This window comes from Podarcis bocagei (assembly GCF_964188305.1).
Source record: "Podarcis bocagei genome assembly, chromosome: 16".
Taxonomy (NCBI): Eukaryota; Metazoa; Chordata; class Lepidosauria; order Squamata; family Lacertidae; genus Podarcis; species Podarcis bocagei.
Window position 1 is genome coordinate 20,260,795 of NC_138142.1, and position 143,438 is coordinate 20,404,232.

At 47.6% G+C, this 143,438-nt stretch overlaps 1 protein-coding gene across 5 annotated transcripts; it reads left to right on the forward strand.

Moving 5' to 3' along the window:
- Window positions 1–6,935: 6,935 nt before the first annotated feature.
- On the forward strand, window positions 6,936–108,342 carry NF2 (NF2, moesin-ezrin-radixin like (MERLIN) tumor suppressor). 5 transcript variants are annotated; one of them, XM_081174921.1, is made up of 17 exons: window positions 6,936–6,960; window positions 8,086–8,336; window positions 29,481–29,606; window positions 31,758–31,880; window positions 33,517–33,600; window positions 52,916–52,984; window positions 54,344–54,426; window positions 55,617–55,692; window positions 57,100–57,234; window positions 60,650–60,724; window positions 64,189–64,302; window positions 67,712–67,834; window positions 69,244–69,461; window positions 72,494–72,599; window positions 79,613–79,743; window positions 83,347–83,506; window positions 108,021–108,342. In XM_081174921.1, exons 2-17 carry the CDS (start codon window positions 8,223–8,225, stop codon window positions 108,069–108,071), a joined length of 1,788 nt encoding a protein of 595 aa, XP_081031047.1. In that variant the 5' UTR covers window positions 6,936–6,960; window positions 8,086–8,222; the 3' UTR covers window positions 108,072–108,342. The 5 variants fall into 5 exon arrangements, with proteins under 5 accessions (XP_081031047.1, XP_081031049.1, XP_081031050.1 ...); XM_081174923.1 differs by lacking the exon at window positions 6,936–6,960 and adding an exon at window positions 86,946–86,991 and having other exon boundaries at window positions 7,867–8,336; XM_081174924.1 differs by lacking the exon at window positions 6,936–6,960 and adding an exon at window positions 86,946–86,991 and having other exon boundaries at window positions 7,867–8,336; window positions 79,616–79,743.
- The last annotated feature ends 35,096 nt before the right edge of the window (window positions 108,343–143,438 follow it).

Genomic DNA, 143,438 nt, shown 5'->3' on the forward strand with positions numbered 1-143,438 from the left:
TGAAATATTGAGTTAAATATCAATAAATAACAAAACAGAATAGTGTGATTAATCTTATTAGCCCAACAATGCCTGCTTAAATATATGGGTATTTAAAGGTAAAGGTAAAGGAACCCCTGACCGTTAGGTCCAGCCGCGGACGACTTTGTGGTTGCGGCGCTCATTTCGCTTTACTGGCCGAGGGAGCCGGCGTACAGCTTCCGGGTCATGTGGCCAGCATGACTAAGATGCTTCTGGCGAACCAGAGCAGCACATGGAAACACTGTTTACCTTCCCGCTGGAGCGGTACCTATTTATCTACTTGCACTTTGACGTGCTTTGAACTGCTAGGTTGGCAGGAGCAGGGACCGAGCAACGGGAGCTCACCCCGTCGCAGGGATTTGAACCGCCGACCTTCTGATCAGCAAGTCCTAGTCTCTGTGGTTTAATATGGGGGTGCAGAGCCTTTTTTCAGCCGGGGGTCGCATTCTATTGTGGACAATATTCTGGGGGCCACATGCCAGTGGTGGGCGGGGCCAGGAGCAACAGTGGGCAGAGCAATCAATGTTGACTTTGCCTTTGGTACAGTGGGCTAGTTTCTGTACACACAACCCTCTCTATCCTTCATCCAGGCAAGCCAGACGCACAATCAGAGTTCAAGGACAGCGTCCAATGAAGCAGAAGATCCAAGCAGGGTGCAGGAGGGGATGTCCCAAGGCCAGACAGAGAGGCTTGGTGCATAGCTGTCAACGTTTTCATTTTTTTAAGGGAAATTCCCTTATTCCAAACAGGATTCCTTGCAAGAAAAGGGAAAAGTTTACAGCTATGGCTTGGCGGGTCATGTGCGCCTGGGTCGGATGGTCCCCACTTCTGGTTTTTGGGAGAAAGCAGGATCAGTGAGGGGTGTGGCCTGAGGGGCGTTCAAAGGGCCAAATAAAGAGGGCTAGAGGGCCACATTTGGTCCCTGCATGTTAGGTCCAGATCCTCAAAGTGTCCCTATTTTCCTGGAACAGTCCGGGATTTACAGAATCTGTCCTAGTTTCTGATTTGATCCCAGAATGACCTGCTTTGCCTCACGACGTCCCTATTTTCATCTGAGAAAAGTTGGCAGGTACGGAGTTATGGAACTCCCGAGCCAAGGAAATAAGTCACCAAAGGAAGCCCTGTATAGGGAAGGTGGATTTTTTTAAAAAAATGTCAAATGTTTTATTGTTTTTTTATGTATGTTGAAAGCTACCTAGAGTGGCTGGGGCAACCCAGTCAGATGGACAGGGTACAAATAATAAAACTGATGTTGTTGTTGTTAGTGCTTTTTTTCTGATAAAAATGTTTAGGGGTACTCTCCTTTTCCTACTCATATTGAAATACTGCCCCTGAAAAAGGTCAAACTTAGATTCACAAAATGTTTAGGGGTATGTGTTCCCCTGCGTACCCCCCATAATGATGATTATTATTATGGAATAGGGTGTCCCTGTTTTCATCGGATAAATGTTGGAGGGTATGTAGGTCTCCCACGCCGGTTTAGGTGACTTTATTAACTAAATGGGGCCACATGGGGAGGCCTAGTGGCCCTAGCTAGTTTCACATCCCAGAGTTTCCCCACCACTGGGATACAGGGTGGCAGCTTCAGACTAGCAGAGTTTCGTTTCAAGTGGGAGCTCAGATTCTCCAGAGGCGCCTGAGGGCTTTGAAGGGGCACCGATCTCTTCAGAATCAGGCTCTTCCCTGAGACGCCCATTGTGTTTCTTTTGCCAATCCCTCAATGTGGGTCACCTTCCTTAAGAATAGAGATAATTCACTTTCTTCAGGAGCTTTGCCAAGAGCAATTGAAATTCTCCTTTCCCTGAGAATAGAAAAAGAATTAAGCCCAAGAGTGGATTTGTCAATGTCAGACTTTATTTTCTGCACCCAGACATCCTTTCGCTCCCGTTTAAATTGAAATGCAATTGCTGGACCCGACTCCTTTTTCTGTTTTCCTTCTCCTGTCTCCAGCTCAGTGACTGCGTGTCCTCATTTTCGTGTTTTGTCTTGAACATTTCTATCCGCAGGAAGCCAGAAAATGTATTTATTGGTGGCTCTTTAATAAATACATTATTTAAGTTGCTAGACATTTATAAAGGATTCAAATGAGAAGATTTACAAATATGTATATAAATCTTAGGAAACATGTATACAAATCTTGGGCTAAGCCTTGATTAAAAATTCATTTCCAGAGGATTACTGGAATCGAGTTGTTTATTTGGGATTGCTATATTATGTTTTGAATTAGATTACCAGTAAGCTACACTCGGGGGCCTTTGCTATGTATTTCTGTTATAATTATTGAATTGCCATCTTTGCTTGCCTCCTGATTTGCCGGTATTTTGCTGGAGGTATTCAGTCTCACACTGGACCTTTAGGCTTGCAAAAGTAAGGTGGATCAAAAGGCTCTGTCACCCTCAAGCAGCAAATCCTCTTCTTCTTTTCAGATAAATTTATTGATTTTAACAAGGCAGACAAAAAGAAAATTGATTACACTGGCACAGCACAGTGCAATACACTGCAAACTCTGCAACACCCTTCCACACAATGCTCACGAAGCAGAAAATAGTGGCAAGTATTAAACTAGAGCTTGCCGATCAGAAGGTCGGCGGTTCGAATCCCCGCGACGGGGTGAGCTCCCATTGCTCTGTCCCAGCTCCTGCCAACCTAGCCGTTCGAAAGCACGTCAAAGTGCAAGTAGATAAATAGGTACCGCTCCAGCCAGGGCCTTCTCAACACTGGCTCCGGCCTGGTGGAACGCTCTGTCTCATGAGACCAGGGCCCTGCGGGATCTGATTTCTTTCTGCAGGGCCTGTAAGACAGAGTTGTTTCACCTGCCCTTTGGCTTAGAAACAGTTTGATTCCCTCCCCCTCTTTCTTTTTCCTTTCTCCTCCTGCGAAGAGGCTGCATCCTAATGGTTTAATGTTGTATTTTAATCTTGTTTTTTTAAATTGTATCTTAATCAACTTGTTTTTATTATTGGTAGTTAGCCGCCCTGAGCCCGGTCTTGGCTGGGGAGGGCGGGGTATAAATAAAAATTATTATTATTATTATTATTATTTATTTATTATCCCTACAACAGTCATGCAAGGTAGGTTGGGCTGAGAGAGGCAGCGAATGGCCCCAGGTTACCCCAGTGAGCTTCATGGCCAAGAGGGGATTTGAACCCTGGTCTCTCAGGTCTTAGTCTGACACCCTAAGCACTACACCACACTGGCTCCCAGATTTAACCTGGGGCAACATTACTGCGTATAATTTAAGAGCCGGGCTTATGGCGTATATGGCACATGACGGCATCTCTCTGCCGGGAAGTTAATCACTGGCTAGGATGTTACAAATGGCTCGCAGACAAGGCTTCGGTCTGCACCTTCAACGCTGTGCTGGCCAGCTTGGGGAAGTGAATTATGAAAGCCTTTAATACCTTTGACTCTGTAAATGACCCATAGTGACAATCGGGAAGATACAGCGTCCACTTGGGAGGCTTAGCATGTGCTTTAAGGGAAACAGATCTCTTTGGAACAGCACGCTGGCTGGGTTTCAATAAAGCGTTCCGTTGCAGGTGATCGATGGAGGAGCTATAGGCAAGTCATTGAAATAATTGGATCAATCGCCTTGCACCAGCCATGGAGAACTGATTGCGAATCGCCTGAAAAGAACCTCACAAGTTCAACCCTCTGAAACTCATGCAAAATTCCCCATGCTTGGGTGCCTGACGTTAATAAGCTTGGAGGTAAGAAATGGTTAAGTCAAGAGGGAGGAACCTCCGGCCCATGATACTACCATAATTAATCCTGTTTCAGCCACACTGAGCCCACTTGGTTAAATTGTAAAAAAAGTGAGGTGTTAGCAGGTCTCGGGAATTATTGAAAACCAGATGCCCTTAGCTGGACTCCTCCAAACTCCTGAAGCACTGGTGGCTTGGTTCGCTAAATAACATATGGCCCTCTGTACGTGCTCAGAGGTGCTTTCAAGTTCAAGCAGCCTACAGTCAAGGCCACCACACTGATGCCACATAGGATGTGCCACAGGTGTAAACATTTCCCCAGTCCAGGTATCATAGGACCGATTTGTGACAGCTCAAGCAAGGGAGCCAGATCACACCATCCAGGTGTGATGATACTGACAGAGGCTCTGTTTGTACACCACAAGTCATTGCTTTGGCACTCCCTGAATGTAAAGAATACAGTGGTACCTCGGGTTACAGATGCTTCAGGTTACAGACTCCACTAACCCAGAAATAGTACCTCGGGTTAAGAACTTTGCTTCAGGATGAGAGCAGAAACTGCGCAGCAGCAGCAGCAGCAGCAGCAGCAGCGGCGGGAGGCTCCATTAGCTAAAGTGGTGCTTAAGGTTAAGAACAGTTTCAGGTTAAGAACAGACCTCCGGAACAAATTAAGTTCTTAACCACAGGTACCACTGTACTGCAGTGTGAATCACTTCTGGCAACATTCAGATTAATATTTGGGACAGGCAAAAGAAAGTAATTCTCCACATATTGTGTAGTTAAAACTATGGAACTCAGGACCACTTGAGATGAAGTGATAGCTATCAACCTAAAAGAACCCCTGACCATTAGGTCTAGTCGTGGCCGACTCTGGGGTTGCGGCGCTCATCTCGCTTTATTGGCCGAGGGAGCCGGCGTACAGCTTCCGGGTCATGTGGCCAGCATGACTAAGCCGCTTCTGGCGAACCAGAGCAGTGCACGGAAACGCCGTTTACCTTCCCACCGGAGTGGTACCTATTTATCCACTTGCACTTTGACGTGCTTTCAAACTGCTAGGTTGGCAGGAGCAGGGACCGAGCAACGGGAGCTCACCCCGTCACGGGGATTCGAACCGCCGACCTTCTGATCGGCAAGTCCTAGGCTCTGTGGTTTAACCCACAGTGCCACCCGCGTCCCGGCTATCAACCTGGACACCTTTAAAAGGTGACCGGGCACATTTATGGGGCACAGCTGGCCCCCAAAGGTTATGTTCCACCTCCACGGCTGGAGGCATTGTACTTCTGAAGACCATTTGCTGGGAAGAGGTTGAGAGAGGGCTGCTCTTGTGCATAGGTCCTGCTTTCAGGTTTCCCGTGGGGGTATTATCTGGTCAGCCATTGTGAGAACAGGATGCTGGCCCTTGGCCTGATCCGGCAGGCTCTTCTTGAAGAGATTGAAGGGAGATCGAATTCTGGGAATCCTGGACAAAGATGTCTCAAAAGAGGAGCCGACCACTTTTCACTTCTTGGTGAAGTTCAACATAATGATAATAATTTATTACATACCCCACCCACCTGACTGGGTGGCTTACAACAAAATATAGAATATGATAAACACGATACATCAGACACTCATCTGTAAGAATGGAGCTATAGCTTTACATTGATTTGTCTATTTCTCTTTTAAAGCCATCACGGTTGGTGGCCATCACTGTCTCCTTGTGGAAGGGAGTTCCATAGTTAAAGAAAAGTCCTTTCTTTTAGCTGTCCTGACCCTTCAGCTTCCTGACATTCAGCTTAATAGATATCCACAAGCAGTGCCGGATTTATGTACAGGCTAAGTAGGCTAAAGCCTAGGGCCTCTAAATCTAGGGGGCCTCGCCAGCCTGCGTGCTCCCCAGCGGGCAGTCTCCCCTCTCCCACCAAAGGGGTACCTATTTATCTACTTGCACTTTGACGTGCTTTCTTTTTTATCATAGTTTTTACTGAGTTTTCCATATTTCATTTCAGTTCAATACACATATTCACAGCTTATATTATTTGCTCAAAAGGAGCATTGACTTCCTTCCCTCCCTCTTTCTGACATCCCTATAACATTAACATATCTATCGCATTTCCCTAATCGCTTCTTTATCATATACTGACTTTAAGAAATCACACTCTCATTTATAAATCAGCATCTTAATTTCACCTTACTAAACATTTCACGTTACTGCTACAAACGTTTTCATTCTTTTAAGTAATAAATAAATTTGCTCCAGTCCTTTTGAAATTTTTCGTCGGGTCGATTCTTGATTTCCCCCCGTGCTTTCTAACTGCTAGGCTGGCAGTGAACAACGGAAGCTCACCCCGTCGCGGGGATTCGAACCGGCGACCTTCCGATTGGCAGAATTTTAAATACCTGTCAACATCCTTGGCGTCACTCAATTTTGTTTATAACACGCTTCCATTTTCTTCTAGTCGTGAGGGTGGAGTCAGGGGAAGTTCCTCACAAGTGGAGTAGCCTAGGCCCTAGAGCCTCTCTTCATCTAAATCTGGCCCTGTCCACCAGTTCTAGATGTTCTGAGAGGATAAAAACTTTTCTGCTCAGAATTCTACGTTCTCCATTTCTTTCTGTCTTTCGCTAGGGGGCGCCCAAGGCCACCCCATTCCCGGTCCCGCCTCTTTTCCTGCCTGTCCGCCTTTCCAAGCACAAAGCCGAGGCGGGAGTCGGCCACTCTCTCTTCGGAGCTTCTATCGTCTAAAGCGGGGAGCGGGTAGGTGGGGAAGAGGGTGTATGTCGGGCTGAGCGGCAGCGCCGCTCGACCAATCCATGAGAGCGGAAGACGTAGAGCCCCCACCCACTTCCCAACATAGGTGCTTAAAGGTGGGCACAAGCCTAACGAAGCTATACAGAAACTTCCGGTCCCCTACCGAAAGTGCTGAGGTGGGTGGGAAAGCGGCAAACATGCTAAGAAATCATTGCGTGGGGAACCGCAGTACATGGCCACCTATGAAAGAGCTACATAAATTCGGGGTGGGGGGGGATACAAAGCGGTTCCTGCCGCTTTATCCCCGCTCCTCGTTTCCTCCCCCCGCAAATGGCTGCCGTTCGCATTGAAACCGGAAGTATAGCTCTCGCATTCCCTCACAGATCCCTAGGCGTCAGGGGTGGATAGGGGAGGTGGGAGAGGCCCGACGTCCCGCCTCCGGGGAGGACCTCTCAGCCAATGGGAAGAGAGTGGCGAGGAGTGGCAGGTTAGGCTGTGATGGCTGAGGTGAGGGGCAGTTTCCCAGTCAGGGAGGGGGGTGGGGAGTAAGAGAAGCGCCCCAGGGAGATTCTACACCCCCCGGACACTTTGGTGGGTCCGAAAGAAGAAGGCCGCCCCTCCCCGCCCCAAAACTGCCCTCGTAGGAGCATCCTCCCCCCATTCCTGGGCGGGAGACCCTCCCCCAGCCCTTGGCGCCCCCTCCCCCAGCCCCCAAGTAGGTCCCCTAAATACCCCTCCCCGTTTCACAGTAGGAATTCTAAGTTGTCCCCCCCACCCCCGTTCCCATATTGAATTTTTGGGTCACCCCCCCCTTTGCAACTCTCCCACCATTTCTCACTTAGAAGCCCCCTCCCCCCAATTTCACTTCACCCCTTTCATGCCCCCAAATTCTACCCCTCCCCATTATACTGAGTTTCTGGGGTTGTGTATTATCATTGCCATTATCCTTCTTCTTGACTTTCCGGCAGCGTTTCCCCCAAGGGGCCCTCCCTCCAAATTGCCCGCAGCGACATCTGCTTTGTGGAGTTGGGATCCCCTTAAAAATTCCCCACCGAAACCACTCACATTTCTTCTTCCAAAGGATGCCTTGAGACAGAAAACTCCACCCTCCCGTCCCACCCTTGGTCGGAGTTTGAGGAAACTCGTGTCTTTACAGACTCTTCTCTCTCAAAAGAACATTGCAAAACCTTACCTGCCCGCTTTTGCAACAGTGCAAAACCTTACTTGCAAAACCTTACTAAGCCCAGCCAAGGCTCAGCTCTTGCCCATCCACTATCCCCAAATCACCTCTTTTGGTCGCTTGGGACATCTCCCCATTTTTGAAGGCTGAACACAGCTGTTGGTTCATAGCAAGAGTGGCCCGGCAGCTGTGTGGGTGGTTTCTCCCCCAAACATTTCTTTACATTTCCTCTTCCCCTGCCATTTTGAAAGGAGAGGTGTCCTTATTTCTATTTATCCTTTAACACCTCTATACACTTTCCTTTGACAGAGGAGATAAGCACTGAGGGGCACAGACAAGTCCTAGAGACTTGTTAGATGACCCCTTAGCTTTTTCCTCCCGCCCTACAACACCCCAGAAAAGCCAGGAAGGGTGAAGTCGTTCTCTGAGGTTTCTCTCGTTTGACCCCTCAGTGTTTCCATTTTGCATCTGAGTAGAGGGGTCCGTCTCCCCCTCAAGCAGTCCTCCCATTATTGGGAACGTTTCCCTGAAGTTAGGAGGGAACGATTGCACCCTTTGGGAGCTGGGGTGGCTCCCCAGGGCTTTCGTCATGGCTGGTGCCATTGCATCGCGCATGAGTTTCAGCTCACTGAAGAGAAAGCAGCCCAAGACCTTCACAGTGCGGATTATCACCATGGATGCTGAGATGGAGTTCAACTGCGAGGTAATGGAGGTGGCTGTGTGTTTTGTTGAAGTTTGGGGTACTTGTGGTTAGAATGTTGCCTAGAGGGGTGTTGTGCATCCGTGGTGCCTTGTGCACCTCCCAAAATGCTTTATTAGTTTTATCTTGGACCGTAAGTTTAAGAAGGATGTTGAAAAGCCGGAACGTGTGCAGAGGAGGGGGACCAAAACAATCAAGGGCCTGGAAAACAAGGTTTATGAGGAATGGTTGAGGGAGCTGAGTCTGTTTAGCCTGGAGAAGAGAAGACTGAGAGATGATATGATAGTCATCTTCAAATATCTGAAGATGGAGTTCTGCTCCAGAGGATAGGAACCGAACCAATGGATTCAAATCTCAAGAAATGAGATTCTGGCTGAACATTAGTAAGAACTTCCTGACGGTGAGAGCTGTTTGACAGTGGAATGGACTCCCTCGGGAGGTGGTCAACTCTGTGCCATTGGAATCTTGTCTAAAAGACTCTGCCAAGGATTCTTTCGCTGTGATTCCTGTGTTTCCGGGGGTTGGACTAGATTACGCTTGGGGTCCCTTCTGACTCTACTGTTCTGTGATCCTGTTTTAAGAGCCCTGCTTGATCAGGGCAAAGGGCCATCTAGTGTGGCGTCCTCTTCTTGCAGTGGCCAACCACCACTTGCAAGCAGGAGCCAAGTGAAATAGCAACTTGTGATTCACAGCAGCAACTTAGATTTAGCGTGGGGCTTGAATCTGCCCTGTCTTATCCTCTGCCATAGCAATCCAAGATGGTGGTAACATCTGTCTCTGGTAGAAGAGAATGCCATAGTTTATCTATGTGCTATGTGAAGAATAATTTCTTTTGTCTGTCCTGAATCTTCCAACATTCAGCTTCCCTGGATATCCCTGAGTGCTAATGCTGGAGAGAGGGAGAAAAAACTTTCCTCTAGCCACTTTCTTCATGCATAATTTTATATACCTCTGCCTTGTTCCCCTCCCCCTTTAACTCACCTTTTCTGTAAACTGAAAAGCTTCAAACGCTGTCAACCGTTCTCGTACGGGAGTTGCCCCAATACTCCATTGATGAAATGTGCATAATGGAACCCTGATGACCCTCTCATTTTTTAAAAAAGGAAAAGCTATTCTGGAATGGGTGATTTTTCAGGAGAGAGAGCCAGCAGTGTTAGTTACCTGTTCTCTACCTGCACCTTCCCCACTCCTGATTCCGCCTCTTTCTTAGGCTTCAAGCATGTACAGTATTTGGAAGAAGTGAAATAGGTTAAAGATGGTTCAGGGTATAAGAACGAAGGTCTGCAAATTGGCCATTAATGATTTTCAGCAGAAAACCAGAAGGTTAATGGCTCATTTAGAAGTGGAACATTTCTCCCTGGAATAATTAGGAGAATAAAGAGTGCTCCCAAGTATATTTATGCACAATTTTCCTGATGGTATGAGCTGTTTGACAATGGAAGAGACTGCTTTAAAAGATAGTGGCTTCTCCTTCATTTCATGTGTTTAACCAGAGGCTGAACAGTGCCTGCCTCTGTGGGGGGGTTGGACTAGATAACGTTTTAGATTCTTTTTTTTCCCCCTGGTGGGTTTTGATTTATGGACATTCAAGGGCCAAGCGCTTTCTCCATCCTTCTGTCTTCCTCTTTGCAGGATTGATCGTGATCTTGGGGGTTGATGGTGTTAGTGAGAGATAACTGTAGGTGTGTCAATTATTACTTGTTATAATTTATCACCCACCCTTCACCCTAAGTTCCTAGGGTAGGTGACAGCAACATAAAAGCCAGTGTTAGAAATGGCTTAGAACAACTTACAGTCGCCAGAAGGAAGGTGATTAAAATAGAACTAACAGGGTCTTAAATACGTACACCCCAAGTGCCAAAAGCCAAGGTGAAGCAACGCGTCTTTAGCATTCACCAAAAACTGTATAATAAAGATGCCAGACACACTTCTGCACTGTGTAGCACACAAATGAATACGGAATCTAATCAGAGGAGTACAAGGTCCAATCGGTGTGGGCGCTACCCACTCCTGACTTGCATCCGTTGGTGATGAATAGGAATAACAAGATCGGTGGTGTAACTGAAGCTGTAAAGCGAACATAGAAAGCTGCTTTATTCAGAGTCAGACCATTGATCCATCTAATGCAGTTTTATCTGCACTGACTGGCAGTGGCTCTCCAGGGTTTCAGCTGGGGATCTCTCCCAGCTCTGCCTGGAGATGCCAGGGATTGAATCAGGGACCTTCTGCAGGCAAAGCAGATGCTCTACCCCTGCTTCTCCTGTCATTGGAAGTTATCGTATACCAAGACAGACTATTGCTCCATCTAGCTCAGTTCTGTCTGCACTGACTGGCAGCGGCTCCCCAGAGTCTCTCTCAGCCATAAATGGAGATGCTGGGAATTGAACCCGGGGCCTTCTGCATGCAAGGCAGGTGCTCTTCCCAAATTGCTTAGAGCCAGTGTGGTGTAGTGGTTAAGAGCGGTAGTCACGTAATCTGGGAAACCAGGTTCGCGTCTCCGCTCCTCCACATGCAGCTGCTGGGTGACCTTGGGCCAGTCACACTTCTGTGAAGTCTCTCAGCCCCACTCACCTCACAGAGTGTTTGTTGTGGGGGAGGAAGGGAAAGGAGAATGTTAGCCGCTTTGAGACTCCTTAAAGGGAGTGAAAGGCGGGATATCAAATCCAAACTCTTCTTCTTCTTCTTCATACGCTGGAGATTTGTCGGGTCTTGGGAGGCCAAATGCCAGTTTCAAGATCTTGCTTCTGAATTCCACTCCAGCAGCTTCCTACCGGAGCAGCTTTTGTCTGCAGGTTGCAGACCAGCAGAGGGAGTTTGTTACCAGGCTCTTCATTTCAGAAGCACTCTGGGGAGACTTCAAGCTTCTTCTTTGATGCTGGCCCAGAGCATTGTAGGTGCAGTTTGAGGTGGCTTTTTTGATATGCAGGGGCCTGTATGCAGCAGCACATTGAAGGTCAGAGCCGCCTGCGCTGGCTGCTGCGTGGAGGTGCTGTTGCTGCTTACATCACTTCTTGTGGGAAGGAACAGCCAGCAGGGGAGCTTCGTTCCCAAGCAGGACGAGGTAGCGGCAGCAGCAGCAGCATTAGCGATAAGGTGACATGATAGAAGTTCACAAGATGATCCAGGGCACGGAGAGAATGGATAGAGAACAGTGTTTCTCCCTCTCACGTAACACTATAATTTGCAGACATCCAGTGAACCTGAATGTTGGAAGAGTCAGATAAAAGAAAGGACTTGTTCACGCAGCGCAGAGTTGAAACTATGGAACTTGCTCCCACAGGTGGCAGTGACAGCCACCGACTTGGATGGCTTTAAAAGAGGATTGGATGAGTTTTTGGAAGAAAAGGCTATCAGTTGCTGCTAGCTGTGATGACTACGTTCTGCCTCCGCGGTCGGAGGCAGTAATGCTTCTGAATGCCAGTTGCTGGAAACTGCAGGAGGGGAGAGGGATCTTGGGCTCAGGTTGTGTTACCAGACTTCCCATTGGGATATGGTTGGCCACTGAGAGAAGAAGATGCCTTTGGCCTGATCCAGCAGGCTCTTATGTTCTTTGGAAGGTTGTTTAGTCAAGATGACAGTGACCCTGACCGTACGATATTATGCAGGCCTATTAGGAAGTAAGCCCCCTTTGAATTTAGTGGTACCAAATCCCCACGTATGTCCAGGAACGCAGCTTGAATCATAGAAGTATCTTCCCTTGTCCGTGGGATAATTTAGACTTCCTTACTAACATAAAAAGTACACTACTTTTCTCACCAAAACAAGAGCCCAAAACATAACATGATAAATACAAGACAGGATATAAGCAGCCTTGTAAAGTACGCCACAATTTTAAGAAATCTGTGTTTAGAGGCTGTGCTTTCCCAACCAAAGCACTCTACCCAAAAGCTCGCTTTGAAAATGGAATCACGTCTCAACCCCTTCTGTGGCGGTCCTGGTGAATAGCAGGCTTAAAACTCAAGGAAATGACACAGTTGTTATAATTATATCCATTATGGCTACTTTATATGGAAAGATGAAAGAGAATGCCATTATTTTCCTGCAGTATAAATAAAGCAGGGATGGGGGCCGAATGTGGCCCTTCAGTTCTCTTTCTGGCCCTGGGAATTCTGCCTAGGCTATACCCCTCTGAGGCTACCCCTCCTAGACCCTGCTACACAGCTTCCTTGAGTGTGTTTTTTCCTAGCTGGGATGACCTTGAGCTCTGATTGTGCCTCTTGTTTGTGTGGATGGAGGAGTGTGCAAGTGTGTGTAGAAACTCGGCTGTTGCACAAAGCTGGAATTTACATTTGTTGCTCCACCCACTTTGCCTCTGGCCCCAAGTGACACGTGGTCCTTGGAAGGGTTGCCCCAAAGGGAATAATCCCTTGACCTGAAAGGAAAGGAACAGAAGGCTGAATAAATCTGGAAAGCACAATCATTTGAGCTGTCAGAGTTCTGCCTCCTGTTTATTGCCTTTTAAAAGCAAATAATTTCAGGCTTTCCCCAGGACAGAGGTTCCCCCCCCCCAAAGATCCACATCCATTTAGCTGTCCTTCTAAGTCTCTTCCAGCTCAGTGGTATCATGTTTGCCATGAAGTGACAAGTTCTGTACGCGGGTGAGGGTGCTCAGTTCGGATTTGTGTAATGGTGTTTTGAAGAATTTCTTCTCTTCCTGTGATTTTTCCGTTCCGAATTCTTACCCTGTGGAAGTGCCAACACTGGTCCCAGCTGATTTCCTGACCTTAACACTCTTGACAGAGAGTGCTTTTGCAAGCCTTGAGTTAAAAGCGAGCTGGAAAGCTCTACAAGAAACCGTAATAGGGGACAGTTTTGAGCTGGCAAATACTGTACATCAGAGATTACCTTACAGTTTATTACTACTTCGGAGGCTGAAATGCAGAAATTGGTGAGCTTTCTTAGCTACCTAATTCCAGCGTTTAGGTCTGAAATTGGTTAGCTTTCTTAACAATCAATAGATCACTGTTCATCAGAAATGTATTTATACTCGTTCTACGAGGAAGGCTTGTAGCTCAGTGGTAGAGCATCTGCCTTGCATCCAGAAGGTCCCAGGTTCAATCCCAGGTGGGGCTGGGAAAGACTCCCTGCCTGAAATCCTGCATAGTCGCTGCCAGTCAGGGTCGACAATACTGAGCTAGATGGACCAATGGCTTGACTCACAATATGGCACCATCCTGTGTTCCTCAGCATCCTGAGATTGTTATTTGATGAACTGGAAGAATAAAGATATGACATCCTTTAATCAATGGATTGACAATATGACATCACTTGCAACTTATGAATGGACTGCTTACAGGCACAAACGTTGTTTGGATAAGCATGATAACATTTGGCATTAGTTTATACGGAATGTAGTAGGCTATTAGCGTTTGCATAAGTATTAGGATAATAACACTATATCAGTTTATATAAGAATATAGGAATATCTTTTCTTCTTCTTCTTCTTTGGCGATCACTCGTAGCCGAGTAAGATTGTCATCCATAAACATGGTTTTAAAAGTGAGTCCGTAAGTGACTTTGGAGGCCAATTCTGGATCTACACATCCTTCCACAGTGGGGACATAGGTTTCCGGACAGGAGTTGATCATGATGAGGGTTTGCCATGCGTGCCTTCCTCTTAGCGCGTTTATCCCTTTTGTCCTGAGTTCGAGCGACTTCAAAACCCATGACACCTTTAGTAAAGGCAAGAGTATATTATATTGCATTTGTGTGTGTGAATTTCTTATATACATCTTAGTCCCCCCTCACTTTTCTTTCTTTTTTCTATCACTTAAAAAAACCCAAGCAACCAGCATCCTGTGTTCCTAACCTACACATTCTCTGTGGTTCTGGGACACTTTGGAGAAGGGCTGTAGCTCAGGGGTAGAACAACTGCTTTGCATGCAGAAGGTCCCTGGCGACTCCAGGTAGAGTTAGGAATGTCTCCTGCCTGAAGCCCTGCAGAGTCACTGTCAATTTTTGTAGAGAACGCTGCACTAGGTGGACCCCATGACCTGACTCAGTATAAGGGAGCTTCCTGTGTTCCTATGGATAATTTAGCACAGCAGTTAACCAAAGGCATTGGTCTTTGGGTGGTTTCCAGGTTTCAAGCGACTTCCATTGAAATCAGCCCGGAAGAGGAATAAAAGGGTGTGTTTGTGTGAGAGTGAGTTTATTCGCTTCCCGATATCTTGTTTGCTGAACGCTGTTTGCAGGAGGTGACGTTGTGTCAAACAAGTGCACTGACTTCACAGTGCATTTGTATTGTTGCTTTTCTGTGTATTTGTATTGTCGCTTTTCAGTTGTATTGTCACAGGATTCGGTTCTTCTGGGGAAGCAGGCTAGTTGTGCAAGAGCTCCACAAATCCATTTGAATTTGCCCAACGTGAATTGGCTGGTGGGGATTAAATCCTACCTGCACAATAGTAACAGTCTCCATGTGCCTTGAAAGTGTTCTGTGTTTAGGACCAGGAGAGAGAGAGCTGACTAAATGAGGGATTGCAAAAGGCCTTTCCAGTGCAAGCCCCAAAAGTTCACAGTGATCATCTTCTCATCTCCAGGCTTATATTGTAGAAGTTAGTGAGGACAGGTAACTTCTGTATTAAGGTTAAAAAAAAGGTAAAAGACCCCTGGATGGTTAAGCCCAGTCAAAGGCAACTATGGGGTTGTGGTGCTCATCTCGCTTTCAGGCCAATGGTGTTTGTCCACAGACAGGTTTCCGGGTCATGTGGCCAGCATGACTAAACCGCTTCTGGCACAACGGAACACCATGATAGAAACCAGAGCGCACAGAAACACTGTTTACCTTCCCGCCGCAGCAGTACCTATTTATCTACTTGCACTGGTGTGCTTTTGAACTGCTAGGCTGGCAGGAGCTGGGACAGAGGAATGGGAGCTCACCCCACCGCAGGGATTCAAACCGCTGACCTTCTGATTGGCAAGCCCAAGAGGCTCAGTTGTTTAGAGCACAGTGCCATTTGCGTCCCCTACTTCTGTATTGTCTGTTCAACAATGGTTGAAGGATTTGGGGGGCAGGGAGAGCATAAGTGATTCCTTAACTGTGATTCCTTAACTGTGATTGTTGTTGTTATTTATTAAATTTCTATACCGGCCTTCATCGGAAGATCTCAGGGCGGTTTGCAGCATAAAAATATGGAATAAAACCACAAAGTACGTAATAAAAACAAGAACAAACTAAACCAATAACTCCCGTCCCACAGACTAAATGACCCTCTCTGTCCCTTCTAACTCTACAGTTCTATAAGTCTGCTGCAACACAGACAGACTGTCTTCATAATAAAGCTGATGCCACTAAGGGCTGTATGCTTGGGGAGAACATGCGGTAGGTAACCCCTCTGGCGTGTGGGGCCAGCAGATGTCCTGATTTGACCTGCGAGGTCCTTTTTCTCAGCAAGCTGTTCCCTAGGATTGGTGTCAAAGAAAATCAGCCTTGCCTCCCGAGGCTGTGAGGTATTTGGAGCAGGGACCTGAATGATGCTCAGAGCATGTGGGAAAAGGTCTCAAGCCATTCGTGGCTTTAAAGGTGGAGAAGAGCACCTTGGATTGAGCCTTGAAACTAGTTGGCAGCTCACGCAAATCACGTAGAGCCAGCAGCACGATAAAATCAGATCACCCGGGCTCCCATCAGCATTCTGGCTGCATCATGGCTGGCAACGCATGGAAGTTTCCCAGAATTTTCCAAGGGCAGCCCCACACGGAGGTTAACGTGAAATTGAGAGTCCTCAGTTGTACAAGTGAATCTAGGAGCATATCTCATTTTAGACCTATGTCGGCAATGACGGTGCCTCCAGCTGCAACTGAGTAGTGCGCTTGTGTGCGTATGTTTGCACAACGGATTGGGGGTGGGGAGGCAGGTATGTTTGTGTGTGTGCTGGGCTTACAATCTGTTTCCAATGCATAATCAGGGGTCAGCAATTTTTTTCAGCAGGGGGTCGGTCCACTGTCCCTCAGACCTTGGGGAGGGGGGGGCAGACTATATTTTGAAGAGAGAAAAATGAACAAATTGCTATCCCCCACAAATAACCCAGAGATGCATTTTAAATAAAAGGACATATTCTACTCATGTAAAAACACACTGATTCCCGGACCATCCGCGGGCTGGATTTAGAATGCCATTTGGCCGGATACGGCCCCCAGGCCTTAGTTCGTCTACCCATGACATAGATTGTCTTCTTTTTTTAAGGGGTGGGAGGGTTTTACTCTGTTCAGGGCAAACTTGGAAGGGTCATTTGCCAGTAGTAGAGTTACATTTATATTTCACATACCCCCTGTTTTGAAGAAGCTGCATTGATTGCCCGTAACTTCACGATACGGTTAACTGCAAATACTGAAGAGGCAACTTTTTATCCTGGCCTTTGACGTTTGATATATACAGTGGTACCTCGGGTTACATACGCTTCAGGTTACATACGCTTCAGGTTACAGACTCCGCTAACCCAGAAATAGTACCTCGGGTTAAGAACTTTACCTCAGGATGAGAACAGAAATTGTGCTCCGGCGGTGCGGCAGCAGTGGAGGCCCCATTAGCTAAAGTGGTGCTTCAGGTTAAGAACAGTTTCAGGTTAAGAATGGACCTCTGGAATGAATCAAGTACTTAACCCGAGGTACCACTGTATATTTCTTAGGGCCCCCTCTATTTCTGTCATTCGTTTTAAACTGTTTCGTATTTTAAATTTTTTTAACCCACCCTGGGACCTTGGGTGAAGAGAGGTCAATACATTAAAATAATAACAATGATCTTAAAAAACAGGAGGGGGAGTCTAGCTGCAGTGTGGATCAGTCCCAAGGGCAGCCCCTGGTCGAGCACATTGCAGTAATCTATGCTTGAGGCCACCAATGCTTTTTTTCCTATAACAGCCTCTCCTTTCACTCCCATGAAACATCTTAACAGTGAAGCTCCATTGAAATCTTTAGTAATCTGATTTACCAACCTTTTGCGGGGGTTTGTGTCGCTTTGATTTCTGGATTTTATTTTTGTTGGGTGGCCTTAATTTGAAGCTAACTGCTTTTAAAAACCATATCTGTTTAAAATGTTTGCTTTCTGTCTATTGTAAGCCACATTGCGGGCCTTCACGGTGAAAAACTAGCCTTAAGAAAAAAGGAGAGGAAAAGGTAATTATCAGTTGAACAGACCCCAGTTTCTGGTATGGATCAGAGCCAGGGATTAGACTTTCCCCTCTTTTACAGTCACAATAAATTTCTTCCGGCTGAATTAAAAAAGGAATAAGTAGGCTATAGATATCAACAGATCCCGTCTGTTTGTTTATTGAAAAGTCAGAAGCTGTCAGGATGTTTTAACCCAGTTCAATCATCATTGGAAAAACAGCTGGCGATCTGGCAAGGCTCTCATGTTGCCCGTTTAAGTTGTGATGTTGGATAAATACCCAGGATTAAAAATAGCTGTCTTCTCTCCTCCTGGACACTTTCCTTATTTTGACCTCCCTTTCCATGCTGCTGCTACCAGGATCTGGTCCTCTACTGTGCTGCCCTTAATCTGTCTGTCTGCGCCTTGCTTCTGCTCCGACAGAGAGGGCCAGTCAAGTGCGCTTCTGTAGCTGTACCTTGCCATGTCTGCTGTCTCCTTAGAGGTTGCACAGAAATAGCTTTTAATTAAAAAGTCGTTATCAAGTTGTCGTGCAGCATAAGTAAATAAAAATAGCTTTTTTTACGGCGTCTGCTTGCAGCATAGTTAAGTGGCTCTTTAAGGGGTTGTGGGTTTTTTGTGACATCTGTTTGTTGAAGAGGGAAATGAGAGGAGCTCTCCTGATTTTCAAGCTCTCAGTGTCTCTGAAATATTACGGGTTTTCTTCTGTGGCTGCTGACCTAGCTCCTGCTGCTGATGTGCGATACCATTATTGGGGACTTGGCATACCCCATTATTTATCTGTTGCTTCGGACGCCAGTCTCCTGGAAGATGTCTTGTAAAATGCTCCGGTATCTTTTCTTAAACCCTTTTCATTGCCAATTGAGTAATTCTAGAGATACCACGGTCAGCCACAGCTGGGCACAGGATGATGACAATGTAAGAGCATCAGAAGACTTGCTGGATCAGGCCAGTGGCCCATCTAGTACAGCACCCTGTTCTCATAGTGGCTGACCAGGTGTCTGTGTGAAACCCGTAAGCAGGATCTGAGCACATGGATGCTCCCCACCTCCTATAGTTTCCAGCAACTGGGACTCAGAAGTATTTCTCCTTCTGTGGAGGCAAAGTGTAGCCCTTGCAGCTAGTAACCTGTGGGAGGGAGTTCCACCGTTTCCCTGTGTGCTGCGTGAAGAAGGGCTGTCTTTATCTGTCCCGAATCTTCCAAAATTCAGCTTCATTGGATGCCCATGAGTTCTAGTGTTATGAGAGAGACGCAGGTGGCGTTGTGGTCTAAACCACAGAGCCTAGAGCTTGCCAATCAGAAGGTTGGCGGTTCAAATGCCCGCAACAGAGTGAGCTCCCGTTGCTCGGTCCCTGCTCCTGCTAGGTTGTAGCAGTTCGAAAGCACGCCAGTGCAAGTAGATAAATAGGTATCGCTGTAGCGGGAAGGTAAACAGTGTTTCCGTGTGCTCTGGTTTCCATCATGGTGTCCTGTTGCTCCAGAAGCAGTTTAGTCATGCTGGCCACATGACCCGGAAGACTGTCTGTGGACAAACGCCGGCTCCCTTTGCCTGAAAGCAAGATGAGCGCCGCAACCCCATAGTTGCCTTCGACAGGACTTCACCATCCAGGGGTCTTTTACCTTTATCTTTTACGAGAGAGAGAACTTTCCTATCCCACTTTCTCTGTGCTGTGCTTAATTTTATACACATCTAAACCAATGGTGATAAATGAAGTAAATAGAGTTGCCCCCTCTTTTTTCAGAAGAAATTTGAGATGTGTTTTGCTCCCTCTAAAGGCCTGGCTGGTTACCATATTTGAAGGGAGGTTGGTTTTTTTCCATGTGGTAAAGATTGGACAGAGGTTCTTGCAGGAGATGGGAGGATTACCTTTCTCTGAACCTTTACCTTGGCTGGCTTGCTTTAGTTACTGGGAGTGTTCGTTCTGCCAGCACCTTTCTGCCATGTGCCTGCTTCCAAAATACTGTTTGCGGCTGGATGGTTGTCTCCTTGGCCCTTTCCAGTTCTGTGAATCACGGATTCTGACAACTCTGAAGTCGAAACAATGAAATTTTTGGCACTGAAACTGAATGCGCGACCATGCATTGTATTTCTCTTACCTCTTACAATTTGTTTATTTAAGAACTTGTCAAATGTACACAAACCTTTTAGAAGACGATTGCTAATTAAATAGAAAGAAGCTATACCAACTCTAAGCAGAACCAAAGACAAGAAACCTGGAGGGCAAGATATCTGCAAATCTCAATACAAAAAATTCAAGGCTTGCATTTAGTAATAAATCATATTTTTAATGCAATCTATGAAATGTTGCCGCCATATAAAAAATTATCCCCTTTCTGTTCTGTTTCCATAAGCTTTGCCACCGTTGCATCCTATATTTTGTCTCTCTGTTCTTGGTGGTTGTTGGTCTTGCATGTACTCTCCAATATTTAGCGTACAATTTTCTCTCCCCTACAACACCTTTATTGAAAGTTCGAAAAGTACATAATTATATGTGCAGTAAACATGGTGAGATGTAAGTAAAAGAAAGAAAAAGAGAAACAGCACCCGTGTAGAAGGGAAAATAAAGGGGGGAGGGGGGAAACCCAAAACTGTATACTTTACAAAGTTGTTGTACTTCACCAGATCTTAACCTATTACAGTACTGTATTTGTAAGAATAGATTCCAAATATCATGGAATTTGTCCATGGCAAGTTTGCATTTATATGCAAATTGTTCATATGTTGCGAGTTTGTATAAGTCTTCAATCCAATCATAGAAGGAAGCCACATTTTTATTTTCCCAATCCATCCGTATCAGTCTTTTAGCTGTGATAAGAGCACGGAGAGTCCACTCATATTGTCCTTTTGTAAGGTTCCATGTGCTGGGTATATAATTCAAGAGGACATTTTGCTCTGTAAATGTAAGGTTGTTCCGTACAGTTCTGATGATAGTTTCAGTTACCTTCTGCAAAAAACCTTTCAATATAGGACAATGAAAAAAAAATGTTTTAGAGAAGCATTATCCCTATTGCATCTCTAAGATACCTTAGATAGCCCTTTTTTAAACAAACGTAATGGGGTGCATTATAGTCTAAATATTATTTTGTTGTTGCATGAGCCTCAATTTAAGGTTCTGAGACATCCTTGTTATAGTAGTTAAAATATTCTTGCTCTAACAGGTAAGAAACACAGTGCAATAGACAGCGCTTTTCTTTTTGTGCATTTTACAAAGATTACATTACTTATCTCTGTGAGTGCCTCTGTCCCTCTGCTGTCTTTGCTGAGATCTGGAGGGGGGTCTCAGCTCTGTGGCTCTCCTGTTTGCAATGGTGGTTTGATGAAGGGTGCATTCGCGGAGTCTAGAGTTGGATGATTCAGAACGGGCAAAAGGGAGAACTTATTCACGCAGCAGAGTGAAACTATGGAATTTGCTCCCACAAGAGACAGTGATGGTCACCGACTTGGATGGCTTTCAAAGAGGATTAGACAAATACATGGAGGAGGACAGGGGGAACTCACAGGAACTCAGTTTGGCATCTTTCAGGTGGGCATCCTTGCCATTCTAAGAGAACGAGGGAGGTGTTCATGATGAGTTCTGACACCTCTTTTTCTAGAAAAGTAGCAAGGGGGGAAGGATAAGGTTATCAATGACCACCAGCCATGATGTCTGTGTTCTTCCTTCACCTTCGGAGACAATACAGTCGTACCTTGGAAGTTGAACGGAATCCGTTCCGGAAGTCCTTTCGACTTCCAAAACGTTCAGAAACCAAAGTGCGGCTTCCGATTGGCTGCAGGAACTTCCTCGTGTTAAGAACTTAATTTGTTCTGGAGGTCCGTTCTTAAGCTGAAACTGTTCTTAACCTGAGGTACCACTTTAGATAATGGGGCCGCCTGCTGCTGTGTCGCTGGAGCACGATTTCTGTTCTCATCCTGAAGCAAAGTTCTTAACCCGAGGTACTGTTTCTGGGTTAGCGGAGTCTGTAACCTGAAGCGTCTGTAACCCAAGGTACCACTGTACACCTCTATATACCAGTTGCTGGCATTGCAAGTGGGGAGAGAGTGCTTTTACGTTCAGGTCCTGCTCGCAGGCTTGCACTAGGCATCTTGTTGGCCACTGCAGAACAGGATTCAGTCCCAGAAGGGCCTTTGGCCAAATCCAATAGGGCTCTTCTGAAGTTTTCCAATGACCCCTAGCTCTTCCAAATAATTTGGAGCCACATCCATGCGGGATCCCACTCTGCAGCCTTGGCTCATCATGCTGTCCTGACCTCATCTCTATCCACAAGTGGGCTCCTCTCTCCTAACATTTGCCATAACTTCATAGTGGGCCGTAATTGCCTGAGGAGCGGCGGTGCAGCGCTTGTAGCAAGGACACTGTCCCCATATTAAATTGCATTATCGGAGTGACGCTTTGGCCGCCTGCCAGGTGCAAATGACTCCTGTTGCAGGTTAATAAATAATGTACACCCTGTTAATAGATTTCCGCTCCCCCTTCCCCAAACCCTTGACGTCTTGGCTGGAGAACAAGAAGAGGCCCCCCTTCTCCCATCGTCTACTGGTTGCTGAGTTTTAAGTGCTTACTCCTGTTTACTTTTAGAAAAACGACAACCAGGAGATGCTGATGAATTGCAGGCGCTCTGCACTTAGTTGAGATCATAAATCCCAGCCCTGCAAAATAACCGGCTTGCGGCACTTAGTCCTCTTTATAACCGGAGTTTATCCACGTATTCCGGCAAGACTTGCAAATATATCTAACAAACCATGTTAAGATAAAGCTAATGGAATATGACAGGACCACCTAGGAGAGAGCATTCATTCTCAAGCTGCTGGCTCAATTTGGGGTGTCTCGATGCGGAGGGAGAGAGAGTGTGGGGGCCTCCCCCCCGCCAAGCCCCATTACCCCCAGACGGGAGCCGGGCCATTGCAGCCCTTGCTTTTTATAAATTATGGCTCTGCCTCTAATGCGGTTTTTATTTGGGGGATATAGCTTTATTATATCATTCTGGCCACCACTCCGGATGATGGCGGGGGAAGAGCTGTGATGAGGAGCCTTGCTTTTCTTTCGGTTGGTGGTGACCTTCGTCAGATGCGTGTGCTAAATCTCACAGCCGTGGTGAGCAAGACTAATGGAGTGGATTGTTAGGAATTCAGGAAGCTGCTTTATACAGTGGTACCTCGGGTTAAGTACTTAATTCGTTCCGGAGGTCCGTTCTTAATCTGAAACTGTTCTTAACCTGAAGCACCACTTTAGCTAATGGGACCTGCTGCTGTTGCCATGCTGCTGGAGCACGATTTCTGTTCTCATCCTGAAGCAAAGTTCTTAACCCGAGGTATTATTTCTGGGTTAGCGGAGTCTGTAACCTGAAGCATCTGTAACCTGAAGTATATGTAACCCGAGGTACCACTGTACTGAGTCAGACCGTTGGTCCATCTGGATCAGGCTTGTCTACTCTGACTGGCAGCAGCTCCCCGGGCAGAGGTCTTTCCCAGCCTTACCTGGAGATGCCGTCGGGAATTGAACCTGGAACGTTCTGCGTGCAAAGCCACTGAACTACCACCGGTGTTAGAAACTCAGATATATAAGCTAGGCTTTAAACCAGGCTTAGAGTTGCCAAAACAGAATGGCTCATTGCCATTTTGGGGCCACACAGCTTGGAATTTTTATTTTTCAATTAGACTTTTCGGTTCCTGAAATTCATTCTGATTGGGCAGATAAAATATAACAGAATTCTACAGGATGTGTTGGTGGTGTGTGAAAACAGTCAAGATCCAAGGATCCCCAGGCAAGCACCTCCAGATGGTATAGGCGTCAGGCGCCATCCTGGCGCCTGGGCATCTTCACTTGATCACAAGTGGTCGATAGCCAGCTGCAAAACGCACCTGGCACCTGCCAAATTTTGAACAATCACTACCACCCTTCCCATAAAATAAAGATTCTAGTCTTTATGGGTTTTAACTGAGTTATATAGGAAGCTACTTTATACTGAGTTAGATCATTGGTCCATGTAGCTCCATATTGTCTACACTAACTGGCAGTGGCTCCCCAGGATTTCAGGCAGGGGTATCTACTGGAGATAATAGGGGTTGAACCTGGAACCTTTTGCGCCCAAAGCAAGTGCTCTGCCATTGAGCTACGGCTCTTCCTTGTTTCCAAATGTTGATTGGAGGGTTCCAAGTCTGCTTTGACTTAGTGAGCACAAGGAACAGGAATGGGTTGAAACAAAACCCCACACAGGGCTTAAGGGCGGGATATATGATTGATGGTAAAAAGGGCTGTATTTTGATTGCTGCAAATGTCCAGCTAGAGTGTTCGCTGTGGTTTTCCAGGTACTGACATGATCACTGCCTATACTGTGAGCTCAAATGGTGCCCCAAAAAGATTTCGGTCATGTCTACACTGTTGCTTTAACGCACATGGTTTCTCTCAAAGAATTCTAGGCTGTAGAATTCCTAGAGCTACAATTCCCAGCCGCCCTTAGCAAACTACAGTGCCCAGAATTCTTTGGGGGAAATGATGCGCTTCGAGTGTGCTTTAAAGGTACAATGCGTACACAGCTTGAATGTAGACGTAAAAGTGATCAGAATAAACACCTGAGGCTGCTCAAACGCCACACAACACACAGTTTCTTCCAAATAATCCTAATAAACTGTAGTTTACCATTGCAGAGCTACAATTCCCAGCACCCTTAGCAGACGACAGTTCCCAAGATACTTTGGGGAAAAGCCACACACTTCAAATGTACAGTTCAGCTTCTCCGAATTGGTTTTTAGCATCCAAGCGAAGGAATCCTACCATATGGAATGAGCAAAGGAGTGCCAGTAAAGTTTGATCTTAGTTAAGCTAATTGCGGAAAGATGCCGAATGCAGATTGGTTGTTGAGCCAGTTGCTATGTGCAGGTCCGTCTCAGAGTCTATGGCTCTCCCAGCAGCTGTTAAATTGGTGTTACGGCACTTGTGAGTCAAGGCATAAAAACCTAATAGCACCAGCAGCCATCAAAGTGCCTGTTTATGTGTGCGGGGCCAAACTGCCGCTGCGGGGCAGAGTAGGGCGGAAGGCTCATTGCTATAAAATGTCGGCGATCAATATCTAACAATTAGAAATCATCCAAATATATATCTCTCTCTCTCTGTGTGTGTGTGTGTCCCCACTGCCACATCCCTGTCCTATGCACTAAACGCGATGCCTGAAAATGGTCCAAGAACTTCCCCGTTAGCTTTGTGCGGGCTTACATAACACCCCACATCATTTGCAGTCTGCAGACAGGCTGCCGCTTCCGGGAGGGAGGGCTTCCGCATCGTTTGTAGTCTAAAGCGCGGCTGGAGTTTGAAAACACCAATTCCACAGGGTGCAGACCCTGCATCTGTGGATGAAAGCCTCTTTTCCTTGGCAAGGCTTCTGCAGGAGCCCTGCATTTGCAAGCCCCTCCTTTCGCCGCCACTTTCCACTCCAGTGAATGGACGGGTCGCTTCGCCACGTGGCGTCATGCACTCCAGGGCTCTCATTTCACCGTTCTGTCTTGGCAACATCCATTTGTAAATCCAGTTATTCTGTTTGCTTGTCTTTCCGTTGCATTTCTCCTCTTCAACTGCATTTCTCTCCTGATGCTTGTTTGTGGCTGCTCCACTGTCAGAGGCAGCAATGATTCTGTTCGTTGTTGTTGGAGACCACAGAAGGTGCTCTTGTGGTCGGGTCCTACTTACCTTTTTCTCCCACAGGCATCTGGCTGGCCTCTGTGAGAACAGGATGCTAGGCAGGGTGAGCCATTGGCCTCATCCACCAGGGCTCTTATGATACTCTCATATTTTTGAGCTCAAGGCTATTGGTGACCCCAAATGCCAGCAAACCCAGGGGCAAAGGAAGGCTAACCAGCACCCAGTGTGGGGTGCCGGGGTGGGGCAAACCGCCTGGTGGCACATGCGCTGCTGCGTACTGCGCATGCACGTGCACAGCATGTAGCGGTGCCGCACATGCGCTGCGCAGCCGTTTGCTGATGGCGCCGCTTAAGCGCCGCACGGACGGCGGTGGGATGCCACCGCTGCAGCAGCCACGAGCGGCGGATCCTTCGCATGTGGCTGTGGCAGCACGATGGTGGCGGGGCGAGCCCCCTGCAGGGTGCCTTGTCACCACCTCAGAGATGGCACCTGGAACAGACCGCCCCCCCGCCTCCCTTCCTCCGCCACTGAGCAAACCAACATGTTCACAAGCCATTATTCATTCTCCCCTCCCTTGGCGTCGTAGGCAGTGCTGACCCACACGGTGGCTGCTTCACAGGGCTGGTATTCCCATCCCTCGGTCTTAATTTGTCCAGTTTTATTTTTCTTGTAATCACTAAGTGAAGCTAAACACTTTGAAATGGCTGAGCTCGACTCATCCTGTGCTTGCAGCTGGCATCTGTTCATTGTTGGTAATGAACAACCTCTCCACCCCGAACGTATGAAATGGAATATTTTCCACCAGAAAATAAGGCACTGGGGGTGGGGGTGGGATTCACATCAGTGGTACCAGAAAGAATTTTGGTGCCGGGGGTTGGGGGGTGCTAGGCAAAAGGAATTGAGATTAAAACCTCTGTTTTGATGCAGTGGGGAGCAGCAGCCACAAGTGGGCAGTGTGCAATAACAGCTGGAGAAGGGAGAGCAGCTGGAGCAGAGCTGTTGTGCCATGTGTGAGGATTAATTTTGAATGCTATGCCGGTGATCCTAAGACTTGAGAGATACTGACAAGGTGGGAGGGAGGCCCCCCTGCCTTAATGCTTCAGAAGAGCAGCCATATGCCTCTCCCTGCAATTTTATCGATTCCCAGAGGTAGAAAAGCGCCAGGATCTCGCTCGCTTTATTTCCTACTGGTGTACCATCTTTTCTTAAACAAGCCAAAGCTTTCTTTTTGTACTGTTGATATGCAGCCATTTGAAAGACCACATCTTCTTTGACTGCTCCAATTTCCCTTACTCCAGGTGAATTTCTCTTCTGCTCCCTGCTAACCCAAAGTGAACGTGTGGGTTTGCTTTATTGGACTACCTCCCCTTGTTAACCTGGCAGCTGGGGCTGCTGCTGTCGAGACTTTTCTTTCGGGGACCCTGCAGCCTTTTCCTTGAAAGGCCTTTTTCTGACGAGGGCTGCACTCGCTTAGCGCTGACCTGTCCGGGGGGGGGGGGGGCGGGCGAGGGCACTTCCTCATACAGAGCATGGTTAAAGTATGGAACGTGCTGCCGCAGGAGGCGGCAATGACTATTGGCAGACCAAGAGAATTAGACAAATTCATGACAAATTCATCAGCTCGGCCTCAACAGCTGAAGGCAGCAATGCTTCTGAATGCTAGTTGCTGGAAACCACAGAAGGGGAAAGGGCTCTTGTGCTGGAATCCTGCTTTTGGGCTTCCCATTGGGGCATCTGGTGGGCCACTGTGAGATCAGGATGCTGGACTAGATGGGCCACAGGCTTGATCAAGCAGGGCTCTTTTTAGGTCTCCATTGGCGGATGATGAGGCATTTGATTTCCGGCCCTTGATGTCCTTCTCCCTCCCTCCTCACCCAGTAGGCTGATGAGGAAGAGAGGGAAGACTCTTTCCAGATGTCTCAAGGAAGGGCTTGTGAAATTAGGCCAAGGGGTGCATGTGGTCTTGGGTCTGTAGCTCATCCCCTAACTGCTGTAAGTGTAGCCTGGGTATGGGAGGCTGAACTCAGCCCTGGCTAGATGTATGTCAGTATAATACAGTCGTACCTTGGAAGTCAAACAGAATCCGTCCCAAAAGTCCGATCGACTTCCGAAACGTTCGGAAACCAAAGCGCGGCTTCTGATTGGCTGCAGGAAGCTCCTTCAGCCAATCAGAAGCTGTGGAGGCCCCGTCGGACTTTCAGCTTCCAAAAGAATATTCAAAAACTGGAGCACTCAGTTTTGGTTGTCGATCGTTTGGGAGCCAGAACGTTCGATTCCCAAGGCGTTCAGGAGCCGAGGTATGACTGTAATAGGTCTTCAAGGAAGTCCGTATCTTCCCTTCATTAGAATATAAGAAGAGCCTTGCTGGGTCAAGCCAAAGGCCTGGCCTGTGCAGCATCTTCCTCTCCCAAACCAGATCACCTTTGGCCAACCAGATGTCCAGATGGGAAGCCCACAAATAGTCCCTGAACACAACAGCACTCCCTCCCCATTTGTGATTCATCAACTGATGCTCAGAGGCATGTTACCACTGGCAGCGGAGGAGGGAGACCATAACATAGAGCCAGGGTGGTGTAGTGGTTAGAGTGTTGGACTAGGACCTGGGAGACCAGGGTTCAAGTCCTTAGTCGGCCATGAAGCTCACTGGGTGATGTTGGGGCTAGTTGCTCACTCTCAGCCTAAACTAGCTGTTGTGGGGATTAAATGAGGAGGGGTGGAGGGGGAAACTATATATGACACTGAGCTCCTTGGAGATGGGATATAAATGCAATAAAATATGTAGAGCCCTACTGGATCAAACGTGAGGCATCTCTTCCAGATATCCTGGACCCAATCATACATAACAAAACCAGTCCCTGCATATAAAAGTCATCTGTCTCTGCTCCTTTCTAATACTTTCCTTATGTTACCTGCTTTCCTATAACCACAGCATTAAAAAGCCCATGCTTTAATGCCTCCTCTCCAACTGCTTAATTGAATAATAATGCATATATGGGAAGGGAACGCAATCGCCACTCTAAAGAGAGAGTGAAAGCTTAATCCTCAGGGTAACTGCCTGATCAGGTTGCTTTAGCTGTCTCCATATTTCTATGAGCATTGCTCTGCCTACATAACCCATCTCCTTCTCCCTTGCTGCCCTGCACGCTCAAAATGTCTTCCCAAACACCTACAATGTGCCACTTCCATTCAGTGGAAGATGTGCAAAGTTAACCCGGTAGAAAGCACACAGGGATCCCAACGAGTGTACATATCCTTATGAAATGGGATGCATGATTTAGAGCCTTAAATCTAAATTTGCTGCTGCAACAGTGCACAGAGACTAACCGATTGCTACCCTGCAGAAGAGCAACTAAATTTTGAGATGTGTATGCTACTGGTTATTCTTTTTTCCCCTCCTACTGTTTTTGAGTGAAGCATTCAGTTTGTCAGTGAATTCCATAGTTGTTGCGGTTCTTATTGAATTTTTTTACTAGCAAGTCCCAGAGTGGGTTACAACAATTTAAAGTACAGAATTGAAAACAGTCAGAACTAGTTAGTCAGAGGGATAGGGTAGGCTCTGAATCCACACATCTCAGGAGTCAAAGGCTGGGGTAAAGAGGGGCATCTTCAGCATTTGCTGAAAGTTGTGTAGGGAAGGTTCTAGATGCACCTCTGTTGGGAGTTCCACAACTTAGGGGTTGCCACAGAGAAGGCCCTCTCCTAGGTCACTCCCTGCTCCCCCTGAACTTCTGAGGGTTGCATAAGTACATAAGAAGAGGCTGCTGGATCAGGGCAATAGCCTATCAAGTCCAGCATCCACGATGGCCACTGATATTCCTCTTCCAGGTAACCCTCAAGGAGGACCTGAGGCCAAGAGCCCTCTCCCCTCCAGTGGTTTCCAGCAATTCAAAAGCATTGCTTCCTCCTCCAACCATGGAGACAGAGAATAGCCATCACGGCTAGAAGCCATTGATTGCCTTCTCCTCCATGGAGTTGCAGCTGTTCTCCTCGTTGCAGCTGTCCTGTGGAGCAGTGTATGAGTCACCCAAGAGATTGTCAGCTGCAACGTCCTTGGTGGCAGGAGCATTTGCCCACCAGACAGGAACCCAGTTGGAAACCCCTAAATCAGAGATGGGGAACTTGCAGCCTTCCAGATGTTGTTTGATCCCCAACTCCCATAATCTCCAACTGTTGGCCGTGTTGCCTGGGGCTGGTGGGCGTTAGTTTCCACAACAACTGGAGGACTCACAGCTCCCTGCTTTAAATGTTACAGAACAAGCAATCCCTGTGTTGCTTTTGTTCTTCTCCCATGGAGGTCTTATTTCTGCTTTTTCCAGTCTGGCGGTGGCGATGGACACGACCACACATTGTCCAAAGCAAACTTATATCTGGGAGCAGGAGGCTGTAACTTTTGTTATCCTTTTCTGCAGGTCAAGTGGAAAGGAAAGGACCTGTTTGACCTGGTGTGCAGGACACTGGGACTCCGTGAAACGTGGTTCTTTGGCCTGCAATACATGATCAAAGACACAATGGCGTGGCTCAAGATGGATAAGAAGGTAAGGACGGAATGTTCTTGTGGACATTTCACAGAGCTGAATGTTGGAAGGTTCAGGGCAGAGAAAAGGAAGGAGTTCTTCCTGCAACGCACAGTTAAACTAAGGAACTCGCTGCTACAGGGAGCAGTGATGGCCACCAACTTGGATGGCTTCAAAAGAGGATTAGACAGATGCATGGAGGAGAAGACTATCAGTGACTGCTTGCCAGGATGGCTGTGTTCTGCCTCTACAGATGCAGAGGCAACAGTGATTCTGAATATAGGAAGGGAGAGTTCTCTTTTGCTCAAGTCCTGTTTGTGGGTTTCCCATGGGTATCTGGTTGGCCACTGTGAGAACAAGATGCTTGACTAGATGGTTGTTGGCCTGATCCAGCAGGCTCTTCTTACTTTCTCATGGATTCCATGGGGACCAGCTTCTTAGTAAACTAGCCGTAAGATTACTGCCTCCGATTCCTAGGTAGCAAGAGGCTGCGAGTTCATTCCTGTAGCTCAGCTGTAACTTTTGCACAGTAAGCCTGAGTGTTAACTATAAGTCAAGGCTAGCATATCTGAGCTGCATGTAGTACTGGCTAATTCTCACTGGGGAAGCTTGCTCCGAGATGGCTTTCCTCTCCTTAATCTGTTCCCAGGCAGCTGAAGTTGGATGACATTTCGGGACCAGACGTATGTTGTGCATTAAGAGTGTTTACTCAGCGCACCGTTCCCTCTAGCAGGATGTGTTTGCCTTGACTGATGGGACTTTGTACTGTCTGCTACAAAATCTGTCGAAGGCAGCGGTGTGGTGCCAAGCAAATGCTTATGTCTTAACTAGCGACCTGGGGCTTTAAGCTACACTGCAGTTTCCTAACTAGGCAGGCTCCAAGTATCAGAAGCATTGCGGAAAACAAAGAGCAAGGCCACACCAAGATAAGAGCGAGGAAATCTTTATTGGTGGATGTCCAGTAAAAAGTCTTGAGTGTGTCTAAATGTTTAGAAAGGCCTAGAAATCACATGGGGGGGGGGCAGATCCGCAGGCCAGCTCTTGCACCAGGGGAGCATATCAGGAAATCTTAAATACCCATTGCTGAGTATTTATTTCATAAAATTTATACGCTGCTTGATTGTAAATAAATCCCTCAACATGGTTTTCAATTAAGCAATAATCAGCAAAAAGAAAAATTAACAGCTGCAATCTAAGACTTTAAAAAAGTGAAAATAGCAATGGGCTGAGAACAGATTTAAACTCGCATCAGTTTTCTAAACATCTGAGTTGGTCTGCTGAAACAAAAGTATTTAGAAGGACCCGAAAAGTGAAGGTGCATGCCTGATATCAATAGACAGGGAGTTCCAAAGTGCAGGTCCTGCCAAATGTGGAATGTGTATTATGTGGCACCTGTAAAAGCGCCAGTTCTGCCGATTGAAGGGGTTGAGTAGGTGTATATGGGGCAAAGTGATCTAGTAGGGGAATTATTAAATATTCCTTTAAGAGAATGAAGGACTGACCCACACCATAAGGATAAAGCATATCCCAAGCACATTTGAAAAATGTGGCTTCCTCCAAAGGATCCCAGGAATTGTAGTTTGCCACTCACAGAGCTACAATTCCCGGTATCCTTAAGAAACTTCAGTGTCCCAGGATTCTTTGAGAGAAGTCCTGTGCTTTAAACAGGTCCAGCACTGAGGGCCTTCTGGCCGTTCCCTCACTGCCAGAAGCGAAGTTACAGGGAACCAGGTAGAGGACCTTCTTGGTAGTGGCGCCCGCCCTGTGGAACACTCTCCCACCAGATGTCAAAGGAAAAACCAACTACCAGACTTTTAGAAGACATCTGAAGGCAGCCCTCTTTAGGGAAGCTTTTAATATCTGAAGGACTATTGTATTTTAATATTTTGTTGGAAGCCGCCCAGAGTGGCTGGGGAAAACCAACCAGATGGGCGGGGTATAAGTAACAAATTATTATTAGTATTATTGACGTATGTGTAGATTTGCCCTACCTTGTAAGGCAGCGTAGCAACTGGACTGCTGAATCTGCATTATGCTGCAGCATAATGCTTTGTGCCTCTGAACAGTTGCTGGAGTTTGGTCTGCTCTGTTCGGTGTTCAGAAACTAAATGTGATGGTCAAGGCTTTTCATACATTCTTCCAAGAGATTAAAAGGGAGATCTAATTCTGCAGGTCCTGGACCACGATGTTCCAAAGGAGGAGCCGGTCACTTTTCACTTCCTGGCCAAGTTTTACCCAGAGAACGCAGAGGACGAGCTTGTTCAGGACATCACTCAGCACCTATTTTTCCTTCAAGTAGGTGTTTTGTAAGGGAGACCCATGTTTGCCTGACCCAGTGGGAGGGAAAAGTACTTTCAAGTCAGAATGGAGGCATTGCATATTTTGGCAGCCAGGAGACAGCTGTTGTTTCTGACTTTGAAAATCCAGCATCTGAAAGGGAGCCCTTAAGGGTTTAATTCTGATGCATTGCAAGGGGTTGGACAAGATGTCCCTTGGGGTCCCTTCCAACTCTACAGTTCCAATTCTGGGATTCCAGGGTCAGAGGTGAGAGTGGGTGGAGCTGTGGGTGTGAGCCTTTGCACAGTAAGCCATAATCCAGCGTGGTATAGTGGTTAGGTACACAGGTGGCGCTGTGGGTTAAACCACAGAGCCTAGGACTTGCCGATCAGAGGGTCGGCGGTCCGAATCCCCGCAATGGGGTGAGCTCCCATTGCTCGGTCCCTGCTCCTGCTAACCTAGCAGTTCGAAAGCACGTCAAAGTGCAAGTAGATAAATAGGTACCGCTCCGGCGGGAAGGTAAACGGCGTTTCTGTGTGCTGCTCTGGTTCGCCAGAAGTGGCTTGGTCATGCTGGCCACATGACCCGGAAGCTGTACGCCGGCTCCCTCGGCCAATAAAGCGAGATGAGCGCCGCAACCCCAGAGCCGGTCACAACTGGACCTAATGGTCAGGGGTCCCTTTACCTTTACCTATAGTGCTTACAGGGTTGGACTTCAGCCTGAGACCAAGGTTCAAATCCTCATTCAGCCGGTCACTGCCTCTTGGCCTACCCTACCTTGCAGGGGTGTGGTGGGGATTAAATGAGGAGGAAGAGGAGAACCATGTATGCCGCCTTAAGATCCTTGGAGTAAAAGCTGGGATATAAATGCAATAAATATATAAATAAGAAATCAGAGGCTTTTACACCCCCCACCATCTAGGAAGAGAAGATGTTATTACAGTTGAAGGACACATCCCAATGTGACTCGCAAAGGATGTGGAAGGGGACCAGTGTTGGGTGTGGCATGCTTTTGGAAGAGTCCCAAGGCTAAGGTCTGGAGGACTGCATTTCCCTGCCCTAGTCTACAATGTTGTGCCTGGATCAGGGAAGAAGGCTTGGTCTATTCCTGCTTCAGTTGGATATTTCTATGGGATGTTGGGTTAAGTTCCTGCCTCGGAGCCACCATTTCCCCCACTGTAAAATGGGAGCAGTGACCTACCTTGCTGTGCCAAACAATATTTTGCATGTTTAAACGGGGGGCGGGGTGGGGGAGGCATCAATTTGGGTTTGGATCCAGACTTAGTTGTATACATAGAGTAGACCAGGGGTTGGCAACCAAAGGCCTCTGGGCCACAAGCCGCCCATGGGGATCGTTTAACCGGCCCACGAGCCGCCCCCGAACAGAGCCACCTACCTGGTGAGTCCCCAACCGCTGCGCTAAATCGGTGCAGCGCGGCGACTCGCTTCCGCGGCGCAGAAAATCGCATCTGTGCAGGTTCTGGAAATCACAGGCGCGCGCGCAATCTGGCCCACAGAGGGATCTCCGCTGGAGTGAACTGGCCCAGGCGAGGTAAACCTTGCCGACCTCTGGAGTAGATGCTTTGAAAAGGAAATCATTGGCTGGGTTTGTCTTTCTTAGCTGCACTATAGCTCCTGCATTTTTTTTATTCAGGTGAAGAAGCAGATATTGGATGAGAAGATTTCCTGTCCCCCAGAGGCATCTGTTCTCCTTGCCTCTTACGCAGTCCAAGCCAAGGTAAGGACAGTGGCATGGATGACTATTTTCTTTTAGTTTTCAGAAAATTTATACACTGCTCGACTGTAAAACAAACAAACTCAACAGCTTCAAAGTGGTTTACAAAAAGAATAAAACAGTTAAATTATCCATAAATACACTTAAAGACAGCAACTTTAAATTTTCAAAAAAGAAATCAGTGAGAAGCGAAAAAACAGATTAAAACACACATTGTCATTCTACATATCTGGGTAGGCTCTCTGAAACAAAAAATGTCTTTAGTAGGTACCGGAAAGAACACAGTGATATCAATAGGCAGGGAGTTCCAAAGTGTGCATGAAGCAAAGCTGAAAGGTCAGTTTCCTACCAATGGGGAATGAGCATCATGTGGTGCCTGTAACAGTACCAGTTCCACAGACTGAATTGTTCTAGGGGGGCGTATAACGTTGTTAAGTGACCCTAAGTTGTTACGGGCAATGGGCGGAGCCTAGGCCAGCTGTGGGCGGGGCTAGCAATACGGGTGCAGCTCCTTGGTCTCATTTTGATGCTTTGTTGAAGAAACGTCAGAGCTCTCGTCTCCTATATCGCCACCATCATTTATCGCCTTCCACCCATATGTCTCAAGGCAGTGTCCAAAATGCAATAAAACCAGTTTTTTTTTAAAAAAAAATCTTAGGAAATGACAGCAGATAAATGTAAAAAGTAGATACTCATAGCAGAGACCTATTTATCCAGCTGGGAAAGCCTGTCGGGGAAAAAAAAAGTCTTTACTTGTTGCCAGAAAAGTGCCAGTAGCAGGTGCCCGTTGTATTCCGACAGGGATGCCATTTCACAGCTGAAAGGCCTGCTCTTGAGTTTCAGTGAAGCGGGCTTCTGATCTCTTTGGAACTCGCGGGAGATGGTCTCCTGCAGACTGCAGTGACCTGCTGGGTAAAGAAGGGATCCTGCCCATACAGCAGGCCTCGTTTTGCCGAAGGGCCAGCACTCGCCTTGGCAATGTGGTCAGATACCTCATTTTGTCAAAGATGAGATGTGTGGCGTCTCAGGGCTTTGCTGCAATCTCCATTGATGGCTTCTCTACGTCTTCAGCTGCAATGGTGTGTGTGTGTGTGGGGGGGGCAGATTCATGCATCGTCCCCACCTGGCAAACGTTCATAGCTTACTCTGTTCACTGATTATACTGCTCCCCCGCTGCCTCTTGTGTCATTTCATTTGAAAAAAGAGAGGAAAAGAACACTGCTTTGGGGGGTACAGTTGTGTAGAAAGGCGATGCTTGAGACATAAATATTGATAAATGCTTATTGTTGATGCTCTGTTCTTTGTGGCTCCAACGATTGGTGACTAATGCATCTTACCTTTTCCTTAGCCAAAAAAAAAGAGAAGTCATTTCATTTAGGGAACTGACCCGCAGAGGAAGATGAGTCTCTTAATAAGTGTTTACAAAAGACTGCAATGTATTAAGCCCCTGTGCACCGTCCTGATATTAGACCACACAGGTGAGCGTTGATAGTCTCCTTTTGCTGCCTGTGCATCATGTTCTCAAGCAGGGGGTGCCTAGAACAACTCTAATTGGCAGAAAAGGTAGCTCTCTGGAGCAGACTTCGCCGTCTTCTACCTGTTGAGCTCCAAAATCGTTATTCCTTTGTGTGTTTTCTCCTCAGCACACGGTTGTATAACATTTCTTCTTCCTGTAAAGGAGCTCTTGCTCGTTTATTTCATCTGTTGGCCTTGTGGCTGGAAATATAATGTCATGCACATCTTTTTGAGAAACTGCAGGCAGGGTGGTTCTGTAAATCTGCTTGTCGGTGGTGACTCTCACCAGTGGCCAGATGCAGATTGGGGGTATGTGGGTGTCACGAGAGGGATCATGTGCCCCGCGTGGCAGGTTAGAGGGGTGGCAAAACCACACCCTGTGTGGCGGATCCTGCATTCCCTTCTTAGAAAAGGTGGGCATAGCCTCCAATGTTTCTTTGATGGAAATAGGAATGTCCCATTCCACAGTAATAACAACAATAAATTTACTGTAAATCTGACTGGGTTGTCCTGGCCACTCTGGGTGGCTTCCAACATTAAACATTTAAAAACTTCCCTGTACAGAGCTGCCTTCAGATGTCTTCTAAAGGTTGTATAGTTACTTATCTCCTTGGCTTGGGGGTCGCAGGACTCCAACATTTCCCCAGTGAAAATAGAGATTTCCTAAGGCATGGGTAAAAGGGACGCGGGTGGCGCTGTGGGTAAAAGCCTCAGCGCCTAGGACTTGCCGATTGAAAGGTCGGCGGTTCGAATCCCCGCAGCGGGGTGCGCTCCCGTCGCTCGGTCCCAGCGCCTGCCAACCTAGCAGTTTGAAAGCACCCCCGGGTGCAAGTAGATAAATAGGGACCGCTTACTAGCGGGAAGGTAAACGGCGTTTCCGTGTGCTGCGCTGGCTCGCCAAAACAGCTTTGTCACACTGGCCACGTGACCCGGAAGTGTCTGCAGACAGCGCTGGCTCCCGGCCTATAGAGTGAGATGAGCGCACAACCCTAGAGTCTGTCAAGACTGGCCCGTACGGGCAGGGGTACCTTTACCTTTACCTTTAAGGCATGGGTAGGCAAACTAAGGCCTGGGGGCCGGATCCGACCCAATCGCCTTCTCAATCCGGCCCATGGACAGTCCGGGAGTCAGTGTGCTTTTACATGAGTAGAATATGTCCTTTTATTTAAAATGCATCTCTGGGTTATTTGTGGGGCCGGCCAGGTGTTTTTACGTGAGTAAAATGTGTGCTTTTATTTAAAATGCATCTCTGGGTTATTTGTGGGGCGTAGGAATTCATTCATTTCCCCCCCAAAAAAATATAGTCCAGCCCCCCACAAGGTCTGAGGGACAGTGGACCGCCCCCCTGCTGAAAAAGTTTGCTGACCCCTGTCTAAGGAAAAGCGGGACATTCCAGGATCAAAACAGGAAGCGAGACGGTTTCTGTAAATCCGGGACTGTCCCTGGAAAATAGGGACACTTGGAAGATTCTAGGTGGGTGGCCACCTCCCTGCTTCTTCTAATAAGTGAGACCTGGTCATTAAAAAAAGGAATGACCAGACATGGGCTGCAGGTCTGTGGCACAATCTCCCCTTCGCCTTTCTCCCATGCCACGTTGACATCAGGACCAGACTCCTCTTTTATGTTCCTGCTAAAACATGTATGTGATGTGGCTGGCTATGGCCTATCCATGTCGTCTTGGAAGCCGCTGCTGTTTTCTCCTTCCTCTTCCTGGAGCAGGCAAGGAGACGGGTCTTTCCACAGAAGCCTGCATGGGGCACAAAAGGAAGAAATACTTTCTCTACTTTGTCACCCCCTCTGCTGGTGCCAGTGATGCAGACCTTTGCCCTTTAGGGCAAAATTTGTAGACCTGGCACTTTGGCAAGTGTCCCCACCCTGCATGCCCTCCCCAAAGACTCCCCGCTTACTTTTGTTGCTCCCTCTTTCAAAAGGTGTAGCACAACCTTCCCCCAACCACAGTTCCCATCAGCCCCAGTCAACATGAGTCAGATTAGCTCCCCCAAAACTGGAGGTTAGCCACCCCAGCTGTATTACATTCATGCCATTGTGCTCATGGGCAGGTGTTTTTAAAAAAAGGCCCAATAAATGCCCTTTTCTCAAAGCAATAAATGCACCAATTCCTTTTCCTAAAAGTGTGAGTCATCGTCATAAGTGACTCTGCCTGTTACGGCCTCTTGGATTTTGTAGTATTGCAGCTCCTTTCAGCGCTGCTGTTCCGCCCCCCTCCCCCTATTTGTTATTTCTGAAACTAATAATGTTTTGGTATCTTGAATATAAATGTGAACAAATTTATTTGGTGCAAGCGAAACCAGATGTTTGCGTGATAGAAAGACAATCTACAAGTAAAAACACAAACATGAATCAGTGTTCCTTCAAGAAGAACCATTTTTGTGACACTTTTAAATATCTCGTTTAATTGAAAAGCTCTCTCTGCGTGTGCTTTTTTCCTCCTAAAAGTTTGCAAGGTTACGCAAGCCAACATATCTTGAAGAATGTATGCTATCCTTCATTTTCACAGCCACCCACCCCCTTTCCTAAATTTGAATCACCAATCCCTCATCCTGGCTCGCTGTTGGTAAATCACTCCCGAGCTATTTGTTAACCGTGCTCTGAACTCATAAGTAAGGCTGTCAGCTGATTTAAAGATTATTATTATTGTTTTAAAAAATGGTTTTGACTTTTCTCCAGTCAGTTAAACTTGAATTATTGCAAAGCTGCTGTGAAGGTGCCTTTTCTGGGAATTCGTGAAGGAAGGTGTCTCTCTCTTAATGTGTCTGATAAATACAAGGAGGTACTGCTCAGTGTTAGAAAGAAAGTCTCCCTCTTAAAAATGTCCCTCTTAAAGATGTCAAAATAAGGTTTGCTAGGACTATAGAATATCCAGTTTGAAAGCAAAACTCTACTACCACTTTTGGTCAGTTGCATTGTTACTCCTACTGCTGGTGTGTTGGAAATGCACTGGCAGGAACACCAGATTGGCTCTGCTAGTGCCTTTGCACTATGCTGACCTTGCTGGTGTTCCTCCACTCCCAGGAAAGCAACAGCAACAGAACCGATCAGAGTATTGTAGCCCTGTCTGAATCTCGTTGCTCAGCAAGCAGTGGCTAGGAGTCTCCGAGGAACACTTTCCTGAGAGCAGAATCCACATACGAAGTCCGACAGCCCAAAGGTCATGTAGTCCAGATGATCACAGCATCATGGGTCTAGTCCAGAGATCAAGGAACCCATATGGTAGCAGAGTCAAGGGTACAGTCCAGAGGTCATGGAGTTCAGTTGATCACAGAGTCATGGGTCCAGTACAGAGGTCAGGGAATCCAGATGATCAGAGCCAAAGGTCCAGGCCATAAGTCAGGAAGTCCAGATCAGGGAGCCAAGGATCCAGCAGGAAGCAGCAAGGAAGAGCCAGGAACTTCAGGCATTGTTTGCAGCACCTGGCTGCTGCTGAATGCTTTCTTTATGAAGGCCAAAGCCAGCTGGTTCTCATCAGTGCCTTCTCTCTTTGAAGGCTGATTAGCTGCAGGTGGAGTCATTCCAACTTCTCCCCCTTCAGGCTGCTGTTCAGCAGGTGAAGCTGACTCCTGGCCCATGACACAGAGGTCAGGTGAGCTCAACTGTGTCATCGTCTGCTACTGGTTAAGTGAGCGTTTCCATCTTCGCTGGTCTGCAACCTTTTTGTTTTTTTTAAAAAAGGTCCTAATACTTTTATCCAAAAGGGCCACCACACACCGAGTTTGGATGGAAGCAGGAAAGAGAAACTGTTTTTTTTAAAAGTCATTTGCATTCTTTGCCAAGGGGCTTGAGGAAGTGGGCTTGTTTTTCTAACCGTCCTTATTTTACGCTGCCCGATGACTCTGTGAGGTGGGTCAGGTTGAGAGATAGGGACTGGTTCAAGGTCGCCCAGTGTGGTTTCATGAAGTGTGGATCTAAATCAGGGGTCAGCAAACCTTTTCAGCAGGGGGCCGGTCCACTGTCCCTCAGACCTTGTGGGGGGGGGGGGCAGACTATATTTTGAAGGGGGGGGGAAAATGAACGAATTCCTGTGCCCCACAAATAAACCAGAGATGCATTTTAAATAAAAGCACACATTCTACTCATGTAAAAACACCAGGCAGGCCCCACAAATAACCCAGAGATGCATTTTAATTGAAAGGACATACAGTGGTACCTCGGGTTACATATGCTTCAGGTTACATACGCTTCAGGTTACAGACTCCGCTAACCCAGAAATAGTACCTTGGGTTAAGAACTTTGCTTCAGGATGAGAACAGAAACCGTGCTCCGGCGGCGTGGCGGCAGCAGGAGGCCCCATTAGCTAAAGTTGTGCTTCAGGTTAAGAACAGTTTCAAGTTAAGAATGGACTTCCGGAACGAATTAAGTTCTTAACCCGAGGTACCACTGTATTCTACTCATGTTAAACACATGCTGATTCCTGGACCGTCCGTGGGCCGGATTTAGAAGGCGATTGGGCCGGATCCGGTCCCTGGGCCTTAGTTCACCTACCCATGATCTAAATGGTAGTGCCATTTAGCACCACTGTGCTGAGCAAAGACATTTTGTACTCGCCTCGCTTCCCACAAGAGATAGTGATGGCCACCAACCTAGATGACGTTAAAAGAGAATTGGGCAAATTCACGAAGGCTTTTAAGGGCTACCGGCCATGATGGCTATGCTCTGCCTCCGTTAGTGGGAGGCAATCATGCTTCTAAATACCAGTCGCTAGAAACTGCAGGAGGGGAGAGTTGCTCTTGCACTCAGGTCCCGCTTGCAGGTTTCCCACAAACATCTGGTTGGCCACTGTGAGAACAGGAGGCTGGACTAGATGGGCTTTTGGCTTGATCCAGCTGGTTCTTCTTACGTTCTTACGCATTGCAACATGTTTTCCTAGCTGTGCTGAATGTCATCAATTTTTGTGCCTGCTGTATCTGTGCTTCGATTGATTGATTGATTGATTGATTGATTAATGGATTGATTGCAATTTTATGATGATGATGATTGATTGCATGCTGCATTAGGTGTCTTATAATGAAAGGTGACATAGAGATTCTAGAAGCAATAATAAACATACTGATTGAAATCCACCTAGCCCCATAATCAATCTGTGATGGACTCTGGAGTTGCACTGATGAATCTGTTAAGAGCCCTCCCCATAATTTTTAGTATTTTCGACTGCCCGAAACTGTAAATCCATTTTCCTTGGACATAAATGCTTTGGACCACACCCTTCTCTTGGTGGTTGGGTTCCCCCCAAATATCTCTGCTCCTACCGAAACCAGTGGGGAGCTGTCAGGTGCCCAGCGCCTCCCTGGATGTTCCCTTACAAAGTTTCTTGCATAAATTGGAGTCTGAGTCAGATGCTGATGGGGCATTTCCTTTCGCATCTGTGCCGGCTCCAAATTTGGCACTTCCGCCTTGAAGCCCCTCTTTTCTCGCACCAAACGCCTTTTGCCGCCTTGAGGATGTGTGTGGGCAGCTTGTTGATGCTGATTGTCAAGCTCTGTAGCGTGTGTTGTCCCGCCCCCCCATCCTTGCTCAAAACTTTAAATAGAGGCTGATTGAGAAGGACTCCTGACTTCCTGCCTTCGCTTTATTTGATCATTTGTCTTGCTTAAAAAACCGCCATGCAGGACTCTCCTCCCCTCTGACTTTCCTCGTGGATGTTGAGGACATTCTTAGCATACCGGGGTTAATTACTGTATGAAATCACGTCCTGGCTTTATAAGTGAATGATGGCAGGACGCTGGCAGCTCTTTCATCGGCGGGCCAAAATGGAATCAAAATATTTCCGGTACATATATATCTATATCTAGATATATTACTTGTAAATGGCCTTCTCTTGGAACACCCGTTCAGGGGGGCGGCTGTTACGTGGCCCTTTGTACTGAATTCCTTCTGCATGTTCTATGGGAGCATCTGGCTTGAGTTCTTAATTTCCAAATTGACGGTTTCATCAGGCTTCTCGCTATTTGAAGGGTATCGGCTCAAAATGATGGATCGTATGAACCCTCGTGAGTAATAATTTTGGTGCTGTTTAGTGGCCCAATTTAGGTAAAAGAGCTTTTGGCAGGCAGATTGGCTGCTGTCTCCAGCTGCCCATCTAAATCTTGCTTACATGGATGAAAGTTAGTTTCTTTTAACTTTTTATTTTTCATGTACAGTGGATGCCCGGGTTGCGAACGTGATCCGTGCGGGAGGCATTCTTGCAGCCTGCAGCCCCGCGCCTGCGCACGCTTGGGTTGTGACCCGGCGCTTCTGCGCATGTGCAAAGCGCAATTTAGCACTTCTGCGCATGCGCAACTGCCGAAACCTGAAAGTAACCCGTTCTGGTACTTCCGGGTTTCGGTGGGTCCGTAACCCGAAAAAACGCAACCTGAAGCGTCTGTAACCTGAGGTATGACTGTATAAAAATAGAGTGTAAAAAAAATCCACAATACATAGAAGCCTTTTTCCTTGTTACATTTACCTTTCCTCCAAGGTGCTCAAGGCAGCATACAGAGCTCTCTTCCTCCCTGTTTTATCTTTACAGCCCCGCGAGGTAGGTCAGGCTAAGAGACAGTGATGGTCCCAAAGTCACCCAGTGAGCTTCATGGCTGTGTGAGGATTTGAACCCTGGTCTCCCAGGTCTGAGTCCAGCACTCCAACCACTACACAAATACTGGCTTATATTTGGTTTGGTATGCAATTCTACTTTTTGTATCATTATTTTTAAAATACGTAGGGGGAATCTGAAGAGCAGTGCACTGTTTCACTGCTGCATACCAGATCTCTCCAGGAACGTTATTGTGATGCTGGCATTGAGGCCCCAGTTTCACTAGGTCTTGACCCTGGTATGAGCCCGTGCCACTGCTCTACAAAATCATCTTCCACATTTGCTTCGTTGCCGGTACTTGCTCTGTCCATTGGGGCCAAATTGCCATATTAAAGATTTTCCATTCTCTGTCTTCCAGTTTTCCAATTTCTTGGTCTTGTTGAATCTTATCTTGACTGATTTTCTGCCTCTGCTTTTCGCTGGTTTAGAATCTGTTAAAAATCCAGGGAAATCATGAGGGCATTTCCTTTATTGGTGAGGGGCACGGGTGGCGCTGTGGGTTAAACCACAGAGCCTAGGACTTGCCGATCAGAAGGTTGGCAGTTCGAACCCCCGTGATGGGGTGAGCTCCCGTTGCTTGGTCCCTGCTCCTGCCAACCTAGCAGTTCGAAAGCACATCAAAGTGCAAGTATATAAATAGGTACCACTCCGGCGGGAAGGTAAACGGCGTTTCTGTGCGCTGCTCTGTTCGTCAGAAGCGGCTTAGTCATGCTGTCCACATGACCCGGAAGCTGTACGCCGGCTCCCTTGGCCAATAAAGCAAGATGAGCACTGCAACCCCAGAGTCGGCCATGACTGGACCTAATGGTCAGGGGTCCCTTTACCTTTACCTTTTCCTTTATTGGTAAGATGAAAATGCATTGCATATTAAGAAATTTACAAGGTGTTTACCCCCCCTCCCCACATTCTAACCAATTATAGGCATGCATTTAAAGTATCTTTTCCTTCACACTGCAATCTTCAACTTCTTTTTGTAAAAGTAAAAATAAAAATCTGAATAAAAATGGTTGGGGTGTATGTGGGTGTGTATCCATTTTATTCCTGGTCACCATAGATTTATTGTAATAATAACAATTTTGTATATGTACTGTGTTTGTATATATACTTAGTAAAGTTCAGAATAGGCAGTGTCTCTCTCCCCCCCCCCCCGAAACAAAAAACGATTCCTTCACACAAAATAGCTCTATTTACACACACACAAAAGCCTTCCTCAGACTTTTTGTAAAGGAAAACATGTTGCGATTACTGCTTGGCGATAGTCATTGTGCGTTTCCCCCTGAGCGGTTCCGCCCCACTCAAACCTTTGAGAAGGTTGCCCCAGCCCAATTTATTTTCCGCTGCTCTGTACTGCCAAAATAGTTGTCAGACTTTTGTTCCCATATAATAGCTACAGAATACTATTTTGCTTCTGTTGTGTGGAAGATCTGTGCCCTGAAAGCTATAGAAAACGGCATAAAGTCAACAGTTGCAGAATCTCCTGGAACTGGCATTGATGTGGAAGACTTCAGGAGAGCAGCTTGGTCAGAACTAGGGGTAGGCAAGAAATTTGGTTTGATATGCAATTTAGTGCATGCTTATCTAAATTTGCATTCCAAAATGACAGGTGAGCCTTCAAGATTCGCAACCCTCCCAATCTCGTGATACAGTTCTCCAACCCAAAAATGGTGTACAAAACACATATATTAGGGGGAACGTTGCACAAAAATGCATATATTAAGAACACAGGAAGAGACTGCTGGATCAGGTCCATAGCCCATCTAGTTTAGCACCCGGTTTTCACAGTGGCCTATCAGATGCCCCCATGGGAAACCCACAAGCAAAATATGAGCACCAAGTCTCCCTTCCTGTGGCTTCCAGCAACTGGTATTCAGAAACATGGCTACCTCCAACTGTGGAGGTGGAGCATAGCCATCCTGGCTAGCAGCCTTCGAGAGCCTTCTCCTCCAGAAATTTGTGCAGTCCTCTTTTAAAGCCATACAAGGACTTCCGGGGGCGGCGCGAAACTGTAATGGCGGTCCTCTTCGAGCTCTGAAGAGGGGCTCCGCGGAAAAGGGTCGTTCGCTGCGGCATAGCGACGACCCATCAAGATAAACCACGGGTAGAGTGAGCCCGTGGCCGTGGGACTCGGCGGGCACCAGAAGCTGCTCCGAAAACACAGAAGGGACCCCGTAAGGAGACCCGGAGTGAAGGAGGGGTAGCGGTGCTGTGAGTTCATCGCTCTTTCCGCGGAAGTGAAGCCGCGCGGCCGTTGCAGATGAGCGCTGATCCTTCTTCCTAAAACCAACATCAAACTGCAAGCAACATACCCGTGAGTAAAGGGTTTAAAATTGGCAAAGAATCTGTTAAATTTGGCTGAAAACGGGAGACGAGAAAAGGGAAGTCCGTCTTCCGACATTGCTGACAAGATCAAAGCAAAGCTTTAAAAAGTGGAAAGCGCTTGAAACGGGACTGTGGGAAGTTTTAACTTTTTCGTGCTATTAAACCTGCTCTTTTTCCTGCTGAATTGAAGGTGGAAAGGGACATTGATTAAAAGAAGGAGACTTCTCTCCTACCTCCTTTTTCTTTGGGTCGTATTTTTAAAAAGCCAGATCGTCGGGCTGCCGGAGAGGGAGACTGTGTCAAACTGCGGAAACAGTTGCAAAAACTTTGCAAGCGTAACTGATACATTTGAGCAGAAAAGACTGGACGTGATATTGTTGCAAGCACCTCCTGTGAAATTTTGCTGAACTTTAAAAGGTGCTTTGGGGAATTCTGAGTCTTTGAAGGGACTGTTGGATCATTGAATTTACTGAGTTGAAATAATTTGGAACTTTAATGGCGGATTACTTCCTTCTTTGTCTTTGAAACCTGGTGGCACTCCCCCTACAGGGCTTTCGGATTATAAAATCCTGGGAACTGACTTTTGTTTTGAATTCCACTTCACTGGTTGTTTATAACTGAATTTGTCTCTCCTATGGAACAATAGACAATCTGACCTTGAACACTGACAGATGTGTAATGAGTGGTGCAGGGAGAACAAGAGCATCTAAAGCTAAGGAATCTAAAGAGGCCAAGGAAAAAGAAAAGGAAAGAAAACCAGCACAATTTGTACAAACAACACTGACCCAAGGACGCCGATCGTCGGTTCCAGCTGTACTGGTGACCCAAAGGGAACAAGGGGAAATAACTGAGAAGGCCACTGAGGAAGATATGGCAGCAGGTGGGTCAGATACACTATTAAAACAAATATTGGAGCAATTATCAAGTTTAAACCAGAAGGTGGACGACCAGTCTCTGAAGATAGATAAAGCGACTTCCTCGATTCAAAAATTGACTGATCAAGTTTCCCAGCACACGCAAGCCATAGAGAATTTGCAAGGAGCAACAGCGGAAAATCGGGAATTAGCTGGAGAAGCAATCCAGAAAGTGGGAGCTTTACAAAAAGAAGTTGAAGAAATAAAGGGAGAAGTTAAGCCCCTGCACAAACAGGTGGGTGAACAACAAGTTTATCTGTCAATGGTGGAATTGAAAAATCGCGAGAATAACATCAAATTGAGAGGCATCCCGGAACTTGAACAAGGAGACTTGATTGGATACTTGACACAGGAATTCTCGAAGTTCTGGGGTTTAAAGGAAGATACAGATTTCAGGATTGTCTCGGCATATAGACTGGGAAGATTGGTAAGGAAAGACAGATCCAGAGACTGTTTGATAATTTTAAGATCAAAGGAAGAGAGAGACAAGATCCTAGGTCTTCACTTCAAAAAAGCAATTGAAATACAAGACAAAAGGGTGGAAATTTATAGAGATATTCCGAGACAGTTGCTGGACCTCAGAGCCACCTATACAGAACTAGCAAAATTGTTGAGACACAACGCAATTCCCTATAGGTGGGAGTTTCCACAAGGATTATCCTTCACCTACAAAGAAAGGAAGGTTAAAATTAGAACACCTGAAGATAACCAAAAGTTCCTTCACGACCACGGAGAAGATCTCCAAAAGGGAGTGGATTGGCTTCCAGTTTTACCAGCACCAATACTGCCTGGAAGCGGGCTAACGCCTGCACCCTCGGGACCTGAGCAAAAGGAAGACACCTCATCCTAAGAACATCTTAATTAGAACAGGATGTCTCTGCAGCTACTTAGTTGGAACATAAATGGCGGGAATTCTCCGGAAAAAAGAAGGAGGATATTTCATATCCTAAAAAAAGAACAATTGGATGTAATATGCCTTCAAGAAACACATGTGACTAGGCTCCATAGGAAAGTATTAATCAATAAAAGACTTGGCCAAGAATTTATCTCATCAGACAAAGTTAAAAAAAGAGGCGTTGTAATTTATGCAAAGGAGAACCTGTCACCAAAATTTCTATTCAAAGATGATCATGGAAGAATTCTCGCAATTGAAATCCAAACACAAGGGGAAAAGATTTTGATATTAGGAGTTTATGCGCCAAATGATGGAAAATCAGAATTCTATAAGAAGCTGCATGAGACAATGATGGACTATTTGGACTATTCCAACATTATTGTGATGGGAGACATGAATGGGGTGGTGTCTACAAATATGGACAAATCCCAAAATCAAAACTTAACAACAGACGGCAGACTCCCTAAAACCTTTTTTGAAATGACAGACAATATGGACTTGATTGACATTTGGAGGACAAGGAACCCCTTGGGTAAAGAAGGAACCTTCTTCTCTGAGGCCCACTTGTCATGGACACGAATTGACCAAATTTGGATATCTAGAGGGCTGGCCCCGAAAACAAGAAAAGTGGAAATCTGCCCAAAAACCTGCTCCGACCATAATGCCTTAAAAATGGAATTGAAACTTTTCCCAACTGGATCCTTCAGATGGAGAATGAATGACACCTTGTTAAGAGATCAAGAGATTGTTAAGAAGGCCCAAAAAACGCTAAAGGACTACTTTGAAATAAATTTGAACACCACGGTCGAGAAAAGAACAATCTGGGATGCAAGTAAAGCTGTAATGAGAGGGTTTCTGATACAACAGAATACAATAAAGAGAAAATTTTGGAATGGAAAAAAGGAAAAATTTTTAGAGAAAATAAGTGAAGGAGAGAAAAAGTTGAGAACCAAACCGAAGTCAAAAGAGGTGCTAAGAGAGATCAAATTCCATCAAGCACAATATTCGAAACTGATCAATCAAGAGATTGAGTGGAAAATTAAACAAATGAAGCAGAGATCGTTTGAATCAGCAAATAAATGTGGAAAGTTGCTAGCTTGGCAGTTGAAAAAAAGACAAAAGTTAAATACGGTTACAAACTTGGAGATTCAAGGAAAAATAGTTCAGAAACCAGAAGAAATAAGAAAGTGCTTCCACAGATATTTCAAAGAGCTTTACGTACAGGGGCCTCAGAAAGAACTGGAAATAGATCAATTTTTGAGGATAAATGGACTACCTAAAATAAGCCAAGATAAAAGATCAATTCTTAACAGCAAAATAACTCAACAGGAAATTGAAGGTGCCATCCAGAACATGCAGCTGGGCAAATCTCCAGGCCCGGATGGACTTACCTCCAAATATTATAAGACTTTGAAGGACTTCTTGATACAACCGTTGTTGGAGGTTTGTAACCAGATCATGGAGGGGAGAAAGGCACCGGAAACGTGGAAAGAAGCATTCATCACATTGATTCCCAAGTCAGAAAGGGAAAAGACTCAGCTTAAGAACTACCGTCCCATCTCACTCCTGAATGTGGATTACAAAATATTTGCAGACATTTTAGCAAATAGACTTAAAAATGTACTAAATGAAGTAATTCACAAGGACCAAGCAGGCTTTCTCCCTGGTAGACATATGTCTGACAACACCAGGAACATTATTGATATATTGGAGTTGTTGCGAATTAGAAACACAAGGGCTGCTTTAATCTTTATTGATGCGGAGAAAGCATTTGACAACATTTCTTGGATGTTTATGAAGAAAAACTTGAAAGGGATGGGAGTGGGACGGGGGTTTGAAAATGGATTAGAAGCAATCTATTCAGAACAAAAAGCCAAACTGATAGTGAACAATGTGGTATCTGAGGAACTCCAAATTGAAAAAGGGACACGACAGGGGTGCCCTTTATCCCCTCTGTTATTTATTTCTGTTCTGGAGGTATTGCTGAATATGATCAGGGAGGACCAGTTGGTGCAGGGTATAGTGGTCGGAGCGAAACAATACAAATTGAAAGCCTTTGCAGATGACCTAGTCATTACAGTACAGGAGCCAGAATCTAGTACAAAAAGAGTTCTTGAACTTATTTTGGAGTTTGGTCGGGTGGCGGGATTCAAGCTAAACAAACAAAAAACTAAGGTTTTGGCTAAAAATTTGACGCCTACAGAGATAGAGGGGTACCAGAAAGAGACAGAGCTAAGTGTGGTTAAAAAAGTGAAATACCTGGGGGTATCTTTGTCCACCAAAAACTTAAATTTATTCAAAGATAATTATGAAAAATGTTGGTCGGAGATTAAAAAAGACTTGGATATTTGGTCAAGATTGAAACTTACCTTGTCAGGCCGAATCGCAGCTATAAAGATGTGTGTTTTGCCAAAAATGTTATTTTTATTTCAAACCCTCCAGGTCGTGGACAGAATGGAATGTTTTGGAAAATGGCAGAAGGATATCTCTAAGTTTGTCTGGCAGGGCAAAAAGCCCCGAATTAAATTCAAAATACTAACTGACTCAAAAGAAAGAGGGGGGTTTGCCCTGCCGGATTTAAGGTTGTACTATGAGGCTGCAGCCCTCTGCTGGCTGAAGGATTGGTTTCTGTTGGAAAACACCGATGTCCTAGATCTGGAAGGGTTTGACAATGTTTATGGTTGGCATGCATACTTGTGGTATGACAAGGCGAAGGCTCATAAACTGTTTAAAAACCATATTGTCAGAAAATCAATTTTTGCCGTCTGGATGAAGTATAAGGACTTATTAGAAAGCAAGACCCCGAGGTGGTTATCACCAGTGGAAGCCAAGATCTCTAAAAAAAGGCCCAATATGGAGGCCTACTGGCCAAAATATTGGGAATTGATTGAAAGAGTTGGAGATAATTGGAAGCTCCAAAGCCAGGACAAACTAAAAAACAAGGTGCGAGATTGGTTACATTATGCTCAAATTCAAGAGGTATATAAAATGGATAAAAAAGTGGGTTTCCAGTTGGAGAAATCGAAACTGGAGACGGAGTTACTAGAACCAAAGACTAAGGTACTTTCGAGGATGTATGACTTGCTGCTTAAATGGAACACACAGGATGAGACAGTCAAATCTGCTATGATAAAATGGGCACAGGATGTAGGACACAACATTATGTCTGAGGACTGGGAAAGGTTATGGAACACCGGTATGAAATTCACGGCATGTAGTGCCTTGAAAGAGAACATTATGAAAATGGTATACCGGTGGTACATGACCCCAGTCAAGTTGGCTAAAATATATCATCTTTCTGATAATAAGTGTTGGAAATGCAAGGAGGCAGAAGGGACATTCTTTCACCTCTGGTGGACCTGCCCGAAAGTAAAGGCCTTTTGGGAAATGATACATAATGAGCTGAAAAAGGTATTCAGATATACCTTTTCTAAGAAACCAGAGGCCTTTCTTCTGGGCATGGTGGACCGGAAGGTGCCAAAGAAGGACAGAACCTTGTTTATGTATGCAACCACAGCAGCTAGGATTCTTATCGCAAAGTTCTGGAAGACACCAGATTTACCCACACTGGAGGACTGGCAGACGCAGCTGATGGACTACATGGAGTTGGCGGAGATGACTGGCAGAATCCGAGATCTGAGCGAAGAGACAATGGAGGAGGACTGGAAAAAATTTAAGGACTATTTGCAAAAACATTATAAGTTGTTTGAATGTTAAGATTGCGCACGATTAAGAAACGTTATGCTTCTGCAATTTATTTTAAGTAAATGATAAAGTAAGTATTGATGGAAAAAAACGAGACAAATTAGAAACAAAATATTATGTTTATTAAGAGTGTTAAAACTAAATTACAAATTTTCGAAATTGGTAACATAATAAATTTAAAGGTATAATAAGATGGGAAACAAGATAACAAATTGCTGAACTGGCTAGAATAATGAATGCAATGCTGAGAGGATGCGAGGAGGTCCAAAAATGAGCCGTCGAAGGACGTCATGAAAGTATCTTAACTTTTTCTTCTTTTTCTTTACTTTTCTTCATATATAAAAAAAATGTTTCTTGCATGTTGCTGTGTAAACAAATCTGTTAACCTATGGAAAGAAACGCAATAAAAATTTTTATAAAAAATAAATAAATAAATAAAGCCATACAAGATGGCGGTCATTACTGCTTCCTGTGGGAATGAGTTCCATAGGTTAACCTTGCACTGTGGGAAGGTGTCCTTTCTTTTACCTGTCCCGAATCTTCCATCTTTCAACTTCCTTGGACATGCACGGATGTGCTTAAGTTTGTGCACGCTCTGTAGTTTGCAGCTGTACCAGGGGTGGGCAGCCTCAGGCCTGTGGGCCAAATGCAGGGGCCCCTTGGGACTCTAGCTCTGTTCCTCCTTCCAAGTGCTTTTGCCCATGTGGAACATAGAATCATAGAGTTGGAAGAGACTCATATGGAACATAGAATTTTAGAATCATAGAGTTGCAAGGGACTCATATGGAACAAAGAATTTTAGAATCATAGAGTTGCAAGGGACTCATATGGAACATAGAATCATAGAGTTGCAAGGGACTCATATGGAACAAAGAATTTTAGAATCATAGAGTTGCAAGGGACTCATATGGAACATAGAATCATAGAGTTGGAAGGGACTCATGGGACAGAGAATCATAGAGTTGGAAGGGACTCATATGGAACATAGAATCAGAATTCAATGGACTCATATGCAACATAGAATCATAGAGTTGGAAGGGACTCATATGGAACATAGAATCATAGAGTTGGAAGAGACTCATATGGAACATAGAATTATAGAATCATAGAGTTGCAAGGGACTCATATGGAACTTAGAATCATAGAGTTGCAAGGGACTCATATGGAACATAGAATCATAGAGTTGCAAGGGACTCATATGGAACATAGAATCATAGAGTTGCAAGGGACTCATATGGAACATAGAATTATAGAATCATAGAGTTGCAAGGGACTCATATGGAACATAGAATCATAGAGTTGCAAGGGACTCATCTAGTCCAACCCCCTGCAATGCAGGAATATGCAGCTGTCCCATATGAGGATCAAACCTGCAACCTTGGTGTTATCGGCACCATGCTCTAACCAGCTCTAACCTTCAAGTCCTTGAACTGCAAGAATGCCTCTTCCTTCCCTGGATGGAGAGATGTGTGCAGTGTGCATTTGTGTGAGTGTATGCAACATGCAACATTGCCTACTAACATAAGTGTTGCATCCATTACTCTCCACACGTTCTACTTTTAGCCCTGCCTGCCACTGAAAGGTTGCCCACAAGTAGGGATGGGATTCACTGTTCTGTACCTGTTCATCTTTTGATCACATTGTCATTTCTCAAACTCGGCCTGCAGTGCTTTGCTGAATGTGTATGATCTCTTGCAAAAATAGTGTTATTATTCTTCATTCTCCTGACGGTGGCATGGTTGCCTCTTGCATAGAATGCATTTCCCTAATATGTGCATATTTTTCGCTATTTGCAGTACCCGCTGCTGTTATTGATCGCCCATCCTCAAGTAGCCATCTGGCCCCAGGGGGTGAGAAAACAAAACAAAAGATTTAAAATCAATATCTGCGGATGAATGGCATAGGCCATCAGCAGGACATCTCCTAAGGGGAAAACACATTTAATATATATTCCCCCTTCCTCTTCTTCTTGAAAGCTTGTAAAAATCCTCTTTTTTTAAAAAAAAAGTTGTTGTTTCCTCTTCTGCATGAGAAATAAATGAAAAACACGATATTAATATATGCTGACGAGAGTACAGAAAACTTGTGTGCTTTGCAATGCCCTCGGTTTTGTACAGCAGTGTGTGAGACTGTGCCTCTGGGGAGCTCAGAGAATAATTCTTCTAAAATTAAAAAGCGAGATCCTGATTTTAAGGTTTTGTGGGGTTGGGATGAGGCAAGAAGCCAACACAGGCTTGGAGGTTGGGGGTGGGAAGATACATTGACCCCACCACAGTCAAAGTTCATAGTTGGATTGCACTATGCTTTCCTTAACAGAGGAGAGAATTATCTTCTGATCTGATGGCGATTAAATAAAGAAAACTTTACAATAAACAGAAGGTCATTTTCTTGCCTGTTAAGATAATTTATCAAATGCCCTTCACCCTAAGGTCCCAATGCGGACTACGAAATTAAAATAAAAAGTTGAAAGCAACTTGCAATAATAATAATAATAATAATAATAATAATAATAATAATAATAATAATAATAAATTATATCCCGCCCTCCCCAGCCGAAGCCGGGCTCAGGGCGGCTAACAACAATAAACAGTATAAAAGTATAGCATAAACAACACTCTAAATCATTCATTATAAAATTAATTAATTCAGGCCACTGGCAACCATTGGGCCAGAGCTCCACGAAGATTGCCGAGGGAGTGAGTCAGGCTGTGCCCTGGCCAAAGGCCAGGTGGAACAGCTCCATCTTGCAGGCCCTGCGGAAAGATGTCAAATCCCGCAGGGCCCTGGTCTCTTGTGACAGAGTGTTCCACCAGATCGGAGCCACAGCCGAAAAAGCCCTGGCTCTAGTTGAGGCCAGCCTAACAAACATAAGAGGGGTCCTAAAAAATATGCACCTAAATTGACAATTTAATTGTTACTGGTGTGGTGTAATGGTTAGTGTTGGACTGTGACCTGGGAGACTGGGAGACTCAGTCATGAAGCTCGTCTTGGGCCGGTCATCATCTCTTAGCCTAACCTACCTTGCAGGGTTGTTGTGAGGATGAAGGGGGGGGGGGAGGGAGAACCATGTACACCAGCTTGAGCTCACTGGAAAATAAAGGTGGAAAATAAATATAATAAATAATAATACATCAATTAATTAAAGCAACAACAACAGGGTAAAGAGGTACATCTTCAGCATTGTCCGGAAGCTGTATAATGAGAGTGCTGGATGCATCTCTGTTGCATTCAGTGGATGAGCTTGGGAGTTGGGACCCTTCCCTAACAATAGATCTCTGCTTCTTCATGCACCAGGGCCTGTCTCTTTCTCTTTGTGCACCAGGACTGGATAAGTACCCCCGTTTTAACACTACACATCCCTGTTTTGTGTTTTTTCCCCTCCAGTATGGTGACTACGACCCCACTGTTCACAAGCGTGGCTTCTTGGCCCAAGAGGAGTTGCTTCCAAAGCGGGTAAGGCTCTGTCTTGCTCAGTTGGACACAGGCAAAGGCGGAGAGGCCTCAGATCTTAGTCAGAGAGCAGCATGTCAGGCCTGAATCCCCAGAGAGCTGCTGCCGATCAGTGTACGCCGAGCTAGAGGGACGAGTTGGTCTGCTTCAGCATAAGGCAGCTTGCTGGCTTCCTTGGACATGGGATGGCTGTTAAATGATAGCAGAACATTAGAATTGCCTTTTCCCAAAACACACTTTCCAGATTGGTCTCTCCAGCTCTGCTGAAGATAATGACCGTTATTTTGGTCTTCTTCACAAAGGCTCTTAGATGGGGAAGGGCTGTAGCTCAGGGGCAGAACATTTGCCTTCCATGCAGGGGGTTTCAGGTTTTATCCCCAGCATTTCCAGGTAGGGTTGGAGAAGATTTCCTATCTGAGCTGCTGCCAGTCAGTGTAGACAGTACTTAGCTAGATATACAAAGGCCCTGACTATATAAGGCAGATCCCTACAGCTCAGGCTACCTCAAACCTGGCCCTCCAGATGTTTTGAGACTACAATTCCCAACATCCCTGACCACTGGTCCTGCTAGCTAGGGATCATGGGAGTTGTAGGCCAAAAACATCTGGAGGGCTGAGTTTGAGGAAGCCTGCTACAGCTGATGGGAGCTGTGGTCCCAAAAGCATTTGGAGGGTAGACTGCTTTAGGGCTTGAAGAAGCCTAATCGTCTGTCTACCTGGGCTAATAATGTAATTGTAATGAACTGTCATTTAATGAACAGGAAGTGGTTTGTTTCCCTACTTTGTTGAGATGCAAATATGCATACCTTGGTTGGGAAAGGAAAGTAAGGCGCCGTGTCCATGCCTCTGTCTGTCTGCTTCAGTTACTTATATTGGGCAACAGTGGTTCAAAGACACTATAGTACTGCTTGATGAGCCGTCCTGCAGGATGTGGCATTTCAAACATGGTCTAACTTTGACCATTAGCCTGCACTGTCCATTTCTGAGACAAAACTGCAGGTAGGTGGGGATCCACTGAGCTAAGCTACTGTATAGATCCTAGAATCATAGAATTGCAGAATTGGGACTCCCAGTCCAAACACCTGCAAACATAGCTAAAGACTCCTTGCCAGAAAGGCACCCATCCTCTGCTTAAAAACCCCAAAGGAGAGTTCACCACCTTCCGAGGTATTCCACTCCACTGTTTAACCAGCTCTTTAACCTCAGAAAGTTCTCCCCAATGTTTAATTGGAATCACCTTTCTTGTAATTTGAATCCATTGGTTTGGGTCCAGCCCTCGAGAGCAGCAGAAAACAAGCTTGCGCCATCTTCCATGTGACAGCCCTTCAGATATTTGAAGATGGCTTTGTGTCTCACTCTTCAGGTGATAAACCTATACCAGATGACCCCAGAAATGTGGGAAGAAAGAATAACAGCTTGGTATGGCCAACATCGAGGCAGAGCCAGGTGAGTCTTTGCATCCTCAGTGTCCTTTTTATAGCACTTTGAGGTGTTCCAATTGAGTGGTATATAAATTTTACGAAATAAATAGTAGCTGTCATACCAACCAAAGTTTTTACATTCATAACCATGAGAGCTGGAAATTTGAAAATTTGTAGGAATCTGAAAAATCTCAAGAGTTGATGTGCAGCCTGCCCTGAAAGCAGAATCTCACGTCCTTTGTTTTAAGGATGGCAGCAAAGCATAGGTCTGATCACAGCTTATGCTTGTGACCTAGAGAAGGGATCATTGTGGAAGTCCTATAACATTTAGACATCTCTAAGACAAGCATAGAAAACGGGTAGCTTCCTGGTTACCCTTATTTTGTTCTGCTCCTCTCCCTCCATAATAGTGGAGGCTGACCCAATAGGGCAAATGGGACAGTTCCCCACCAGTCTCCCTTCTTATTTACAACCAGCCCATGGGGTGGCCTTGCATCTCATTGGCTCTGGTTCTGCCTACTTTTGGTACCTCTGCCTTCTGCCCTTTGAGTATCAGTAGCGCCAACCACTATTGCACCCTACAACACAGCAGTGGACAACTCTTTCTTTTCACTAAGGGTGACAAACTATGCCCCTGAAATTTAGGGTGTTTGGGAAGGGGGAAAATAAAAATATTTCCTTTGCTGAACATCCATTTTAACAGAAATTAGGATGCAGTAAACCTGCAGGAAGGGATTTGCTGTGGATCTTTTTTTGCTTATATCTTACATATAAGATATATGTAGCAGTTTGCTTGGCCACTGATAGGTGGTGATGTGCACTATAGTGTGAGAACAGGCTTCTGAGAGCTGCTGGGCAGTGGAGGAGGGAGAAAGAGGCAGGCAGGCAGCTGCATATGGAGGTGGGGGTTTTTTTGGCCAGGAAGGGTGGTTTAGGTGAAGTGCAAGGGAGGATTAAGGTTGCCCAGAGGGGTGTTGTTGCCAGACAGAGCTGGCAAGCAAAGTGAGCGGCGGCACAGCCTCTAGTTTGTGTGTGTGTGCTTGTGTTTGTGTAATACCTTGAGACCATCTTGAGCATGCTGTGTAATATCTCTGTGAAGCTAAGAACCCGTTTTATTTCTTGGTTCTCTCCCAGTCTCCTGCATATTCCATAAGGTCCTGTTTCTGTCAAACTTTTGCAGCTCTAAACTGTCTGCCTCACTGTTCACATTTACAGGGATGAAGCTGAAATGGAGTACCTGAAGATTGCACAGGACCTCGAGATGTACGGCGTGAACTACTTTGCAATCCGGGTAAAAGCCCCAAGTTTTGCGTTGCACTTTTTTTTTTGGTGGTGGTGGGGATTTGAGGGCAGGAGGCCCTTGGAACAAAAGAAGAGGGGAACCAGTTGTGCAGAAGGACTCTGGTCAGCAAACTCTGGCTTTGCTAAAGCTTCCTTCCGTAATGCAGAGGAGAGTTTGATGCAGAACCTTTGATGTACTGGCAGCTTTCCTGCCTTAGCCTTACCTGCAACCAGGAAAGGGCCGCTGAGAGGCTTCCCCAGGGGGATGAATGAGTCACTGCTGCTGCAGTTCATTCTGCCTCGGGAAGCCTGAGTGCTCTAGCTCTGCCTCCTCCTGCCCTCCCTCTTTGGCCAGGTTGATCCTGTAGAACAAAGCTTTTTGGATTTGTGGGCACATTTGCAAATGGAATACACTGTCGTGAGCAACACACACACACACCATAACTTATTCCATTGGCTTTTTTCAACCTTAATTCAGGGAAGAGATGTAGTTCAATAGAAGAGCTTTGCTTTGCATGTAGAAGGTCCCAGGTTCAATCACCAGAGTCTCCAGTTAGGGCTGGGCATTTTCCCTGTCTGACTGAAACCATGGAGAGCTGCTGCCAGTCAGTGTAGACAATATGGAGCAAGGCTCTGATTTCACATCAAGTACCAAGCATAAAACTAAAAGGAAGAAAAGAAAATACTTCTGATTCTTTGTCTATCAGCTTTATAGACTTCTGCAAAACCCTTGCTCCATAATAGCACCCAACTCTTCTGCTTTCTAGAAACCAACATTTTTTCAGTCTCCGATCCAGCTTCATTTTACATTTTTGAGCAAAAGCCCGTAAGGTGCCTTATAGCAAGGCTCTGAATTCATATAAGGCAGCTTTGTGTGTGTGTTAAGCGAAGGGCTGGAGCTCAGTGGTAGAGTGTCTGCTTTACATGCAGAAAGTCCCAGGTTCAATGCCTGGCATCTCCTGGAAGATCTAGGAGAGATTTCCTGCCTGGAACCCTGAAGAGCCACGGCCAGGCAGCGGAGGCAATACTGAACCAGATGGACCAATGGTCTGATCAGTACCTATGGTCCTAAATTTTTTGTTTTTTTTTTGGGGGGGGGGAGACAACTTGACCAGGGGAAACAGTAGGCACAAGGGAAAGCCTATGTGTGTGCATGTGTACCCACTGGTGCTGCATTGGCAACCCCTACTTTAGAATTTTGTTGGGCCATGGTTGGATAGACTTAGGTGGGATTCATGTGTCAGATTCTCTGAGCCATTTCAAATGGAGACAATGTAGAATTATAGAGTTGGAAGGGACCCCGACGGTCATCTAGTCCAACCCCTTGCAATGCAGGAATCTAAAAAAAAAAAAGGATCCATGACAGATGGCTATGCAAGCTCTGCTTAAAAAAAATCCAATTTTCTCTCCCCTTTAGAATAAGAAAGGAACAGAGCTGCTGCTGGGTGTGGATGCGTTGGGCCTGCACATATATGATATGGAAAACAGGCTGACCCCCAAAATTTCATTTCCGTGGAATGAGATTCGGAACGTCTCTTACAGTGATAAGGAGGTAAGGCACACTCCTCTTGTCTCCCCGTGTCTCTGTCCAAGTGCTGAATTGAGAAAGCGGCCTCATTCACCTATTCCTTCCTGCTGCCAGTTCCCAGGATACTTTAGGGGAAGTCATGCAGTGGAAGTGGTTAGAGGGTCAGACAAGCACCTGGGGGAGCAAGGTTCGAATCCCTACTTGGCCATGTGAAGCTTGGGCCTATCACAATCTCTGAGCCTAACCTGCCTCCCAGGGCTTCTGTGGGGGTTAAATGAGGAGGGGGAGATCCATATCTGCCACCTTGAGCTCTTTGCAGGGAGAAAGGTGGAATGTAAAGACAACAAACCAACAGCTGTTAAAGCACTAAAAGAGTTCATTAAATGTACAGTGTACACGGGTGGCGCTGTGGTCTAAACCACTGAGCCTCTTGGGCTTGCTGATCCAGAAGGTCAGCGGTTCGAATCCCTGCGACGGGGTGAGCTCCTGTTGCTCTGTCTCAGCTCCTGCCAACCTAGTAGTTTGAAAGCATGCCAGTGCAAGTAGATAAATAGGTACCGCTGCGGTGGGAAGGTAAATGGTGTTTCTGTGTGCTCTGGTTTCTGTCACAGTGTCCTGTTGCTCCAGAATCGGTTTAGTCATGCTGGCCACATGGCCTGGAAAGCTGTCTGTGGACAAACGGCGGCTCCCTCAGCCTGAAAGCAAGATGAGCACCGCAACCCCATAGTCACCTTTGACCGGACTTAACTGTCCCGGGGTCCTTTACCTTTACCTGCATACAGTGTATATAGATTCTAATAATAATAGTAATAATAGTAATAATAATAATAATAATAATAATAATAATAATAATAATAATAATAATAATAATAATAATAATGCCCTTTTGACAGTGGTCTGTCTGGCGCAGGGATGGCCAGAATGGCTGCACCTTGCCTCCCATCAACCTTGGACAATATGGCCAGGAGGCAGGGATGATGGGAGTTGTAGTCCAACAGCGTCTGATTTGCACCATGCTGGCCATCTCTGATATAGCAGGACTGCAGAGAATCCCTTAACCTCCTGGACTCGGCAGTTCTTTAAAAACAGTCACCGGTTTTAATTCGTACAGCGGTTCCTCGCTCCCCTGTCCTGGAAAACGTTGACTGCAGTTTTCTTTCTTTTAAGACTGATGCAAACAGTGCAATGCAGACGAAATTAGCAGTGGCTTTTTTCTTTTTGGGTGGGAGGCGGGCAGGAAAAGGAGGATTGATAACATTTAAACATTATCTGGTGAGGGCCAAGAGCTTAAGGCGTTCTACTTCAGTTATTATTGCTGAAGCTTGAAGCAATTAGTTTATGATGTGCTCTTTTAAAAAAAATTACAGTTTTGGATGCATAATCCTATTACAGTTAGCATTCTTGCGAGATCCTTTCCCCCTCTCCCTTTTCTGGCTACACACAAGTTTTATCAGTTATGTTTCCCTCCTCACTTCCCTCCCATAACACTGTACAGTATTCCACCAGGAATTGAGAGGCCCAGGACCTCGTCTGCTGGGCCTGGAACATAATAGCCTGTAATAGAGCCGCCCCTCGAGGGAAGGATCTGTCATCTTTTATCACGTCAATAATCCTCGTAATAAGACGGCCGCAAGCGAGATGTGACACGATAGTAAGCGGGGCTTAATAGTGGCGCAGGACAGCTGTACCGAAACATCAGAGGTGTTTAATCTAGTGTGTCTATTATCAAGCGCACGTCTGGGACTGCAGTGGTCCTCGTGGCTGGCAGCAAATCCTCAGGGATTTTCCCCCCCTGCCAGAGTTGAGATCTGAGGCTCCGTGCTGCTGTTTCATCCTATTATTTGGTTTGTTTATTGATTGTGTTTAAATCCCACCTTCCAACCCCCCAAGGAGCTCAAGGTGGTTTTCTGGTTCACCCCTGTCCCCTATTTAATCTCCACAACGACCCTGTGAGGTAGGCTAGGCTCAGAAGCAGCCACTGGCCCAAGGTCGCACAGTGACCTTTACGGCCGAGTCGGCATTTGAACCCTGGTCTCCCAGGTTCTAGTCCAAGACTCTGACCACTACACAGCACTGCAGCTCTGCTTCCCATTCTAGGCAGGCTGGCGACTCACCTGGCAAAACTGTTAGAATTCCTGCTCCGTGATTGCAGCCATGGGATTGTTGTCTATTGCATGATGGTGTATGTTTTGATTCCACAGAGTGGGAAGTGACGGAGACAGGATGTTTGTGTTACTGTGTTCCATGAAGTGGGACTATTGTCCTTTGTTCTTTTTCTCTTTGCTGTCTGATGCTAGAGAGAGAGGGAGCCATGTTGCAGTGCTCCGTGTGTGTTTATATGTAAATAAAGTAGATTAGCCAAAATGCTGAGTTGTTGAGGTCTGTCACGCGAACTGCAAAGACTATGCAGATCCCTAAGTGTGCCAATGTCTGTTGGCATCGGTTGCTGTGATGTTCGGGCTGAAGAAAGCTTTTGAAGCTCCTGAACGATCGACCAGGAGGGAGAGAACATTCCAGTCGGGCATGTGTCTCTGCCAGGGTCCTACTCGAGTGTAGGACGAACTCCTGACAGAAACAACCCAACACGCTTCTTTGCTAAGAAAAGAGACAGGCTGGCACTCTTTCTCTCTCTCTCCATGCACTGAGAAATAAGACTTTTTATTCAGTGCAGCCTGTGAGCAAAGAATGCCTCGATTTCCACTTTATCTGGGTATTCCAAGTGAGGGGAGGATGAAGGAACAGATCTCTCAAATTGGCCGCCACAAATTTTGCTGCAGTGGCTACTGGCTGGATTCTAGGCATTTGTTTGATTTCTCCTCCATCACTCTTCTCCTTTGCTTACTGGTTTTGCTGTGGGATTTAAGTTTGTGGGGTGTGAAAATGGCTGGAGAACACTGAACTTCCCCAACCCGAGGGAGTGATTGTCCTTTGACTGATTCTGTGTTGTCAGCTAGCCGGAAAGTAAAACTTCAAGGTGCATTCACCTTTAAAAGGAAAGGCTGTAGCTCAGAGGATGGAGCCTTTCACATAGAAGGTCCCAGCTATCTCTTCCTAGGGACGGGAATGTCCCCTGCCTGAGACCCTGCCAGTCAGAGTAAACAGTGTTGAGCTAGACAGATCCAAGGTTCTGACTCAGTATGGACCAGGGTTCTGACCCATAGCTCAGTGCCTAGAGCATGTGCTTTACATGCAAAGGGTTCTTCCAAGTTCAGTGCCAGGTAGGCTTGGGGAAAAGGCTCCCTGCTTGAAACTCATGAGAGCTGCTGCCAGTCAGTGTTGGCAGTACTGGGCTGGATGGACCACTGCTCTGACTTGGTATAAGAGAGATTCTGGCGCTCCTTTCCGATGTGCATAAGACTGGGCTGGGCTATCAGGGCGCACTCCTCTTCCTCTATTTCATTTTCACTCCACTCTTTGACAACTTCTTCCTCCCTCGCAGTTTACGATAAAGCCTCTGGACAAAAAGATTGACGTCTTCAAATTCAACTCTTCAAAGCTGCGTGTGAATAAGCTGGTAAGTCTGAAGGAGGATGCAAGAGTTGCATTGTGGCAGCCTCTCTGCTGAGCAGCCAGGCATCCTTCCAAGGCAAAGGGGCCCCGGGCTGCGCGAAATGCTGGTGTGCAGGAGATGAAACAGATGATGGCTCTGGGGAGCGGGAAAGGCACAAATCGCACTGCAGACCTAGAGAGCCGGTGCCAGCCCATCTGCATGAGCCTGATGCCCTCCAGATGTTATGGGATGCAACTCCCACCAGCCTCAGCCCAGCTGCATGATGCTGCTTGGCATACAGAAGGTCCCTGGTTCAGTCCCCAAAGGCATCTCCAGGTAAGGGCTGGAAGAGATGCCCTGCCTGAAACCCTGGAGAGCCACTGCCAGTCAGTGTAGACAGTAATAAGCTATATGGCCCTATTTATAGACAGACAGAGAGAGAGTGCATGAGACTCTTAATCTCAGGGTGTTGGGGGGGGAGAAAGAGAAAGAGAGAGAGAGAGGAAAGAAAGAAAGAAAGGAAGGAAAGAAAGGAAGGAAGGAAGGAAAGAAAGAAAGAAAGAAAGAGGGAAGGGAAGAAGGGAAGGGAAGGGAAGGGAAGGGAAGGGAAGGAAGTGGATAGTAGCGGCAGGCTTCTGGTTATATATATATGTATGTATATATATATATATATATAGCATGAGACTCTTAATCTCAGGGTGGGTGTGGAGAGAGAGAAAGTGGATAGTAGAAGCAAGCTTCTCGATGGTTTTGTGAGTGACTCTTTCTCTTGCATGAAAGGCTGGGAACAAGCCCGCCATTGTTGCTGCAACAGCAGCAGCAGAGGCCTGGCTTTGTCTGAATAGCTGGCACATTCTGCCTGGAAAATTGGTCTCTTGGAGCGCTGGGGAAACTGCAAGCTCTGTGGTCAAACACTGTGCTCAGGGCCTCCATTGTTTTTCCTCCCAACTCCTCCCGCTGATCCCCATTCAAGAGCCGTGTATAAAGGGGGTTCGTCTCCATTCCCCCTTTTCACCCAGAGTTTCTTCTGAGCTTCAAGGATCGGTCTGCCTTATAGAGACAGCTAATTTCCAACCCACTCATGTGTTTATTATTTATTGGAGAACTGCTGCCAGTCCGTCTGCATCAACGTGATGCCCTACAGATGTTCTGGACTACAAATCTCATCTACCCCAGTCAGCACAGCCATGCGATGTTGGGGCCGATGGGAGTTGGCTGAAGATGGGAGATGGCACATCCATTGCACTAAATAGGCATATTGTTTTTTAGTTGCATTTTTATATTTAAATCCCCACCTTCCCTCCAAGAAGCTCAAGGAGGTGTGCATGGTTCTTTTCCTCCCCACCTTATCCTCACAGCTACCCTGTGAGGTAGATTAGGCTGAAAGGAAATGGCCCAAGTTCACCCAACGGGCTTCATGGCTGACCCAGGGATTTGAACCCTGGTCTCCCAGGTCCTAGTGCAGCACTCTTAACCACTATGCTACCACTGACTCTCTTTCTCATTTTGCATATTATTGTACTGCAATTTGTTGTTTTTTAAAAAAAGATATTTATTAAAGTTTTTAAACAGTAAAAATGAAAAATAAAAAGAAACATACAAAATAAAAACAGTTAAAAAACACATTGATTTTCCATAACATATCTTCCTTACACTTATTTCCCCGGACCTCCTCATACCTCCCTTTTTTGTATTCCACTTCAGTTTGTTAGTTCAGCAAATCCTTACCATTAAGCTTTACCCTTTTGCAAACCTTTTTTCCTATCTCTTAAAGCATTACAGCTGGAAACCACTTAGTTTCTATCCAACATCCTTCTAGCATTCATTAATTTTACAATATTTCTGTAGATAGTCTTTAAATTTCTTCCAGTCTTCTTTCACCGACTCTTCTCCCTGGTCTCGGATTCTGCCAGTCATTTCTGCCAATTCCATGTAATCCATCACCTTCATCTGCCATTCTTCCAGAGTGGGTAAATCTTGTGTCTTCCAATACTTTGCAATGAGTATTCTTGCTGCTGTTGTACCATACACAAAAAAAGTTCTGTCCTTCTTTGGCACCAATTGGCCGACAATGCCCAGGAGAAAAGCCTCTGGTTTCTTCAAGAAGGTATATTTAAATACCTTTTTCAATTCATTATATATCATTTCCCAGAAAGCCTTAATCCTTGGGCACGTCCACCAAAGGTGAAAGAATCTACCTTCAGTTTCTTTACATTTCCAACATTTATTATCGGGCAAATGATAGATTTTTGCTAGCTTGACTGGGGTCATGTACCACCTGTATATCATTTTCATAATATTCTCTCTTAAGACATTACATGCCGTAAACTTCATACCTGTGGTCCATAACTGTTCCCAGTCAGCAAACATAATATTATGTCCAACATCTTGTGCCTATTGTACTGCAATTTGAATTGGAATAAAATACCAAGGATAAGTAACAAAGGAAGCAATAAAACACTGAGCAAAGCTCGGCCCTGCCCTCGCTGGTCTTGGAAGAATCCTTTAAAAAAGCCCCATATGTCCAGAGACTTTGCGCCTGCCCATTGGGGGGATATAGGAAGCTCTGAACACATATTTTTTAGATGTCCCTTTTACGATGAGGCACGTAGAGATACCATTGACCCCCTGCTGGTGAGGTTTGCTGACCTCCCAGAAGAGCAAAAATTTGATCTTCTCCTGTTAGGCAAAGATCACAAGACGACCCGGATGGTCGCCAGATTCTGCACACAGATCTGTAGGCGCAGACCATCCCCCGATTCAAACTAGTTTGTTAAGAAAATTCCCAAACTCGGATCCACGGGTGACTCTGGGTCATTTCTCTACAGAAGTTTATCTTAAAGTTTTTATGTGTTTATACGCCTATCACATTTTAAACTTTAAATCCATTGTTGTATATTGTTTGGGATTGTAGTTCCATTTGTGTTTCACAAGCTGGCCAAAACACTGAGCTAAATGCACCAGCAGTCTAATGGCACAAGGCAGGTTACCAGGTTACTGTTTACCATTTATTTAGAATCATGAGGACTAGAATCTTCCTTTTCTTTCCATTGGGAAGAGTTTCTTTTCATTGGCAGAGTCTCAGGTTTGATCCTTAGCATCTCTAGGTAGGGTCAGGAAAGACAGCCAGCCAGTGTAGACTATGGAATGGGGGAAGCTGTGGTCTTTCAGATATTATTGGACTGTGGGCTCCCATCAGCCTCAGCCAGCATAGGAAATAGTCAGGAATGACAGGAGTTGTGATCCAACAACATCTAAAGGACCACAGCACCACCACTCCTGATGTAAACAAAGTTGTGCTAGATGTCCCAATGGTCCGATTCGGTATAAGGCAGCTTCCGGCTGTGGCATGTCTCAACATGGTGGGGTTGGCATGCAGTTCTGTGCAACAAGGTGGGGTAGAGGACAAAAGTGTTTTGCTTTCAAATGCTTGGTGGCGTGAACACAAACTTGCCATCCTCTTCTCCTCTTCTTATTGGCTGGACCAGATCCTGCAGCTGTGCATTGGAAACCACGACCTGTTCATGAGGAGGAGGAAAGCAGACTCCCTGGAAGTCCAGCAGATGAAAGCCCAGGCCCGGGAGGAGAAGGCCAGGAAACAGGTCAGAGAAAGGGAGGGTTCTGTTCCTTTCTTAACAACTACAGTGGTACCTTGGGTTACATACGCTTCAGGTTACATACGCTGCAGGTTACAGCCTCCGCTAACCCAGAAATAGTGCTCCAGGTTAAGAACTTTGCTTCAGGATGAGAACAGAAATCGTACTCCAGCGCCGCGGCGACAGCAGGAGGCCCCACTAGCTAAAGTGGTGCTTCAGGTTAAGAACAGTTTCAGGTTAAGTACGGACCTCTGGAACAAATTAAGTACTTAACCCGAGGTACCACTGTATTTGAATTGTTCACTTGGGATCTCTTCAGAGGAAACTGCTGCAACATCGGCATTGCTGGGAACATTCCGCACTCGCGGGCGAGAGCTGACAACCCAGGCAAATTTTGCAGATTTCTGGAAACTCGGGGCAGGGCAGTTTTAAAGTTGCATAACAGAGGGATCCAGTGCTGCAGCTGTGCTAGTGGAAGCCCGTTGTGCAACAGATTGGGCAGCCTCTTGTGCATAGAGATAGCAGCAACTGGCTTATGCATTCTTTCAAAGAGTACAGCAAAGGTGCCTGCCTGATGTCAACAGGCAGGGAGTTCCAAAGTGTAGATGCCGCCGCACTAAGATTGTGTTTCTACAAATGCGGAACGGGTGTTATGTGGAACCTGTAATGCTGCCACAGATCACTGTTCCACAGATCAGTGTTTTTGAGATGGCATATATGGGGTGAGGCAATGGTTCTCCAACATTTTGGGGTCACCACCCTCTTGGTACCATAAAGTCACCCCACTGCCCTTTACTCTACCTTATAAAATGCATTATTCAGAATAGTGGTTTTCACAACCCACTAAGGAAGATAATAACACAGTAAAATTCCATAGAATCATAGCATTGTAGAGATGGAAGGGTGATCTAGTTCAACCTCCTGCAGCACAGGAATAAACACTAATTGTTAATTTCAAACAACAACAACATATTTATACCCTGCCCATCTGGCTGGCTTTCCCCAGCCACTCTGGGTGGCTCCCAACAGAATATTAAAAACATGATAATACAGTACATCGAACATTAAAAACTTCCCTAAACAGGACTGGCATCAGATGTCTTCTAAAAGTCAGATAGTTGTTTATTTCCTTGACATCTGACAGGAGGGCATTTCACAGGGCAGGCACCACTACCGCAAAGGCCCTCTGCCTGGTTCCCTGTAACCTCACTTCTCGCAGTGAGGGAACCTCCAGAAGGCCCTCAGAGCTGGACTTCAGTGTCTGGGCTGAACAATGGGGGTGGAGATGCTCCTTCAGGTATACTGGGCCTGATATTCCAAATGCAAATGGTTAGTTGCACATTTATTCAAAACTCAACTCAAACTAATTAGCTTAATTCAACAATGTTGATGAGCGTGATCCATTGTTGCCAGCTTTTCAAAGTCTGAGAGTCAGTTACACCTCCAGGAAGCCCCCTGCCCACCCTCTTACATCTCAGAGCGGCTCCAGCTAGTCCTGCCCACTTTGGGATCCCACTGGGGCGAGGCAATCCCAGGAGTAAACTGGTCCCAAGCCTTCAAGGGCTTTGTATACCAACGGTAGCACCTTGAACTTGGCCCTGTAAGAAATGGGCAACCTGTGCGGATCTCTGAGCAGAGGTGTTCTGCGCTGACGCGGTCTCCCTCCTGCCAGCAACCACGCTGCAGCATCTTGCGCTGACTGCAGTTTCCGGGTCAATCACTGGGGAAGCCCCACATAGAGTGCATTGCAGCAGCGCATGCTTACAGCTGCCAGTGCCCGAACTACTGGGCCAGAAAAACGGTGTCCACTCTGTGGGCATACGATCTTTAAATGCTGTCCATCCTCTCCCCTGCCGTTCTGTAAACCTATTTCTCGGTCGTGGCGCTCGTATGTTTGCTGTGTCTTGGGGAGGTTGGCTGCGGTTGTGGGAGGGAGGGGGAGCCGTGTCCTAATTAGATGGTGATGGAATGCGAGCTGCTCTTCCGCCGCATGCTGCCTGCATGCTAATTCCGAGCCTGGCCTCCTTTTATCCGCTGCGGGTCAGCCCAGCCAGCAGACGCGCCGCATCTCAGGCCACAGCATGGAGCCAATGAGCACATATCAGCAAATTGGATTGTATGAATCATGGTTTTCTGCTTGTAGACCTTTTCTACTTGCTGAAACCCACACAGCTAATCTGCGCGGTGCTGCTCGGAATATAGATTGCCACTTCTGGGGAAGCGGTTAGGCGGCCGCGGCCAAGTGCCTCCGTGTGCCAGGGGACGCTCAGCTTACGGGAAGGTTAGGTTAAAAGTACTTGTCTTGGATTTGCCTGTGTCAGTGATGTTACGGCTCTTGGCTTAGTTCCATGGGCAGCGATAATAGTCTCTCTGGGTTGGCTAGCTTGCACCCAGGTCAACTTGAGCTGTAAAAAACGGAATGTGTCCAAAGGAAAATGGGGGATGCATCCTGAGTTCTAGGAGGAGGGAAACGTGTTTTGTCTCAGGGAGTGTCACCCAGCGCAATAAAGGCTTTAAAAAAAAAATATTGGGTGCTTCCCTTGGGACTGGTTTGGACGCTCCTCTTGGTGCAGAATGCTGCAGCTGGACTGCTGGCGAGGACAGACTAACTCCTGCACAGAGCACCAGTGTTTTAAAGGTTGCACAGTCTACCCATATACTACCGGTTCAGATTCCAGGGTCTTGTATGCATTTGCAAGTCCCTTAGCAACTTTGGCCAAGGGTACCTTGAAGGGGGCCTGGCTCCTTACATCACTGTGTGATCACTGAAGTCATTGTTACTTGGATGCATGGCTCAAATCCACTAGAGCATGGTGGGCTCAATTCTGTTGCATCCCCTCAGGCAGGCCCAGTCACCGTTGAATTTCCAGCACCTAGTGCATAACTTTTTACATTTCTGCAGGCATCTCTAGCCGTTTTTCTGACTTCTATAGCTAGTTTTTAACTGATTTTGTCTCTCTTAACCTTCCTGCACACCGCTCAGAGACCAAGATATGGCCAGCAGAGGTTAAATGTGTTGTTTACCTAGAGCGGGGAAATGGTTCGAAATTTTGAAAGGATAATGAAGAGCAAGAAGGGAAAAAATGAATTGCTGAGGGAGGGCTCCTATATCTGAGGGTGCAGAGAGCAGGGAGTCCACCGAGAACCTCCACGCCGGCCTCTACCAGCAGCCCGGCAGCAAACCCTGTGCCTTGAAATCTCCCTGCTCTTTAACAAAGCATCTAAATTGCTTTGTAAACCTGGATTGCGGAAGTGGAATTGATTGTGGCGAGCAGATGTCTGAATTCTGCCGCACGGCCCTGATAAATTGGATTTCTGTTCGGTGCAGAATGCCTACGATCTGCATGCCTTGGTTGCTTATGTACTATTTTCTGCGGTCCTCGCTTCCCCACCCTGCCTCTCCCCACCCCCCAAGATGGAACGCCAGCGTTTAGCTCGAGAGAAGCAGATGCGAGAAGAGGCAGAGCGGACGAGGGACGAGTTGGAGAGGAGGCTGCTGCAGTTGAAAGATGAGGCAACAATGGCTAACGAAGCCTTGGTAAGTCTCTCTGCAGGGATGACTAGCTGCCTACTGCAATGGCATGGTCCCGTTAACAAGGCATGCATGGTAGAAGCAAGACCCCTCTCTTCAGCAAGACTTGTCCTTACCAGTCAGAGTAGATGCTCCATTCACCTGTATTCAGACTCTGCAACATCAAGCTTACTCATTTGGGGAAGGAGTGGTGGCTTGGTGATTGAACACCTGTTTTGCATGCAGGAGGTTGCAGGTTCAATACCTGTCTCCTATAAGTGAAACCCTGGAAAGCCTCTGCCAATCAGTGTAGATGGTAGTCTGGTTCAGTATAAGACAACTTCCTGTTTAATTCTTCTTTTTTTTAAAAGCAGAAGGACTAGAATCTTCGTTTATTTTTAGGCGAGGGGCAGAAGCTCAGGGGTAGAGCATCTGCTTTGCATGCAGAAGCTCCCACATCATCCAGGTTTCAGAAGCAAAGGACTGGGCAGCTGGTCACCACAGTGTTGGGGACTCTGATGGTGCAAACAAACCCAAATAACAGAAAATAAAGAAATAAACTTTGCCAGTTGACATTTCCCGTTGATCCTGATTTAAAACTTACAAATTAATATAGGCAGCCCATAAATCCAAACAGGGGAAAAGAAAGAATTTTTTCACCCCTAGTTAAACTGTGGAACTCGCTGCCTCAGGAGGCTGTGAAGGTCATCAAGCTTAGATGGCTTTAAAAGAGGACTGGACAAATTGACAGCTATTGCCGTCTACTAGCCAGGATGGCTATGTTCTCCATTTACTGTTGGAAGCAGTAATGCTTCTGAATACCAGTTGCTGGAAACTGCAGGAGGGGAGTGTGCTAAGATCCTGCTTGTGGGCTTCTCATAGGCCTCTGGTTGGCCACTGATAACAGGATGCTGGACTCGATGGGCCATTGGCCTGATCCAGCAGGCTCTCCTTATGTTCTTAGGTATCCAAATGAGATTTACGGTGATAAGCTCCAGCTCCAATTGCAGAAAGGGCAGTGAGTTCTTCAGGCCCCCGAGTAGTACAAAGTGGGCATTTATCCTTCCAATATGAGCCTCTTTGCAGCTGTGAGGGGTGACATGGGTCGTTTTCATTGCCCATCTGTTAGGAAGACTTTTGACCACAGACCATAAGAACATCAGATGAGGCTGTTGGATCAAACCAGTGGCTCACCTTAGTCCAGCATCCTGTTCTTACAGTGGCCAACCAGATGTCCCAGTGAGAAACCTGCTAGCAGGATTTGGAAGTCAAGAGCCTTCTCGCCCCCTTGCAGTTTCCAGCAACTGGTATTCAGAAACATTGCTGCCTCCAGCTGTGGAGGCAGAGCATGGCCGTCATGGCTTCTAGCCGAACCAGTAGCACATCGCCGCTGCATCAGAGCCCCTTGTGTGTAATTCTCCACCCTTCTTGCTCAGATGAGATCCGAAGAGACGGCTGACTTGCTGGCCGAGAAAGCTCAGATCACGGAAGAGGAAGCGAAGCTCCTGGCTCAGAAAGCCGCTGAGGCAGAGCAGGAGATGCAGCGGATCAAAGCCACGGCCATCCGGACTGAGGAAGAGAAACGGCTGATGGAGCAGAAGGTGCTGGAGGCAGAGATGCTGGCGCTGAAGATGGCGGAAGAGTCGGAGCGAAGGTCAGGCGGGGAGGGAAGCACACCCACTGGTTTGGGGGCTTTGAAGCATTTCATTCCTTGTTTTTCTTGCCATTGGGTAGTGCCCAGTGTAGCACAAAGTTAAAGTCTACTACTACTACTACTTTTATTGGGTGGCTCCCAACAGAATATTAAAAACACAGTAAAGCACCAAACATTAAAAACTTCCCTAAAAAACTTCCCTAAAAAACTTCCCTAAAAAGGGCTGCCATCATGTGTCTTCTAAAAGTCAGATAGTTGTTTATTTCCTTGACATTTGATGGGAGGGTGTTCCACAGGGAGGGAGCCACTACCGAGAAGGCCCTTTGCCTGGTTTCCAGTAACCTCACTCCTCACAGTGAGGGAACAGCTAGAAGATCCTCGGATTTGGATCTTAGTGTCGGAGCTGAATGATGGGGGTGGAGACACTCCTTCAGGTATACAGGGCCATTTAGGGCTTTACAGGTCAGCACCATGAAACGTACTGGGAGCCAATGTAGGTCTTTCAGGACCGGTGTTATACCTTCCTAGCAGTGCTCCCAGTCACCTGTCTAGCTGCCGCGTTCTGGATTAGTTGTAGTTTCCAGGTCACCTTCAAAGGTAGCCCCTTGTAGAGCGTGTTGCAGTAGTCCAAGTGGGAGATAACCAGAGCATGCACCACCCTGGCAGGACAGGTAAGTTCTCAGCTGGCGTACCAGATGGAGCAGCCACCCTGGAATTAACCTGCACCTCTATGGACTGCTGTGAGTCCAAAATGACTCCCAGGCTATTCACCTGGTCCTTCAGGTGTGGGCATGGCCAGTGAGCATGGAATGATCTGAAGCACTAGACAAAGTTCAATGAGATGCCTCTGATAAACCAGTTCAGTACAGGTGAACTCCTTGATTTCCCTGGGTTGTGATCCCATCCTTTTCACATGCACCCTGGCCCCACTGCAATCCCTAACTTCCCTCCTCGCCATGCACGCACTTCGGCTGAGCATGCACCATCCTGCCAAGCCCTCGGGCCTGGGCCCCCACTGGGTCTTCAGCTGCTCAAGAACCACCGCACTGCCGTCTCCAAAGCACTCAGATGCCATTAATTAAGTTTTTCGCCTCTAGATATTAAAACACCAAATTCATTACTCTCCCCCTCCCTTGTCCCAATATCTCGCTCCAGATATCCCCCTCCTCTCCCAGCCAATCACAAGGCTCCTACCGCACGCCAGGCCTCCGTCTCCGTGGTCCTCTGGGCATACAAGGGCCGCTGCCAAGGGCTTTTGTCATAAATTGCATTCATTAGTGGGTGAATTAACAATAGCCTTAATTTTGTTCTGAACTACTACTTTCCCCCACTCCTGTGTCTGGGCTTCTGTCTTTGCCCGCTTGGTAACTTTCTCCTCCTTCCTTTATACCTCCGCCCCGCTTGCCAAAAACATCAACGCCGGATATTGTTCAGAAGATCTGATTACTTATTTTCTCTCTCCTCTTTCCCTCCAACCCACCCCCTCAACCGCTTCAGAGGAACCTGTCGAGGATGAGGGGTAGGCAGTAGTTCTTGAAACCTCCAATGCCGTAATTCAGTGGTGCTTGTCTTTCCTTAGATGGGTGGTCTAAACCACCCCTAGTGGCATGAGATTAGCGTGTAGAACAAGGCTGGGGGAACCTCTGGCCCTCTGGGTGCTGTTGGACTCCATTTCCCATCAGCCTCAGCCACCATGGCCAGGGGTTAGAACTGGTGGGAATTGTTGTCCAGCAACATCTGGAGGGCAAAAAGTTCTGCAGCCTACATTTTAGAAGATAGAAGCTTCTGCTGGTGGGGGGTGGGAAGCAGAACCTGTCCTCAGTGGCGTAGCGTGGGTTGTCAGCACCCGGGGCAAGGCAAGTAATTTGCGCCCCCTAACCAGTGGATTTGCGCCCCTAACCCTACCCCCCAGATGTTGCGGCCAGTGCGGCCGGTGCGGCCGGGCCCCCCTGCACCCCCCACGCTACGCCACTCTGCAGCAGTAGCTTCAAAACCCACCTTGCCAGTTCCCAAAGGGCACCATGCACAGCAAAATCCAACGCCTTTCGTTTTTCTCATTTATTTTTATTATTACTATGTATCTTTAAAAGATAAACATTCAGCGTAACAAAGAACTTAAACCGGAAGCCTTTCTTTAGCGCGCACACACACACCCTTAGGGGGATGATCCACCACTCATTTACTCGTGAGCAAGCCCGCCAAACTTGCTGACGAAACCGAAAGCCTCTTAACCTGCTGGCGAGAGGCTTAGCCGGGCCTCGCCCGCCCACCGGCTTCCTCTCGGAGGTTTTTGGGGAGCGCAGGGCGCGTCGAGGCCCGGTGGCGCGTCGGGGTGCGGAGGCTGCCCGTGCTGGCCAGGCGTCGGTGGCGGCGTCGGCGCTGCTGCAGCGGCTGCTCCTCCTGCGAGCAGTGAGTGGAGCGCAGCCGCAGCGGCGGCGGGGGGCGCGCGCGCGCTAGGGCGCAAGGCTGGCGGTGGCTGCGGGGAGCCCGGCGGAGGAAGGAACTTGTCCCTTCCCTCTGGACTCGCACCCCCCCAGATGTTGCGCCCGGTGCGGCCGGCACCCTTGGCACCCCCCACGCTACGCCACTGCCTGTCCTGGACAACAGTCAAAAACCAGTTTTTCTCTCCCTACCCCCTCACCCACTCATTTCATTTCTCCTTCCCTGGACAACAGTCAAGACGGATGAAGCGCTGCCGTTTCCTGCCATTTGGGGAAGGAGAGCATTGTGGGTAGAGGCAGCCTTTGCCATCCAGGTGCCATCCAGACGATTTGGACTGCAATTCCCATCATCCCCAGGCAGCACAGCCATTTTGGACTTCAGCTCCCAGCATGGTGGCTGGGGGTTGATGGGAGTTGTAGTCCAAAATGGCTCTGCTGCCTGGGGATGATGGGAATTGGAGTCCAGATCATCTGGAGAGAACTGTGGAAACATTGCCAAGGTGGCAAAGGCTAGGGTAGGGTGTTGGATTTGGCCCACCACTGCCTCGTTTAGGCCCTTGACCTCCTCTTTCGTATTTTGCTTGTGTGCAGGGCGAAGGAGGCCGATCAGCTCAAGCAGGACCTCCAGGAAGCTCGAGACTCTGAGCGAAGAGCCAAGCAGAAGCTATTGGAAATAACCAGCAAGTCGTCTTACACAGTAAGAAAACATTTTATACATAGGGGCATCATTTTGCCCCTGGTGACTCTGTGCTGCTTGCCCCTGGGCATCCTCTGAGATCTGCAACCCGAAGCCCAGCATTGCAATTATGCAAACTGAGCAGAGCTGTTCCTTTGCTGGCTTTATATACAATTTTCTGCTTTTCTGCAGTAGCTCCCCTTTTGTGGGATGCTCTCCCCAGGGAGGCTCGCCTGATACCTTCATTACATATCTTTAGGCACCAGGCAAAAACATTCCTCTTCTCCCAGGCCTTTGGCTATTTAAACAATCTATGGCCTTTTAAACTCTGTGTGTGTAGCAGGGGGGTTGTTGCTTTTGTTTGTTAGCATGTTATGCATTTTTGTTTCTTTATATTGTAAACCACCCTGTGATCCTGGGATGAAGTGCAGTATAGAAATCATCATCATCATCATCCAAAGCCACATGTTCTGATGTTGCTTTTAGCCAAAACTACTCAAAGCTTGTCGCTCCAGTTTTCTATGAGGTCTAGAAATTGTATTCATTTTAAAAATGAAAGCCATGATGATCAGGGGTTCCGCTTCAGTGTCTGGATTTCCAGGTTTCAAATCAAAGGCTATAAAATTCTTCCTTTAAAAAAAAAAAATTGGCAGGGGACGCTTTGGGGATTCTTCCTCATTGTCAGGGCTCCTACAAGACGACCTGCTGTGTGTTTGGTGATCATAATCAGCCAGTTTTCAACTCAGAGTAATTTGGGCATCTGTTCCCGGAGTTTTCAGCACATGGCCGGCTCCTTTAATCCCTTTGTCATTATCACCCTTGGCAGAAAAATAACAAGACCTCCAATTAAACTGGAAGGCCACAGACTTTTTTATGAGGAGCAAAACACTGGGCTTTTGTTAAACGCCCACATTTGTTAACCGACAGAACTTGCCGTTACGGAGCGGCACTGAGCATCTGTGTCGCCCTCTGCGGTTCTGGTGTCCCATTTATTTCGCTTTGTTCGTAGCAAGCACTGTGCCAGGGCTTGGATTCGATAGAGCAAAGAGCAGTGCAATGCAACAGAGAACATCCCAGTCCCAGAGGCTCTTAAGTTGGAGAGAGGGACACGGGCAACTTGAAGAATAAGATAAAAGTTAAAGGACTGCGCCCAAAGTAGCGCTGAGTAACGCATCCGCCCAGTGCAAGGATTTCTAATTGCACAAAGGCACCCCCTCCGCAACCCCCTAAATATCTGATAGGGGTTCCCCAAACCTCCAGGGCAGATTTGGGGTGGGCGTGGGGGGGGGAGTCCCATTGGGCAAGTGACTACGCTACACCTGGATCTGTAGAAAAGACATGCGGAACTGTTACAAACCCAGGAAGCTGCAGTCAGATCATTGGTCCGTCTATCTCAGTACTGTCAACACTGACTGGCAGCAGATTGCCAGGATTTATGATGTAGCACATTCCCACCTATTCCTGCATCCGTTGGGGATTGAACCCGGGGCTTTCTGCATGCAAAGCAGATGCTCTTCCCCCCTGAGCTATGGCCTTCACCACAGCACCCCAAACCCAGGAATCAGCAGATCTTGCACCCCCTCATTGGGATGGCCAAGTCTAGGGTGCGGGCTGATCCCTTACCTGGGAAGACTCCTGCCAGCAGCCTGCTAATAGCAACACCGACGGCAAATACATATTTATAATGCCATGGCAGAAGCGTGTGAAGTGCTGCTTGATAGTGTCCATCGCAATTGAGGGGATTCAAATGATGCAGTCGCTCACATACCAGCATTTAATTTAGAGCTCCAGGAAGCTTCCAGCGCCCCCAGCTCTGAATTGTTCACTCCTGTTACACAAAGAAGGGTGTGCAAGTTGTGTTCTGTGCTGTCACAAATAAACCCCACAAACAGGTTTCTTTTACATTAGTTTTACCCAGGCTCTCTCACCATCCCAATTTGTCTTCGATACTGCATCACCCTGACTGAGTGTTTAAACAAGCAGAACAAAGGTGGCTTGGATTTAATGGCTCCCCGCTCTCCCCCCCCCCCCAGTTCTCTGAGGCTGTCTGCTAACGTTCAGAAGCTTTTAAGAGCACTGGCTGCAGTGCCGAAATGAGCCTGCCATTTCTAGCCAGAGGCCCCTTGAGTTGAAACACTGGTTGCTCGGGTGTTCTGTCAGAGACAATCTTCGGAACAAACACTCTCAGCCTGTCTGGCTTTCCCCTACAAGAGCCCCTGACTTTAAATGGGTCTGGTGCCAGCGATTGCGCTTGTGGGCAATTGCAATCCAGGACAGACAAAGCACTTCTTCACTTCTTGAGTGCACACTCAAGATACGGAAAGATACATCCCAGAAGATGTAGCAATGGCCAGCAACTTAGATGCTTTTAAAAGAGCACTAGAAAAATTCATGGAGGATAGGACTATTGAAGGCTACAAGCATCGCTTGTATTGCTTCTGAATAGCAGTTGCTGGAAACCAATGGAGGAAAGGGTTCTCTTGCGCCTGGGTCTGGATTGTGGGTTCCCCCTTGGCAACCTGGTTGCCCACTGTGGGAACAGAACGCTGGACTAGATAGGCCACTGGCCTGATCCAGTCTGGCATGGGGAACATAGGAAGCTGTCTTTAGACCAACATAGGAAGCTGTCTTTAGACACCCACCCATCAGACTTAATCGCTCCATCTAGCTTAGTACTGTCGACATTGTATGGCATCAGCTCTTCAGAGTTTCAGCAGCTAACATTCCCATACCTACCTGGAGATGCTGGGGATTGAATTTAGGACCTTCTGCATGCAGAGCTATGGACCAATCCCCCCAAAGGCAGAAGGGGCTGAATGGAGAAACCAGGAGGATGGATGGAGATGCAATAAGTTCGAAGCAGGACTCATCTCTGAAAGGCTGGTTTATGGTGACAGAAGTAACAGCATTTGCCACAATCACCTGGCCCCTCTTAAAGATTCATTGTTTCTCTCCGTAATCTTCACAACAACCCTGTGGTGCAGACCTGGTGCAGGCTCCAGATGTTTTGGGCTACCCTTGCTGGCTGGGGCTGATGGGAATTGTCATTCAAAACACCTGTAGGGCACCAGGTGCAGAGTGTGGCTGGGAAACCTTTGACCCTCCTAATGTTGCTGGACTCCAACTCCCATCAGTCCCAGCGAGCGTGAGCAATGGTGAGGGAAGATGGGAGTTGTAGTGCAACAACATCAGGAGGACCACTCCTGGTATTCCATTCTCTCTCTCTCTCTCCTTTCTAAGAATTCACTGTTCTTTTAAGCCAGTAGGGCTGGCAGGAGTTGTAGACCAAAATATTTGGAGGGCACCAGGTTGGGAAAGACTAACTTTAGCTCCTCTAACATTTCTGGATAGGCTTGCCTAATCAAAAAACAATGTTTTGAGAAGGCACTGAAAAGATTACAGTGAGAGCACCTGCCTGATGTCAATAGGCAGGGAGTTCCAAAGTTTTTTGGGGGGCCAGACTAAAACATTGGTTTCTTTCCAGTGCTGTCACATATGTAGTAAGGTTTGCAGTGCACTCTGAACCTTTGAAATGCTGTATGCAGTTGCTAAGCCTTATGTTATTATGAATTGAGAGAGTGCGTTGAGAGAGGGAGAAAGACTATTTTACCTGGGGTCCTCAGGCCCTAGAGTTCATTCATTGCGAAGGTGAGATGCAAAACATTCCGGTGTTCAAAGCATCCTGGTTTGGGAGGACTGTCAGTCGCACGATGAGCATCAGGCCAGTTTGTCCTTGACTAAACTCTGCAAAACAAAACAAGGCTTCCTTATCATGCATGCGCCCCAGGTTTTCATTGGGAGCTAATCAGCAGGCATTGCGAGTATATTTTTGCCCCTGGAACCGAAGTATAATTAAGAGGAAGATTGTAAGACAGCGGCAGTTTGGCTCCACCCCTCCAGCTGCATCAATCCCAGAAATGTTTCATAAGAGAAGCGCTTCTCCTTTTTGAAAAATACAGCCCGCTGCTATCTCTCCCGAGGATCTCTTAAAGGGGCCTGACACAATCCTCTTTCACTCGTGGCCCGTGGGAATGCTTAGAATGCCGACTTATTTGCTCTGAAAGGAAATGATTCTCACAGGTGGTGAACAAGAATATTTCAGAATCAATGCAGTTCGGGTGCTGTTCCTCTCATTGTCCCTTGCTTTCCCTAGGGTTGTCTTGTGAATTTTCAGTAGATAGGGATGCAAAAACTAGCAGGAGAGCAATGAGCAGGCAAGATGCTTACTGAGGGGTAGCTGTTTTGGTTCAAGCTAGGATATCTACCATGGAGTAAAGTTACTTATTATGGGGTGAGACTGCCTGCTGCTTGAAACTGGAGGCTGGAGCATTAGAAGACATATCAGTGGTTAAATCCCTAACACTTTAGTTCAAGAGGGAAACACAAGAAGAGCATGTTGCAGTAATCTAACCTAGAGGTTACCAGAGCAAAGATAACAGAAGATTTTTTAGATGTGCTGTAAGTCACCCAGAGTGGCTGGGGAAACCCAGCCAGATGGGCGGGGTATAAATAATAAAGCTGCTATTATTATTATTATTATTATTATTATTATTATTATTATTATTATTAAGTTAGGTTATCCCTGTTTAGATAGGGGTACAACTGGGCCACGAGCCAAAGCTGATGGAAGGCTCTCCATGTTGCCGCGACCACTGGAGTCTCAAGCAACAGCAGTGGACCCAGAAGTACACCCAAGCTACATACCTACTCCTTCAGAGATGGTACGACTCCATCAAGAGAGGGCCACCTGCCATCCATCTGGTCTAGGGAACCATCTGTAGCTCAGATGCAGAGAGTCCGAGAGTCCCTGGTTTAATCTCCAGGCAGGACTGGGAATATCCCCTGCCTGAAACCTGGATTGAGCTTCAACTTGTTGGCTCTCATCCAGTCCATTACTGAGGCAAGACATCGGTTCAGCACATCCTCTGCCACACCTGTGGATGTAAAGGAATAGCAAAGCTGTGTGCCATCAGCATATTGCTGACCCCCTCAGTGGTTTCATGTAGACGTTGAGCAGCATAGCGGATAAAATTGAACCCTGGGCAACCCCCCACGTTGAAGGCTCCATAGGGACGAACAACACTCCCCAGGCATCACCCCCTGGAAACGACCATCCAGGTAGGCATGTAGCCATGGCAAAGCCAGTGCTTCCCACAGGCATTTGGTTGGTCACTGTGGAAACAGGGTGTGGGACTAGATGGGTGATTTGACTAATCCAGCAGGCTCTTTTTATGGTCTTAAGTACTGCCAATCTTTACAAACTTAGAGGATCTGTAGGGAAGGAGGTGGCCTTTTAGATATTTGGTGCCTCCGTCATTAGGACACAGTAGCACACAGACTCACACCCGGGAAAAGCAAGGGAAGGTTAATAACTGGTTGGAAGGTACTTTGCATCACTGCAACAGGCTTCATTGGCTTTTGTACCCATTGTTCTTCTTCTCCGGCATCCACATTTCAGCCAGGACCTGTGGTCTAAACAATTGTGCTTGACATTGATCTCTGAGGCTTTTCAAGTGAGTTGTAAAATCCTTTCAGCCTGAAGCCCTTCTTGGCATCAGCTGTCCAGAAGAGTTATGGTTATCAGCTCCGCTGCTCTGACCAATTTGTAGTATGGGTTTCTATCACACATCCCCGGCACTGAATAAATGTCAGATTCACAGGCTTGCTGCATTGAGAGGCACAAAAGGCCCACCTGGTCATGCCACGAGGCAGGATCATCTATCCGCCACTTATCCCCCACTCCCAGCTGCCCACACAACCCCAAGACACGATGCGCTTTGCAGAAGACACGGGCAGAGCAAAATTGCTCCACGGGGATTCAGAGACGAGCCAATCCACAAGACGCAGGAAGGCAAATAAAACCACCCCATCGCTAGCCCAACCCCAGACATAGCAGTCAGAATCAGAGAGCAATCAGACTCGTGCTACAGGAATTGTGATCTGTGCAAAAAAAAACCCCTGCTGGAGTAAAACCACGTCCAGCAACCTGTGAAAAATAACAAAGGGGTTAAGTGTGTTTCCTGCAGTGAGACCAACTGTACTTTCTTATTGGCATTAAATTAGATGCAAGAACACAGTTACTGATGGGGCCAGGATGTCCATAAAGCGTCCAGGCACCCGCTGGTAAGTATATCTTGTTATCCAGGTGCCTCTTCGCTCTCACCTGTCCTGCTAGGAAACATTATGGGCAGGCAACTACTGTTGACCTCAACCTGGGCCTCCTTGTTTTAATTGCTGTGCTGATTTAATGGGGTTGTTGCATTGCATGTTTATATATTAATGTTACAATGGGATTGTTTCACTGTCTGTTTTGATTCTGGATGCTTTTATTTTTTAATGTCGGCGTACTTGGTTTTTATACATGTAGCCTGCTTAGTTGCCTAAATTATATTGAGATACAGTCATACCTTGGGATGAATACGCTTCAGCTTAAATATTTTCGGGTTGCGCTCTGCAGCGACCCAGAAGTAACGGAGCGCGTTACTTCCGGGTTTTGCCGCTCGCACATGCGCAGACGCTCAAAATGACGTCATGCGGATGTACGGAAGTGGCGAAATGTGGCACGCACAGACACGTCTTACATTCGTTTCAGGATGCGAACAGGGCTCTGGAACGGATCCCGTTCGCATCCAGAGGTACCACTGTATTACGCTATTAAAGTATATCCGTATCCCTGTATCATATAATGGCTCCTGGCCACAGTGGCTGTGCTCCGTCTGCATGGCCAGAGGCAGCAATGCTTCTGAATGCCAGTTGTTGGAAACCGCAAGAGGGGAGAGTGTTCTTCTGCTCGGATCCTGCTTCTGGTCTTCCCTTTGGAGCATCTGGTTGGGCACTGTGAGAACAAGTGGCTGGACTAAATGGGCCTTTGGCCCTGATCCAGCAAGCTTCTTCTCATGCTCTTCTAATTCAGGATAGAGGACAGCATTACAACATGAAATACCATCAAAATTAAAATGCAAATCTCTGCATCAAGCAGCATACACATTTTTGACACCCCTGCAGTGGGTGATTAATCTCTGCTTTGCCTTTAGCAGCCGATGAACTCAGGCTCAACGGCGCTCCCTGCTGACATGCCAACCTTCAACCTCATCAGCGAAAGCCTCTCCTTTGACTTCAAGGATACCGACATGAAGAGGTTGTCCATGGAGATAGAGAAAGAGAAGTGCGTTGTTCTCCTTCTTGGCTGTGGTAACTCATAGTCTCGTGGCGCTTGTGGCACAGTGCAGATTCCACCCACTCTTCTTTCTTTCAATGTGACATTCAACTTAAAAGCATAGGAAGTCGACTGAGATCATATCAGACCATGCTTCCATCTAGCTCCATATTGTCTACAGCATGACGTGGGGCCTGTGGACCAATCGTGGCCCACCAGGAGGGTTCACGTTGGCCCACGAGGCCATTTCTCCCAAGCCATGCCCACCTGTCCACCAGCTGATGTCACTGGATGATGTCAGCTGTTGAGGGCTGGGTTCAGTCCTGCAGGGTACTGCTTCATCAGTTTGTACCCCACTGGAAAGGTGCAACCGGCAGGACTGAACCCAGCCCTGGGTGGGTGCAGGGTTCAGTCCTTCTGGGTGCTGTTCCGCTAGTGCATACCCTGCATAATAATAATAATAATAATAATAATAATAATAATAATAATAATAATAATAATTTATTATTTGTACCCCGCCCATCTGGCTGGGTTTCCCCAGCCACTCTGGGCGGCTTCCAACAAAGATGAAAAATACACTAAAATGTCACATATTAAAAACTTCCCTGAACAGGGCTGCCTTCAGATGTCTTCTGAATGTCAAGTAGTCGTTTATCGCTTTGACATCTGATGGGAGGGCGTTCCACAGGGAGGGCGCCACTACCGAGAAGGCCCTCTGCCTGGTTCCCTGTAACTTGGCCTCTCGCAGTGAGGGAACCGCCAGAAGGCCCTCGGAGCTGGACCTCAGTTTCCGGGCAGAACGATGGGGGAGGAGATGCTCCTTCAGATATACTGGACCGAGGCCGTTTAGGGCTTTAAAGGTCAGCACCAACACTTTGAATTGTGCTCGGAAACGTACTGGGAGCCAATGTAGGTCTTTCAAGACCAGTGTTATATGGTCTCGGCGGCCGCTCCCAGTCACCAGTCTAGCTGCTGCATTCTGGATTAGTTGTAGTTTCCGGGTCACCTTCAAAGGTAGCCCCACGTAGAGCGCATTGCAGTAGTCCAAGCGGGAGATAACCAGAGTATGCACCACTCTGGCGAGACAGTCCACAGGCAGATAGGGTCTCAGCCTATGTACCAGATGGAGCTGGTAAACAGCTGCCTTGGATACAGATTTGACCTGTGCCTCCATGGACAGCTGTGAGTCCAAAATGACTCCCAGGCTGCGCACCTGGTCCTTCAGGGGCACAGTTACCCCATTCAGGACCAGGGAATCCTCCACACCTGCCCACCTCCTGTCCCCCAAAAACAGTACTTCTGTCTTGTCAGGATTCAACCTCAATCTGTTAGCCGCCATCCATCCTCCAACCGCCTCCAGACACTCACACAGGACCTTCACCGCCTTCACTGGTTCTGATTTAAAAGAGAGGTAGAGCTGGGTATCATCCGCATACTGATGAAGCAAACGTGCTGGCGAAGCAGACCCCTCCTCTCACCCTCAACTTGTACCAGCGGGTGGGACTGCCCATTTTTCAGTCACCTGATGTCATCATGACGTCAGATGATTGACAGTCGGTTGGCCCCATCTACCCACCAAAGTTGCCCAGTGGGGGGGGGAGATAGTGATCTGACTTGCTGGGCCAGAAAGTTTCCTCACCCCTGATCTACACCGACTCTCTAGGGCAGAGATGGCAAACCTCAGCCCTGAGGGGCCAAACGTGGTCGTCTAAACCTCTCTGACTGGCCCTCGATATTCTCCCCAGTCTCCTAAGCTTTCTCAACTTGGGCACTGCAAGCATCTCAGATTTTTCCCATGTACCACTGCCATGGAAGGGTAATGTCCTGATCTAGTGGAGGTTTGCAGTTCCCGGTGCCCCAGGCAGGCAGGATTCCAAGGCAAGGCAAAGTCAGCACTCCGGAGACCAGTCAAAGTTTGGGTTCAGGACCATGGACAGCAACCCCTCCATTGATACCAAACATCCAAGTTGTCTCAGCAAAGGCCTGGAGCTGAGTTTTATAGCAGTGTTTTAATTATCTGGAAGCCCTGCCACTGTGTCCTGGTCAGTTAGCTGGCCAGCAGTGCTTTCTTCTGCCCCCTTTGTTTTCTTCACAGCAATGGGGTTTCAATGTGTGGGAAATCTCACATTAGAATCATAGAATCATAGCACTGTAGAGTTGGAAGGCACCATGGGGGTCATTTGGCTACCTTTAAAAGTGACCCGGAAACTACAACTAATCCAGAATGCGGCAGCTAGACTGGTGACTGGGAGCGGCCGCTGAGACCATATAATACCGGTCTTGAAAGACCTACACTGGCTCCCAGTACGTTTCCGAGCACAATTCAAAGTCTTGGTGCTGACCTTTAAAGCCCTAAACGGCCTCGGCCCAGTATACCTGAAGGAGCGTCTCCACTCCCCCATCGTTCTGCCTGGACACTGAGGTCCAGTGCCGAGGGCCTTCTGGTGGTTCCCTTACTGCGAGAAGCCAAGTTACAGGGAACTAGGCAGAGGGCCTTCTTGGTGGTGGCACCCGCCCTGTTGAACGTCCTCCCACCAGATGTCAAAAAGAAAAACAACTACCAGACTTTTATAAGACATCTGAAGGCAGCCCTGTTTAGGGAAGCTTTTAATGTTTAATAGGTTATTGTAATTTAATATTTTGTTGGAAGCCGCCCAGAGTGGCTGGGGAAACCCAGCTAGATTGGGGGGAGTAATAATAATAATAATAATAATAATAATAATAATAATAATAATAATAATAATAACAACAACAACAACAACAACAACAACAACAACAATTATTATTATTGTCACCTTCAATGCAGGGATCTTTTATCCAATGTGGGACTCGAACCCATTGCCTGAGATTAAGAGTCTTGTGCTCTACTGACTGGACTATCACACACCTTGGGACTCTCTTGATCCCCTGAGGAGTCTCTAGACCAGCCATCAGAGTCTGGCGACAGTGGTGTCTGCTTGAGGTTCTGTGGAAGGGATGCAGGCTTTGGTGCAGTGCGGACCTAAGCATGGATTCTTCTCCTCCCTGGAGCTGCAGTTCCCAGAGAACTCTGCCTCTGACAAATCTTGCTCTGAGCCCGTGACAACTTTGCGGGTTGCTCTTCATCATATTACTTAACGCAGTGGAGGTGATGCCCAAAGACAGCTGAGCGGTGTTATATTGTAGGCATGTCGGCACACCTCTGTCTATTCTGGAGTAGAAAAGGTATTTCCGTGGCTCAGGATTTAGCTGTGATTCCCGCATTCCAGGGGTTGGACTAGATGGCTCCCTAGGTCCCTTCCAATTCTGTGATTTGCAACTTGTGAATTGCTTATCTGACTACCAAGCTGGTAGGCTGGTCCAGATGACATTCAGTCACCTGTTCCAGACCTGCAGCTTTGTGAGGATGGGTGGGAAAGAAAAAAGAAAAAACAACAACTCACCTCTGCTTTAGCAAAGCTTTTTTGCTGCATTTCAAAGCAATGTCATCGGTTTCATCCTCCAGGCAGCACTTCAGGGATAATTAAATGAGAAGCCTATATATTTTAACTGCGTCTGCAAAAATTGTTTGGTTTCGCAGCTAATGGCAGGCACTCTGTGTGTCTGTGTGTGTCTGTGTGTGTCGTTGCTCAGGGTGGAGTACATGGAGAAAAGTAAGCACCTCCAGGAGCAGCTGAACGAGCTGAAGACGGAGATCGAGGCTCTGAAGCTGAAGGAGAGGGAGACGGCGATGGACATCTTGCACAGCGAGAACAACGAGCGGGGCAGCAGCAAGCACAACACCATCAAGAAGGTATCGTAGGCCACGCCACTGCGTAAAAAACGGGACTTCTTGGTGCGTGAAAATGCGGCTGAGCTCAATTCAGGACATGTCATGCAGGGAGAGAGAGAGAGAGAGAGAGAGACCTTGTGCCGTGTTTTGGAGAGCGCCTTTATTTAATTCTTTTATTTTTATTTCATAAAATTTATATACAACAGCCCCTTCAAAGCTGTGTGCAAAAAGAACAAGACATTGACATTGTCAGTAAAAAAATAGTTTAAAATGGCTATTGAAAACGTCACAAAACAGTAATAGCTGAAATCAACAGTAAGCTAAAAAGCAGATGAAAACGTAGTTCAAGATTCTACGTATCTGAGTAAAAAGGTAAAGGGACCCCTGACCATTAGGTCCAGTTGTGGCCGACTCTGGGGTTGCAGTGCTCATCTGGCTTTATTGGCATGACTAAGCTGCTTCTGGCGAACCAGAGCAGCGCACGGAAACACCATTTACCTTCCCGCCAGAGCGGTACCTATTTATCTACTTGCACTTTGATGTGCTTTCTAACTTCTAGGTTGGCAGGAGCAGGGATCGAGCAACAGGAGCTCACCCTTTCACAGGGATTCGAACCGCCGACCTTCTGATCGGCAAGTCCTAGGCTCTGTGGTTTAACCCACAGCGCCACCTGCGTCCCCCAACGTACCTGAGAAGCCATTGCCTAAATCAAAATACTTCCAGCAGGTGTCAAAAAGGGCACAGTGAAGCTGCCTGATCTCAATAGTCAAGGAGTTCCGAAGTGTCCGTGCTGCCACGCTAAAATGCTCAGTGGCTTACAAACATGGAACCAGCATTGCACGGTGGCTGTAAAAGTGCCTCTTGCGTTTAGTAATTTCCAGTGCTTTTTTTCTGGAGGGGACGCGGGGTTACACATACCCCTAAACATTTTGTGAATCTAAGTTTGGCCTTATTGAGGGTTGGTATTTCAATATGAGTAGGAAAATGAGAGTACCCCTAAACATTTTTTTAGAAAAAAAGAACTGCTAATTTCCTTAGAGACCCTGAGAAGACCAGGGAAACATTTTTGCCTTCCAGGTGTTGCTGTAGCACAACTCCCAGCGAGTGTTTCTCAGCCACCTAATGCTTGGGGGCGGGGACGGGGGAAGGAACATTTTCCAATTCTACCAGAAATTTAATAATAAAGGAGACAGGTGCACCTGACTAGAGGGGGCATTTCATAACCGGGGAGCCACCACCGAAAAGGTACTGCCACTGGTCAGCGTCCAGCCCCTATTGCAACAGCACCAAGACACAGTGTCCAATAGCAAAAAAATAACAGAGGAGCTTTACAGTTTCACCTTGGTCCTAGAAACTGCCTGCCCCAGCGATGTTGCTCACAGTCCGTCTCCTGCAACAGGTTCTTATAGGGTTTCGAGCAGGGGGGCACAGTATGGGGCTGGAGATCTCCTTCAGTTCATAACACGTAGAGCTGCGGCAGGGAAAAGTCTTGGAGTGAGAGAGGGGAAAGGCAATACATTTCACAAGGGCCGTGTTGGATTCCCCCCCAGAGGCCCACGTGGTCCACCTCCGTGGCTGGCCAGTTGCATAAAACCAGGATCTTTTTTCTGCTGCTGCAGCCCAGCAGCTGGTATTCAGCAGCATACTACTCCTGGATGGCGAGGTTCTACTTAGGCATAATTTCAGAGCCTCATTTCCTATATTGCTGATGTCAACCCAAAAAAAAAAAAAAGTTAAAAAATTCAGTTGGTTGTTGAATGCCTGTGCTTCCTTTTGTGTGCCTCATTTGGTTACAAGAGGAATAATTGCCTCAGCTCTCTGCCTGGTTGACCTGCTGTTTCAAAATGTTGAAATATTTGCTGAGAAGAGGGAAATCTTTGGATTGCCTTGAATATCTCTTTGGAATCCCAGGAGACTTCGTCAGCAAGGAATCTCCCCTTTAAGCCAAAGATAACAAGCTTTATATTAAAAAAATCCCTTGGTAGATGGAGGGAGGATCGTTGTAGACAAGAAACCTGAGCTGTGGGTCTCGAATTGCTTCATCTTATCTCTGCTTTGTTTTATTTTGATTTATTTCCTACTCGGATTTTGTTACTTTATTTAGTCATTTGTTTTCTTTGTGTCCCACCTTTCCCCCCTTTCACCTCTAAGGAGCTCAAGGTGGCAGACATGGTTCTCCCCTTCCTCCTCTAATCCCCACAACAGCCCTGTGAGGTAGGTTAGGCTGAGAGAGGCAGAGACTGGCCCCCAAGGTCACCCAGCAAGCTTCATGGCTGAGCGGAGGATTCGAACCCTGGTCTCTCCCAGCTCCTAGCCTGCCACTCTAACCACAGAACCATATTGGCTCGTGACAGTACCGACAACATATTTCAACCCAGGACCCACCTTTTAACCTCAACCCAGGACATGGGACCCATTTCTGTTTTCTTTTTCTTTTTAACTCTATATGTCCAGATGCAAAGGAGGCTGTTTTATCATTAATATGTAGAAAGTATGATTTTAGGAAGGGCAGCTTGTCGTGTCGGGATGGACTGAAGTAGGACGGGCAGGGAGGGGCACCCATGCCACCCCTGACCTCCGTGCTGCGGCATTACTGCTGCTTCCCAGGAGGGGCAGAGGGAGGGTCAACGTGGCAGGGTGACTGCCATTATCCTGGTGCACCAACAAAACCAGTCCGAGGCTTCTTCTGGTGCCTACTGAAATCCTACTCTGCACCCTTTTTCCTTGCTGCCTGCAAGGGACAGCTTCAGAACAGATCTCGTGCTGGCCTGCATTGCAATTTAAATTGATAGAAGGAAAGATCAATAGATCAATAGATAGAGGTTGATGCCCACTGCTGCGACAGGTGAACACTCTCCTGGCCCATAGTTCATTTCTTACATTAAAATGTATATACCACCTTATTGCAAAAAAACACAAGCAAACCCTCAAAGCAGTTTACAAAGAATAAAAGAGTGACATTTTCAGCTAAAACAACTATTCAAAGCAGTCAAAAGACAAAATCAGCAATAAATTAAAAACAGATTAAAACATACACCGACGTCCTACATGTCTGGGTAGGCCTGTCTAAATAAAAACGTTTTTAGCAGGTGCTGCAAAGAGTACAGTGAAGGCGCTTGCCTGATGTCAAGAGGCAGGGAGTTCCAGAGGGTTTAAGTGCTGCTGTGCTAAAACTATCCAACTGCCGGGCTTGCCTGTAGCATTTTGGCTTGCCCTCCAATGAAAATGGAATACAATCCTTGCCCACGATGTTTTCCTGTGCGCGTCCCGTTGAAATGGGACTTTGAGTGAGCCTTGGGCAAGAGAGCTTTCTGGAGGAGATAGTGCCCTGTGAGCTATAGAACCACCAACCCAATTTTCACACTTGGTTTGAGGAAGACGCGACCTGGGAACATTGACACTCTCGATTTCACAGAGGACCTCTTCTTTTGTGTGTTTGTTTCTCATTTTGCCGGTTTAGCCTCAAGCCCAGGGCAGAAGACCTATCTGCATTTGAGACCTTCCAAGTAGGTTATTCCAAGATTTCTTTGCGTGCGGTGATGGGATGGCCACCTGTCTCTTACTAACCCCTGCATGAGCTTGCTTGTGGGAAATCCACTGCCTTTCACCACACCCGGCAGGGCTGTTGGAGCTTGTCACCCCACGGCACAGTCCTTGTGAGGGTGAGATCTGACAAACGGGTCAGGAGCCTTATGGTACCCCTCCTCCCGGAGGGTGCGATGCTGGAGGGGACCTCTCCTCCTTTTTTGCCGCGTCCCCCCACTTTTGGTGCAATTCCACCAGTCCGGCCTTTGCCAGCCTGGGGCCCTCCAGATCTTTCGGACCGCAACTCCCATCAGCCCCTAGTCAGCACGGGTATATGGTGCTAAAGGAGCATGGTCACACTGGCAGGGGCTGATGGGAGCTGTAGTCCAAAGCATCTGGAGGGCAGCAGGTTGGCAGAGGCTTATCCTGCCACCTGCGCTTCTTCACTTAGCCCAACAGATCAATAATACTCCATTAGGAAATTTATTCACTTAGCGTATATCCGAAACACAGCTGTTCATCTTTCTCCCGCCATCACACAGGTAACAGCGGATGTTAACAGTTGCTGGTTCAAGTTGAATCCTCGGCTCACATTTAAATCCCTAAACAACTTAGTCCCCTAATTTGAAAAGACTGGCTCTTTCCCTACAGACCCTCTCAGTTATTAAGATTGCCAGAGGGGGATCTCTTGGTAGTTCCTCTGCCCCCAGAAGTTCAGTGGACAGATGAATGAGGAGAGGGCCTTCTCTGTGGTGGCTCCTAAGTTGTGGAATTCCCTTTGCCACAGAAGCAAACCTGGCACTTTCATTATGTGTAGGCTAGAAACACCCCTCTTTACCCTGACCTTTGATACTTGAGATGTATATTTTTAAGCCCCACCCTGTAGCCGTGGCTGTTAACATGCTTTAAACTGTTTTTCATACTGTATTTCTAAATTGTTTTAACCTGTCCCGGGACATTATGGTGGAGGGTAGCGGTAATGAGAAATCATAGAATTACAGAGTCGGAAGGGACCACAAGGCTCGTCTAGTCCAGGCGCCTGCAGTGCAGGAATTTTTTTGCCCAACGTGAGGCTTGAACGCATGACCCAGAGATGAAGAGTCTCATTCTCTACCAACTGAACTATCAAATAAATCACAGCAACAATATGGAAGGGTTGGCTTCCTGCAGAAGCCTTTGCGTTCAGAAGCTTGACCTTTCCCAATTCTCCGCCTCCTCTTCAAAAAGCCACGGCAAAGGAGCACTTACACAAAAACAGGAGTGATGCCTCCTCATTTTAGGTTGCATGCGTGACGGGGAAGGGAGGGGCAGATACCTCTCCCTCTGTCCCACGAAAAGAATCACCACCCTGCAGGGAAAGTCCAAAGTTGAATCCTTGGCTCTGTTCCTCATCTCCTGCCCCCGCCCCTCATTAATCACCCCCCTCCCTTGGCAGCCGATTCATTCCCCCTCCTCCTTTTTTAACTTCTGAAAAATAAATCTTTCTGAAACCTTTTTTGAAGCTGCCGCTTTTGCTCTCTCCCGTTCGAGTTGAGCACTTCAAAGCTGCTCCCTGGTCTTTGGAAGCCTTCGCTCGAGCGTCCTCATTGGCTGGTGCTCTGGCACCTCTTCTTCGTGCCCCCCGCGGTTTGCTCCGCAGAACCGTTCAGATCTCGGCGAAGGGCAGGAATGCCACCCAGGCTGTTCCTGCGGGACGATCCTTAATTGGAACGGCTTGTCATCGTTGGCACCTTTCAAGATGGGCCGTGGGGGAATGGGGGGAGGAAGGGCTTTCAGAGTCTGCTAACTGGCCACACTAGCATTACATAAGGACATCTGAAGCGCCTGCCAGCGGCCCATCTCACCTGGATCCTGTTCTTACAGTGCCTGTTAGAAACCTGCAAGCAGGATCTGAGCACAAGAGCAGTGTCGCTACCCTGTGGTTACTGCCAGCTGGTAGAATCATAGAGCTGGAAGGGATCCCCAAGGCTCATCTAGTCCAACCCCTTGCAACGCAGGAATCTTTTGTCCATCATGGGACTTGAATCCATGACTCTTGAGATTAAGAGTGTCATTCTCTACGGACTGAGTGGTTGCTCCCTCCAACGGTGGAGGCATAGCAATTGTGAGCATAGCGATTGTGGCTAATAGTCGCCAATAGCCTTTTCCTCCATGCAGTTGCCTCACCCTCTTTTATGGTAAGGGACGCAGGTGACGCTGTGGGTTAAACCACAGAGCCTAGGACTTGCTGATCAGAAGGTCAGCGGTTCGAATCCCCACAACGGGGTGAGCTCCTGTTGCTCGATCCCTGCTCCTGCCAACCTAGCAGTTCGAAAGCACGTCAAAGTGCAAGTAGATAAATAGGTACCGGTCCGGCGGGAAGGTAAACGGCATTTCCGTGTGCTGCTCTGGTTCGCGAGAAGCAGCTTAGTCATGCTGGCCACATGATCCAGAAGCTGTACGCCGGCTCCCTTGGCCAATAAAGCGAGATGAGCGCCGCAACCCCAGAGTCGGCCACGACTGGACCTAATGGTCAGGGGTCCCTTTACCTTTACCTTTACCTTTACCTCATCACTGCCTCCTGCAGGAGCAGGTTCCCCAGATTAACTATGTGCTGCGTGAAGAAGTCCTTGCTTTTCTCTGTCCCGGATCTTCCAACCTCCAGCTTCTTTGGATACCCACCAGTCCTCAAGTTACAAGACGGGGATAAAAACTCCCCCCTGTCCACTTCCTAAATTGAATCTTGAAAGGGAAGAGCAGAAAGAACGATAATATTGTTCCCCCGATGCCACCTCTTCCCTGGAGATCTTATTTTTGGTGGCTTCAAGTCCTGGTAGGTCCAAAGATGGCTTTGTAGCTAGTCTGTTTGCTGAAAAGCAGCTTTCTGGTCCTGTAGCTAAGTATCTACCTAGGGCAACACGGCGGGGAGGTTTCATGCTGGTTTTGTGCCCCAAGGAAGCAGGTGAGCCATCAGTGAACAAAAAGGATGAATGGTTGCCATGATGACACCTGGTTTAACTGGCCTGTTGCTCCATTGCATCTTGTCTTTGGCACCTGCAAAATCTTAGATGAGCATTTTGGGGGGGGGATTTTCTTTCATGCTCTTCAAACATAAAAGTTACTGAGGCCAACATGAGGCTACTTCGGCAATCTAGAACTCCTGGCTAGCATGTCCTCAGTGGGGCAAATGGTGGCGTCAAACCCTTTGGAGCCTGCATTGACTTTGGCTAAACCTCTGCTTTCTGTTAGATCTCAGGTTGTCTTTTTCTCACTGCCTGACTTCCTAAACTAACCCACTCTCCTTGAGTACCTCGCCACTCTGCTTTGCTCTGTCACTTTGCCTGCGAAACTCACTTTCCTCTCAAGGCCCAGGCTGCAGAGTTTGATTTCCCGACAGTGCCAGACCAAGCCACTTTCGGAATGGCGCTCAAAAAGGCGTGAGACATGCAGCAGCACCTTTGTGTGAGCGGCTGTCGCAGCTGATCCATTTTGCACAGCTGTACTATTGCATGTCACATGGAACTTAGTAATATGAACCGCTGTCATGCGGAAGATGGAGCAAGCTTGTTTTCTGCTGCTCCAGAGGTAGGACCTGAACCAGCGGATCCGAATGACAAGAAATGAAATTCCAACTAAACAAACAGTGGGAAGAACTTTCTGATGGTAAGAACTGTTCAACAGTGGAACAGACTACCTTGGAAGGTATTGAACTCTCATTGCTGGAGGTTTTTTAGACAGAGGTTGGATAGCTATTTGTCATGGAATCTTCAGCTGTGATTCCTGCATTTCAGGGGGTTGGACTAGATGATTCTTGGGTCCCTTCCAACTCTATGATTCTATGAAATGGCTCTCTCAGATCAAGTATCTGCTTGTGAAACTGTTTGATGAGTCTTCTCCCTCAAAGATTTGTGGATTTCTTTGGGCTGTTTCTCCAGTTTTCATCTGGTTGTGATCCTTCATTGGAGGTTTTTAAACAGAGGTCGGATGGCTATTTGCCATGTAATCTTCAACTGTTAATCCTAGTTTGCAGAGGGTTGAACTAGATGATTCTTTGCAGCCTCCTGGTTTTGTGGGAATCGTTTATATTTCGGGAGCTATTTCTTTATCTTCGTGCTGCTGACTGAAGGAACCAGCAGTCCCTTTTCCAAAGAGTACCCCTGATCTCTGAATCTTACCGCTGAGAGATTGGGCAAGTAATCTGTGAATTGTGAGGACCATCAGAGACATTGCTTGCTTCCGTGTAGAGTTGTAATATTTGTGGATTTAGGGCTCTCCTTTTTAAAAATGCATGTTAGCACTTTCTGACTTCTGCAAAAATTCCCAAAGGAAATGCCATTCATTTCGGGTGCTCCTGTGAATTGGTCATGGGCAAGGCTGGGTGCGCTTGGTGCTGAAAGCCTCCGAATTCTGTAACCTGTGCAATTATTCTTCACTTCTGCTAATTTCTGCGTGTTACGGAGTTACAGAACACTGGGAAGCTTCAGCTCACAACTCCCAGAAATCTTATTCCACAACCTTCTCTGGCTTCCACAGTTTCACCAGGCATTGCCTCTGCTCTCTCAAACAAATCCTCAGAAGTAGAAATTTGCTTTGTAAAACTGAGAATCCCAGAAGCTGAATTTTGTACATCTTGCTGCATCCTGGGCTTTCCCCCTTCGCTTGTGTTGAATCCCTCTTCCTGATGGCAGAATTGTGACCTGAAACTTGTCCTGATTTTGACACAACCTACATTGTGGTCACAGCTCACACTTCCACTTCCCCATCGATGAGCTGGGGGTAATAGGTCCATTCGAGCCATTTTTTTATTCTTTGATATTTACTGTTTCCTAGTCCCAATAGCCTGGATTTCCACTTCCTGCTATTGCTGAAAATTATTGCATGTTACTGCAGCATTTTAAATTTCACTCTGATTTGTAGCTTTCTTACACAATCTCTATGTTGCTTGTGATTGAGCAGCATTAGCCAAGGACCCGATATTTCAAATTCTGTTTGTGTTCTCAGAGGGAGAGTCTGCAAAGCTGGAAGCTCTCCTTTGAGGAGAGATGCGAGTCAGTTATCTTGGTCATCAGGATTTTCTGGCCTTCTCCTTGATGCTTGAATCTTTATAGGAACAGTATGGACTTTACCTCTTGACTAGAATTAAGCACTACACTTTGTATGTTCTCTGTTCATTGAGACAGCAAACAAACCTCCTCTCGTGCTAATCTTGCTAGGAAAAACAAATCCAGAAAACGAGCCAAGAACTTGATCTTATACTTTTCAATCTTCTGAGTAAACGTTTGAGTAGTACAGTCGTAACTTGGAAGTCGAACGGAATCCCTTTCGGAGGACCGTTCGACTTCTATAGCATTTGAAAAGCAAAGCGTGGCTTCAGATTGGCTGCAGGAAGCTGGAAGCTGCAAAAGCCCCGTCGGATGTTCAGCTTCCAAAAGAATGTTAAAAAATCGGAACAGTGACTTCCAGGATTCAGTCATTTGGGAGCCAAAACATTCAAGAACTAGGCTGTTCAAAAACCAAGGTACAACTGTACAGGGCCTTCAAGTTTTGGGACATGTTATAGAGTTGCATAGGAACATAGGAAGCTGCCTTTTCCAGAGTCAGACCATTCATTCATCTAGCTCAGTATTGTCCACACGGACTGGCAGCAGCTCGTCAGGATTTCAGGTAGGGAATCTCTCCCAGCCCTACCTGGAGCTGTTGGGGATTGAACCTGGGTTGTTCTGCATGCAAGGCAGATGCTCTTCCACTGAGCTATTACGGCCCTTTCTCGAAGGAGAAATAGACAGATCCCTGCCTCGTGCCATGGACAACTTAAAATTTTATACAGCATTTGGGAAGACAGCAGACAGACAGCAGCAGAGGGCGAATATAAGGAAATTCATTTCCACATACTTAGATTTCCTTCCACTGGGAGGCTGCAGACCGAAGGTGCTAAACCAAAGCTTTATTGGCAGAGGTGGGTACGGAAAGATAATTTAAATGGGACGCAAGAGCTGGTCCTGAGAGGGGGTTAGGGAATTTGTTTATTAAAAATCTCTCCTTTCTGCTGTAAAACAGCCCTCGAGGCAGCAAGGAGCCCTCAGAATAACACTCAGGGGGTTCCAGATAGAAGCAATGTGACAATGCTTAATGTTTGGCTCCTGGGTTTGATTGGTGATTTGTTTCAAGGACCTCTGGATCTGCAGCTTGACAATACTGCAAATTCTATGTCCTTTTAAAATGTGTTTGTGGGAGGGTTTTTATGGATTGCTTTTGTTTTTATTATGTATTTTGTGTTCTCATTTTGTATTTTTGTGTTGTGAGCCACCCTGTGATCTTCGGATGAAGGGTGGCATGTTGTTGTTTAGTCGTTTAGTCATGTCTGACTCTTCGTGACCCCATGGACCAGAGCATGCCAGGCACTCCTGTCTTCCATTGCCTCCCGCAGTTTGGTCAAACTCATGCTGGTAGCTTTGAGAACACTGTCCAACCATCTCGTCCTCTGTCGTCCCCTTATCCTTGTGCCCTCACTCTTTCCCAACACCAGGGTCTTTTCCAGGGAGTCTTCTCTTCTCATGATGTGGCCAAAGTATTGCAGCCTCAGCTTCACGATCTGTCCTTCCAGTGAGCACTCAGGGCTGATTTCCTTCAGAATTGATAGGTTTGATCTTCTTGCAGTCCATGGGACTCTCAAGAGTCTCCTCCAGCACCATAATTCAAAAGCATCAATTCTTTGGCGATCAGCCTTCTTTATGGTCCAGCTCTCACTTCCATACATCACTAAAGGGTGGCATACAAATGTAATAAATAACAACAACAATGAGGAAGGAAGGACACGGTGCTGCCCTACACCGAGTCAAACCATTGGCCCATCTAGCCCAGTATGGTCAACAATGACTGGTAGCAGCTCTTTGGAGTTTCAGGCTGCCCTACCTTGGGGTTAAATCTGGGACCTTCTGCATTCCAGGCAGCTGCTCTGCCACTAAACAGCTGTTCCCCCTTGGACTTGTTGTTGGATTTAGATCCATGCAGCATGGTCGGATGCTCCACCTTGAGCTATGGCCTCTCCTTCGCTTTCATCCGGAGGACCCTGCATTTCAGGGCGTTCGACTAGATGACCCTTGGGGTCCCTTCCAACTCTACAATTCTGTGATTCTATGTCCCAGTTCCGAATCTTACATTTGGGTAGAGGCCCCTCTATGATGAAGCCCCAGCATGGGAACAAAGGTCATGTTTGCGACCTCCCGAGTTTTCCTCTCCACCTTGGATGGAGCCTGCAGAATTTTTCATGTTTAATTATGTGGTTAACATGCTAATCCCCTTTTTATGAGCTCTGGGGGCGCAGCACAGACATCTCTTCAGGAAGCTGATTTCCTCTGCACGTAGTGCGCTGGCTTCGCTAATTCCAGCTGGCTGAACTTCAGGGGGGCTGGCTGCTGCTTCAGACTTCAGAAGAATGTAGGAGACAGGGTTTGTTTTCGTTCTTGAGGGTCTCTCATTCTCTCTGTGCCTCGGACTTCAAGGGTTTCCTCTTAGGCCAGGCTGATGAATCTGTGACGAACGCTCAACAGGAGCAGGCAGGATTTTGGAGCAGCTTCAAACTTGTTTTTCTTTCTTCCCCCCAAAGAGAAAAGGCATGTGTTTTGCCTGCAAAACAGGAAAGAGGGGAACCAGAGCGATCCAGCTCTCCTTTCTGGGAAAGAGTAGGCAGTTGGCATGCCTTCATAAGAACATTAGAGGAGCCTGCTGGATCAGGCCAATGGCACATAAAGTCCTGCATCCTATTCTCACAGTGGTCAACTGGGAAGCTGCTGGGAACCTTCTTTTCTGGGAACCTTCTGTTTGCAGAGGTTCTGTTCCAAATCTATACTGTCCTCCTTCTCCTGGGAAGATTCAGGATTAGGATCAGGGGGAGGGGGTGGCTTCCACCATTATTCTTCAGTGCAGTCCTCCTCAACACAGTCCCTGATGAGCAGAGCCATCACGGCTAGTAGCCACTGATTCTCTTATTCATGAATTTTTCCAGTCCTATTGTTAAGCGGGTGGCGCTGTGGTCTAAACCAGCATTTCCCAACCTTGGGCCTCCAGCTGTTTTTGGACTCCCATAATCCTCAGCTAGCAAGACCAGTGGTCAGGGATGATGGGAATTGTAGTTCGAAAACAGCTGGAGGCCCAAGGTTGGGAAACACTGGTCTAAACCACTGAGCCTAGGGCTTGCCAATCAGAAAGTGGCGGTTTGAATCCCCGCGATGGGGTGAGCTCCTATTGCTCGGTCCCTGCTCCTGCCAACCTAGCAGTTCGAAAGCACATCAAAGTGCAAGTAGATAAATAGGTACCGCTCCGGTGGGAAGGTAAACGGCTTAGTCATGCTGGCCACATGACCCGGAAAAACTGTCTGTGGACAAATGTCGGCTCCTCGGCCAGTAAAGCGAGATGAGCGCCGCAACCCCAGAGTTGTTCTCAACTGGACTTAACTGTCAGGGGTCCTTTACCTTTACCTTTTATTGTTAAGCCACTCAATCTCACGGCCATCGCTGCTTCCTGCAGGAATGAGTTCCATGGCTTAGCCATGCATTGCATGAAGAAGTTATTTCTTTTATCTGTCCTGAATCTCCCAACCTACAGCTTCATTAGATATCCAAGAATTCAGGGAGAAAAACCTTTCTCCATCCTCTTTGCCCATGCCTTCCCACGCCGAGGCTCACTACAACCCCCAGTCCTCTTAAGTAGCTAGCTATTTTCCTCCATAAACTCAGCCTTTCAGAAAGGTTCTGTTGGTATATTGTCATTGCTGTGGTGGAGAGCTGGATTTAATGGGCAGCCAAGATCCTTATCCTCCCCACTCCCCCACGTGGGCCTGTCCCCCTGTCAATAGTCTAGCGTCACAGTGCCTACGATCCCCCTTTCAGCCCTGCCCCATTGAATTAAGCAGGGCTTTCTTTTTAATAAATGTGTATAGAATATTACTCTTTCAGATTCAGAAAAAGGCTGTTCTTTTGCTTCAAAGGGTATATTATAAACTGAAAGGAAATGGATTCATGAAAGCTAATTTTCTGTGGAGTGGCTACGACACCTCCAGCTTGCTCCAGGATATGTTTACTCAGGAGCAAGTCCCACTCATTTCGCAGACTAAACGTGCATAGAACTGCAGCCTTTCTCTGTGCAATTCAGATATTCTGCGTTCCTATAATACAATGAAAGAGTAGCAATAAATGTTATTGTTTATTGCTACCCTTCCATTACATTATCAGGAACATTTCTGAGTTTTATGAGTGCGTTCTGCCTTTGCATCATGATGCTGAGCTCTAGATAATGTTTCTAAGTTTAGGTAATAAAGCCTTGCTTTCTTTACCGCTGGTGTCCCCAGTGTGACTGGTAGGGTGGAAGGCAGGGAGGCAAACAGTAGAGGGAGCCAGAGCTAATGACAGGCAGAGCCAACTAAGACCGGGTGTAGCATCATAGAATCATAGAGTTGGAACGTCGCCAGCTTAAAACGTAACTGGGTCATTATTCTTCTCAGCCCAGATCGGAGCTGGTTTGGGGTCAAACTCATCAAAAGGCAGCATTTCCCAAGAAATGACAGGATAGATATGGATTGTGGCTAACACTGTGTGTACACCAGTTCTCAAACCAGTGGCAAGAGCGCACTAGATGCAGAGTAAGCAGGAGCGTGTACAGAGTCTAATTCAGCTTTTGCCATCCTCCTCCTTCCTGCTGCACTGAGACTAAGGAGGAGAAAACTGCTAGAAAGTAAACAGGCAGGCAGGTGGGGGCTAGCGGACAGCAGACTGTGATTTGGGGCACAGTGCCCCATTCCCCCATTTGCAGGGTGGGAGAGGGAGGCCTGAGAAGTTTAGGGGTGTTAAAAGGAGATTGCTTAGATGCCAGGGTGACCTTGTCTCTGCAAAACGCAGCCTCTGTGCCGTTTGCCAGTGACAGGTAAATGAGATGCTGTAAACTTTTTATGCTGCTGAAATACAAGGCAAGGTTGGCAGCATAGTTGGTTTTTTTTAAAAAAGGGATGAGATATTGTTTGCATTCTTTTTAAGGGCCTGAAACTAAATGTTGCATGCAAATCTGTGCCATGAGACCCTGGTTTCTTGAGAAAAGCTGTTTCTCGAGGGGGGGATTTGGAGTAGTAAGTAGCGTGTATGTTAACCCTTTGGCTACATGCTGTTTCAAATCACTCCCTTAAGAACACAAGAGGAGCTCTGCTGGATCAGGCCAATGGCACATCAAGTCCAGAATCCTGTTCTTATACTGGCCAACCCGATACTCCAATGGGAAGTTCCCATGCGGGACCTGATCACAACAGCACTCTCCTCTTCTGAAGTTTCCAGTGACTGGCATTCGGAAGCCTTGCTGCCTCCAACTGTGGAGGCAGAGCATAGCCATCATGGCTCGTAGACAGCAATAGCTTTCTCCTCCATGAATTTCCCTGGTCCTCTTTTGAAGCCAGTTCCGCAGTTTAATGAGCGAGTTCCACAGTTCAATGATTTGGACTGAAGAAATGGCTTCTTTTATCTGCCTTTCCAAAGGGGCTTTTCTGTCTCACACACATCTCTAGGTAGATCTGGATACTCCGCTTCCTTAATTCTTCCTCTGGAGTCACAGGAAGCCCCATCTGAGATTCCCAAGTGGAAACAGACTCCTAACTCAGAGTAGTTCCATTTCCGTAAACCCCACACCGTGGCTGTTTCTCCTCCTCCTCCCACTTGCCCCCCCTCCAGTTTTATTGGGGAAATGGCCTAAATGGATTTGGTGGTCTCATTTCAATTCTGTGCAATTTTTGCCAAGCCAGCAAAAATGGGGGGCCCTGCAGTTATTGGGTTAGCTAGTGCAAAATGAGCTTGACTGCAACAGAGTTATTGGTTCCTCCAAATCAAATAAAAGCCCCGGGTCTCCTGGGGGGATACAGCAGCCTCCAGGCAGAAGGAGCAAAGAAGATATCCCCCCTCTTTTTCTTCTTCTTCTCCTTTCTCCTTCTGGCTATTTGATTGCCTTCCTCTTTTCTCCCTCTCCCCTTCACATATATATTTTCTTTGATTCGCCCAGTTAGCGCATTGTAGAGCCTATTCTCCTTCCTCTCTCCCCTCCCTCCCTGCAGGAAGAGGGACGGATCGCACAATGGCACCTTGTAAAATCAATTTTCTCCCTGTGACAAAAATGTAATTTGCTCTTAATCACCCAGGTTTGGCTTGCACGAAATCTTGCTGCGTGCGATGGCACATGCTTGCTCCCCCCCCCCCCGCCTTGCATCTGCGTCGAAGAAAACAGCCCACACGTTCAGAGACACCTGTAGTAGCAGAGGAGGAGGAAAAGCTTGGGTCTGATCTTGTCTCCTTCTAGAGAAGGGGGATGCTCAGAGAGAAGCAGCAGAGGCTGGGGTTGTTTGGGGGGCATGCATCTACTTCTCGTAACCGCCAGGCTGTTTTGGATAAAGAACGGCAAGCATGGGAGACAGGCGGCCTTTGCAGAGCCAGCCCTTCTCCCTGCAGGCTTCGGCGTAGGAGGCTCTGTGCCACCGAGGTGTGCAAGTCGTTGCCACTGATTAGCCCGACGCAGGGAAGAGTGAAATTGGTAGTTTCCAGAATAACAGGGCGAGATGTTTTGCTGCAGGATTGCCCTCTGCATTTAAAAACCGGGGGAGAGGAGGGGACCTCAAACCCAGAGAATGAATATGCCCCCCAGCCTCTTTTTCTGACCCTCAAGGGTTTCCCCAGCAGCACCACGAATGCCCCCTGCTTGGCACCCTCCGGGAGCCTCTCTGCCCAGCTTGAAGTCTGCTTGCACCTCCTGCATGGCTAGATGAGAGAAGAGAATGTGTAAAAACTGGCCTGCCGTCGGAGGTGGTTGAACGGCAGCACGACTGGTGGGGTCGCATGCAGGGAGAGCCACAACAATGCTGTAGCCCCTGGAACATGAGAGGTGGGGTAGGGCATGCCAAATTTTAGCATTGCTGCTGAAATTTGAGAGCCTGGAGTCTGCTGCTGCCGCTGCTCAAAGGCAAAGCTGGAATCTCTGCTCGCTTCTGCTCCTGGCCCTGCCCACCAACAGCATGCGGCCCCTGGAAGGTTGCCCAGGAGGAAAATGTGGCCCTCTGCCTGAAAAACGTTTTCACACCCCTGATTTAAAACAGAAACCCAACTAGGGTCAACAAGTTGTTCCTTCTTCCTATTTTATATTTCATTATTGCATTTGTAGCTCACCTTTTCCTGTCCGAGGAGCTCAAGGGGGCATGCATTGTTCTCTTCCTCTGCACAACAACCCTGCGAGGCGGGCTAGGCTGAGAGGCAGTGACTGGCCCAAGGTCACTCAGCGAGCTGCATGGGCGGGGATTTGAACCCTGATCTCTCCCAGGAGCTAGTCCCACACACTAACCACTACACCACCAGCAGCTCTTGGTTCTCACATCCCTCTGATGTAGTCGTTCTGGTCCCCCTGCAGGGTCTTGACACCCTAAGTCCCCCAACACGATTCTGCGGACACAAAGTGAGGCTCCTTTGAGCTCGGAACACCTTTCCGCTGGGCTGGACATGTCAGCCTTTGTCATGGCCGCCCACTCTCCATCCAAGCGCCATCGGTGAGCAGCCGTCCCCAGAGCAGCCGTCCCTGCAAGCAAGGTGGCTGTCAGAAAAGCAACAGGCAGGCTTGACAGGTGATGAGACGCCAGGCAGAGACCGAGCAGATTCACCTGAGCAACTGATGCCAGGAGGGGAGGGGACAGGCTGGGAACAGTGTGCCCCTGCCAGGGATCCTTTTGCAACAGAGAGACACACACACCAGTATTTCATCTCTCTCTCTCTCCCCCCCCCCCCCTGCTTTCTGGCGGAGCTGCTGTTTTCGACAGTGCACCGTTCCCCGCAGGATCAGAGGCAGAAAGCGTCCGTCCGCTCAGCCAAGAGCAAACTTAATTCCTCCGGTGGCGGGCAGGGATGCACACAGCTAGCTTTAATTGGATGTGAGGAGGCAGCCGTGGAGGAGAGATGTGGGCCAGACCTTCAGCGTCTGGCGGGGAACTCCCCAATTTGCGAGATTCTGCCTAACGGGGCCGGGCGTCCTCCCACACTCCTTGGCTGGCAGAGGCAGCGCAAATAAGGCTTGGCGCAGCTCTGTGGGGTCTCCCAGATGGATCTCCTTGGATAAAATCCTGTCCTTCCCACAATTTAGAAATAGACATCTGCACTTGGAGGCAGCAGTGCTTCTGAATACCAGTTGCTAGAAACTGCAGGAGGGAAGAAGGCTCTTGCTCTCGGGTCCTGCTTGCTGGCTTGCTGGCTTCCCGCAACAGCAGTCTGGCTGGCCGCTGTGAGCAGAGGATGCTGGACTAGATAGGCCATTGGCCTGATCTAGCAGACCCATGTACAGTAGTACCTCAGGTTACGTACTTAATTCGTTCCGGAGGTTTGTTCTTAACCTGAAACTGTTCTTAACCTGAAGCACCACTTTAGCTAATGGGGCCTGCTGCCGCCGTGCTGCTGCTGCACAATTTCTGTTCTCATGCTGAAGCAAAGTTCTTAACCCAAGGTACTATTTCTGGGTTAGCAGAGTCTGTAACCTGAAGCGTATGTAACCCGAGGTACCACTGTACAGTGTAACCTCAGTTGTTGAACGTAATCCGTTCCAGAAGACCGTTTGACTTCCAAAACACTCGACAACTGAGGCGCAAAGCGCTGTCGGCAATTTCAGTGGTGGAAATTGAGAAACACACCTTAGAAGCCGTTAGACTTCTGAGGTGCGTTCAAAAACAGAAGCAATTACTTCGGATTTTCGGCATTTGGGATCCGAAACATTCGGCTTCCGAGACGCTCTAAAACAGAGGTCCCACTGTATTTATATCTTGACTTGATAGTTCATTCATGCTGCGATCGGGGGGACTAGCCTGTGGCCCTCCCAAGTGTTGCTGGATTCCTAATGCTATTATTATAACCATGTTGGTGTGAATAGGGACCACACTTCCTGACTTGCATTTAAACATGAGTGTGGCCTGTAATGGTGTTCTGGTAGGTAAAGGAGCCGGGATTTCATAGGTTTTGTTTCAGGAATGCAGCCTGCATTTGGCGGCAGCTTGTATTTGAACAGATACAACACGTTTTTAAAAGAATTTGTTCTCTGTCAGCCGCAGTTTCCTATATCGTCAATACTTCACTGAGCTAAACCTTTCTTCTTCTGCATGTCACGTACTAGGATGAAGTTCTTGCAAGGCTTTAAATACACCTGATTTCACACACCCAGCACCTGTGCTAACTTTCAGATGGTCTTGATTTGTTTACTTGATGCTGGAATTATATTTGTAACCATCCCATCCATTTCACATCCATTGCGTGCTTCATACAAAGGGCTGTCCCGTGGAAGGTGGAGCAAGCTTGTTATCTGCTGCTCCAGTGGGCAGGATCCGAACCGATGCATTCAAATGACAATAAAGGAGATTCTGACTAAACTTTCTGATGGCAAGAGCTGTTTGACAGCAGAACAGGCTCCCTCAGAAGGTGGTGGGCTCCCCTTCGTTGGAGGTGCTTCAACAAAGGATGGCTGGCCGTTTCTCAGGGATTTTTAGCTGTTTTTCCTGCTTTGCAGGGGGTTGGACTAGAATAATTCTATGCTTCTATGACTCTGTGATTCCATGACCTCCATCCACTTACAGGCTGCCACCAAACCGAGGGGAGGTTCTGCTCTGTCCTCTTCCTATTTAGCACCAGACTCACAGCTGCCAACATTTCCCTTTTTTTTAAGGGAAATTCCCTTATTCCGAATAAGATTCATCGCAAGAAAAGGGAAAAGTTGACAGCTATGATCAGGCTGGTGCCAGAAGTGGCCAGGATTGTCTGCGCTTGTTACATAGGCAGAGCAGAAACTAGGCATCCATTCGCTGCCATTGGAGGCAGCCGCTGGATACATTCCGGCAGAGGGCATTAAGCCTCTGCAGTAGTCTCTTCTTCAATCCAGCCCCCCCCCCCCGCCGCCCCCAGCAAAAAGTAGTTGCAAAGAAAGCTGCCTAATCTATACCCGGTCATGCCGTTGAGCTTGCTGTTGTTTAGTCCTCCCCGTTGCTTGCTAACAGATCCTTTAAAACCCGAGTTGCCAGAACCTGTGCCGAGCCGCATGATCGGCTGTAGGGCCAAGGAACTGGTGTGCAAAAGGCATTTGAGGCCGGCAGGTGTAGGAGTAGCAGCCAGGGAAGCCGGCAAGCGTGAGTTACGGTGCACTCAACGCTTCCTGTAAGAGGCTGTTTCTCAGCAAAACGCCCAACCCTTTGACTGGAGCCGCTCACGGCTTTGTGTCTGCCGGAAATAATGTTCCCAATTAGCTAAGCACCTTTTAGATGCGCCACACCTCGTTTGATAATCTGGGAGGCATGATGTGTCCTAGGATGCCGATTAAGGAGGTAGTAATCAAATACGGCAATTATCTCATAAGGTCTGCGGTGGGTCCCTTTCATAGTCGCCTTCCTGCAGTATTGCAATAAGATTCACACAAACATGCTCTCTCCTTCCTGTTGAAGGGGCTGCTGGCTTTGTCCTCTGCCCTGAAGGGATCTGGAGAAGGGTGTTTACATGAGAGAAGCCAAAGCAGTTTAGTTGTCACCCGCTTCTGCCTGTGCATCTCGGAGCTATAAATCTCTGAAGAGGAAGCTGGGGGGTGTCTTAAGAGAATTCCACAGCGCTCTTGCGAAACGGATTGCCAGAGTCTTCCCAGTGAAGCCGTGACACTTGCCATCAAGATAGCTTGTGCATGTTTCACTTGTGGAAATTTACAACCGCAATGTGTTGGGGGTTGGTAAAAAGCAACTCAAACTACTGGTTTAAATGGGTGATTATTATTTTCTAATTATTATTGCTAATTGTTAAGGAGAAGGGCTGTAGCTCAGTGGCAGGGCCTCTGCTCTGCGTGGAGAAGGACCCAGGTTCAACCCTTGCCATCTCTAGGTAGGACTGGGAGAGAACTATGTCTGAAATCCTAGAGGGCTGCTGCCAGTCAGTGTAGACATTACTGAACTAGATGGTCTGATCATCTGGCATGGTATAAGACAGCTTCCTGTGCTCCTTTGTTTGCTTGCTTGTTTATTATTTTATTAAAACATTTCTAGACTGCCCTTCAACCCTCTGTGTATGCAACAGTGATGTGCAATATGCATGAGTAAACTTAACATGTCACCAAAATGAAACAGAAAAAATGAGACAATTCTAAACCCATATGAACTAACTGAAGTAACCCACTTTAAAAACACCTTGGCAGAAGTGAATGTAAAGTCAGTGTTAACTATACACCTTTGGGAAGGCCGTTCCAAATGTTTGGGGCTATCAAAGAGAAGGCTCTTTTCACTGATGGTGGATAACTAACTGCACTTAGGATAACTAACCTCACTTTAGAGGCTGATATAGGAAGAGGCGATCCTTCAGGTATTTGAGTCCCAAGCCATTTCTCAGAAACAAACAGGCACCCAGCATAATAGGTGCGGAGTAATATGACTAAATCCTGATGGGGAGGGAGACGATATTACAGATGAAGGGAACACCTGGTACTGGGGGTAATAGCTACATTGATGCACAGGAACCTGAGGCAGTGCTACAGAAACCTGCTAAATGTCAGGAAACTAGAAGAAGGTAGCAGGGAATGACTCAGTTGTCTCTATACTAATGCACAGAGTATGGGAAACGAGCAAGATAAAGTTGAGCTCTTAATACAGGTTGACAAATACAATCTAATAGACATTACTGAAACCTGGTGGAATAAGATTCATGACTGGAGTGTAGAAATTGGAGGTTTAACCTATTCAAAAGGAATAAACCAAACAAGAAGGGGGGAGGAGTAGCATTATATGTAAAGGATTTGTAAACCTAGGAAGAGATTCATAACTTGGGAGTATGGAAGGCAGATTGAGAGTATATGAGTAAAAACTGTAGGAGAGGGAAACAGCTGTGACCTTCCTGCTATAGACCTCCAAGTGGGATGGAATACTTGAATGCAGATTACCAAATTACTGGAGCAGATTACCAAACATTCAAAAAGGAGAGTTATAGCAGTCATGGGAGACTTCAACTACCCTGGTATCTGTTGGAACTCAAACTCTGCTAAGAATGTAAAGTCCAACAAACTCCTCCATTGCCTTGCTGACTATTTCATTTCTCAGAAGGCAGAAAGACAAGCTGGAAGTACTGAGAATCTTGGGAAGCAGTGATCATGTCCTCTTGGGTTTCATGATACAGAGGCAAGGGAAAGCTGGGTGTGGCCAGGCATGCACTCTGCACTTTTTGAGAGCTGATTTCAAAAAGCTTAAGGAACTGCTGAGTGAGTTCCCATGTTCAGAAATGCTTAAAGAGAAGGGAGTCCAAGATGGATGTGAGTTTCTTAAAGGTGAAATACCGAAGGCACAAATGCTGACAATTCCAACAAGAAAGAAAAGCGGGAGGCTTCTAAAGAAACCTATGTGGCTGCGTAAGGAGCTTACAGATGAGCTGAGATTTAATAAAGGCATGTATAAGAAATGGAAGAAAGGGGAAATTATGAAGGAAGAGGATACACAAGTAGCCAACAGTTGCAGGGAGAAGGTTGGGGAGGGGTAAAGCTCAGAATGAGCCCAGGTTTGCAAGCGAGGTTTTAAACAGTAACAGGTTTATTCTGCTATGTTCGAAACTTTCTGAGCTCTCTATGTCTTTGGGGAAGGGGGGGAATGTTTTCCAGAGACTGTGAATCTGTTAACTCTTTCTCTTCTAATGTTTCTTCTGCTAGCTGTTCCCCATCCAGTATTTCCCAGCTTCTGCCTTCTGAACTATGCCCCTCTGCAAACCACTGTTCCAAACCAATACTGTCCTCCTGCTCTTAGGAAGATTCAGGATCAGGAGGAGGGGGTGGCTCCCACCATTCTTCCTCAGTGCAGCCCTCCTCAGCATGGTCCCTGACAGTAAGGCCCCAGTTTCAGGCCCAGACATTTCCATCTTAAAAAAGAAAAGAAAAAAGATTAGGTTTCCAGGCAATGGGAACGATCGCTTCTACTAGACCCTTCAGAGCCATTGCCACTCAAAAGTAGACAATTCTGGCCTCAGGTGGACAAATAGCCTGACCTGCAAAGGGACAGATGCCTGTCTTCCTAAGAGAATATTTGTCATTTGGAGCTCCTGGCATTCCTGTTAAATCCCTCCACCCTCTGTGGAAGTCTATCTTGTCACACACCCCTCTCCATTATCATACATATTTCTGTGCCCACACAAACCCCGGGATCCATTTGCGGGTGACTCATTTTTCCTTTAGACAGTGAGATGAGCCGAGCGGGGAGAGAGAGAGAGAGAGAGAAATCCAGAGGGGCAAAATACACTTGGAAAGACCAGAGTCCTCTTGAATAGCACTCAACGCTCTGTCGAGGTCACTCTCCACTTGCCACTGTCTCTCCGCTCCTTGTGATTACAGAAAAGCGCAGCGGAGATGAGTACATCTGATTGCTGGCCCAGTGGGGAAGTGAGTGTGGAACATTGCTTGTAGAATCATAGAGTTGTGGAGCTGGAAGGAACCCCTGAGGGTTATCTTGCTCAGCCCCCTGCAATGCGGGAATCACTGCTAAAGAATCACTGACAGGTGGCCATCCAACCTCTGCTTTAAGCAGCTCCAACGAAGGGAAGTCCACCACCTTCTAAGAAAGTCTCTTATGCTGCTGAACGGCTCTCGCCATTAGGGAGCTCTTCCTAATGCTTAGTCGGAATCTCCTTTCTTGTCATTAGAATCCGTTGGTCCAAGCCCTGCTTGCTGGAACTGCAGAATGCTCCATTGTCAATGGGACCGCCCTCCAGATATTTGAAGATTGCTATCTGTCAGGGACTGGGCAGAGGAGGAATGGTGGAGACCGCCTCCCCTTCTTGACCCTTCCAGCGAGGAGGAAGAGGATGACAGTATAGATTTACAACAGGGGTTTGAGGGAGGTCGCAGCTCAGAGGCAGATGAGGGGGAAAGTTGGGAAATCATGGGAGAGCCAGAACAACGACAGCCAGCTGACACATTGTCATTAGAAAGCATTCCAGACCCTCCCTCTCCCAGAACCCAGCGAGCTTTAAAAGTAGGAGAGCAAAGAGCTCAAAGACAGAGGGCACGTAGCAGCACCCGTAGAGTTGGCGATGAGAATGACGAATGAGGAAGTGGGAGACAAGGAGGGTGGAGATTCACTCGGGACAACACCATTATCCAAGAGGCTGGGTTCTATAGCCTTTCTCTTTAAAGATTGAAATAAAAAAGGACGGTAAGAAACTTTCCTTTGTCTTTATACTTTCCTGGGCAACCAGCCGGGAACCGCTGACAGCATCCTGACACTATCATATGGCTTGGCGTTTCTCAAACTTACTCAACTTTAATAATAACTTTAATAATAACTCTACCCTTTTCTAATAGGGCCGTCTCCCCCCGTGGCACCTGGCTCTATGTGGATGAGGGTATATGGATCATTTCTGTTGGATTTTTATATGTAATAAAATATATGTATCTAAGCCCCCCATCCTCATCACAGGTACATTTACACCAACAGGCTGATCGTGATCTAGTGGTCAGTTGCGGGGTGCCCCTGGTCAATCTTTGGACCCCCTGAGAATTGTTACCCCCCCAAAAAAGGGGGGAACCCAGCTTTGGCTTCCTAAAAAAAGCTCAACAACATTGTCAGTGGGTAGATCACTGCCAGTTTTTCTTATACTGTGAGTAGATTGCAGTCTCTTGGGAGTTGGACGTGCCTGCACGAATGGTTCTTATCAATCCATGCAAATTATTGCTAGATAAATAATTGCATTTCTATTTCACCTTCTTCTCCAAAGAGCTGAAGGCACACATGGTTCTTCCCCCTCCTCAGTTAATCCCCACAACAACCCTGTGAGGTAGGATAGGCTGAGAGAGGCAGTGACTGGTCCAAGGTCACCCAGTGGTCGTCATATGGCCAAGCGGGGATTTGAACATGGTTCTCCCAGGTCCTCATTTAATCCACATAACAACCCTGTGAGGTTCAGAGGCAATGACTGCTGCCAGCAGCTTCAACAGTTCCATCAGAAATTTCCCACATGCCTTTCTTGCCTCATCTTTTACCACCGTAAGGACCAGTTGTATACTCTCTTTTTTTTTAAAGCCTGGCATGTGTTAGATTTTGTTCCCATTCATCCATGCACACCTGCTTAAGCTTCACAGCTGCAGCATACCTGGGAATCTTGGCTTCCTGTGCAGCATCTGCTTTTCCTGAAATGCTACAAGGTTCTGGTGCACCACTGATCCTTAATATGGCTGCGGGAGGCAGGGAGGGAAGAAGGTGCATTGCTTTCCATTCTGCGCCACATTTGTCACGTGCAATGCTGTTTCTATTCTGCCGCAGTTTGTCTTCTCCCCCAAAGCTACAGTATCCATCTTGCTACCGACTCTGGCGAAATTATGTAACCTACGTGATTAATTTCATCAATCATTTTGTCTTATTCCAGGTCTTCAGTAGGCACCAAAAATACATTGCCTATGTAAGATTTAAAGGGGGGGAGTTAAATGTAGGGGCCTCCACAAAAAAGGCCTGACTCCTACATCATATAGAATGGACCTCCTGAGAAGATGGCGTCTGCGGGAGGCCCTCTCCTGTAGAGCTCTGCGATCGATGGGGTATATAAGGGGTGAGATGCCTTTTCAGATAGCCTGGTCCCAGTAGGACTCTATACACCAAAGCCAGCACCTTCTGGTAGCTAATTGGCAGCATCTGTGGAGTAGGAGGTGTTGAGATCTGCCAGGATACCTCAGCAAAACCTCCATGAAAAAAAGCAGTATATCTGAACATCAGTTGCCAAGCTGGGAAAGAGCCATCCCCCTCTGGGGTCTACTCATGTAGTAGCTGGAGGCATTTGGGTCTTGACTGCAGAAAATAAGATACTGGATTAGCCCAAGGGCATTTTCATGTGCTCTAGCAGGCTCAGGCACGTCTCATTCCTGGCAGAAGGCAGCTCGCTCCTTCCTTCCGTCTCCCACCATTCCTTAAGGCAGTTTTCCCAGCAGAGCAGGAAGCCAGCGCCCTCTTTTATTATATTCCTGTGTGTTTTGTTTTTCTCTCCCCCAGCTCACCTTGCAGAGCACAAAGTCCCGTGTGGCCTTCTTCGAGGAGCTCTAGTAAGCAAGCCGGTTCTTTGCTCCTGAGCCAGCGCCCGACTGATGCGGACCCTCCGTTTGAGGACTCAGCCATAGCCGGCCACGAATCCCTCCTTCCCGGCTGCCCCCTGAACTGTGACCCCCTCTTCACGCGTTTTCGAAGAGTTTGACGTGACGCTCCCCTGCTTCGTACTTTGTAGTTTTTTTGGTTTTTAATAATCTTTGTATAACACACGACTGTGATATACCATTTAGCTTCTTCTTCCTTTTTTAAAAAAAGTGTTTGTATCGATTGTGACTTGTATTAACGTGCTCCCAAGACGGGGTAGGTGCGGCACCAGCATGAGACCCCTTTTTGCTTCCCACCTCTCTGTAGGGACACGACGCCGCTCCCTCCTGCGGACGAGAAAGGCGGCTCTTTCCTGAAGCTCCCATCAAGGAGCCTTTACCATCTAGCATGCTTTGTCTGCTAGCGCAAGACCCTATGTGCTCGTGGGTGGCAGAGTTTAAAGCTTGCGCGACAAAGGGATCCGGTGCAACAGTTGCACGGGAGTAAGCTTGTTGGGGAACAGCCGATCCTGGTGCAACAGCCGGTTCTTGTTGCGCGATCCATTGTGCGGCCATTGTGGGTGCTGCATATTCGTTCCCCCTTGCACAACAAGTGACTTCAACTTAGCTCCCTACATTCTGAACCAAATGGAAGGATAATCAGGGAGCCTCTCTTAGACGTCATGCTCTCTCCTTCCTTCTGAACCAAGCTGTCAGAGAGTAGTTGGGTGGGCTCTGAAGGAAGCTGCCTTCCACTGGGTCCACTTAGCTCAGTAGTGTCCACACCAATTGGCAGCGTCTCTCCGGGATTTGGGGCAGGGGGTCTCTCCCAGCAAAAGCAGATGCTCCAAAAACTGAACTACAATCCTTCCCCCATGCCATGTTGACCCAGGGTTTTGTATTTTGTTCTTGCACTTTGTTTCAAGGTATATCGTTTTAATCACGGGATTCGGGTTGGGGGTTTTTGTGCAAAAATTTGCTTCTCATAAGAACTGTGATAGCGTCAGAAACGGGGAGGGAGAAGTATGTGGAATTTGGGGGCCCAGAAGCCCCAACCCAAGGTGCTGTGGAAGATGCAGGACTTTTAGATGCAGAACAACAGAGCCCCTCCGCCATTTGACCCCTGCGAGATGTCCTGCCCCCAACCCATGCTAATCCACTGTGAGATTTTGAATTCTTAACTGACAGGGCAGGCGCCTCTTTGTAAAGACTCCTTTTTTGCTTTCTAAAGTTAAATTGAGTACTAGACTGCAGTGGCTTCATGCCTGAGAAAATACGTGTAGCTTTGCAAAAAAACACTCAGCATTCACTCCTGTGGGATGACAGTCAGGGAGCAACATGCATACACTAAACTACTCTCCCTCTCACTCACACACAAATCCTTTCCCTTCTCAGCTTCTTGCATTCTGATCTTCGGTCCTTTAAAAAAGAAACCCGCAACTCTTTGTGTACTGCAATACCTCAGTGAGAGACGATCTCTCTTGCTCAAAAGCCTCAGATGAATTTTCTAGCTTCCAAGCCTTTGCGCTGCCCCCTGGTCCCGTTGATCTCCTTTTTGTGCTGCTATCAAGGGATGCAATGACTAAAGGGGCCTGCCATTTTAAAGGTGGAGTGTCTATCGCTCTCAAAGTAGTGCTGTTCCCAAAATAAACATAAAACCCCAGCCGCGTTAGTTTCCGACTTCCAACATGGCCACCACGCCTGTAGGCTCACCTTGTCTCGCCTTTCCTTGTTTTCTGATGGATGGATTCGTACAAGTTCGAAAACAGGAGGAGTAGAGGGACCGGAGGAGGCTGAGCTTATAAGCAAAGGGTTGTTTCTGGGTTACTAGTAGCAGCACAGTGAGAAAGGCCCAGTCAGTCTGAACCTGGCCATCTTGTTTGAAAGATGCCAGATTAAAGGTGCATTGGGTGATGTCCTGTTCAGGATCCGCAAAACACCAACTGATTCTGCCTTGCATCACACAAAATTGGATGTAAACAGCTGGAGTTCCTGGACAGCTGAAAAGAGAGGCTCTTGCTTTGCCAGGCGAGTAAGAGAAATAAAACACCTGATGAAAGTTTAGGACTAGACAAATTCTTGGAGGCTATGTCTCTCACTGGCCACTATCTATGATGGCTGGGTTCCACCTCCACTGTCGGAGGCCGTATGCTTCTGAATGTAAGTAACTGGGAATCACAAGTGCAGACAGTTGCTGTTGTGCTCAGATCCTGCTTGTGGGCTTCCCATTGGAGCATCTGCTTGGCCACTGTGAGAACAGGATGCTGGACTAGATGGGCCATTGGCCTGATCCAGCAGCCAGGCTTTCTCTGTCTTTTGCCGGTAATGGCAAACCATGTTTTGGCTTAGATTGTCAAAGCCATTTTAAAGTCACCTTTTAGCTTTTTAAAGAGCAAACCCATGTGTTTTTTAAAATGCTGGTGTGCATCCTCACTTCACGTGGGCAGAGGCCCAAATCGTTTTACTGTGCATTTATCTGAATCCTTGAGAGAGCCACGGCACTTGCAGTAAAATAGGGCTTTGTTTCCTTAGACCAGCGGTTCTCAACCTGTGGGTCCCCAGATGTTGTTGGACTACAACTCCCATCATCCCTGAACTCTGGCCTTGCTAACTAGGGGTGATGGGAGTTGTAGTTCAACAACATCTGGGGACCTACAAGTTGAGAAAGACTGGCTTAGACAGTTGCCTTGGGTGTTACTCCAGCAGTGTTCATCCATTAGGAACTGGGCCAGATCTGCAGAGCTCTCTGGTTCCCACTGTTGCCAGAGTCCTCCTGATCCACCCTCCACTATCAATAGAAGGCTGCCATTGTCTTCTAGCCACGGTGGCTTTGCTCTGGGAGGAGAGACTGATCCTGCACTCAGATTCTGCTTTCTGAGTTTCCCAGGGGCATCCAGTTGACCCCCGAGAGAACAGGATGCTGGACTAGATGGGCCACTGGCCTGATCCAGCAGGGCTCTTCTTGACTTCACTGCTCAAAAGACCGCGTCCCAGACTTAAAGATATGGCCTGTGCCCACCCTGCATCGGTGGCACAGCATTTTAAGCTGGGTCTTCTCTGCATCGCATATCCGTAAACATTTTTTGGAAGCGGGCAAGTCAGGCCCTGGAACCAGGCCTGGGTTTGGTGGCCTTAACCACACGTGAGTCGAAGTTGCATTTCCTGCATTGGCTATCCAGGGGTTGCCAACTTTTTCTTTTTAAGGCATGTGGGTATCTTTGGAATTTGGAGTGGGTGGTGTGGGTGCCACTCCCTCTGGTTAGTTCTCTCGTTCACCCCAGCGTCGCCCAACCTCTCTCGCTGCATTTGGCTCCTGTACTGCAAATTGGGCAACCGTGGAGTAAAAAGCAAGGAGGGTGTGTGAGATGGTGGAGACAGATTTGCTGCCTGAAATACGAAACAGCATCTGACCCTCAGCATGGTCTCTGTCTGGAGGTAGGTAATGGGAACCTGTAGCCTTCCAGATGTTGTTGAAGTCATCATCCCTGGCCATTAGATCATGGTGGCTTCTGGGAATTAGAGGTCAACAACAACTGGAGGGCCAGGCATTCCTTGCCCTTAAATTAAGGTGTGAGAGCCCAGCCTTCAGACACATTTGATCCCTAGGGCCTCTGTCACTGGATCCCAGACATGTATCTAGCCCAGATGTTCAACCCAGAGTTTGGTGCAACAACCTTTTCCCCCAGCCCTGACTTGTTTTTGCAGATGGGAGTGTTTCTCTCTTGATACTATTATTTTTTACAAAAAAGAAGTTTGTACTGAATATTGAAAATGTATATCTGAAATTCAGATATCTGACGCACCCCCCCAAAAAAATTGTGTTGTTTCCTTAAGGGGGGTCTTGATATGGACAGACCCTATTTTCTATTCCCATGGATTGTTATATACTCTGCAGAATTGATTTGTTTCTCACTTTGGGTTTTAATAAAAGTTCCAAGTACTTGGAGAAATCCGCCGTGGGCGGCAGTTCTTGTCGTTTGTTCTCAAACATGGGTGGGTGGGTGGGCTTCAAGCGTGCAGGATCTGCTTTAATTCCCATCCCCACCCCCTGAACCTGGATGACCATCAGCTAGAAGTGAGTGCAAAACAAGAGCTTAGAAACAGTGGTGAACATACTTGGAAAAGGACTATCTGGGTGCATCTCAGGCCAGGAATTTACCTGAGTATCTGAAAGACCTCCTCCTTCCCTACAGACCCTCTTGGGCTCCGAGATCAACAGGGGAGGGCCCTCCTTTCTTGTTCCTCTGTCCTCAGAGGCTCAGCAGTGGTGGGGGGAGGTGGTGGTCTGGGAAAGGACCTTCTCTGTGGTGGCCCCTAAGTTGTGGAACTCCCTTCTCACAGAGCTGTGCCTGGCACCTTATACAGCTTCTGGCGAATGCTGAAGACCCACCTCTTCGCCCTGTCCCTTGACACTTGAGGACATTTTAAGGACCCTCCTTATTTTGTGATTGTAAGTTGTTTTAAAGTTGTCTCTAATATTGTCATATAACCTGCCCTGGGCCCCTAGCCTGAAGGGTGAGATGATGATGATACCTTCCAATTCCTTTCTCACAAAAATCTATTTTTGGTTATCCCCCAACATGCACACCTTTCTTCACTTTAGCAACCTTAATTGGGGGAGGGTCTGGGGAGGGGAGGCCTAGCTATAAGCTGAACAATTGGAAGTCAGAAATTCAGCTTTTAAAATACAGGTTTTTTAAATTTAAGTTTTGATTGCTAAATGGATAAACATTAATGCAAGACGCAACTTCTGTGATGGAGTACTGCCAACCATCACGATCAGAATTCATAAAAGTGGGAGATAGGCACCCAAATCACCATCATCTAGGGTTGGAGTCCATATTAGCCCTACTCAAGAGTAAACCCATTGAAATTAATGGGCATCTGCTTGTGGGCTTCCCATTGCGCCACCTGGTTGGCCACTGTGAGAACAGGATGCTGGACTAGATGGGCCATTGGCCTGATCCCGCAGCTTCTTATGTTCTTATAGGTTAGTAAAAAGATGGGGAATTATTGCATGTGAGCCTCCACAACCTGCAACATGGGATCACCTTTTAATGTTTTTCTTTTTAAAGCTTGTATAACCACATTCCTATGCCCCTCTCTCTGCCTTCACTAATCTAGTGCCCTCTAGATGCCTACCAATATTCAAAAAACAACAATTAATAAATGGCAGCAAATTCTGTATTAAAGCATTAAAGAATGTAAAACACAATGCATGCGGATTCAAATACATTCTGTTCCAGCGTAGAACAATAGCAGAATCATCTTCTCAAGTTGCATTCCAGGAACAATGATTATCCACAAAGGGTGAGAAAAGAACTCGTCTTTGTGAGTTTTAAGGACTGCGGTGACATAGAAGGGTTGCTTCAGTGTTAATAAAATAGGTGACTTACAAAGCCATGTCGCAGGTGTAATTCTCCCTCGAAATATCAAAGATCCATTATCTAGCCTGGAACTTAAATGCCTATCAAATGGTGCATTGGGATTTCACTCTGCAGCAGAAACTAATGCAGTGGCACAGCTAGAGTCTTCAATAATGTCTGAATAAAGTTCTCATGCCCTGGAGAGGAAAGTTTGCAACATTTGGGACCTTTTAGTTTAGAGAAAAGTTGAGTAAGAGGTCACACGATAGGACTGTGTAATATTATGCATATGGAGAGGGTAGAGAGAGCAAAGTTTTTCTCCCTTTCTCCACTAGAATTCATGGATATCCAGTGAAGCTGAAGATTCAGAACAGACAAAATGAAGTCTTTCTTCACACAGTGCATAGCTGAGCCATGATTTTCAGGTTTTCAGAAAATCGTAGCTCAACTATGCACTGTCTGAAGAACGTCTTCCTTTCGTGTGTTCTGAATCTTCAGCTTCACCAGTGTCAAAGCAATGATTCTTCAATATCAACTCCACTGGACTGGTCATGTTGTTCGGATGCCTGATCATTGTCTTCCAAAGCAACTACTCTATCCTCAACTCAAGAATGGAAAGCGGAATACCGGTGGACAACAAAAGAGGTTTAAAGATGCTCTCAAGGCAAATCTAAAAAAATTAACATGAGCACTGATAGCTGGGAAACACTAGCCTGCAAGTGCTCCAATTGGAGACAGCCTTTACCAAAGATGTGATGGACTTTGAAGAAGCACAAACTCACGGCAAAAAGGAGAAACGTGCTAAGAGGAAGGCAACGTTTGGCAAACCCACTCCAACTCCTGCTGGAAACCTATATTCCCACTGAGGGAGGATGTGAGGATCCAGAATTGGCCTCTGTAGTCCCTTACAGACTCACTCTTAAGACCGTGTTCATGGAAGACACTCTTACTTGGCTATGAGAAGTTGAGCTACAGAAGAGGCAGTGATGGCCACTGTAGCGATCACACAGGGTCCCTGGACGTTTGACGGTCTACTGATCCCTGTGCCACCACTGTGAATGCTTCCCTGCTGCCACCAACCTGTTTCTCTCGGGTACAGACGGAGTCCAGACAGTTGTTAACATTAAACCAAATAAACAAGTTTATTTTATAAGCCTTAACAAGTTTATGGTTTCAGATAATTTTTCTTGTCAGTTTCTTAATCTTAGTTTCTCTACTCACCTATACCTTCCTATTACCAGTGGTGTAGCGTGGGGGGTGCCGGGGTGCCGGCCGCACCGGGCGCAACATTTGGGGGGGCGCGTTTGGCCGGCCCTCCTCGAGGAAGCAGGAACCCCACTGTCCTCGGACCTCCTCCGAAGGCTGGCGGTGGGGCGGAGAGACCTTCTCCCCGCGCCAGCCTTCGGATGGCTGTCCTGAAGACTTGTGGTGGGAGCAGTGGCGTAGCGTAGGGGGTGCAGGGGGGCCTGCTGCACCTGGCGCAACATCTGGGGGGGGGCGCGGAAGAGACTCGAGTGCTAAAATCCACGGGTTAGGGGGCGCAAATTACTTGCCTTGCCCCGGGTGCTGAGAACCCACGCTACGCCACTGCCTATTACCTACTAACTGATTACACCAACTGTCTATCTGACTCCTCCTAACAGATTCTCTCACCCGCTCACATCAAACTATCCCAACCCACAGACGTATCCTCACTCTCCCTTCTCCAAGACTGACTTCTTAACAACACTAACTCTAACTCCTCCCCTTGGGTTCCCATTTGCCAATCACTTCACACTCATTTAACCCTTTCCTTATGACCCAGCATGATGTCACCTAGGAGGGCAAACGCCACAGCCACTGGCATGGATGGCTTTAAAAAGAGAATGGGACCCATTCACAGAAGATAAGGCTATCAATGGCTAAACCACAGGAGGGGAGGGTGCTCTTGTGCTTGGTCCCTGCTTGGGGGTATCCCACAGGCATCTGGTTGGCCAGGGTGGGAGCAGGATGATGAGGAGTAGGATGGGCCATTGGTCTGTCCAACAGGCTCTTATTATGCTCTCATAGGCCTAGGAGTCAAATGTGCCCATGAACTTGTGCCAATGCCTCTTGCTTTCCTGGGTTAGAATAATAATAATAATAATAATAATAATAATAATAATAATAATAATAATAATAATACAGTGGTGCCTCGCAAGACGAAAAGAATCCGTTCTGTGATTCTCTTCGTCTAGCGGTTTTTTTCGTCTTGCAAAGCAAGCCCATTGAAGGATTAGCAGATTAGCGCTATTAGCGCTATTAGAGGCTTTTAGAGGCTTATCAGCTGATCGGATCAGCTGATAAGCGGCTTAGCGGCTTAGAGAAAGGGGGGGAAGGGGAAAAAAACAGCAGGAACTCGCAAGACATTGTCGTCTTGCGAAGTAAGCCCATAGGAGATTCGTTTTGCGAAGCACCTCCAAAACGGAAAACTCTTTCGTCTAGCGAGTTTTCCGTCTTGCGAGGCATTCGTCTTGCGGGGCACCACTGTAATAATAATAATAATATTTTTTATTTATACCCTGCCCTCCCCAGCCAAGGCTGGGCTCAGGGTGGCTAACAAGCAATAATAAAAACAAGTTGAATGAATACAACTTAAAAACAAGATTAAAATACAATTAAAATATTGAAACATTAATATATTAAAATGCAGCCTCATCACAGGAGGAGAAAGGAAAAAGGAAAAAGAAAGAGGGGGAGGGAATCAAATTGGCTCCAAGCCAAAGGCCAGGCGGAACAACTCTGTCTTACAGGCCCTGCGGAAAGAAATCTGATCCTGCAGGGCCCTGGTCTCATGAGACAGAGCGTTCCACCAAGCCGGAGCCAGTGTTGAAAAGGCCCTGGCTCTGGTTGTAGCTAATCTAACTTCCTTAGGACCCGGGACCACTAGGGTGTTGCTATTTATGGACCTTGAGGCTCTCCGTGGGGCATACCGGGAGAGGCGGTCCTGTAGGTACGAGGGTGATAGAGAGGGTGTCTGTAAGTCGGTGTCGAAGCAAGCCTACAGAGGTGATGTCTCCCTTCAATGCTGCTCCCACTTCGGCCTCTACTGCCACACAGCCCTCGCCAGGAGTTTCTCTCTTTCTCCATCCTGTGCTTTCCCTGGCAACCCCCCCCCTTTTGCTTCATTATCTCCCACTCTCCCAGCCCTTCCTCAAACGCTCCTGCTCCTCGTTCCTTGCCCTGAATACTTATGTAATCTTGTTTTGCCTGTCAGATGCCTGCCCCCTTTGTGCGCCAAAGGCAGCTGCATCTCGCTGCCAGATAATATGATCCCTGGATATTCCCTGTCGCGAAATGCTCTGGTGCTTAAGGGATGCCGAGCTGTGTCAGTCGAAAAGCTCTGCCTGCTTCAAGGGAGAAAAGGGGAGCAAGCAGGTGTGTGTGTGTGTGTGTGTGTGTGTGTGTGTGTGTGTGTGTGGAGAAGCATTTCATGCAAATCCAGCTCTGCCAGGCCAGTTATTCGCTTGTTTGTTTGCAACTTTTGCATTGGTATAAGGAGTTTTGCATTAGCTGGAAACAAATCCTCATAAAATTACAGTTGAATTACATAAAATTAAACTTTCGGTGCCCCCCCCCCAAATTATACGCTGTTTGGTGGGATTTTATCGTATATACAATGATAACAGGCACACAGAACTCCCTTTGCACAGTGCAACGTGCAAAATTGGCTTTCCTGATGGTAATAAATACTTCACCAACCTACTATTAAGTCATACTGTGCTGTGTTTATGTACTTCTGTTCTGTTCTGTTTTGTACTTCTGTTATGATTATTGTATTAATTTGTTTGATTTACTTCATATATATATATATATATATATATATATATATATATATATATATAGTCATACCTTGGTTTTTGAACAGCTTAGTTCTAGAACATTTTGGCTCCCAAACTATTTTTGGAAACCGAACGTCTGATGGGGCTTCCGAGGTTCCGCTTGGCTGCAGGAGTTTTGTTTTTTGAACGTTTTGGAAGTTGAATGGACTTCCGGAATGGATTCCATTTGATTTCCAAGGTACAACTCTATCTATCTATATCTATCTATCTATCTATCTATCTATCTATCTATCTATCTATCTCTCTCTCTATCTATTTATCTATCATCTATCTATCTATCTATCTATCTATCTATCTATCATCTCTGAAGGCCTTCTGGCAGTTCCCTCACTGCAAGTGAGGTTACAGGGAGCCAGGCAGAGGACCTTCTTGGTGGTGGCTCCCTCCCTGTGGTACGCCCTCTTGTCAGATATCAAGGAGATAACTATACAACCTTTAGAAGACACCTGAAGGCAGTCCTGTATAGGCAAGTTTTTTAAATGTTTTGTTGTGTTTTTATATATGCTGTAAGCCGCCCAGAGTAGCACAACCCAATGTCAACAAAAACAAGGAATGAAATGCTGCAAAGCCCCCAGCTAGTGGGTGTGCTTCCCTCCCCACCCGACCTTCGCTCCGACTCTTCCGCCATCTTCAGCGCCATGCTCCATCAGCCGGTTTCTCCTCCTTAGTCTGGATGGCTGTGGCTTTGATCCACTGCATCTCCTGCTCTGCCTCGGCAGCTTTCTGAGCCAGGAGCTTCGCTTCCTCTTCCGTGATCTGAGCTTTCTCAGCCAGCAAGTTGGCTGTTTCTTCAGATCTCTTCTGGGCAAGAAGGGTGGAGAATTACACACAAGGGGCTCTGACGCGGCAACAGCCAAATGCCAAATGTCAAAGAGACAAACAATTATACAACCTTCTGTAGACATCTGGCGGGAGCCCTGTACAGTGGTACCTCGGGTTACAAACACCTCAGGTTACAAACACTTTGGGTTACAGACTCCACCAACCTGGAAGTAGTACCTTGCGTTAAGAACTTTACTTCAGGATGAGAACCTCGGGATAAGAACTTTACCTCAGGATGAGAACAGAAATCGCGCGCCAGTGGTACGGTGGCAGCAGGAGGCCCCATTAGCTAAAGTGGTACCTCAGATTAAGAACGGTTTCAGGTTAAGAACAGACCTCCGGAACTAATTAAGTTCGTAACCAGAAGTACCACTGTATTGGGATGCTTTTAATGCCTGAAGTATTGTGTGTCTTTATATTCTGTTTGAAGCCGCACAGAGTGCCTGGGGCAACTCCATCAGATGGCCAGGGTATATAGATATAGATATAGATATATCACTTATTTAATGTATTTGTAGCCCACCTTTCTCCCAAGATGAGATTCAAGGCAGCTTACAATTAAAAACCAACATTATAAAATATAAAAGCAACAAAAACCAATGAGTTAAAAAACACACACAATATTTAGAATACATTAGAACACATTTGGAACTAGCAATTAAAATCCAGTTTTCCCTGACAGCAGCCGAGAGATCATCATCTTAGTTTCCGAAGGCCTGTCCGAACAGGAAGGTCTTGGGCTGCTGGCAGAAGGATACCAAAGAGCAAGGCAGTCGGACTTCTCTTGAGAAGGAATCCCACAATCTGGGAACAGCCACAGAAAAGGCTCTCTCTCGGGTCACCGACAACCATGCTTCCGAGGTCAATGGGACCAAGAGAAATTGTCTACTGATGGATCTCAGCAGCAGCCAGGCAGGTTTGTATGAGAGGTTGGGTTGGGAGAGACACCCAGCCTGAAACCCTGGCAGTCAGTGTAGGCAATGCTAAGCTAAATTGGCCAATACAGTACCAGTCTGGCACAGTACAAGGCAACTTCCTCCCGGCTCTGGTGTGGCTCCCTGGCCTTGTCCCTGCTGTGTTGCTGCTGTTAATCTGAGCAAACTCCCGCTGTCGCCTCCCGCACCCAGAGCTCCAGATCCTCCTGTGTCGCTTAATGAATGCACCACCAGAATTGTTTATCTTTTCTGTTTGCACAATCCCGGCCATCGAAAAAAAGAAAGGGAGGAGAGAGAAAGAAACGGAAATTCCCGGGAGATTAAATTTAGCTTTTGATGAGAATGGTGGTTCTGCCTGTCATATTTTATGCACGCTCCCCTCTGCACCTCCACAACAACAACAACAACTGCCTGTATTTCCCAAATTCAATAATTGGCTCAGAAGAAGGAGATGGGTTTGCTCCGACTCCTCTTTCTTCCTCCTGTTCTTTCTTTTTCCCCTCCAGGAGCCAGACGGGAGGTGCGGATGAGCGGAGGCGAAGAGGGAATTCACTTCTCTTTGGTGACAGGGGAAAGGATGGAGGGAAGAGGGGAGGGAGAAGAGAAGCAGCCTCCTGTTCTGAGAACAAGCCTGCAAAATAAAATAAAAAGATTTTAAAAAGAGCATCGCTGACCTAATTTCAGCATCAAGCAGAGAGCTAGGAAGCCTCCCTGGTATAAATAATGCAGCTTTTCTGCATCGGTGTCTTGTTGTGACGGAAAAGTTGGGCTCCGCTCAGGAGGAATGAAGCTTCCGATCTCAGCAGAGGCTGCGGAAGTTGGCTTCCCCCGTGTCTTCTCTCTGCAAAATTGACAGGAGGTTTCCGTGCGTGACGGGGGGGCTCCCGCTTCACCGCCGCGTTTTTATCCTTTATTGTTCTGAGCCCTGCAACCTGCAAAAACAAAAGGACTGTGTCTTTGGGATTGGCTAAAGGGATTATTTAAGTGAGTCAGTGGCTTTGATGGTGTAGAATTATAGAATTTTACGGCTAGGATTTGGGACCCAAATGTCCTCCAGCCCAAGGCTTCCAAGAGACTTGAACATAATAACATGCTTCTGGATGAGACCGATGTCCCCATCCAGACCACTGTCCTGTTCTCGCAGTGGCCAACCAGAAACCCCACTGGGGATCAAGCAGGATTTGAGCAGAAGAGCAGCACTTTCCCTTCCTGTGGCTTCCAGCCAGTGCTGGATTACTAAATAGGCAGAGTAGGCATCGGCTTATGGGCCCCATGCCTTTAAGGGGCCCACAACAATGGATCAAAATAATATTGATTTGATCTTGAAAGAAAATTACAATAAAGCTTTCTTAGTTCGGTGTTATCCCACTAAAGCGCACAAATGAGGGGGTGAGATTTTGACTGCCTAAGGGCCTCCACAATGTTTAATCCTGCACTGCTTTCGGCAACTGGTATACTATGGTTACCAGACATCCCCGTTTCCCGGGGATTTACAAATCTGTCCCCAGACAAAATCCGTCCCTGGAATGTCCCCAGATTTCATTTAATGTCCCCGGATTTATATTTTAAGTGTTGTAGATTTATTAGTAGGGGATGAATGTTGTGTGATTGGTTCAACGGCACAAGGCACCTCATATGGGGACTTCCGGAGACGCAAAATGGTGGACGCCATGGCAGCAAGCAGCTCCTGAAGCCAGCCAGAGCCAACCTGTGCTACCAGGTTGGCTCCAGGCTGCTGAGACTGCTGAGACTGGGGGAACGGTGGAAACCCGCCCCCCGCGACCAAAATCGAGCCGGGGGAGCCGATGCAGGGAGAAGGAAGAGAGGAGAAGGAGAAGGAAGAAAGAGGAAGAGGAAGGAGAAAAAAGAGTGGAGCCCCGAACTTGCCACGCTGCTGCCACCGCCCACTGCTCAGGAGGAGAGATAGGAGAACACCGGGAGGGCAAGGACACATGGCTGAGCCCAGGCCTGACCCGAGCCTACTCCATGGTGGCTAGCGCTCCAAGAGAGCAGGCCAGGACCCAGAGGAAGGCTGCGTGACAGAGGAGACCACAGAAGAGATTACTTCTTATTTTTAAAATAACTTAAAAAAAATATACCCCCCCCCTTTTTAAGTGTCCCCAGGTTCCTTGAAAAAAATCTGGTAACCTTATGGTATACAGAAGCATTGCTGCCTCTCCAACCATGGAGGCAGAGCCCAGGCATTGTGGCTGGTAGGGATGTCTGTGCTGAGTGCTCTGCCTCCCTGGTCAGAGGCAGTGATGCTTCTGAATACCAGTTCCTGAGAATCACAAGAGTGCTCTTGTGGTCAGGTCCTGCTGGCAGGACTTCCACAGGCATCTGGTAGGATGCTGGGCTAAATTGGCCACCAGCCCGATCCAGTAGGTTCTCCCGATGATCTTATGTATGCACAGCTGAAAATGCACTACTTACCAGCCAAGTCTGAGTGTTGGAGATTAAAACCACCATTCAGGACATAACATGGACCTTGCTAATAGAGGCCAGCTCATAGCAAGAAAAATGGTTGGACATCAAAAGTTAGTTGTGATTCTTTGATTGCAGAGATTGGACTAGATGACTGTCATGGACTGGTTGGATGTAGAGGAATGGTGGGAGGAACCGGCTGGGGAACCACCAAGGAGGGAAAGCTCAGAGCCCGGGGAGTGGTAGTGGGACAGCGATGAGTGGCCAGAGGGAGAAGAGGTGGTGTTGGAAGCTGAAGAGACAACAGGGCTTTGTGAGCTGTGAGAGTCTGTGGCAGAGAGGAGTCCAGAAGCAAAGAGTCGGATGAGGGAGATCAAGAGGCAGAAATCAGTCCGATTAGTGAAGAGTCATAGGTGTTCTCCCTCCTGCTGCGAAGAGCTCCTCCTGCCCCCAGTCTCCCAGAACCAGGAGAGGCATGAAATGGAAGGAGCAAAGACAGACACGCAGGCGCAGCCTCCATTTGCTAGGGAAAAGCCCTGGAGAGGAGGAGATGTCTGTGAGGTGGTGGGGACGTTTGGTCTTGGCACCTGCTTCATGGGGGCAAGACCTGCCATGGATGAGTTACTGATCTTTTGCCAGTTCTAGACAGACCATGTTTTTTGCTAATAAAGCATTAACTCCAACTTGCACAGTTTGTTTTTACTGCTGGCTCACTTCTGACAGGGACACGGGTGGCACTGTGGGTTAAACCACAGAGCCTAGGACTTGCTGATCAGAAGGTCGGCGGTTTGAATCCCCACGATGGGGTGAGCTTCCGTTGCTCAGTCCCTGCTCCTGCCAACCTAGCAGTTCGAAAGCACATCAAAGTGCAAGTAGATAAATAGGTACCTCTCTGGCAGGAAGCTGTACACCGGCTCCCTCGGCCAATAAAGCAAGATGAGTGCCGCAACCCCAGAGTCGGTCATGACTGGACCTAATGGTCAGGGGTCCCTTTACCTTTTACACTTCTGACAATGGGCCTTGTGTCCCTTCCAACTATATGATTCTATAAGTCCTGTTGTTTCATCCCACCCTCAAATCAACCTGGGCATGGATTGTTTTATGGCAGTAGCCAGGAACGCACCTGACACTGGGTTCTTTGCTTGGTCAGTGTTCTCTCTGCTTGCATTCTTCGGCAATGGTTCTCTCCCAGACCTCAAGACTCACTTTTCTTCTGAGCTGTGCAAATGCTGTTGAGGAGGGGTGTTTGTATGGATGTCAGGGAGCTGTCAATGAGCCAAGTCAACCACAGGGCAGGCACACACAGAGAAGGCACAGAATGCAATCAGCTCTTTAGTAACAGAAAATAACATTTTGGTTCACCTTACTCCAGCTAAGACATTGTGTGTCGAGACCCCGCAGCCACTCCCTCGATGGAAAATAACTCACACAAGGACACAGATATTAGGTTTATGTTATTGGGCAAATTTGGCCACAACTTTATTGAATTACAGAATGTGAGCGGTATTGGCTTAGGCATTGATTGGACCCAACTATATCTGACTAACGCCTGCTGCGCAGGAAGTCCGGTATGGGTAAACCACCGGTAGGGGGAGCCCTGTCGATGCACACCAACTCAAGCTCCCCCTGGTGTTCCCGTCGGGGTCGTGTCAAGGCCCTAGCCCCCGACCGGGCTTCAGACAAGATCAACACCCCCGGATTCCTTTAACGGAATACCCTTAAGCATGGAGGGGCAGGTGATGGCCACACCTCACCTCCCCCACACAAGGTCAAACAATGCCTAACTGCAACCCTAACAAAGCTGTGACGATTGCTACGAGGTAGGCAAAAACCAAGTGGCCAGTGCCAATTTGCCAAGTGGAAAAAATTCCTACCAGGCCCCTCAATGGCAACCAACCAAGGTCCATAGCAAGGCCAGTGCCTAACCTGCAAAAGGGGGGGGGGGCGGGTGATTGAGGAAGCGAGCCAAGAGGAAGTCCTCCGGCTCACTCCTCAGTTTAAACTGCCCCAGCCACGCTCCCCCAGCCAGCGGATTGGCTGGCCGGGCTCTGATGTGGAGCGGATTTGCCAAAACTGACCATTAGCTCCACACTTCCTCCTGTAACCTTTTGCTCTGGATCTTCTCAAGCAAACAAAGGCTGTGTCAAGGGGGGGGGGGTGAGCTCCTTCTCTGGGCCTGTCTGGCCCATTGTTCAGCAATTTGCAGGAGTCTGCTCCATCAAGGTGTCAGAGGGGGAGGAGAACTAGCAAGACTGGGACTGTCCTGTTGCTGGATAGCTGCTCCACTCTGACTCCTCTCTGAGTCTGCACTCAACACTCTGACTCTCAGCCTCTAACCCTGTCCTGGAAGACCCTCCTTGTCCTGACCCAGCCCCCTTGATCGCTCAAACCCCCTGCTTCTAGCACCATCCAGCTTCTCCCTTCCCCAGACTGCTCTCCACTGTCCCACCACCACCACGATCCAGGGGGGCTTTGAGGCAAATGGCTCCCACCATTTCTTCCTCATCCAGCCAGTCCCTGACAGCGGAGAAGAAAAAGAGGTGTTGGAGCCTCTGTTAGAGCAATGACCCCCCCCCCCCCGTCCTGCCAGACTCAACTGAAAAGCTGTCACATCCGGACAAAGAAACAGCCAGCGCTGCAAATGAGGCATGCCCAGCCGTCGAGAGCGGGGAATAAACAGCGGCGAACCAAAGGAGGGCACCTCTTAGGGGAATATGCGGAGGGGACCCAGCCAGGATTGATCTTGGGCCTTTTTGAAAAATGTTATGACAGCTCCCGAACAAACAGCGTGCTATTTTTGAGCCACCGGAAAGCAATCCATCTGTACGAGATCAACACAAAGCGAGCGAGTGCTGCTCGGGCAAGCTCACAGCTGACTCAAGAACGACTTTTGTTGTTCACTGGTGCTGGGGGAAATGATTGGCTAAGAAGGGCAAGGCCTGTCTAGTCAGTCCCTGGTAGCGCAGAGGCAAAATAAAAGCCATGTAACTGGCAGCTTCTTTCAGCTGGTTGAAAAGATTCAGAGAGGGGGGGGAAATGTACTATATATATTTTGAAATAATACACATCAGTGGAAGGCTGTAGCTCAGTGGTAGAGCATCTGCCTTGCGTTTAGAAGGTCGCAAGTTCAATTCCCACCTGCTCCAGATAGAGCTAGGAGAAGATCTTTGAGAGACAGCATGGTGCAGTGGTTAAGAATGATGGGAGAGACCAGGGTTCAAATTCCTACTTGGCTGTAAAGCCCATGTGACCTTGGGCCAGTCACAGCCTCTCAGGCTAACCTGCCTAACAGGATTGTTGTAAAAACAAAGTGGAGAGGGGGAGAAGTGTGTAAGCCACATTGAGCTCCTTGGAGTAAAAGGGGGGCTCTAAATGCAACAATAATAATAATCCATTCTTTGAAATTCGCATTGATCCAAATATTATTATTATTATTATTATTATTATTATTATTATTATTATTATTATTATTGATGTGAAATCAAAAGCACGGACCAAACAATAATCAAAATTACAAATGTAGGAGCAATGCATTTTTCAAATAATAATAATAATAATAATAATAATTTATTATTTATACCCCGCCCATCTGGCTGGGCCTCCCCAGCCACTCTGGGCGGCTTCCATAAAAACCAAAAATACAGTAAAATATCACATGTTAAAAACTTCCCTGAACAGGGCTGCCTTAAGATGTCTTCTGAATGTCAGGTAGTTGTTTATTGCTTTGACATCTGCTGGAAGGGCGTTCCACAGGGCGGGCGCCACTACCGAGAAGGCCCTCTGCCTGGTTCCCTGTAGCTTTGCTTCTCGCAATGAGGGAACCGCCAGAAGGCCCTCGGCACTGGACCTCAGCGTCTGGGCAGAATGATGGGGGTGGAGACGCTCCTTCAGGTATACTGGACCGAGGCCGTTTAGGGCTTTAAAGGTCAGCACCAACACTTTGAATTGTGCTCGGAAACGTACTGGGAGCCAATGTAGGTCTTTCAAGACCGGTGTTATATGGTCTTGGCGGCCGCCCCCAGTCACCAGTCTAGCTGTCGCATTCTGGATTAGTTGTAGTTTCTGAGTCACCTTCAAAGGTAGCCCCACGTAGAGTGCATTGCAGTAGTCCAAGCGGGAGATAACCAGAGCATGCACCACTTGTGGCTTGTGACAACTCAGAATCATAAATACAAGCAAACGTGACCAAAGGAAATAGCTTTGAAAGCGGTAAGTGCAGCAAAACTTTAAACAAGACGCAAGTAAGGTGTTTTGCTTTAGGCTCTAGCCTGGTCAATAGTACAGTGGTACCTTGGTTCTCAAACGCCTTTGTACCCAAACAACTTGGAACCCAAACACTGCAAACCCAGAAGTCAGTGTTCTGGTTCGCAAACTTTTTTCAGAAGCGAAACGTGCTCCATTTTGAGTGTTATGCTTCCAATTTGAGTGCCACACTTCCATTTTGTGTGTTACGCTAAGATCTGTTTGTTTTTGCTATTTATTTTGCCTTTTTGTTTTTGAAGCTCTATTTTGTTTTTGTTTTTGTTAATGTGTGGAATCCAGTTCCGCTACTTATTGATTGATGTGACTGCAGTACATTGTTTATTGCTTTCATTTTATGGATCAATGGTCTCTTTGGAGAGTAAAATTCATGTTAAATTGCTGTTTTAGGGGTTGTTTTTAAAAGTCTGGAACAGATTAATCCATTTTGCATTACTTTCTATGGGAAAGCATGCCTTGGTTTTTGGAACACTTTGGTTTTGGAACGGACTTCCTGAACGGATTGAGAACCAAGGTACCACTGCACATAAATGATCAATGTACAGTGGTACCTCGGGTTAAGAACTTAATTTGTTCTGGAGGTCCGTTCTTAACCTGAAACTGTTCTTAACCTGAAGCACCACTTCAGCTAATGGGGCCTCCTGCTGCCGCCATGTGATTTCCGTTCTCATCCTGAAGCAAAGTTCTTAACCCTAGGTATTATTTCTGGCTTAGCGGAGTCTGTAACCTGAAGCGTCTGTAACCCGAGGTACCACTGTACTGAAAGTCGCCTCCTGCCAGCAACTCCTTGTGCCCCCTTGCCTCTTAGCACCCATAAGGTAATTCCACTGCTGCCACCCCAAGGGGTAGTGCTGCTCACTTTGGGAACCATTGCTCTAAATGGAGGTGGTGGTAGTGTTTGCACCCAAAATAAGTGAGAGAAAAGACTCTACGCAGCTTTTGCATATAAGCGGATAGGCTTGGTGGGAGGGAGGGAGGGACTGAACCATAATGAGTTGGCGGGTCTGACTTTGATGTGCCGACTCAGCACACGGAATTGATGAGTCAGAAGAGGCCGTTTGACCAGAACAATCATTTCTCATTGGTGGGGAGGGGAGCGCCTGATTTGATGGGGACATATCAAGGCCATTAACACATCTGAAGTGGGAAGGGAGAAAATCTAATTACGGATGCGTGAAATAGGGAAGATAATCCTTGGAAATTGGACAGAAGGAAATCCACAGGTGCCGAGGCATCATCAAAGAAGGACCTTTGTCTTTAGGGCTGCAAAAGCCTCAGATGTAATGAGAAACTGGCAAAGGGATGGATATTGCTTGAGACGTTCATGCACTTTCTTGGTTTAATGGGAGCTGGGAGCTATAGAGACAGGAGGATCGGCCAGGGCTTGCTGGAGCTCACCTGCGCAGCTCATGCCTCTGGGGAGAGATGGCATTGGACTCCAACTCCCATCATCCCCAGCCTGGGTAGCCAGTGGGCAGGGATGATGGGAGTTTCAGTCCAGCAAAGTTAGGATGCTCTAGAATTTTGAAAACTGTTGGGAAACATAGGAAACTGCCTGATACAGACTCGGACTCCTGGTCCATGTAGCCTGGTACTGTGGGATATTTAAAGTGCTTTCAGACAATCAATCCATGTTTTGCTAGACAGGCACATGACAGGAGCTGAAGCTAACTGAGTTTCCCTGTAAACTTGCTAGAGAGAACTCCCAGTGTGCCCTGAAAGGGGGAGGAAATAGCTATAGATTTTCTCCTACCTGCCTGGGCAAACTCCTACTCTTTCCATCTTTCCGCTCTGCCAGCAATGTGAGGACATCTGCTAAGTCTGAGCTCCAAGCTCAGCCGCTGTTTTAAACTAGATATTATTATTATTATTATTATTATTATTATTATTATTATTATTGAAAGTTCAAAAAGTACATAACCATATGTGTACCAAATATGGTGAGACAAAGAGAGAGGGGGGGGACAGAACCTTGCATAAGGGAAAACAAAGTATGTTTTTTGTGATTGAATTACCATTTTCAGCCCGTCTGAACAAAGCTGCTGTATCTATTACTTTCCAGCAAGTATTATGAGTGAGCAAAAGTTTATATTTGACTTTTGCAATACTGTTTGTGTGGTTATTGTTTTAAGGGGAAGAAAAGAGGGATATAGCAGGAAAATCTGGACTACCTTAAAGCTTCCTGGATTACTTAAACTAAAAGGCTAAAAACTAGCCTATCCAAGCTCCCCATTTAAGCTGTGAAGGGATGGCTCTCGCAGATGTGAGGAAGGAAGGATAATATCTAATAAATATATCTTGGACTTCCATGGAGCCCAATAAAGACCTGTCTTGCCCAGCCTTAACAGCATCACAGGCTTGGTGGTTAAAAGGTTAGCGACAGTCAACAGCTCAGCACAGGATCACCCCTAAGTGCTTAAAAGACACAGGCCCAGTGACACCAATTTGCATGCCATTTACATGCATTTGACACATGCTGTTGTATCTGCAGTGATACAAATACAGACCTCTGATCAAATTAAGAGGGCAGGTGTCTGGGGAGGTCTCCTCCGAGCTGCCCTTTGAAGCTCTGTAAGCAAAATAAACAACGTTTTAATTGCATTCTTCTTAAAAGGAGGGGGGGCAGGCGATCCACAATGCCTGCCACACGAGAGGAACCGGCGGCAGCTGGAACTTGGAAGCCCCAGCGATTAATGAGGTTAAATTCTAATTAATACAGCTCCATTCATTTATCCAGGAATTGACACACGGAGATTAAGCAAAATCCGTAGCTCAGAGAGCGAGACAGAGCGAGCGGATGCCAGAGTTAAGGGAGAACAAACATCCCACTGGGGCAGAGATAAGAGGAAGAAGTTTGCTCTCAAACACAGCTGCTGTTCACTTCGGTGGGACTTGGTGTCAGAGAACCTCCTGGGGGACCCAGTGGAACATGTCTTGTCTGTCTTCAGCATTGATGTCCCTGGTCACCACTTCACCACTGCTTATGCTCAAGGGACCAGTAAACCAGGGATGGAGGGAGGCGTTGCGGGGTTGGTTGGCTCTGCCTCTTTGCTACAGCCCTTCTCTCAAGTCGTAGGAACACAGGAAGCTGCCTTACACTGATCATCGGCTCACCTAGCTGTTTTATCTACACCGATTCTGTAGTGTTTCATAGAATTATAGAGTTGGAAGGGACCCTGGGGATCAGCCAATCCAACTCCCTGCAATACATATGCAGTTGTCTCATATGGGGATCAAGCCTGCAACCTTGGTGTTATTAGCACCATGTGTTAGGGGCTGTGCTGGTACTGTGGGTTACCTGAGAGGCGAGGTCCAAGTCCGGTCCATGGTCAAAGGTAACATGGAGGCAGTCCGTATCAGCTGAAGCTGGCTGCAGGGCAGGGAGTCGGGTGAAGTCAGGGAGCTAGGGCGGGTCAGGAGCTCAGGCAGGAAAGCAGGACAGGGTTCAGTCAGGAACTAGCAACCAACAATGTTGCTCCTGCAACTTGGGACTGGGGCTGGCCCGCTTTATCTGCCCCGAGGCATAGGGTGGCCCCGATCCTCCGGTGACTCACCTCTCCTGGCCTGGAGGTGAGCACTCCTCCTGCAGGAACTTAGTTCCCTCCGCCTCTCTGCCCTGAGCCTCTGCAGCTCAGGAGAGGCTGGAGGGTTACCGGACCCAGAGGCAACCTCAGCTTCCTCTGACGGGGCTGAGAGTGGAGCACCTGCAGGCAATGGGTCCTCCATCACCTCAGGAGCCAGAGCAGACTCAGCTGATGCCTGCACCTGAGGATCCAGCACAGGTGAGGACCCTTCAGGCTCATGCCCCAGCCCCGGCTCAGCTGGTTCTGGAGGTGGGGAATCCTGTGCAGGTTGAGATCCCTCAGGTTCAGCATCCGAGTCTGAAGCCCAGGCCACCACAGGGGCTGGACTGAGGAGGAATGGTGGATACCCTCCTCCCTTCTCCTGAACCTTTCTGAGAACAGGACGACAGTATAGATTTAGAACAGTGGTTTGCAGAAGGGCATAGTTCAGAGGTTGCAGAGGGGAGTAGCTGGGAAATATTGGGAGAGGAACAGCAGGAAGAAGAAGAAACACCAGGGGAGAGACAGCTGTCAGACTCAGTGTCTTTGGAAAGCAATCCTGACCCCTCCTCTCCCAGGACCATGTGAGCCTTGAGAGTAGTAGAACAGAAAGCTCAGAGGCAGAAGCTCAGATTAGTCAACACAGGGGTGGTGTAGAATAGGAAAGATGGAGGGGGTCAGACTTTACTCTGAGCAATGGCATTGTCTTAGGGAGACTGCATACCTTTTCTCTCTCTGTGAATATTGAATAAATTACTTGGTAAGAACTCCTTTTGTTTATCTGCTTCCTGGCTGCCACTGTGGGAGGGATCTGGTTTCCTGAAGCCTAACACCATGGTTAAACTGATCTATCCAGTTTCAGGCAGGGTCCTCTTCCAGCTCCACCTGGAGATGCCAAAGATCAAACTTGGGGCCTTCTATGTATAAAACAACTAGGCTATGGACCTTCAAAGTATACTGAGCTGTGGGATATTTAAAGTGCAGTCAAACCAACAATTCATGTTTTGCTAGCTAGGCACATGATAGGAGGTGAAGCTCATAGAGCTTTCCTGTAAACTTGCTAGAGAGAACTCTGTGAGGGACACTCCCATTGTGCCCTGATAGTGGGAGGGAGTAGCTATATATATTCTCCTACCTGCTCTTCCCCTTTCCTCACCTCTTTCTGCTCTGCCAGCAATGTGAGAACACCTGCAAGTCCGAACTTATATATATAGATTTTATTGCATTAGCCGTGTGGCCATAGCATGATATACATTGAAATAACAACATAAAATGGGGGTGGGGAGGTAAAGGTAGATATCGTCCTGGGCGATTACTTAAAGAAAGAAAAAAAAAACTGTTGAGGCTGGAGGAGGATCGTTAAAGGGTCCTTCAGCTCCTCAGATATGTCCTAACTCGATTGTCCTTGTACAATAAGGCTACTTGGAACTTCGTTCGGTTGCGCGGCGTATCGACTGCAGCTGTGGTGTTAAGGAAGAAGTTAGTGCCGCTTTCCTCTTCATCACACTAAGCAGGAAGTTAGCTGTCATCTCGGTAATCCAACAATCAGAATCCTGCAAAAAGAGGGACACTATCCAAGGCTGGATTGGGAGATGAAGCTTATTCACGAGGGGAGTAAAAAACCGAGATCTTTCATCTGTCCAGTTGGGACAGAAGAGCATTACATGTTCCATAGTCTCCAGGGTCGTGTCATTACAGGTGCTTCATGCTCAGACACCATTTTAAGCTAGACCTAAGCATGCTTTTGTAACTGAATTAGCATTTTCAGCCTGCCTGAACAAACCTGCTGTTATTCTTCAACAAGTATTCCAAGCGAATAAATGTTATTTTTACTTTATGCAAGAATGTTTGTGTGATTATTGCTTTAAGGGGGAGAAAAGAGGGAAAATACCAGGGGAATCTGGTCTGCCTTAATGCATCCTGGATTACTTAAACTAAAAGGCTTAAACTAGCCTATCTATGCTCCCCATTTAAGCTGCAAAGGGATGGAACTCTCCTGAACTCACAAATGTGAGGAAGGAAGGAGAATATCTAAGAAATATATCCTCTCCTAGCATCTATTCACATCCCAACGTGAGTCAAAACATTGGTTCACCCAGCTCAGTATCCTCTACACCAGCCTTTCACTGCCTTGGGTCTCCAGATGTACTTTGACTACAACTCCCATCATCCTTGACCACTGCCCATGCTGGCTAGGAATGATGAGAGTTGTAGTCCAACAACATCTGAGGACCCAAGGTTTCCTCTTCTTCTTTTTTCCTTGAACACAAATGTATTGCAACAAAAGCTGGTGATCACGTACAGGAAAATATTGTGAACCACATCCTTTTTCTAGTGGTGCAAGGAAAGTGCTCCACCACTGATCTACAGCCCTTTCCTCTAGCAGGGAGGTGAATGTTGGTTCTGCATTTGACCATGACGACTGCTATTTATTTTCAGGGGTTTTTTTTGTTTTTTTTTGCTGCAGAAAGGCCCCAGACAGGTTTTTAAAGAGGCACTTGCATCTGTTCAACATTCTCCATCACTTCCTCCCAGACTTAATATCCCTCTCATTCTCTCGAAGTCCACAAGATGCAGGACATTCGCTCCTCAACCCCATCAGCGCAATGCACCAAAAAACTCAGAGATGAATGGCTGCGTTTAAGAGACTTGATAGTGGCTTGACAGAGGAGTTTTCTCATCTGATGGTGAATGCACACATTTGTGTCCGGCTCCCTCCCACCCCATTCTTCTTTCTTCTGACCACTGTTGCTTCGCGTCAAATGGGCTATGCAGGGTTTTGAAATCATATGAAAGGCTGCAAGACCCATTCCACAGAGAAAAAAGTGGGATGATCATTCAGTGCATAGTTAAACTATGGGAATCACTTTTACAGGAGTCAGTGGTGGCCACCTACTTGAGTGGCTACCAAAAAACGACTGGACAAGTTCTTACACAGGCATAGGCAAACTCGGCCCTCCAGATGTTTTGGGACTACAACTCCCATCATCCCTAGCTAACAGGACCAGTGGTCAGGGATGATGGGAGTTGTAGTCTCAAAACATCTGGAGGGCTGAGTTTGCCTATGCCTGTTCTTACAGGAGAAAACTATTGATGGCTACTGGCCATAATGGCTGTGCTCTGCCTCCATGGTCAGAGGCAGCAATACTTCTGAATACCGTTTGCTCTTGTGCTCAGGTCCTGCATGAGGGTTTCTGACAGGCACCTGGTTGGCCATGGTGAGAACAGGATGCTGGCCATTGGCCTGATCCATCAGGCTCTTCTTATGTTCCTAAGATGTGTGCATACATCAGGGGAACTTTTTCCCACCAGCGGGGTCACCTTGTCCAATGGGGAACCATGTCGGTTGTGGGCGGGGCCAGAGGCAAAAGTGGGTGGTGCCGTGGATTAAAAACTCACCTATTCTTGCAAATAACTAGCTCACGAGTAAAGCAATTGTTTCCATAACTGTTTTTATAGAGGGAAGTGATGATATTGCACATTCTTTTGGAATGCCATAAGGGAAGCAAATGATGATAATTATAAGTGAGGCTCCTGTATTTAATATTGCATCAGTAACAGGGCTGGATTTAGGTTTGATGAGGCCCTAAGCTACTGAAGGCAATGGGGCCCTTTATATGTCCAGCTGTCCTTTGTCAACAACAAATTGTCGCTGTTTTTTGTGTTGAATATTTGCTATATGGTAATTTATGGACCCAATAGGTATCTAAAGCCATTTGCACATAACAAAAAAAGGAGCCTACGCAACACAAAACACTGTTGCTGTATGTAGGTTTTATTTTATTTGTTTTTTATCTTATATTTTGGAAATGTACATCCGTTTATTTTTCTTTAATTTGGGGGGGGCCTCCTAGAGAGTGGGGCCCTAAGCAATAGCTTGTTTAGCTTATACGTAAATCCAGCACTGACCAGCAATCAGTGCAAGAAAAGGGTGCTTTGCCTGCGGAATCAGAATTGCTGTCCAGGGTGCTGATGCTGCTAGGATCAGCATTCCCCACTTCCAGATCTTCATTTCGGGGCCGATGCCTGAGGTTTGCGGAGGTGCCCCCTTCTGCATTCCACTCACATCGCCACCCTTCTCCTTCTCCCCGGCTTACCGCTGGCAGTAATTTCAGGCCGGAGAAGCGGCGAGAGGGCAGAGAGAAATATAGATTGTGTGGGTAGAGGGGACAATGCAGGTTGTCTGATTGGTGATCGAGAGCATTTATCTCCACTGCGGCTGGGAGATGGAAAATCACCTCCACTCACCGCACACACAGAGAGAGACACACGCAGCCGCATGCACACCCTGCTGATTGTTCAGCTCATTGACGGTCTCGCATTCAGAATGCTGCTGCCACAGCAGAGATCAGAAACTTATGCAACCATCTATCTGTAGGGGAGAAAAACCCTCTAGCTATCCAAGGATTGTCTGGCTCTCTCTCATGTGCTTTGGCGATCACTCGTAGCTGAGTAAGATTGTCTTCCATAAACACAGTTTTAACAATGAGTCCGTAAGTGACTGTGGAGGCCAATTCTGGATCCACACGTCCTTCCACAGTGAGGACATTGGTTTACGGGCGGGAGTTGATCACGGTGCGGATTTGCCAGGGAAACCAAAATGCTTGTTTACAAAGCTATTGTACTACCAATCTTACTGTATGCTTGTGAAACATGGACCACTTATAAACGCCATCTCCAACTCCTCGAAAGATTCCATCAATGGTGTCAGAGCTGCTTGAAGATCCTAGCTCACAGAGGATCACGCTAGCCAGCGATCATTAAGTAAAAGTCTTTATTGAATTGCAGTTTCCATTCTCACGCTGCTGCGCGCAACTCTACGTCTGGTAGCTAGATCGGCGAAGCTCCGTCTGAGTCTCCGCCCCTTGTGCACCAACTTAATATCCTAGCCCTGCTCCACCTTTTCCGCCTGACTGTCCTCCTCTGGGTCCCTCTACCCCCCGGGGTTTCTTCCTTCCTGGATTCTTCTGACGCTGACCCGGACCCTCCTGCCTCCTTGCGCCGGGCTTTAGGACCTGGTTCCCTTTCCGGGCTGCTTACTGCGCCGCCTTCCTCTGCATTTGAACTTGGCGCGCGCGCCCAACCTTCCACTTTCCTCTTAACCGTTTCTTCGCTCCCCGATGGAGGTGTGGCCACTCCTGACTCATGCCCTCCCTCCTGTGGTGAGCTGCCAGCGCTTGCCCCCTGGCTCCCTTCTTCTTCCCTGCTCCCTGGCGGTGACGCTGGTCCCGATTTCCAACTGCTCTCCCCTGAGTCCCCTCTGGCTCTATCTTCCTGGGGTGCCCCCCTTGCCCTGGCCACTGGTGCTCCTTTCTGTGAATCCTCTGATTCACTGGAAAGACTAGGAGATCTCGGGTCGTCGTCATCACTCATCTTTTCTTCTGCCTCCTCCCCTTCGCTCTCTGTTTCCTCCCTTGGCCTTGCCTCTGCTCCTAAATCCCTGACATCCATCCCCCCCTCGAAGCCCCCCATTCCCCCCTCCCCTCCTTCCGGTGCTGGAGCTGGGTGCTGCTGTTGCAAAGGGACGAACGTCGGATATCGTTCGCTTCCCGTGGTGGGCCTCCATCTGAAGTCTCGCGGGTCTCCCTCCCTGCTCTCGTCGACGACGGTCACCTCCGCTTCCATCTCTGTGCCGCCGTGCTCGAAACCAGGGTCGTCCCCGAAAACGTCCATGTCCGTTTCTCCCTCACTTCCTCCTGGCGGCGTTGCTCGTCCTGGGCCTTCCAGCCACCTTCTGCGGAACTGCTCCTCTGGTCTATCGTCCCACCAATACGAGGGTTCTGATGCAGATCCCGAGGGTGACCCCTCCGGGGAACGGACGTCTTGTGTCGGGTCCTCTTCCGAGTCGAACCCCCGGAAAGTGCTGGCCGAAAGCGTGGGCGTGAAAAGCCAGTCGTCGAAAAAGTCTGCTGGCATAGGTCTATGTGGGAAGAGGGCATGAAACTCGTCTTTGAGTAGAGGTTCGTCCAAGGCGTAGCCCGGCACCCAGCTGTTCGCACTGGCCGGGGTGCCCTCCTTGGCGAGAAAGTATTCTACCCCCTCTTCCCCCCATCTGGAGTCCAAAATCTCCGTGACTTCGTTGATGCGCTCCTTCTGTGCCACTCCCGCGTGCCCTGTTCTGTCTCTGACCGGACTCGGCGCCGTTCCGGGTTCCTGGAACCTGTGCGGTGCCTTGTAGGGAGTGAGCACCGATCTGTGGAACACCGGATGCATTCTGGAACCCTCCGGAAGTGCCAGTCTGAAAGCTACCGGGTTGACCTGCTCTTCGACTTGGTAGGGCCCCAGTTGTTTATGCCCTAGTTTCTTCTTGGCCAACGACCTGGCCGGCACTGCGTGGGCTGCTAACCAGACCCAGTCTCCCACGTGGAGCTCTTCGCCAACCCTTCTGTGTCTGTCCGCTTGTACCTTGTATGCGTGTTTGGCCAGCTCCAGGTGGCGCCTCAGCTGATCGTGGACTTCCTGCAGCTCCGACGCGAACGCATCTGCCGTCTGCGGCTCCCCCTCCCCCATTCTTTCCAGTCCCGGGAAGGTTCTGGGGTGCCTCCCGTTGTTGGCGAAGAACGGCGTGACCCCCGTGGACACGTGCTTCGTGTTGTTGTAGGCGAACTCGGCAAGCGGCAGGTAATCCACCCACGTCGCAGGCTGTTGATTCGCATAGCATCTCAGGTACTGCTGCATGATGGCATTGACCCGCTCCGCTTGCCCGTTGGTCTGCGGGTGTCTCGCCGACGCCAGGTTGATCTTGACGTTCAGGAAGCCCATCAGCTTCTGCCAGAAATTCGAGATGAACTGCCGCCCGCGGTCGGACAGAATAGACCGTGGCAGACCGTGAACCTTGAACACGTGGTCTATGAACAGTTTGGCGGTTTGCTCCGCCGTGGCCACCTTAGCACACGGAATGAAATGGGCCATCTTGGAAAACAGGTCCACCACCACCAGCACTGCCGTCTTGCCCCTCGAGCTGGGCAGATCTGTGACAAAGTCCAGAGCCACCCTCTCCCAAGGTTCGACCGGAGTTTGCAGCGGTTCCAACAGTCCGGCCGGCGGTCTGTGCACTGGTTTGGCCCTCTGGCAGGTGTCACACCTCGCCACGTAGTCTGCGACCTCCCCTCTCATTCCAGGCCACCAGAAATCCCTGGCTACTAATTCCACCGTCTTCTCCTTGCCAAAGTGCCCGGCCGTGGGCGCGTCGTGCAGCTGCTGCAGCACCTTGGCGCGAAGGTCGTCTCCCGGCACGTAGATGGCCCCTTTACGGATGAGCAATCCATCTCGTAGCTGGAAACCGTCGGCCACAGCCTTGCCCCTTTGCACCTCTGCCATCTTTGCTTGCGCGAAGGAGTCATCCTGCAACGCTCGTCGCACCGCCTCCAGGTCCACGGTGGCCGCGGCGCACGCCCATACTGTTGGTGCGAAGATGTGCATGGCTGCCGCTGGTGTTGCGTCCTCCAGATACTGTGGCTTACGGGAGAGGGCGTCCGCCATGATGTTAGTGTCCCCCGGGACATACTCTATGCGGAAGTCGAAGTTCGCAAAAAACTCAGCCCAGCGTATCTGCCTCTGGTTTAGGAACTGTGCCGTGCGCCAGTGCTCCAGATTCTTGTGGTCCGTGCAAACCTGCACCGTGTGCTTGGCGCCGATCAGGAAGTGCCGCCACGCTTTGAACGCTGCATGAATGGCCAGCAACTCCCTGTCCCAGATGGTGTAGTTCTGCTCGGACTTGCTGAGCTTCCTGGAGTAAAACGCTCCCGGTCGCCACACCCCCTGCTGGTCCTTTTGCAGCAGGACCGCCCCCACGGCTCTGTCCGAGGCGTCTGTCTCCACCCTCATCGGCCTGCTGGGGTTGACGTGAAGCAGCTGCTCTTCCGACGCGAAGAGACGCTTGAGTGCCTGAAAGGACTGCTCCGCCTCCTCCGTCCAAACGAACTTCTTTTTCTTGGAGCTAAGCGTGTCTGTGATGGCCGCTGTCTGCATAGCGAAGCCCTTGATAAACTTGCGATAGAAGTTCGCAAAGCCGACAAACCTTTGGACCTCTTTCCGGTTGCGTGGGCTCTTCCAGTCCAATACCGCTCGAACCTTGGCGCTGTCCATGGCGAGCCCCTTGTCAGACAACTTGTAGCCCAGAAAATCCACCTCGGTCACGTCGAATTGGCACTTCTCCAGCTTGGCGTAGAGCCTATGTTGCTTTAGTCTGGTCAGCACTTCCTTGACGTGCCTGTCATGCTCCTGCTGCGATTCCGAAAAGATCAGGATGTCATCTAAGAAACAGACGCACGTCTTGTAGAGAAGTCCCGCCAACACGTGATGCATGAAAGCTTGAAAAACGTGGGAGCCATTTTGCAGTCCAAAAGGCATAACTCTGTATTCGTAGGTACCCAGTGGCGTGAACATGGCCGTCTTCCACTCATCTCCCTCCCGCATGCGAATGAGGTTGTACGCCCCTCGCAGGTCTAACTTGGTGAACACTTTTCCCTTCCGCACCTTCGCCAGGAGGTCGTCGATTCGGGGCATGGGGAAGTCCGACGGCTTGGTCACACTGTTTAAAATGCGATAGTCCACGACAAGTCTTTTCTGGGGCGTGTCTCGCTTTTTAACAAAGAATACAGGACTGCCCCCCGCTGCCTTGGACTCTCGGATGAAACCGCGCTCCAAATTATGATCGATGAACTCTTTGAGTTCCTGCAGCTCGTCCTCCGACATGGAATACAGTTTCCCTTTAGGCAGCGCCGCCCCCGGCAGCAGGTCAATTTTGCAGTCATATGGTCTGTGAGGGGGTAGCCTGTCCGCCTCCTTCTCGCAGAAAACTTCCAAAAATTCTGCGTACTTGTGGGGAATCGCTTGCAGCGTGCCTAGCAGCAGCTGTGACTCCTCTTCCTCTCCTTCCTGCCGGTGCACGATGCAGTGTTCAGCACAAAAGGAAGAGCCGAAGACCAGCTGCCTCTGGTACCAAGCCAGCGTTGGGCTGTGCTTGTCCAGCCAACTCATTCCCAATACAATGGGCGTATCCGATAGTTGAGTGACATTGAAGCTGATGATTTCTTTGTGATTCCCAAGTCGCATCGCCATTGGCGGCGTCTGCTTCACCACTTGCCCCCCTAGCAACTCCCTGCCATCCACCGTGACAACCTGCAGGGGCAGTGTGGCCGGCAGCAACTGTATAGCGTGCTTGTCGACAAAGTCCTGCCCTATAAAGTCCGCGTTGCTGCCCGAGTCCACTGTGATGGGCACGTCCATGGTGATTCCATTGGGCAGCTGGAGAGATGCGGTGAGCCTCACCACTGGTTTGGGCGGGAGGGGGTTCACGGGCTGTAAAATCTCTGGGGACTGCGGCACTAACACGTCTGGCTGGGCCCCAGGGCCTCTTCCTCCAGCCAGACTGCTTCGTTTCCCTGCTGTGTTCCTCCTTGCTGCGTTGCTGCAGTCACCATTGCCGAGGCTGCAGTGAGCTTGTGGAGCCTCTGGGGACACTCTTTCGCCATATGCCCTGGCTCCTCACAGACGTAACACTTCCTGTTCCCTCTAGGAGGCTTTGCTTTCACTGCTGCCGGTGCTAGGGCTCTGGTTGCTGACTGAGCCCTTGCACCTCCAACCTCCATAGGTTCGGCTCCTCCTCCTGGCGGAGGCGTGGATTGCGCCCGCGCTGCTTCTCTGGGAAGGAAGGAGGGGCCCCTGGCTGGTTCGCGCCCTCCACGCCCTTCGTCCCTGCTCCACGGGCGTTCTTCCAGCCTCACCCCCACTGCCAGTGCCCTCTGAACGACCTCCTGGGTGGTTCGGGGTCTCTCCCCCCTCGCGATCTCATCTTTAATCGAGCTGTGCAACCCCTCCCAAAAGAGGTCTCTTACAGGGGCCGAATCTCTGTCCCATTCCAGGGCACTGACCAAGGCGAAAAAGCGGGCATGGTACTGCCTGACGCTGGCCCTCCCTTGTCTTAGCCCATGCACCTCCTTCCGGGCAAGATCCACGTCAATGCTTGATAAAAAACACCCATCCATCGCTTTAATAAAGGCATCTGCATTCTGGAGCGCCGGATCCTTATCTCTCCATAAATTGCGTAGCCATGCTTTAGCATCCCCATGCAAATGAGACATGATGAATCCCACTCTCTCTTGCTCATCTCTAAAGTCTTTATGCAGCAGTTGCAGTGCGCACAGTACGTCTGCTCTAAAGTTGGGATACTGTTGCAGGTTCCCATCGAAGTGAGAGACCAGCCCGCCTGTGCGTCTCGCCAACCCAATTCCCTCCTGCCGGGGTGTCTGCTTTGTCAGCACATCTAACCTGACCTGGAGATCCCTGCAGGCGGCAGCTGCCTCCTCCTCTCTCTTCCTGGATGCGAGAGCCTCGGCATTCAGTTGTGCCACTGCTTTTCTGAGTTCCTCTATCTGCTGCTCCGCCGTCATGTCGTCTGCCGTTCGTGAGCTCGCTAGTGGGCACCTGCTTCTCTCCCCTCCTCGAGGTTGTAGATGCCCACAATTGAGTAGAGACGGAGCTTACTGTCAGAGCTGCTTGAAGATCCTAGCTCACAGAGGATCACGCTAGCCAGCGATCATTAAGTAAAAGTCTTTATTGAATTGCAGTTTCCATTCTCACGCTGCTGCGCGCAACTCTACGTCTGGTAGCTAGATCGGCGAAGCTCCGTCTGAGTCTCCGCCCCTTGTGCACCAACTTAATATCCTAGCCCTGCTCCACCTTTTCCGCCTGACTGTCCTCCTCTGGGTCCCTCTACCCCCCGGGGTTTCTTCCTTCCTGGATTCTTCTGACGCTGACCCGGACCCTCCTGCCTCCTTGCGCCGGGCTTTAGGACCTGGTTCCCTTTCCGGGCTGCTTACTGCGCCGCCTTCCTCTGCATTTGAACTTGGCGCGCGCGCCCAACCTTCCACTTTCCTCTTAACCGTTTCTTCGCTCCCCGATGGAGGTGTGGCCACTCCTGACTCATGCCCTCCCTCCTGTGGTGAGCTGCCAGCGCTTGCCCCCTGGCTCCCTTCTTCTTCCCTGCTCCCTGGCGGTGACGCTGGTCCCGATTTCCAACTGCTCTCCCCTGAGTCCCCTCTGGCTCTATCTTCCTGGGGTGCCCCCCTTGCCCTGGCCACTGGTGCTCCTTTCTGTGAATCCTCTGATTCACTGGAAAGACTAGGAGATCTCGGGTCGTCGTCATCACTCATCTTTTCTTCTGCCTCCTCCCCTTCGCTCTCTGTTTCCTCCCTTGGCCTTGCCTCTGCTCCTAAATCCCTGACAAATGGTGTCTCCGAAAATTTTTACACATCACTTGGGAAGACAGGCAAACTAATGTCAGTGTACTGGCAGAAGCAAAGATCACCGGTGTTGAAGCAATGATTCTTCAACATCAACTTTGTTGGACTGGTCATGTTGTGCAGATGCCTGATGATCCTCTTCCAAAGCAACTACTCTATTCCGAACTTTAAAATGGAAAGCGTAATGCTGGTGGTCAACAAAAGAGGTTTAAAGACTGTCTCAAGGCAAATCTAAAAAAATGTAGTATAAACACTGACAACTGGGAAACACTGTCCTGTGAGCACTCCAGTTGGAGAACAGCCTTTACCAAAGGTGTCATCGGCTTTGAAGACCCTCAAACTCAAGACGCAAGGGAGAAACGTGCTAAGAGGAAGGCATGCTTGGCAAATCCACACAGTGATCAAGCTATCGAACCAGTGTAGTAAAGGCATCAGTGGTGGCTGATGAATGTTGACATAGGGGAGCACAAGGAAGGGCAACTTACGGCTGGTTAAGGCCAATTCATGCTTTTGAATTATGGTGCTGGAGGAGACTCCTGAGAGTCCCATGGACTGCAAGAAGATCAAACCTATCCATTCTTAAGGAAATCAGCCCTGAGTGCTCACTGGAAGGACAGATCCTGAAGCTGAGGCTCCAATATTTTGGCCACCTCATGAGAAGAGAAGACTCCTTGGAAAAGACCCTGATGTTGGGAAAGATGGAGGGCACAAGGAGAAGAGGACGACAGGCGATGAGATGGTTGGACAGTGTTCTCGAAGCTACCAGCATGAGTCTGACCAAACTCCGGGAGGCAGTGGAAGACAGGAGTGCCTGGCATGCTCTGGTCCATGGGGTCACAAAGAGTCGGACATGACTAAACGACTAAACAACAACAACATATTGTATTTTTGTGCTGTGGACTATCCTGATCTGAGGATGAAGGGCATTATACAAATTATTAATTTTTTTAATAAAAATTATATCTTATTAGATGCAGAAAGACTTTTTTGACCAGTCGCTGTTCTCAAATACAGGCATGGGGGACGTGTCACCCTCCAGGCTTTTCTTTCCAATCCGTGGCCACCCGTCCCCATTCCCCCCCGAACTGAGAGGCTTTCTGTGACTGCTCCTCTCAGGCCCCATCCTGCCAATGTGTGCTTAGGAGGCTTGGTGTTATTAAAAGGATGCCTGCTTCCCCATTACAGCTGGTGACTCGGTGCAAGGCAATCTTGCCCAAGCAGGTTTCCGACAAATTGAATAAACTCTGCCGCTGTTTTGCCGGCTGTTACTCTGATTGTCAGCTCACTTTATCTCTCCCGCCATGTCTTTGCAGCTTCCCCGCCTAATAAGGGAATCTCTTCTGCCCTCAATTTGCAGGCGTCTCTGTCTCTCCCCCTGCTTTCTCTCTCTTTCCTTCGCTGAAGGAATAAAAATCATCCAGGCACGTTTCTGTGTCAAAGGGAACATGGATTTCATATCAGGAAGGGGCAGGATCCTTGCAAATTGCATATAATTGATGCAAAGCCAAGCCAACCACTTTGCATAGCTTTTGCTTACTTGGCTTCTGCTGGTCAGGAGGGCATGGAAGCCCCAGCCTTGAAACCTGGAAAAATCTTAGCTCTTCCTTTGACATAACAACATCAGCAAGCCAGTGGTCCATCTATTCCATCATCCTGTTCCCACAGTGGCCAGCCAGGTGCCCCCTCAAGCAGAACCAGAGCACAACAGCCCTCTCCCCACATGTGACTCCCAGCAGCTGGCAGAGACATTCTGCTTTCATACTGGGCCAAATTCAGAGTGTTGCTATTATTATAGAAAGTCATTTAAGAACTTGGGGCCAGTTTACTTGCAAGATCACCTTACTACTCGGCCACTTTGATTGTCAGAATTGACACTGTTACAGGTGCTGTTCCACATCTGTAAGATTTTGATTTTTTTAGTGTGAACTTTGGAACTCCCTGCCAATTGACATTGAGCAGGCGCCTTCATTTTACTTTTTTTACAGTGCCTGCCAAAACATTTTTTGTTTTGACAAGCTTACCCAGATATGTAGAATGCTGGTGTGTGTTTTAATCTGTTTCTAGTTTTGCTGATTTTTAAAAAAATGTTTTAAATAGTTGCTTTTAACTGTTTTTTTACCAGTAGTTTTATTCTCTTTATAAACCACTTTGAGGTTGTTGAGTTTGTGGGTTTTTTTAAGTAATCAAGTGGGGCATAAATTGTGTGAAATAAAGAAAAATATGGAGGGAGGTATAATGGCTAGAAGCAACTGATAACCTTATCTTTCATGAAATTGCTTAATAGGCAGCTGCTCCCAGACTCTGGACTTCCATCCCTAGAGAAGCTAGACTGGCTCCTTGTTGTCTTTCCGCCGGCAGGTAAAGACTCTTATTCCAATGGGTGTTTGGGAACTGACTTTTTTTTTAATGGAAAATCTTTTCAATAGCACTGTGCTGTCTGTATTTTAAGAGGTGTTAAAATATTTTTTAAATTCTTTTAGAGTTTAATTGCTTGTAAAAGATGGTCTTGCATATATATATATATATATTAGCTTTTTAAATTTAATTTTTGCTGTTTTAATTTGTGTAAGCCTCCTTGAGTCCTGGTCTCGGGAAAAGGCGGGATATACGCAAATATCACCATCTGCTCTTAAAACCATCCAAACTGGTTGGTTTGCCTCCTGTGGAAGTGAGTTCCACAGTTCCCTAACCCTCTATTCTATGTAGAAGAGCCTCTTGTTTCCTGTCTCAATTCATTCAACATTCAGGTTCACTGGATGGCCCTGAGTTCTTGTATTATTAGGAAAGAGGGAGAAAAACTTCCCTCTGTCCATTCTCTCCCAACCACGTATCATTTTGGGCACCTCTTTAAGAACATAAGCTTCT

Bases quoted from the DNA above. Each gene is read 5' to 3' on its own strand.
- NF2 (XM_081174921.1), top strand. From the start codon at position 8,223: ATGGCTGGTGCCATTGCATCGCGCATGAGTTTCAGCTCACTGAAGAGA. The intron at 54,427-55,616 runs GTGAGTCTTTGC...TCACATTTACAG, and splicing joins CAACATCGAGGCAGAGCCAG to GGATGAAGCTGAAATGGAGT. The intron at 64,303-67,711 runs GTCAGAGAAAGG...CCACCCCCCAAG, and splicing joins AGGAGAAGGCCAGGAAACAG to ATGGAACGCCAGCGTTTAGC.